The sequence below is a fragment of the Hyperolius riggenbachi genome, chromosome 1 (assembly GCF_040937935.1).
Source record: "Hyperolius riggenbachi isolate aHypRig1 chromosome 1, aHypRig1.pri, whole genome shotgun sequence".
Taxonomy (NCBI): domain Eukaryota; kingdom Metazoa; phylum Chordata; class Amphibia; order Anura; family Hyperoliidae; genus Hyperolius; species Hyperolius riggenbachi.
In genome coordinates, this window is record NC_090646.1 from 38,915,562 (window position 1) to 39,059,740 (window position 144,179).

The following is a 144,179-nucleotide window of genomic DNA, read 5'->3' on the forward strand; positions in this document are numbered from 1 at the left end:
CTATAATAAAAGGCAAATGGAGCGAAAGTAGCAGGATGCGCCTTCCACTCTAAAAAGAAGGTGGAGTGATGTATCAGGTCAAGCATGTGATAAGGCAGAAGGTGGCAGCAGGAATAGGTCTCCTTTGATGAGAAATGTGTTCCCTGTGTTTACTCGCAGGGAAAGGCTTACTGAGCAACGTGCGCAGACTGTGCTGGAATATTTTGAAAAGGAGCCGACTACCCAGTCAGAGGCATTTCCCGCAAGTAGTGACAGCAGCTCCAGTGGCCAGGTTCCTCATGAACAGACCCCGGCGGCAGCTGCTTGTGCCAATCTGGTTGCTCCCTCCCAGTGCTCTTCTCCAGAGTTAGATTTAACATTTTATGATGAGGAGAGAGCCTTGCCGAAGTATTTGGATGAGCCATTGGAAGAGACCTCGAGTCCAAGATCTCCAGAAATTGTGGGTGGTGGTGTGTTGACAGAAATGGCCCTCATTTTTTTGTCATCCCATAAAAAAACATCACAAGCTTGTGACACCAGTAAACTTCTCCAGTCAACCATTGATTTGCATGGTGGCCAGGTGTAGGGAGCAGATACACCTAGTTCCAGTTCTGTGGCTGAACTGGATGATTGTTTAGATGAGGTTGGTGATCCTAACTGGATGGCATCTCGTGGCTTAGGTGTCAGCAGGCGCAATCAGCATGGCCAAAGTGAGCATCCTGTTGGCCAGCACCCTACAGCTGCAATTTCAGTTGCAAGTACCCGCCGCCATCAGTCCACTGCTGGGAAAGCTTCAAAAACAAAAAAAAACCCGGGTTGTGGAAAAGTCGTCTCCGGCATGGGAATTCTTTACAGTCCACGCAAAGGACGAGTCCAATGTTGTCTGTACCATATGCCATAAAGTGGTGAGCAGAGGCAATAAGGACAGCGGGTTAGGCACTTCAGGTCTGAGAAGCCATCTGCGTGTCCATCACAGCTGTGCTTTTGAGTGGGTGAAGAATTTTGGCAAAAGCGTGGCTGGAACTGCAGCAAAAGCAGGCCCACTCCGTCCTCCTTCCAGCCTTTGGCCTGTCCCTAATAAACCTGCGCAGTCCCAATCCTGTCCGATTCCCTCTGCACGCCAGGCTGGAAGAGGGCACCAGTCCACCTCATCTTCTGATGTTGTCTCCCCTGAATCACCACTCTTGCAGCGCCAGCCTTCGGTTCCCGAAATGTTGCAGAGGAAGCGTATGCTCCCTGCAACTGATAAATTTGTTGTGAAGAATAATGGGCTCCTGGCAAAACTGTTGGCCCAACAGCTCCTACCTTACAAATTTGTGGACAGTGCCCCATTCCGCAGACTTATGACCAGTGTGGCGCCACAATGGCGGATCCCCAGCCGCCATTATTTTTCCAGGAAGGCTATTCCTGCCCTACACCAGCACATGTTGGCGTGTGTAGCCCGGTCTATGGACCACGCAGTGGGCGGAAAGGTGCATTTTACTATGGATGCATGGACCAGCAGGCATGGGCAGGGCAAGTACATAACATATACAGCCCATTGGGTCACCCTACATCAAGCTGGGGGTGGTGCAAGATCTCGGCCAGTATCTCAGCAACAGCTTGTGGTGCCGCCCCATGGGGTCAAGGGGAGGCCTGCTCCACTCCCCTCTGCCACCTGTTCTGTGTCAGGCCAGGTTGGTGTTGTTGAGCCTCCCAGCAAGCAGTTTTGTTCATACAGTGGCATGCAGCACTGCTGCAGCTGGTGTCCATGGAAGAGAAGAGACAAACAGGATCTGAAATCCTTCGTGCCTTAGAGGATCAGATCCGGCAGTGGTTCAAATATGCTTGCCGCTATTCGTCTAGGTGACTACACCCATCTTCCATGCTTGGCCCACGTTTTTAACCTCATCGTTAATAAGTTCTTAGGAACCTTTGAAGGGTTGAAGGATGCTGTGGCCTCAGCACGTAAGGTGTCAGGCCACATCCGGCGCACTGCGACCGCCTCCGCATCCATGAAATTGCTGCAGCGCCGCCATAACCTTCTGCAGCACAGACTGATATCTGATTGCCCGACGCGGTGGAACTCCACCCTCCACATGTTGGAGAGATTGTGGGAGCAGCGAATGGCGGTCAGGATATATTTGTCTGAGACTGCTTCCTCCACAACTCTCTCACTGGACTACATTACTGGGGACCAGTGGGAGAAAATTGGTCAGGTTCCACACCTTGTCAAAATACTCAGCAGAGTTTCGGTGGTCCCAGCAGCTCCAAAACCAGTCATTCAGAAAGTTTGCTGAGTATGATGTATGACTTTTACCAGCCAGAGTGTTCCAATGCTCCTTGCACCACCAACAGCAGCACCACCAGCAGGATTAGTAGTCACCGCCAGCGGTTGGAGCATATGGTGAGTGACTATTTGGGGTCATCCAGTGCTCTTGAGTCCATGGAGACTAATGACCCCATGGAGTACTGGACCAAAAAACTGGACACCTGGCCTGAACATTCTCAATATGCGCTAGAGGTACTTGCATGCCCTGCCTCAAGTGTTCTTTCAGAGAGAGTGTTTAGTGCGGCAGGTGGGGTGGTCACTGACAACCGGACCAGTCTGTCCGCAGAAAATGTGGACAGACTAACATTCATCAAAATGAATGAATCATGGATTAATGGTGATTTCAAAGCCCTTGTTATTGATTCTTAAAGAGAATCTGTATTGTTAAAATCACTCAAAAGTAAACATACCAGTGCGTTAGGGGACATCTCCTATTACCCTCTGTCACAATTTCGCCGCTCCTCGCCGCATTAAAAGTGGTTAAAAACAGTTTTAAAAAGTTTGTTTGTAAACAAACAAAATGGCCACCAAAACAGGAAGTAGGTTGATGTACAGTATGTCCACACATAGAAAATACATCCATACATAAGCAGGCTGTATACAGCATTCCTTTTGAATCTCAAGAGATCATTTGTGTGTTTCTTTCCCCCATGCACTGAAGTTTCAGGCTGCTCTTTTCTTCTTGCAAACAGCTTTGCCCTTGTTTGTAATTCCTCAGTATGTGAAAGCCCAGCCAGCTCAGAGGACGATTTATCCAGCTGATTAGAGCAGCTTCTCTCTTCTCTCTTATCTAAATAACACACAGGCAGTGTGCATAGAGGGGCCAGAAAGGGTGAGTTCATAGCAGAACCACAACACTGAAGAACTTGGCAGCCTTCCAGACACAGGCCGACAAGTCTGACAGGGGAAAGATACATTGATTTATTACAGAGACTGTCATAGTAGAAAGTGCTGCAGTTAGCCAGAACACATTAGAATAGCTTTTGGAACATGTAGGATGATAAAAAACAGGATGCAATTTTTGTTACGGAGTCTCTTTAAGGAGACCAAATTATACGTCATATCCTTCAACCCAGGTCTAGAGTGTGCAAGGGCCTGTGTCTACTCTGCTGCCATTACCTGCTGTGTCAAACCTTATGATACTTATTTACTTACTTCTGCTGCGACAAGTCAACTACCTGACATGATATCCTTCAACCCAGGTCTCGAGTGTGCGAGGGCCTGTGTCTACTCTACTGCCAATTACCTGCTGTGTCAAACCTTATGAGACTTACTTACTTTACTTCTGCTGCTGCGACAAGTCAACTACCGGACATGATATCCTTCAACCCAGGTCTCGAGTGTGCGAGGGCCTGTGTCTACTCTGCTGCCATTACCTGCTGTGTCAAAACCTTATGATACTTATTTACTTACTTCTGCTGCTGCGACAAGTCAACTACCGGACATGATATCCTTCAACCCAGGTCTCGAGTGTGCAAGAGCCTGTGTCTACTCTGCTGCCATTACCTGCTGTGTCAAACCTAATGAGACTTACTTCTGCTGCTGAGCCTGTGACAAGTCAACTACCGGACATGATATGCTTCAACCCAGGTCTCGAGTGTGCGAGGGCCTGTGTCTACTCTGCTGCCATTACCTGCTGTGTCAAAACCTTATGATACTTATTTACTTACTTCTGCTGCTGCGACCAGTCAACTACCGGACATGATATCCTTCAACCAAGGTCTCGAGTGTGCGAGGGCCAGTGTCTACTCTGCTGCATCAAACCTAATGAGACTTACTTCTGCTGCTGAGCCTGTGACAAGTCAACTACCGGACGTTGTGGTGCATACAACAGACATAAAAATATGCCAGGCAGGCAAGAGCCTGATGGTTATCATCACCAGCTAGTTAGACATACATTGTTCAATACATACAATACAACAAGGACCAGTTTTTTTTTTAATTTTATTGCAATTTGCAATAAGTTTTGTAAACTTTTTTTTTTGTAAAAAAAGGTACAAAACATGAAACACAGAAAAAAATAAAACTGATTTCTTATAACAGAAAGAATTCGCAATAATTCTGGTTGGAGGAGAGAGAGACCTTCAGATGTCTCCTACTCCATCAACAAAACAGTGCATTGCCTAGCAACTGGGAGGGGTGACCAGGACACAGGACAGTTGGCACTGTGTGACATACTCCCTGGGCCAGATTTATCAAAGCATTACCGTTTATTCTTCTAAAACTGTTCTAGCCAGCAGAAGAACAGTTCTGCATGATAGTAAGAAACTTCCCAAAGCCTATGTAATAGCGGCAGTTTAGCGTAGATTTCTAGAGCTATACTACAGTTAAAAAGAAAATGAAGAGAAAAAAAATCTCTATATATATTTAAAATCGGATGTATGTATGTATGTATGTATGTATGTATGTATGTATGTATGTATGTATGTATGTATGTATGTATGTATGTGTGTATGTGCCGCGATCACGCGAAAATGGCTTGACCGATTTGAACGAAACTTGGTACACAGATCCCTTACTACCTGGGATTATAGGTTCTGAGGGTCTCGCAGCCTCCCTGCACACCTGGGCGGAGCTACAAACAGCAAATCAGATTTCACCCATTCAAGTCAATGGAAAAAATGGAAAAGGCTGCAATTCTCACAGTAATCAAGCCAGAGTCCCCACACTTGGCACAGTAGGTCACTTGGTGACCGAGGTTACACATTCAGGAAATGTGGGCGGAGCATAAAACAGCCAATCAAATTTCAGCCATTCATTTTCAATGGGAAAATGTAAACAGCAGCCATTCTTAGACTGTTAATTGCAGGGTTCTCAAACTTGGCACAGTTGGTCACTGGGTGACTGGGATTATTATTCTGGAAAGTGGGTGGAGCATACAACAGCCAATCAAAGTTCACCTATTGATTTTCAAAGGGAATATTTAAACTGCTGCTATTCTTACACTTTTAATGGCAGACGCTTCAAACTTGCTACAGTCGTCATTGGGTGACTGGGGTCCAAATTCACTAAAGGGGCGGGGCCACCTACAGCCAATCAGATTTCCTTGGTGGTAAACTGCTTCCATTCACACATTTTTGATGCCAGGAACCTGAAAGATCACAAACTTGGTCATTGAGTGACTGTGTCAAGGTTACGAAAAGTGGGCGGAGCCAAAACAACTTTTACTGGGAAAATATAAACTGCAGCCATTCTTACACCGTTAATAGCAGGGTTCTCAAACTTTGCACAGTTGGTCACTGGGTGACTGGGGTTAAGATTTTGGAAGGTGGGTGGAGCCTACAACAGCCAATAAAAATTCATCTTTTGATTTTCAAAGGGAATATTTATTCTGCTACCATTCTCTTATACTGGTAAAAGCAGATGCCTCAAACCTGGTACAATTGGTCACTGGGTGACTAGGGTCCAAATTCAGAAAGGGGGCGGAGCCACAAACAGCCAGATTTGTTTATTTTTCAATGGGAATATACAAACTATTGATACCAAGGACCCCAAAGCTGATACACTTGGTAACTGAGTGACTGTATGTCAAGGTTAGAAAAAATGGGCGGTGCCAACAACAAAATTTTTAACATGGCTGGGTTCCCAAACTTTACACAATTGGCCACTGGGTGACTGGGATTAATATTCAGAAATGTGGGTGGAGCCTACAACAGCCAATCAAAATTTACCTATTGATTTTCAAGGGGAATATTCACATTGCTACCATTCTCACACTGTTAGTGGCAGATGCCTCAAACCTGATACAGTCAGTCATTGGGTGACTGGGGTCTAAATTCACTACAGGGGTGGAGCCACAAACTGCCAATCAGATTTGTTAGGTTGATTTCAGACATTCTGTTATTGGCAGGGTTCTCAAACGTGACACAGTTGGCCACTGGGTGACTGGGACAAATATTCAGGAAAGTGGGTGGAGCCTACAGCAGCCAATCAAAATTCACATTTTAATTTTCAAGGGGAATATTTACAGTGCTGCCATTCATACACTCTTAATAGCAGAGGCCTAAAATCTGCTACAGTCAGTCCCTGGGAGACTGGAGTTTAAATTCTGAAGGGAGCGAGCCAATAACAGCCAATTTGTTTAATTTCAATGGTAAAATGCAGCTTATTGATGCCAAGGACCCAAAGCTCATAAACTTGGTCATTGAGTGACTGTATGTCAAGATTAGAAATAGTGGGCGGAGCCAAAAAAACTAACTTTTTACATGGGAAAATATAAACTGCAGCTTTTCTTACACTGTTAATGGCAGGGTTCTCAAACTTCACACAGTTGGCCACTGGGTGACTGGGACTAATATTTGGAAAAGTAGGTGGAGCCTACAAGAGCCAATCAAAATTCCCCTATTGATTTTCAAGGGGAATATTGAAACTGCAGCCATTCTTACACTGTTAATAGCAGAGGACTCAAACCTACTACAGTCGGTCGTTAAGTGTCTGGGGTTCAAATTCAGTAAAGGGGCGGAGCCAAAAACAGACAGATTTCTTTGCTGGATAAAATGCTTCCAGTCACACAATTTTGATGCCAGGAACCCAAAAGCTCACAAACTTGGTCATTGAGTGACTGTGTGTCAAGGTTACAAAAAGTGGGTGGAGTTAAAAACAGATTTTTCTGGGAAATTGTAAACTGCAGCCCTTCGTCACTGTTAATGGCAGGGTTCTCAAACTTTGCACAGCTGGTTACTGGGTGACTGGGATTAATATTAAGAAAAGTGGGTGGAGCCTAAAAAAGTCAATCAAAAATCACATGTCGCTTTTCACGGAGAATATTAAAATTGCTGCCATTCTTGCAATGATAATGGCACAAGCCTCACACCTGATACAGTTGGTCATTGGATCACTGGGGTTCAAATTCAGAAAAGGGGACAGAGCCACAAACAGTGAATCAGATTTGTTTCATTTGATGGGAAAATACAAATTATTGATGCCAAGGACCCGAAAGCTCACAAACTTGGTCACTGATTGACTGTGTGTCCATATTACAAACAGTGGGCGGAGCCAAAAACAAATGTCACTGGGAAAGTGTAAACTGCAGCCCTTCTTACACTGTTTATGGCAGAGTTCCCAAACTTTGCTAAGATGGTCACTGAGTGACGGAGATTAATATTCAGAGAAGTGGGTGGAGCCTATAATAGCCAATCAAAATTCACCTGATGATTTTCAAGTGGAATATTTAAATTTCTGCCATTTTTACACTGTTAATAGCAGATGCCTCAAACCTGCTACAGTTGGTCATTGGGTGACTGGGGTTCAAATGCTGGAGAGGGGCGGAGCCACAAACGGCCTATCTGGTTTGTTTAATTTCTATGGAAATATACAAATTATTGATACCAAGGACCCCAAAGCTCACAAACTTGGTCATTGAGTATTTGTGCGTTAGGGTTAGAAAGTGGGCGGAGCCAACACCAGCCAAATACATAAGCGGGCAACGCCGGGTCATCAGTGGGTAGAGACAAATACAAATTTCACTGGAAAATGTAAACTGCAGCCATTCTTACACGGTTAATGGTAAGGTTCTCAAACTTTGCACAGTTGGTCACTGGGTAATTAGGATTAATATTCAGAAAAGTGGGTGGAGCCTACAAAAGCCAATTATAATTCACCTATTGATTTTCAAGGGGAATATGTAATTGCTGCCATTCTTGCACTGTTAATGGCACAGGCCTCAAACCTGGTACAGTTGGTCATTGGGTGACTGGGGTTCAAATTCAGAAAAGGGGGTGGTGCCACAAACAGCCAATCCCATTTTTAAATTTCAATGCAAATTATTGATACCAAAGACCACAAAGCTCACAAACTTGGTCATTGAGTAATTGTGTGTTAGGGCTAGAAAAAGTATGCAGAGCCAACACCAGACAAATACATACCCGGGCAACGCCGGGCAATCAGCTAGTATATGATATAATGAATTTGTTGTGTACTATGAATAATTACTAGAAGATTAGCAGCAAAGAAAATATTCCCATAGTGCTATTTATAACATTGGATCATTCTATACTATGTTCAGATTACACAAAACTCAGCATTCAAAATTATTCTTTCAGAGCAGTCTGTGAACTAATGACCTCTCTCTCCTCTGGCAGAAAAAAAAGTAAATCGTTCAATAACAGTTGAGATAATAAAAGTCAGAAAACAGCCCTTTGCACGACTTTGAAAGTCGTAGAGCTTAATGGCTTTTTTGCATAGAGATAACAACTGGAGTTTCTTAACTCTTCCTGTACTGGAAACAATTAGACTGATGTATCTGATCTGATTTCTTAGCTGTAGTACACATACAAATCATAATAGCATCATTTTTTTTTCGCTTCAGTGTCTCTCTTTAAAGGGGCCGTTTAGTGAAAATTATTGTTTACACTAACCACTTCCCAACTGAGTGGTTTTACCCCCTGACCACCAGAGCAATTTTCACCTTTCAGCGTTCCTTCCATTCATTCGTCTATAATTTTATCATTACTTATCGCAATGAAATGAACTATATCTTGTTTTTTTCGCCACCAATTAGGCTTTCTTTAGGTGGGACATTATGCCAAGAATAATTTTATTCTAAATGTGTTTTAATGGGAAAATAAGAAAAAATGTGGGAATTTTTTTTTATTATTTTTCAGTTTTCAGCCTTTATAGTTTTTAAATAATGCATGCTACTGTAATTAAAACCCATGAAATGTATATGCCCTTTTGTCCCGGTTATAAAACCGTTTAAATTATGTCCCTATCACAATGTTTGCCGCCAATATTTTAATTGGAAATAAAGGTGCATTTTTTTCAGTTTTGCGTCCATCCCTAATTACAAGCCCATAGTTTATAAAGTAACAGTGTTATACCCTCTTGACATAAATATTTAAAAAGTTCAGTCCCTAAGGTAACTATTTATGTATTTTTTTTAAATTGTAATTTTTTTTTTTTTTTTATTACAAAAAAAAAAAAATGGGGAGTGTGGGAGGTAAGGAGTCAATTTTTTGTGTAAAACTAGTTTATTTGTGTGTAAAAGATGCTTAGGGTGTAGTTTTACTATTTGGCCACAAGATGGCAACAGTAACTTTTTGTTTCATGCGACCTGCAAGCGTCCTTCCGCTGCATTGGCTGCATTGGAGAAAAGTAAACAGTGATTTTTCAGATTATAAAAAGCCTTCTTTCCCTGACCAACACTGAAAACACGGCTTACAAACATTGACATTCACTGTATTAATGGGTGGCTTAAAATCGGAAATAAATGAGATTTAAAAAAGAGACAAATTTCATACATTGGATCAAATCTGTACAACATGGTTAAAACCAGGACTCTTGTTTACAACTTCTCTTGATGGTACAATGGCTTTTCAATGATACAATATTATTTTCTGTTATATGCTTGTGTTTGATGTGGTTTTACTGTCACTATTCATTTTTTTTGGGCTTGCATATGCTGGTTTGAAATGCCAGAATTCTCTTTAGCTTAAAATTAATGGTGCATGTGACTAGTAGCCCAGTTAGTATTTCAACTTGGAATTTGCAATGGTTACACTTCACCAGAGTGTACTTTACGTTACATGAAGGGAACTGTTGAACTTCTCAATTTAGCCCGGAGGCCAGAAAAAGTGTTCTGAGTAACAGTTAAGTCATGTAAAAATACATTTATGTTTGCAGAAAAATTATTCACCTCTGTATGTCAGTGTGCATAAAGTGTGGTTTTCATTTTTAGTCAGGAACCAGTCAGACGAAGGCTTTTTAAAATCCGAAAGCTCACTGTTTACTCATGTCTAAGTTTGACAATTAATGGTATCATCCAGATTCAAAAATCAAAACTCCTGGTTTTACCAAAAGTAAAGAAAGAGTAATGAAATATGACTGCCAAAAGTAGTGTCTCGCAATCCAAAAAAAAATAAAAAAATAAAAAAATAAAAAATGTAGTAGAACTTGTTGTGGCTACAATGGATGTGAAATACCTGTATACTACCATTCCACACATGGATAGTACTGCAGCTTGTCAACATTTCCTCAAGTGATATGTTGCCCCATTATGTAAATTTATTTATGGCCACATTGGAATGAAGCTTCCTTTGAAGTTGTGAAATTAAAGCATGGCCTTACATTATATTTACGGATACACTAGTTTTACTATGGACATAATCACTGGCCGGAAGAAGTATTATAATTTGGAAGCAGGGTGATGTAGTGGTGGTGGGTGGGTTAGTGCTCTTGATTTGCAACGATTCCGATCCCTTCAACATCGGGATGTAGTTCTTAAAGGACCACAAGCGCAAAAAACAGTAGGCACTGAAAATCTGACAGAACCGACAGATTTTGGGACAATCCATCTCCTCATAGGGTATTTCAAGGGTTTGCTTTGTTTTCAACAGCATTTCCTGAACAGCTGTTTAACTGCCAAAATAGCAAGAGATCAGCCGGCTCCCTAATCACTTGCACACTATTATGTCAGTTACATTTTGCAACTGTTCAGGAAATGCTGTTGAAAACAAAGAAAGCCCCGAGAATCCCCCTTAAAAAGATGGACTGGCCCAAAAACCTGTCATCTGTCACATTTTTTAACTGCCTACTTTTGTCGCGATAGTGGCCCTTTAAGTTTTTCATTCTGTCTGCATTGTTTTCCTTCTAGCACTCATTCTTCCACCCACATCCAAAACATCTACCACTAGTATACTTGCCTTGGCTTCCCCCTGAATAGACCCTAGAGTACGATACCATACATACACTACACAATGGCTACAAATCAATAAGCTGCATCAAACACTTTTTAATATATTTTTTTCTACAACAATAAATTTTACTTACACTCAGCTGTTCCACTGGCACCAGTTTCTGGCCTACCGGAGGAAACTTGTCGTGGCCGGCGTCTGCGCACTCGCACAGAGATAGAGGCTAAGATAAAAAGAAAACATGGTATCATTCACTTTTTTTTTTTTTTTTTTTTTTGGGCTGTAAAATAAATAAATAAAAAAAATACTACTGTTCTGTACAAAAATCCATTATGTACTAATCTCCTAAGAGACGTACCACTGTCATCTGATTAATGTTGCAACTTTGTTAAAAAATACTTACATGCCACAGATCGGCTCCGGGAGCACCTTCGCCCACGCTGCCTGCTCCGGGGCCTTTGGCTGGTGCTTGGTCCAGCCTCATCATCTGCGGGGGGGGGGGGGGGGGGCTCAGCAGCAGGATCCTCCTGAGTGGGGTCCACAACATTGCGGGAAGAGGGAGAAGCAGAGGCGGAACGGGCCCACCTGCGTGCCTGAGACCGATCCACTAAAAAAAAGAATGTGAGATTGTTTTTTTAAAATTGTGAGTTACATACCCAATAGGAAAGACAATTTGTTAGACATGAAAATCGTAAGGATTGACAAGGTTGAAAAAACTTACACATCCCGCTACATATATGAAAAACACATTATTTACTTACATTTCCCAGTGCTGGTCGTAATGGAAAAAGCTACGCTTACGGATCATTACGCGTAATTTTACGCTATTACGCATTACGAAATTACGCTTACGGCATAGACATTCAATTTCGGTACATGTCTGTAATTACGCATAGTCCTTACGCAATTACGTGTAAGAATACCGTAATTCGGGTTGTTACGTTATAGGCTTACGCGTAAATTCCTACTAGCAATTAATGCGTAAGGTCATGCTGCCAAGCGGAAAAGTTGACGCATGGATCAATGTTAGGTAGCCGCCGACTTTAAGGGTTAATAGCAAAGCCCCCTTAAGTGCTAAGAGCCTCAAATTTGGAGAATATATTAAGGAGATCAGAAGGAATAAGAGGAAAATTTTTTTTTTCAAAAAGACCTTATAGTTTTTGAGAAAATCGATGTTAAAGTTTCAAAGGAAAAATATATACATTTAAAAACCCGCCGACTTTAACGGTTAATAGCAAAGCCTGCTTAAAATTTAGAAACACCAAATTCACAGGGTATATTAAGGGGATCAATGGGAATAAGAGGAACATTTTTTTTTTCAAAAAGACCTTATAGTTTTTGAGAAAATCAGTTTTTAAGTTTCAAGGGCAAAAATGTCTTTTAAATGCGGAACATGTCAGTTTTTTTTGCACAGGTAACAATAGTGTTTTATTTTCATAGATTCCCCCAAGTGGGAAGAGTTTTACTTACTTCGTTCTTAGTGTGGGAAATATTGAAAAAAAAACGACGTGGGGTCCCCCCTGCCAGACCTCTTTAACCCCTTGTCCCCCATGCAGACTGGGATAGCCAGAATGCGGAGCACCGGCCGCGTGGGGCTCCGCACCCTGACTATACCAGCCCGCATGGTCCATGGATTGGGGGGTCTCGGAAGGGGAGGGGCAGCCAAGCTTTCCCCTCCCCCTCCGAGCCCTTGTCCAATCCAAGGACAAGGGGCTCTTCTCCACCTCCGATGGGCGGAGGAGGTGGAGGCCGCGATTTCCTGGGGGCGGGGTTCATGGTGGCATCTGGGAGTCCCCTTTAAAAAGGGGTCCCCCAGATGCCCACCCCCCCCTCCCAGGAGAAATCAGTATAGAGGTACTTGTACCCCTTACCCATTTCCTTTAAGAGTTAAAAGTAAATAAACACACAAACACATAGAAAAAGTATTTTAATTGAACAAAAAACATAACCACGAAAAAAGTCCTTTAATATTCTTAATTAACCATTAATACTTACCTGTCCCTTTAAAAGCCAGTTCCCACGCAATATCCTCGGAAATATACTAATCAGTTACAATGTAACAAAGTTATTACAATGTAACAACTTTGTTACTTTGTAACACCACCGCACCAGACGTCATTCGCCGCTCACCCGCCAGCCGCCGCATACACGCTAAGTCCCCGCCGGCTCCCGCCGTCCACTCCGCCCACACCTGTCACCCATATACATGCTGGCACCCATGGGTGCCAGCATGTATATAGGTGACATGTGGGAGAGGCGGGGAGGGCAGCGGAGCCGGCGAGGACTTAGCGTCCCTTCACCCGACAGAGCTCTGAGCTATAGCTCAGAGCTCTCGAAAGCATCTTTGTATTTGGGCTCCAAGGAGCCCCATTGGTCCTTAGCAGACCAATGGGGTTCCTTCAAATCAGAACAGAACAAAGATTGGACAAGGGCTCGGAGGGGGAGGGGAAAGCTTGGCTGCCCCTCCCCTTCCGAGACCCCCCAATCCATGGACCATGCGGGCTGGTATAGTCAGGGTGCGGAGCCCCACGCGGCCGGTGCTCCGCATTCTGGCTATCCCAGTCTGCATGGGGGACAAGGGGTTAAAGAGGTCTGGCAGGGGGGACCCCACGTCGTTTTTTTTTTATATTTCCCACACTCAGAACGAAGCAAGTAAAACTCTTCCCACTTGGGGGAATCTATGAAAATAAAACACTATTGTTACCTGTGCAAAAAAAAAACTGACATTTTCCGCATTTAAAAGACATTTTTGCCCTTGAAACTTCAAAATCGATTTTCTCAAAAACTATAAGGTCTTTTTGAAAAAAAAATGTTTCCTCTTATTCCCACTGATCCCCTTAATATACCCTGTGAATTTGGTGTTTCTAAATTTTAAGCAGGCTTTGCTATTAACCGTTAAAGTCGGCGGGTTTTTAAATGTATATATTTTTCCTTTGAAACTTTAACATCGATTTTCGCAAAAACTATAATTTTTCCTCTTATTCCTTCTGATCTCCTTAATATATTCTCCAAATTTGAGGCTCTTAGCACTTAAGGGGGCTTTGCTATTAACCCTTAAAGTCGGCGGCTTTTTTATATATTATACGGGAGCGTAATATTACGCGATTACGGCAGACTGTGTAATTTCAATGGGAGTTTACTGTCTTACGCGTAATTTGTTACGCGTAAAAACGTAACCTACGGTCTACGCGTAATTACGCGTAATACCGTAACCTTACACGTAACGCTTACGGTGCATTTGTAGTGAATTACGATGCGTAATTACGCTAATGCGTAATTTCGGCCCAGCACTGACATTTCCAAAGCTGGTCTCTAATTCTCCTCATCGCACATAGCGTCTTCGACAAAGTCGCTCCACATGGTCTGGATCTTCTTGACCGACCATGTGCGGTGGTAACGGGTCTCAAGGTCCCGCTGCAGCTGGTCCAGAACAGCCCTCTTCTCCTCCCTCTTCCCCTTGTCATAGCCCCCTTGTAACATTGTGTGCAAAAAAAAACAAACAACAAAAAAAAATTAATGATCCGCTAAAAGTAACCTTTAAAATACATACATCTCTTGCAATTGTACTAACAAATGATAAGACTGATGAAAAGTCAATTGAATGTTCAATTGACTTATCATCAGACTTATCAACTCCTTGAACAATAGAAGGAGATTTTCTGTAAGTGAATCGAAATCAAAGTTATGAGAGCCTAAAGGCCAGTACACACGCTACACGGGAGGCAACGACGGGTCTGTTGTCACCTCCCGATGGCTGGTAAAGTTGTGTAGTCTGTACATTAAGCCCTTCAATTGCAAAGCTTCATGGTACTATTAACCACTTGAGGACCTAGGGCTTTCTACCCCTTAAGGACCGGCCACTTTTTTTCCATTCAGACCACTGCAGCTTTCACGGTTTATTGCTCGCTCATACAACCTACCACCTAAATGAATTTTGGCTCCTTTTCTTGTCACTAATACAGCTTTCTTTTGGTGCTATTTGATTGCTCCTGCGATTTTTACTTTTTATTATATTCATCAAAAAGACATGAATTTTGGCAAAAAAATTATTTTTTTAACTTTCTGTGCTGACATTTTTCAAATAAAGTAAAATTTCTGTATACATGCAGCGCGAAAAATGTGGACAAACATGTTTTTGATAAAAAAAACCCATTCAGTGTATATTTATTGGTTTGGGTAAAAGTTATAGCGTTTACAAACTATGGTGCAAAAAGTGAATTTTCCCATTTTCAAGCATCTCTGACTTTTCTGACCCCCTGTCATGTTTCATGAGGGGCTAGAATTCCAGGATAGTATAAATACCCCCCAAATGACCCCATTTTGGAAAGAAGACATCCCAAAGTATTCACTGAGAGGCATAGTGAGTTCATAGAAGATATTATTTTTTGTCACAAGTAAGCGGAAAATGACACTTTGTGAGAAAAAAAAAAAAAAAAAAAGTTTCCATTTCTTCTAACTTGCGACAAAAAAAAATGAAATCTGCCACGGACTCACCATGCCCCTCTCTGAATACCTTGAAGGGTCTACTTTCCAAAATGGGATCATTTGTGGGGTGTGTTTACTGTCCTGACATTTTGGGGGGTGCTAAATTGTAAGCACCCCTGTAAAGCCTAAAGGTGCTCATTGGACTTTGGACCCCTTAGCGCAGTTAGGCTGCAAAAAAGTGCCACACATGTGGTATTGCCGTACTCAGGAGAAGTAGTATAATGTGTTTTGGGGTGTATTTTTACACATACCCATGCTGGGTGGGAGAAATATCTCTGTAAATGACAATTTGTTAATTTTTTTTACACACAATTGTCCATTTACAGAGATATTTCTCCCACTCAGCATGGGTATGTGTAAAAATACACCACAAAACACATTATACTACTTCTCCTGAGTACGGCGATACCACATGTGTGGCACTTTTTTGCACCCTAACTGCGCTAAAGGGCCCAAAGTCCAATGAGTACCTTTAGGATTTCACAGGTCATTTTGAGAAATTTCGTTTTAAGACTACTCCTCACGGTTTAGGGCCCCTAAAATGCCTGGGCAGTATAGGAACCCCACAAATGACCCCATTTTAGAAAGAAGACACCCCAAGGTATTCCGTTAGTAGTATGGCGAGTTCATAGAAGATTTTATTTTTTGTCACAAGTTAGCGGAAAATGACACTTTGTGAAAAAACACAATTAAAATCAATTTCCGCTAACTTTTGACAAAAAATAAAATCTTCTATGAACTCACCATACTCCTAACGGAATACCTTGGGGTGTCTTCTTTCTAAAATGTGGTCATTTGTGGGGTTCCTATACTGCCCTGGCATTTTAGGGGCCCTAAACCGTGAGGAGTAGTCTTGAAACGAAATTTCTCAAAATGACCTGTGAAATCCTAAAGGTACTCATTGGACTTTGGGCCCCTTAGCGCAGTTAGGGTGCAAAAAAGTGCCACACATGTGGTATCGCCATACTCGGGAGAAGTAGTACAATGTGTTTTGAGGTGTATTTTTACACATACCCATGCTGGGTGGGAGAAATACCTCTGTAAATGGACAATTGTGTGTAAAAAAATCAAAAGATTGTCATTTACAGAGGTATTTCTTCCACCCAGCATGGGTATGTGTAAAAATACACCCCAAAACACATTTTACTACTTCTCCCGAGTACGGCGATACCACATGTGTGGCACTTTTTTGCACCCTAACTGCACTAAGGGGCATAAAGTCCAATGAGTACCTTTAGGCTTCTTGCACACCAAGACGTTGTGTTAGGTGGCACGTTAAGGTCGCATAACGTGCACCTAACACAACGTATGGTGCTGCAAAAGCCGACGGTAGAGTGAGCCGCGTTAGGCTGCTCGATGCCCATAATATCTCCCAGAGTGGCGCTGATTGGCCAGCGGGACCACGTGATGCGGAGCGAGACACTCCGCATCACGTGGTCCCGCCGGCCAATCAGCGCCCGCCAGTGCAGTGAATATTAAGTAGCCATGTGCGCGGCTACTGTAGCTGGCTCTCCCCGCCTCCTCTCCGCCCCCCACTGCGCATGTGCAAACAGTCTAACGCGGCTATAGCCGCTCCAACGCCGTAGCATGCTGCACTTTGCACAGAACGTGCAGCGTTACATGTAACGCAACGTGGGCTGTGTGAACAGCCCACTTGTGTTACATTGCTGTGCGTTGGGGGAGCGTTACAGGCGCACTAACGTGCGCCTGTAACGTCTTGGTGTGCAAGCAGCCTAAGGATTTCACAGGTCATTTTTGTTTCAAGACTACTCCTCACGGTTTAGGGCCCCTAAAATGCCAGGGCAGTATAGGAACCCCACTAATGACCCCATTTTAGAAAGAAGACACCCCAAGGTATTCCGTTAGGAGTATGGTGAGTTCATAGAAGTTTTTATTTTTTTGTCACAAGTTAGCGGAAATTGATTTTAATAGTTTTTTTTCACAAAGTGTCATTTTCCGCTAACTTGTGACAAAAAATAAAAACTTCTATGAACTCACCATACTCCTAACGGAATACCTTGGGGTGTCTTCTTTCTAAAATGGGGTCATTTGTGGGGTTCCTATACTGCCCTGGCATTTTAGGGGCCCTAAACCGTGAGGAGTAGTCTTGAAACCAAATGTCGCAAAATGACCTGTGAAATCCTAAAGGTACTCATTGGACTTTGGGCCCCTTAGCGTACTTAGGGTGTAAAAAAGTGCCACACATGTGGTACCGCTGTACTCAGGAGAAGTAGTATAATGCGTTTTGGGGTGTATTTTTACACATACCCATGCTAAGTGGGAGAAATATCTCTGTAAATGACAATTGTTTGATTTTTTTACACACAATTGTCCATTTACATAGAAATTTCTCCCACCCAGCATGGGTATGTGTAAAAATACACCCCAAAACACAATATACTACTTTTCCTGAGTACGGCGGTACCACATGTGTGACACTTTTTTGCAGCCTAGGTGCGCTAAGGGGCCCAACGTCCTATTCACAGGTCATTTTGAAGCATTTGTTTTCTAGACTACTCCTCGCGGTTTAGGGCCCCTAAAATGCCAGGGCAGTATAGGAACCCCACAAGTGACCCCATTTTAGAAAGAAGACACCCCAAGGTATTCCGTTAGGTGTATGGCGAGTTCATAGAAGATTTTATTTTTTGTCACAAGTTAGTGAAAAATGACACTTTGTGAAAAAAAACCAATAAAAATTAATTTCCGCTAGCTTTTGACAAAAAAAAAAATCTTCTATGAACTCGTCATACACCTAACAGAATACCTTGGGGTGTCTTTTTTTTCTAAAATGGGGTCACTTGTGGGGTTCCTATACCGCCCTGGCATTTTACAGGCCCAAAACCGTGAGTAGTCTGGAAACCAAATGTCTCAAAATGACTGTTCAGGGGTATAAGCATCTGCAAATTTTGATGACAGGTGGTCTATGAGGGGGCGAATTTTGTGGAACCGGTCATAAGCAGGGTGGCCTTTTAGATGACAGGTTGTATTGGGCCTGATCTGATGGATAGGAGTGCTAGGGGGGTGACAGGAGGCGATTGATGGGTGTCTCAGGGGGTGGTTAGAGGGGAAAATAGATGCAATCAATGCACTGGGGAGGTGATCGGAAGGGGGTCTGAGGGTTTGGCCGAGTGATCAGGAGCCCACACGGGGCAAATTGGGGCCTGATCTGATGGGTAGGTGTGCTAGGGGGTGACAGGAGGTGATTGATGGGTGTCTCAAGGTGTGATTAGAGGGGGGGATAGATGCAAGCAATGCACTGGCGAGGTGATCAGGGCTGGGGTCTGAGGGCATTCTGAGGGTGTGGGCGGGTGATTGAGTGCCCTAGGGGCAGATAAGGGTCTAATCTGATAGGTAGCAGTGACAGGGGTGATTGATGGGTAATTAGTGGGTGTTTAGGGTAGAGAATAGATGGAAACACTGCGCTTGGGTGGTGATCTGATGTCGGATCTGCGGGCGATCTATTGGTGTGGGTGGGTGATCAGTTTGCCCGCAAGGGGCAGGTTAGGGGTTGATTGATGGGTGGCAGTGACAGCGGGTGATTGATGGGTGGCAGTGACAGGGGGTGATTGATGGGTGGCAGTGACAGGGGGTGATTGATGGGTGATTGATAGGTGATTGACAGGTAATCAGTGGGTTATTACAGGGGAGAACAGATGTAAATATTGCACTGGCGAATTGATAAGGGGGGGTCTGAGGGCAATCTGAGCGTGTAGGCGGGCGATTGGGTGCCCGCAAGGGGCAGATTAGGGTCTGATCTGATGGGTAACAGTGACAGGTGGTGATAGGTAGTGATTGATGGGTGATTGATGGGTAATTAGTGGGTGTTTAGAGAAGGTAACAGATGTAAACGATACATTTGGGAGGTAATCTGACGGCGGGTTTGCGGGCGATCTAATGGTGTGGGTGGGTGATCAGATTGCCCGCAAGGGGCAGGTTAGGGGCTGATTGATGGGTGGCAGTGACAGGGGGTGACAGGGGGTGATTGATGGGTGATAGGTGATTGGCAGGTGATTGACAGGTGATCAGTGGGTTATTACAGGGAAGAACAGATGTAATTAATGCACTGGCGAATTGATAAGGGGGGGTCTGAGGGCAATCTGAGCGTGTAGGCGGGTGATTGGGTGCCCGCAAGGGGCAGATTAGGGTCTGATCTGATAGGTAACAGTGACAGGTGGTGATAGGGGGTGATTGATGGGTGGTTGATGGGTAATTAGTGGGTGTTTAGAGGAGAGAATAGATGTAAACAATGGATTTGGGAGGTGATCTGATGTCGGATCTGTGGGCGATCTATTGGTGTGGGGGGGTGATCAGATTGCCCGCAAGGGGCAGGTTAGGGGCTGATTGATGGGTGGCAGTGACAGGGGGTGATTGACGGGTGATTGACAGGTGATCAGGGGGATAGATGCATACAGTAAACAGGGGGGGTGGTCTGGGGGGGGGGGGTCTGGGGAGAATCTGAGGGGTGGGGGGTGATCAGGAGGGGGCAGGGAGCAGGGGGGGGGGATAAAAAAAAATAGCGTTGACAGATAGTGACAGGGAGTGATTGATGGGTGATTAGGGGGGTGATTGGGTGCAAACAGGGGTCTGGGGGGTGGGCAGGGGGGGGTCTGATGGGTGCTGTGGGCGATCTGGGGCAGGGGGGGGAGAAATCAGTGTGCTTGGGTGCAGACTAGGGTGGCAGCAGCCTGCCCTGGTGGTCCCTCGGACACTGGGATCACCAGGGCAGGAGGCAGCCTGTATAATACACTTTGTAAACATTACAAAGTGTATTATACACTTTGTATGCGGCGATCGCAGGGTTAACATCCCGCCGGCGCTTCCGTATAGCCGGCGGGATGTTGCGGCGAGCGCTCCGCCCATGCCCTTAAATGGACCGCCGCCTCTGTGGGTGAGCCGGTCCTTAAGGGCTCCACTTCCCGGCCGCCTCTGTGCGTTAGGCGGTCGGGAAGTGGTTAAAGTAGCTACAGATGCAGCATGCATTACACAGTCAAGCAAAATAAATTGAAAGTCATGGATTAATACAGTGAAGAAAAAAAGAAATAAACTTACTTTAATAATAAAAAAATTGTCCCGCTTCTGCAGGCGTGCAGAGGAGTCGGCAGAGGCTGACGTCCTGCTCCTCCCACCATCACCATCACTCCCACTGGCTTCAGCAGCATCAGCCATGTTTGTACAACTCTATGAATAATAACATTGCGAAATATGAAATACTAGCCGACCCGCGGCGTAGCATACGCCGCATACGAGGGTAGAGGGCAGGAAGGGGGTATTGGGCACAGCGGTGGGGAGGGGGGTTGGACCCTCCCTCAACTGGGTCCCCCATGTGTGCTCTACCTCCAGCTTAAGCTCAGCAGGAACCCCCCCTCCCTCACCTTGGTCCCCCATGTGCGCTCCCCCTCCTGCTTAAGCACAGTAGCAGCCGCCACTATTAGTAAGAGGCAGCGGGCCGGGATGACTCACCTCTTCCATGTTCCATCGTGCGTTCCACTGTTGTCACTTCCTGCAATGCCGCACACTGTATTGGTGTAATTTGCCTTTTTAAAACAGAAGGAAATCTGCAATAATTCAGCTATAAGTGATCATTTGTGGTTACCCACAATGCACTGCTACTAAATACGCAAATTACCCCTTTCCCCCCTTGGTAAGCCAAGCAACCCTCCAGAGCCGCTGGTGTATAGCAAGCATATAGCTTTAAATTTTACACAGTCATATCAAACCCACATGTAGACAGCCAGTTTCAGACTTTTGGTCCTCATCAGTACATGGCAGGGATTGATACGGCTGTATAAGATAGGGCTTGGACCAGTACAACAGAGTAACCAAGCAGCTGAGGGTGACCCAAACCACTCGTAATGTATAGGGGGATGAAAGGGACCAAAAAGTCCTCCTACTAAAAAAAGCAAAGCTTGGTATAATTTGCCTTCCTAAACCAGAAGGACATATGCAATAATTCAGCTATAAGTGAACATTTGTGGTTACCCACAATGCACTGCTACTAAATATTCAAATTATTCCTTTTCACCCTTAGTAAGCCAAGCAAGCCTATAGCTTTAAGTTTTACACAGTCATATCAAACCCCCATGTGACAGCTTAGTTCAGACCTTTGGTTCTCATCACTACATAGGCTATCATTCATAAAGCATTTCTGCATGTGGAAATGCTTAAAACAGCTGACTTTCCCACACACGTAGCAAAATCTGCATTCATAAAGGCTCCTTCCGCATCAAAAGCTGACATTACCGAGCAGAGCGATAAATCACCGCCTTGTGCGGTGATTGTTCTAAAAAAATGTAGCAAAATGTTAATTCATAAAGATCACCGCAAGCGGTGTGAGGTCGGGAAGTACCGCTCCCTCTGATGTGGAGATAACAATGTTAAGTGAATGGAGACACAGAGACCTCCCAGGCAGCTGCAGTAGAGCGGAACACGGAGAAATGTATCAACTCGGCAGTTTCCGTGTCTCCACAAGCCTACCGCCTGCCTAATTCGGGGAATCTCCGCACTGCTACCGCACCTGGATACTTTTTTATGAATCAGCAGCCAGAAGTCAAAAACACCATCAGTGGTGTTTACCCACACTGATTCTCCATACCAACAGCACTTTCATGAATGATAGCCATAAGAGAGAGTGATGCAGCTGTATGAGATAGGGCTTGGACCAGTACAACAGAGTGACCAAGCAGCTCAGGGTGACCCAAACTACTAAGAATGTATAAGGGGATAAAAGAGACCAAAAATCCCTTCTACTAAAAAAAGCAAAGCTTGGTGTAATTTTCCTTCTTAAAACAGAAGCACATCTGCAATAATTCCGCTATAAGTGAACATTTGTGGTTACCCACAATGCACTACTACTGAATATGCAAATTATCCCTCTTTGCCCTTGGTTTGATATGACACTACTTCTTCTTCTTGCTTGGACCAGCCCCTTCTTCTTGCTTGGTCTGGCCCTGGGGGCAGGGCACTACTTCTTCTTCTTGTTTGAAGGTTGAGACACTTACTCTATTATATATATAGATATTTTTTCACATATGACAAATTATTTCTGAGCAAAACATGTATAATTGCAATGAGTTTGCTGTTTTGAGGCAAAGACAGCGACATAGCGTTCTATAGTCTGTACAATGACTATTGTGTAAATGGCTATCTAGTTACAAATCATCTGATTAATAGTAATACGGAAGTGGATATCTAATACTTTCATATACTTCTGAAGTGCTAGAAATTCCTGACGTACTTGCTAGGGAGAAGTAATGAGTAAGAAAATTACCGTTTTGGCGGAAGACAGCGATGCCGCTGCTTCCGCCTCTGGGAACGCTGAGTTGGTGTCATCTGGAGCTGGCAGCGTGCGGCGTTCTGAATTGTCCACGCTGCATAGGAGGCGCGTGGACAATCCAGGGCACATCTGCGACCAATCAGACTGCACTTTGTGGGCACATCTGCGACCAATCAGACTGCACTTTGTGGGCACATCTGCGACCAATCAGACTGCACTTTGTGGGCACATCTGCGACCAATCAGACTGCACTTTGTGGGCACATCTGCGACCAATCAGACTGCACTTTGTGGGCACATCTGCAACCAATCTGACTACACTTTGTGGGCACATCTGCGACCAATCTGAATGCATTTTGTGGAGAATCTGTTGCCAATCTGGTTGTACTCTGTGGGGGTGGGTTGTGTCAGTCTGCCAGTGTTCCAACATTTTAGCATACCCCACAAAATAGCATACAAATGAAATTGAACATGTGCAAATTCATGCAAGTCAAACATTAACCCCCTAATGCCCATCAGCAGCACTAACCCTTGCAACCCGATTTAGCTGCCTGGGTCCTAACACCGGCCCTCCTCCACCATGTGGTCTGGAAAAAAAACGGACCTACATGCCCGCGAAGGGAACTTCATGCCCAGAAAGTGCATGCCACAAATCTCCATCAAATGCAACATGATGCTATCCTAAACAAATGACTGACAGGTCAGTGTCAAATACAAAAATGGTAACTTTTTTTCTAACCAAAAAAAATGGAATAATTGCATTCATCAATCATCATACACATATATGTAAAAAAAAAATATATACATATTACTCACCACAATAGCAGGTGCAATCCGCTCCTCCAGGTCTCTCACACTGTCCACACAGACTCCACAAGTTCCTGGAAGTGACAAAACCATGGAATTCCTCCAGGGATCCGCCCCACACAGTGCATAATTGAAAAAAATCAGGAATTCCGGAAAAATGGGCGGAAATTTACGAAAGTACGCTGTTATGACAAATTTAGACCATATACAACAACTTTATTCACTATACACTCTTAAACACAATCTTCATATCATCTTAAAAGGCAGAAGAAACCAAAAACAATCAGTAAATGAGCAAAAAGACGGAATGAGCAACGCTAACGTAAATTACGGAAGTCCGCAATAAAAATACAGAAACATACACACGGTAAATTCCGGAATTCTGCAGAATACCGCGGAAACCCTCCGGAATGAGCCAGTAGAGGAATTACGTAGCGGCGGTATGCGGAATTACCGCGGAACAGGGATTTGCAATTCCGAGCATGCCTGCTGCTGTGCTCCTGCTGCTGCTGCTGGATGGGCAGGAGGGTAGGATGCTGCTGCTGCTGAAGTCTGTGCATTGGCTGTCTGGCTCTAACCACTGCCTGTGCAATTGTCCTTCAGCTTCCTATACTCACTATACTCCTCAAAATGTTTGTTCTCTAAGTGGGTCTGCAGGCACGAGGTACTCAACTTGAGGAGAATACAACCTCAAGAGACTGACACCGCAACTGTTGCAAATTGCACGGATCGCGTTCACTGAGCACTTGGTGAAGTACTGCCAGACTGGGGACTTCAACTTGCTCCTTGAGCTTGAGGGCTGGGGATTTTTTTTGCCCTTGGAGGGTTGTGTTTTTTTCTGTTTGCTTGGAGGAGGTTTGCTGCGGGTGGTGTTAGCGGCTGAAGCAGCAGGCTGTGGCTCCTGCCTTCCACGCCCTGTGCTGGCCGCCTTGCTGCTGCCGCGCCTCTGCGCCAGAGACGCCTCCTCCGATGACGAGCTGCCTTCAAGCAAGTGTGCTGGTGGTACTGGTGACACATAGGGAAGATCCAGCATGTCATCATCATCCCCAAACATCTCCTTTGAGCCCGCCTCAACAAACTCCTGTACCCCCAAATCCCCTGCATCACGCCCCTCCTCATCACCAGCAACAAACTCCTCCACCTCAAACTCCTCCTCCTCCTTGCATGTCCCCATCATCTCCTCCTCAAACTGCTCCAGAACATCCCTCAAAGTGATTGCAGTCCCAGGGGTGAAGAGAGACCTCAGTGAGGTCAGGCTGGTTGATGGGGTCACCGTGACCATGACCTCAAGTGGTGGTGGAGGCCTGCTGCGGATCGGAGTGCTGGTGGCACTGGTCTGGCTGGAAATGGTGGCTTGCTGCTCTGCCATCATTTCCACCACAGCTTGCACCTGACTCTTCACAATGGGCCGGGGGCGACGACCCGTCTCAAAGATGGGCGCAACGCGCTGCTGTTGCACCTCTGCTCCCTCCTCCACAACTCTGCAGTCAGTGGCTGGCGGTGGACCAGTCAAAGACCTGCTGTTGCTGCAATGGCGCTGCCTCTCCTGGTGGTGCCTTGCCCTCTACCTCTGCCAGTTATTGTGTAATAATAATATACAAGTACAGTAAAAAAAAAAAACGTAGAAAAGGGCGGGAAAGGATGTAAACTTTAATAAACTCTGAGTTGGTAGTGACTGGTGTTGAGTGACAACAAAAAATGAAAGTTTTTTTTTTAAATTTAAATAGTAGTACTAGTACTACTAACAGCAGTAGTGTAGTCTACAGTACTAACTAACTCGTGTGACGGACAGTGACAATTAAAGTCGGTCACACACGGTTGGACGCAATCAATCAATAGGGTCGGGCAGATGACTGTCACAGGTCACAATGGATGCTGGCCTGTGATGTAACTTATTTATGGCGCAGTACAGAAACTAATAAACTCACAGACTAACAGTAGAAATAGAAATTAATTAAACGCAGGGCCGGCCCGCCCATGAGGCGGGGTGAGGCGGGTTCCTCAGGCAGCAGGAAGTGGAGGGGCGGCACCACTCCGCCTCCCTTCTCTTCATTGCTAGACTGCAGCTAGCTCAGAACCCGTTTGCCCCGCCTTCGTCAACTCGGCGGCTTGTTCAACTTTGTAGGATGCTTAGTTCCTTCTCTCCTGTCCCCCCTCCTGTCTCCCTCTCTCTCCCTCTCTCCCCTGTCTCTCCCACCTGTCTCTTCCTTCTCTCTCTCTCTCTTCCCACCCGGGGCTTCACGTGGGACTTGGATCTCTGCCGCGATTGGGGAGGATCGTATCCCTGATGCTGCTGCTGCTGCCGCCACCGCTGCACTGCTGCCACGACTGCACTGCCGCCTGGGGCAATCAGATGCTGCCAACTGCCAAGCGATGGCAGTGCTCTGCTCTTCCTTCCAGGCAGGCTCATATGTTTATCATGGGGATCCCAGAGACGGGAGGCGGGCCCACCGCTGCTGCGACCATGTCAGCCACTGCTTCCTCTCGGCTGCTCTGCTCATCTCCCGAGTCCCGACCAGCTGGGCCACCCAGGCACACCATCCGTGAACACCAGGTATGGATCTTACTTGCACCTTCCGCTGCGGTCAGCACACCATCCCTGCCAGCTGCCAGTGTCTCTCTTCGCCCGTCTCTCTCTCCTTCCTTCTCTCTGACTGTCTCTGCTCTCTCTCCCACCTGTCTCTCTTCCTTCTCTCCTGTCCCCCCTCCTGTCTCTCTCTCTCTCTCTCTCTCTCTCTCTCTCCCCTGTCTCTCCCACCTGTCTCTTCCTTCTCTCTCTCTCTCTCTCCTGTCAACCCCTTCTGTCTCTCTCTCTCTCTCTGCTCTGTCAGTCCCTTCTTTGTCTCTCTCTCTCTCTCTCTCTCTCTCCTCTCTCTCTCTCTCTCTCTCTCTCTCTCTCCCCGCTCTGTCTCTCTCTCTCTGCTCTCTCTCTCTTTCTCTCTCTGCTCTGTCCCTCCCTTCTGTCTCTCTCTCTCTCTCTCTCTGCTCTGTCCCTCCCTTCTGTCTCTCTCTCTCTCTCTGCTCTGTCCCTCCCTTCTGTCTCTCTCTCTCTCTCTCTCTACTCTGTCCCTCCCTTCTGTCTCTCTCTCTCTCTGCTCTGTCCCTCCCTTCTGTCTCTCTCTCTCTCTCTGCTCTGTCCCTCCCTTCTGTCTCTCTCTCTCTCTCTCTCTCTGCTCTGTCCCTCCCTTCTCTCTCTCTCTCTCTCTCTGCTCTGTCCCTCCCTTCTGTCTCTCTCTCTCTGCTCTGTCCCTCCCTTCTGTCTCTCTCTCTCTCTCTCTCTCTCTCTCTCTCTCTCTCTCTCTCTCTCTCCTGTCAACCCCTCCTGTCTCTCTCTCTCTCTCTGCTCTGTCCCTTCCTTCTGTGTCTCTCTCTCTATCTTTCTCCTCTCTCTCTCTCTCCTCTCTCTCTCTCTCCGCTCTGTCTCTCTCTCTGCTCTCTCTCTCTCTCTCTCTCTCTCTGCTCTGTCCCTCCCTTCTGTCTCTCTCTCTCTCTGTCTCTGCTCTGTCCCTCCCTTCTGTCTCTCTCTCTCTCTCTCTCTGCTCTGTCCCTCCCTTCTCTCTCTCTCTCTCTCTCTCTCTGCTCTGTCCCTCCCTTCTGTCTCTCTCTCTCTCTCTCTGCTCTGTCCCTCCCTTCTGTCTCTCTCTCTCTCTCTCTCTCTCTCTGCTCTGTCCCTCCCTTCTGTCTCTCTCTCTCTCTCTCTCTCTCTGCTCTGTCCCTCCCTTCTGTCTCTCTCTCTCTCTCTCTCTCTGCTCTGTCCCTCCCTTCTGTCTCTCTCTCTCTCTCTCTCTCTCTCTCTCTGCTCTGTCCCTCCCTTCTGTCTCTCTCTCTCTCTCTCTGCTCTGTCCCTCCCTTCTGTCTCTCTCTCTCTCTGCTCTGTCCCTCCCTTCTCTCTCTCTCTCTCTGCTCTGTCCCTCCCTTCTGTCTCTCTATCTCTCTCTGCTCTGTCCCTCCCTTCTGTCTCTCTCTCTCTCTCTCTCTCTCTGCTCTGTCCCTCCCTTCTCTCTCTCTCTCTCTCTCTCTGCTCTGTCCCTCCCTTCTGTCTCTCTCTCTCTCTCTGCTCTGTCCCTCCCTTCTGTCTCTCTCTCTGCTCTGTCCCTCCCTTCTGTCTCTCTCTCTCTCTCTCTCTCTCTCTCTCTCTCTCTCTCTCTGCTCTGTCCCTCCCTTCTGTCTCTCTCTCTCTCTCTCTGCTCTGTCCCTCCCTTCTGTCTCTCTCTCTCTCTGCTCTGTCCCTCCCTTCTGTCTCTCTCTCTCTGCTCTGTCCCTCCCTTCTGTCTCTCTCTCTCTCTCTCTCTCTCTGCTCTGTCCCTCCTTCCTCTCTCTGCTCTGTCCCTCGCCCCTGTCTCTCTCTCTCTCTCTCTGCTCTGTCCCTCCCTTCTGTATCTCTCTCTGCTCTGTCCCTTCCTTCTGTCTCTCTCTCTGTGCTCTGTCCCTCTCTCTCTCTCTCCCACCCGTCTCTCTCTCTTTCTGCTCTCTCCCACCCGTCTCTCTCTCTTTCTGCTCTCTCCCACCCGTCTCTCTCTCCCACCCGTCTCTCTCTCCCACCTGTCTCTCTCTCCCACCTGTCTCTCTCTGCTCTGTCTCTCTCTCACTCTCTGCTCAGCCTCTGCTCAGTCTCTCCCTCCTGTGTCTCTCTCTCCCCTCTCTCTCTGCTCTCTATGCTCAGTCTCCCTCCTGTCTCTCTCTGCTCTCTCTCTCTCCGCTCTCTCTTCCTCCTTTCTGTTTCTGCCTCCTGTCCTCTCTCTCTCTCTCTCTCTCTCTCTCGCTCTCGTGTGTCTGTATACGTGTGTTCACAAGGTGGTCACTCAGCCAGAAATACATTGGACATATACAGGGGGATCTAACTATATACAAGGGGAATCTGACTATATCTGACTATATACAATGGCTGTGTACAGGGGGATCTGGCTATATACAGGGGCGATCTGAATATATACACTGGCTATATACTAAAGGGAGATCTGGCTAAATATACTGTAATTGGGTATCATGTTGGTTACCTATCCTAAATGGGGGGTTATATAGCTACCTATACTATAAATGGGGGGTTCATCTGGCTACCTGTGCTAAAGGGGGGATTATTTGGCTACCTAATTGCTGCCACATTATATATATTTTGGCAAAACACTGCTGCTGCATCGTGTATTTTGTAGGGAAACACTGCCTATACTGTGGCTATACTACACTACCTAAACTGGTGGTAATAATCCCAGGATACCTATACTGGGGGCACCCATACCTGACATTACCCGCCATGGCATGCACCGGGTGTCAAATGCCCTAGGTACGCCACTGGGCACCAGGCATAACAAGGAAGTGATTGGCTGCTTCCTCAATTTGCCTGCAGGCTGCAGTGCAGACTCTGCAGTGAAGTCCTGGCTGTGACGCCTCCGTGCCTGCACACACCGTGAGTCATTGACTCGGCCGGCCAGACTGTGTTCTGCCTGGGACCCACCCCAACTAGGCTGTGCAGTGCACCGCATGCCAGTTCTGCTGCCACGTGCCCCCCACCGTGATGCCGCCGGCCTCCGAGTCCGACGACTCCGAGCTCTGCGGCCTCTCCAAAAGCGATAATTATGATGGTGGCGGCCGCCGCCCGCCCTGTTGTCCCTGATTGTGTCAGTCACGGTCACTGAGCGCCACCGTGACGACGATGAGCCTGCCGCCGCTGTTCACCGGCCTTGCCAGCCAGCGCGAGATGGAGCATGCCCGCCGCAGCCGGCTGTCCCCTGCCTGCCAGTGCAGGATGGATCATGCTGGATGCCCGACGCCTGCCCTCCGCCATCACCGCCGCCACCAGACCCCATCCCCGGTGAGTCACTTTGCTGGATGCCTCAGTCCTCTCAGGCTTGAGGAGCCACGGTTGGTCGGCCGTGCATTCCCTTTTTTTATTTTTTATTTTTTTTACTGCTATGTGATGATGGTGATGATGATGATGATGTCTGTACTGACTGCCTGCCTGCTATAATAAAAGGGGTCGGGTCGGGGACATACAGGAGGGTGGCAGCAGCAGCAGGCTTCACCAACTGCACGGTCTGCTACTGCACCATACTTACAACCTGGGCTGGCTAGGCTAGCTATATTGCCAGTGGGACTGACTGAAGGCACCTTTCATGAAAGCATGGTCTGTCTGCGCTCCAACTATTTACGTCTGTAACGTCTCTGAGATGATCTCTGACAGCAGGGTGGTGAATCACAGTGGCATAGACTCTTGACGACTGAATCATAATTGAACGTGTGTACCAGGCTTTAGCCCTCATCTTAGAAGTGGATGTGTTAGAGGATTTAAATGAATCATGTATAATCCAGGGAGTGGGACCGAGTTGGTTTGCTGAGACATTGTGTTGGTTGGGTCAGGTGCACCGTGTTGGGTGGAATCGTCACGTTTCCTCTCCACACCCAACCAACACACTGTCTCAGCAAACCAACTCGGTCCCACTTCCTGGATTATACATGATTCATTTAAATCCTCTAACACATCCACTTCTAAGATGAGGGCTAAAGCCTGGTACACACTTTCAATTATGATTGGCCAATCACTGACCAATTTTACCACCTGCGTCATGTAGTATGAGGCTGGGCAGCAGATATTGCGCACTATGAGCAGATTATGTAGGTATCCCTTACACTACATGAAGGAAGGTGGTACAATTGGTCAATGATTGGCCAATCGTAATTGAAAGTGTGTATCAGGCTTAATTCCGCTAAGAAAGACAGGAGGGACAACAAGCAGATGGAGACAGAAAGAGATATGGGGGGGGGGAATATCGGCTGGGGGTGGGGGGTATCGGGGGGGGGGGGGCGCCTTCACGGTCTTTGCCTCAGGCAGCAGAAAGTCCAGGACCGGCCCTGATTGAACGGGTAGTAAGAACGCAACTAACTATAAATCGCTAGTGTACTACTACACAATAACTAAGTCGTGTGCCAGACAGTGGGTGACAATTACAGTCGGTCACACACGGTCGGTCGCAATCAATCAATAGGGTTGGGCAGATGACAGTCACATATCACAACAGATGCTTGATGGCCTGTACAGAGTCAGTAACTAACTATTAACTAACACAGTACTGAAGCTATAAACTAACAGACTACAGCAGTACAAAATAACTAAACTAGTACTAATTAAACTAACTATAATCCCTAACCTACCTAAGCTAGTAGTAGGCTAAGGCTACCTAGGCTAGCAGGCCTAGCCTGCACACAGACTAACACTAGCCTAGCACAGTACACTATACACTAGCTGACTACAAACAATCAAATTACTAGCTATCTACAGTATTACACAGTACAATAGATGTATTTAGGAGGTGTTTAGGAAGCAAAACGCTGGGTTTACAACAAGAGAAATGCACTTGCTCAGACGCAGCAGCACTGGAGATATTCTCAGTACCACACAAGTCACACAGCAAGTACGTGGCTCCGCATGATGGCTGCCGCCTTATATAGAGGAGGGGAGGGCCAGGCTCCCCTCCTCTGATTGGTTGCTAGGGTTGCCAGTAGTGTTGGGCGAACATCTAGATGTTCGGGTTCGGGCCGAACAGGCCGAACATGGCCGCGATGTTCGGGTGTTCGACCCGAACTCCGAACATAATGGAAGTCAATGGGGACCCGAACTTTTGTGCTTTGTAAAGCCTCCTTACATGCTACATACCCCAAATTTACAGGGTATGTGCACCTTGGGAGTGGGTACAAGAGGGAAAAAAATTTAGCAAAAAGAGCTTATAGTTTTTGAGAAAATTGATTGTAAAGTTTCAAAGGAAAAATTGTCTTTTAAATGCTGAAAATGTCATGTTTCTTTGCACAGGTAACATGGTTTTTACCGCCAGGCAGTCATAAATGTAATAAAGAGAAGAGGTTCCATAAACAGGGACCGGTAACGCTAACCCAGCAGCAGCAGCAGCACACGTGATGGAACAGGAGGAGGCGCAGGAGGAGAAGGCCACGCTTTTTGAGACACAACAACCCAGGCCTTGCATGAGGACAAGAAGCGTGCGGATAGCATGCTTTTTACCGCCATGCAGTCATAAATGTAATAAAGATAAGAGGTTCAATAAACAGGGACCGGTAACGCTAACCCAGCAGCAGCAGCAGCACACGTGATGGAACAGGAGGAGGCGCAGGAGGAGAAGGCCACGCTTTTTGAGACACAACAACCCAGGCCTTGCATGAGGACAAGAAGCGTGCGGATATAGCAGCAATGCTTTTTGCCGCCATGCAGTCATAAATGTAATAAAGAGAAGAGGCTCAATAAACAGGGACCGGTAACGCTAATCCAGCAGCAGCAGCAGCACAGAGCACACGTGACGGAACAGGAGGAGGCGCAGGAGGAGAAGGCCACGCTTTGAGACACAACAACCCAGGCCTTGCATGAGGACAAGAAGCGTGCAGATAGCATGCTTTTTACCGCCATGCAGTCATAAATGTAATAAAGATAAGAGGTTCAATAAACAGGGACCGGTAACGCTAACCCAGCAGCAGCAGCAGCAGCACAGAGCACACATGATGGAACAGGAGGAGGCGCAGGAGGAGAAGGCTACGCTTTGAGACACAACAACCCAGGCCTTGCATGAGGACAAGAAGCGTGCGGATATAGCAATGCTTTTTGCCGCCATGCAGTCATAAATGTAATACAGATGAGAGGTTCAATAAACAGGGACCGGTAACGCTAACCCAGCAGCAGCAGCAGCACAGAGCACACGTGATGGAACAGGAGGAGGCGCAGGAGGAGAAGGCCACGCTTTTTGAGACGCAACCCAGGCCTTGCATGAGGACAAAAAGCGTGCGGATATAGCAATGCTTTTTGCCGCCATGCAGTCATAAATGTAATACAGATGAGAGGTTCAATAAACAGGGACCGGTAACGCTAACCCAGCAGCAGCAGCAGCACAGAGCACACGTGATGGAACAGGAGGAGGCGCAGGAGGAGAAGGCCACGCTTTTTGAGACGCAACCCAGGCCTTGCATGAGGACAAAAAGCGTGCGGATATAGCAATGCTTTTTGCCGCCATGCAGTCATAAATGTAATACAGATGAGAGGTTCCATAAACAGGGACCGGAAACGCTAACCCAGCAGCAGCAGCACACGTGATGGAACAGGAGCAGGCGCAGGAGGAGAAGGCCATGCTTTTTGAGACACAACAACCCAGGCCTTGCATGAGGACAAAAAGCGTGCGGATATAGCAGCAATGCTTTTTGCCGCCATGCAGTCATAAATGTAATACAGATGAGAGGTTCAATAAACAGGGACCGGAAACGCTAAACCATCCCAGATGTTCATTGGTCATGTTACTTGGTTGGGGTCCTGGAGTGTTGCGTAGTCATTTCCAATCCAGGATTGATTCATTTTAATTTGAGTCAGACGGTCTGCATTTTCTGTGGAGAGGCGGATACGTGAACCTTGCAGGCAACGGCATTCTTCAAGCTTCGGGTTATTTTGCTGACCACGTGCTCATGCAACTCAGGCACTGCAGAGCGCGCAAAGTGGTAGCGGCTGGGAACCACGTAACGTGGGATGGCCACTGACATCATGCCCTTGAAGCTGTTTGTCTCCACCACTCGATATGGCAGCATTTCGCAGGCCAGAAGCTTGGCTATGCTGGCTCTTACTGCCACGGCCCGGGGGTCATTTGCTGGCAATTTCCTCTTGCGCTCAAACATCTCCGAGACAGACAACTGAACCGTAGGGCTGCACAACGAAGGGCTGTTGGTTGTTGTGTTTGATGAACACTGGGAGACCTCAAGAGCACTACTCCGGAAAGTGACAGTGTCAGCGTCATCTGATTTTTTGGAATGTTTTGAACCACGCAATGGCTGGGCTACTGCTGCTGCTGAGGCGGGTCTGGTGGTGAGTCTGGTGAACCCAAGGGAGGCAGTGTTGCTGGTGGTACCCTGTCCTGCCGCGTTTGCCCACAGAGTGGGATGTTTGGATAGCATGTGGCGGCTCATGCTGGTGGTGGAGAGGTTGTTAATACTTTTCCCCCTGCTCAGGCGGGTCTTGCACACCTTGCAAATCGCCATGGTAACATCCTCAGTGCAGTCTTCAAAGAAAGCCCAGAATTTGGAGCACCTGCCTTGCTGGCGATTTCTGTTTGCGCCTCTTTTGCCTCTCACTTGAACTTCCACGCTTGTGGTGCCTGAAATTGCGCGCCGCCTACCTTGTGGCACAAGGCGAACTCGTGCAGCAGTGGGTTCTTCAACAGACTCATCTGTGCTGCTGCTACGACGGCGATGTTCTCGTTCACAAACAAAATCTGGGTCTATGTCCACATTGTCCATACCCTCCTCTTCCATCTCCTCAAACTCGTCATATGTCATTGTGGGGGGCCGCCGCCGTGGAGTACAGCTCCCCAGCACAACCGTCAGGGGAAACACCTCTTCCCTTGCCCCTCCCTCTTTCACCGGATTTCTTCCTCATTTCACTTATCCTTACAGTACACGCTGACTGGCAGCAGTACAGTGGCAGTACAGAAATGCTATACAGTGGTGGGTGAGCGGTGTACCACTATTGCCAGCAGCGACACAGAGCACAATGCTATACAGTGGCGGGTGAGCGGTGTACTACTGTTCCCAGCAGACAAAGAGTGGCAGTAAACACAATGCTATATAGTGTGGCTGAGCCGTGTACACAGAGTGGCAGTAAACACAATGCTATATAGTCTGCTATATAGTCACCCCGAACGGGGTGATGTTCTGCAGCACCCGAACAGTGGCGAACACTGTTCGCCCAACACTACTGGGAACGCAGATTTTAGTACCTAAACACACGATACAACATGTTTTCCGGGGTCGGACTCTGAGGCACATACAGATGGTCCCGATCATCATCCTCATCATACAACTCTTCTCCTGAGTCTGACCCACCCACCACCTCTGCCACCCCAACATCCCCAGACACAGTCACAGACCCCTCATCGTCCTCAACATTAACTTGGGATGCTGGCCTGAGCCCGACCTCCTCCTCCACATCAGGCCCCATCATCCCCTCAATGGCAGCCCTCATTAATCGCTCTGGCGCCGGACCGATGGACACAACGTTCTCCTCCGGGGAGGGCTGCTGCTGACCACTGGCTGCTGGGGTGGATGTTATAGCTTGCGTGGGGCGTTGGCTGTTGCTGTTGTTGGGAGTGCTGCTCACAGCGGAGGTCTCTGAGGAACTCATGGTGAGCTCATATAGTGGTTGACGGTGAGTGGAGTATTACTGATCCCAGCAATATACACACTGACTGGCAGAGTACGCAATGCTATATAGTCTGGCTGAGCCGTGTACACAGAGTGGCAGTGAACAATGCTATATAGTCTGGCTGAGCGGTGTACACAGAGTGGCAGTACACACAATGCTATATAGTCTGGCTGAGCCATGTACACAGAGTGGCAGTAAACAATGGTATATAGTCTGGCTGAGCGGTGTACACAGAGTGTCAGTAAACAATGGTATATAGTCTGGCTGAGCGGTGTACACAGAGTGTCAGTAAACAATGGTATATAGTCTGGCTGAGCGGTGTACACAGAGTGTCAGTAAACAATGGTATATAGTCTGGCTGAGCGGTGTACACCGAGTGTCAGTAAACAATGGTATATAGTCTGGCTGAGCGGTGTACACCGAGTGTCAGTAAACAATGGTATATAGTCTGGCTGAGCGGTGTACACAGAGTGTCAGTAAACAATGGTATATAGTCTGGCTGAGCGGTGTACACAGAGTGTCAGTAAACAATGGTATATAGTCTGGCTGAGCGGTGTACACAGAGTGTCAGTAAACAATGGTATATAGTCTGGCTGAGCGGTGTACACAGAGTGTCAGTAAACAATGGTATATAGTCTGGCTGAGCGGTGTACACCGAGTGTCAGTAAACAATGGTATATAGTCTGGCTGAGCGGTGTACACAGAGTGTCAGTAAACAATGGTATATAGTCTGGCTGAGCGGTGTACACAGAGTGTCAGTAAACAATGGTATATAGTCTGGCTGAGCGGTGTACACAGAGTGTCAGTAAACAATGGTATATAGTCTGGCTGAGCGGTGTACACAGAGTGTCAGTAAACAATGGTATATAGTCTGGCTGAGCGGTGTACACAGAGTGTCAGTAAACAATGGTATATAGTCTGGCTGAGCGGTGTACACAGAGTGGCAGTACACACAATGCTATATAGTCTGGCTGAGCGGTGTACACAGAGTGGCAGTACACACAATGCTATAGAGTCTGGCTGAGCGGTGTACACAGAGTGGCAGTACACACAATGCTATGTAGTCTGGCTGAGCGGTGTACACAGAGTGGCAGTAAACACAATGCTATATATAGCGTGGCTGAGCGAGGTGCACAGTGGCAGTACACACAATGCTATATAGTCAGGCTGAGCCGTGTACACAGAGTGGCAGTACACACAATGCTATATAGTGTGGCTGAGCGAGCGGTGTACTACTATTCCCAGCAGACACAGAACAGTAAACACAATGCTATATAGTGTGGGTGAGCGAGCGGTGTACCACTATTCCCAGCAGACACAGAACAGTAAACAGAATGCTATATAGTGTGGCTGAACGAGCGGTGTACCACTATTCCCAGCAGACACAGAACAGTAAACAGAATGCTATATAGTGTGGCTGAGCGAGCGGTGTACCACTATTCCCAGCAGACACAGAACAGTGAACAGAATGCTATATAGTGTGGCTGAGCGAGCGGTGTACTACTATTCCCAGCAGACACAGAACAGTAAACAGAATGCTATATAGTGTGGCTGAGCGAGGTACACAGAGTGGCAGTAAACAGAATGCTATATAGTGTGGCTGAGCGAGCGGTGTACTACTGTTCCCAGCAGCGACACACAATGACTGGGGGGGACCCTGGCTAGCGTGGCTGGAGAGCGAACTACCCTGCCTGCCTACCCAAAGCTAAACCCACAGAGAAATGGCGGAGATATGACGTGGTTCGGGTATTTATTTACCCGAACCACGTGACCGTTCGGCCAATCAGAGCGCGTTCGGGCCCGAACCACGTGACCCGTTCGGCCAATCACAGCGCTAGCCGAACGTTCGGGGAACGTTCGGCCATGCGCTCTTAGTTCGGCCATGTGGCCGAACGGTTTGGCCGAGCACCGTCAGGTGTTCGGCCGAACTCGAACATCACCCGAACAGGGTGATGTTCTGCAGAACCCGAACAGTGGCGAACACTGTTCGCCCATCACTAGTTGCCAGGGCCTCGGCTGAAGGACTTCTCATTGGTCAACGTCACATGCCCACGTCACTCCCGAATCCCGAAGCCAAACCTACCGCATCATCCGGCCGAATTCGAGTGCGCCTATTCAGGAACCTTCGCATTCTGAATGACGCAGAAACTTCGGGTTCGGCTTTGACTTCAGCAACGCTGAAAATCTACCCACATTTTCAAGTAGATTCGCATTTGAGAGTCCTGGAGAGCACCCCTGCCCAGTACACTTCCACTGCGCCACTGTGCTTACATTTGTATACAATCTTCAAGTGTAAGAAGGGTACATTATTTGAAATAGTTACACTACAATCTATGTTACAGCAAGGCCCTAATGACACTTTCTCTTAAAAAAACAGAGACATGCACCTTGGATGTATTTAGAGGGTTAGGCTGTCTAATTCCCCCTCATTTGTGTCTAATCACAAGCTGTAATTTGATCACTTCTCTGCATCACCTGACTGCCACAGCAGATAAGCTCTTTTGAAAGCACAGGATGTTAACAATATGTCTTCTTCCATGAAAGCAGGAAGTAGATACAAATCCTACAATAAATCTGCAGTGTATCAGCTGAAACAAAGACATTTCTTTTAAATGTTATTATGCTGTTGCATATCTTTTAGAGCAGAGGGGAAGTTCTGAGTTCAGTTCTTTAGGCTTTAAGGATGAGCATGCTAGATGGAGCTGTGAGTTTGTCCCAATGCTAATAACCTGCAGACAGGGCAGCCATCGGGGGGTACAACTGACACTGCAGTGAGGGGCCAAGGGCTTCTGGGGGCCCTGGGCCCCCCAGAGTGCTGAAAGGGCCACGTGCTGGCTGCGGGCCTGTGGCTCACTAACCAGCACACCGCGTTCCAGCACTGAGAGAAGAGTGACATCAGCACTTGAACGTGGAGAGCAGATGAGTGAGCCCACTACAGCGGACTTTATATACTGGGCCACCACCTATATTTGGCTAACTATACTGGGGGCACCTATACCTGGCTAGGGCAGGGGGACGAGCTGAGACAGAAGAGGACAAGCGGTAACACAGGGGCATAAAAGAGGCACAGGGGGAACAGAAGCAGACAAAAGAGGTGAGAAAAGAGATAAGACGGGAACATGAGGTCACACAGAGGGACACAAAAGAGGCACAAACTGAGGTAAGACAGAGGGGGACAAAAGAGGCACAGGAAGAAAAGAGGGGACAAAAGAGAACAGATAAAGGATAAGAACGGACCTACAAATCCCTATTTCATTTGTTAACAGGGGACTACCTGTATTTTACTAGTATTTAGCTCCACCCACAACATACCATAGTCACGCCCACTTTTGGCCACATCACGCTGTGCATGCCACTTTCTTCAGTGTCTGAGCCATGCACATTTTCACCGCAGCACAATTCGCGCATGGACACTGGGGTGGGGTGGCTAGTGGGCAAGCACAACAACCAGTGAGTGGCCCAGCGAGGGGGGGCCAGGCCTGATGATGTGTGAGGGGCCCAAAAATTTCTGATGGTGGCCCTGCCTGCAGAGGACATTATTTACATGGAGCAGGACCTGGGGTATCTGCTAGTGAGCTCTGGTGGTCAATGGAACAACTAGCACTATCTCAGGGGCATTCAGGAACAAAGGGCCCCCCATTAACACTTCGAGTTGCCAGTCAGTGCGGCCCACCGGCGGAAATTATTTTAAGGGGTGCAATGAAAAAAATCAGGGTGTGTGGCCAAAAACCAGGGGTGTGGTCAAAAAGGGGTGTGTCCATGCACTGGAAAGTGAGCGTGTATAGGTAATAAGGTTGCCCCAGTATAGGTAGTCCAGCTGCCCCAGCGTAGGTAGTCCAGCTGCCCCAGCGTAGGTAGTATGCCTGTTCCAGTGTAGGTAGTATAGCTGTCCCAGCCTGCTCCCCCCTCTGCTCCTACGGCTGCTGCTCATGCATCCTTCTGAGCTGGCGGCCGGGGTCTACATGAAAAGGGCGCCGGTAAAAAAGGGCGCCTGGTGAAGCCCATATATATACCAACTTCGGCTACAAAAAAGGCGCCTGGTGTACCCCATATAAAAACTTCGGCTACAAAAAAAAAAAGGCGCCTGGTGTAACCCATATAAAAACTTCGGCTACAAAAAAACTCCGGGACGTGTTAATTACTATTTCCCCTCCAGGCCGCCATGGATAGTGGGGGAATGAAATAATTCGGCTTCCAGCGCTTGTAGCCCATATAAAAACTTAGGCTACAAAAAAAAGGCAATAATATGGGCTACAGAGGGGCACCTTACTGTAGCCGAAAAAAATACGGGCTACAAAGGGGAGCCCGCTTGTAGCCTATATCAAAACTCGGGTGCCCTTTTCTACACCTTGTAGCCCATATTTCCAGAAATAACATTGATGTCTATGGCGGCGCCCTTTTCATACAGGCAGCTCGGGCGCCCTTTTCAACCGATCCCGGCGGCCGTTACCTCTAAGGGTGTTCCCACCACCTCCTCTCTTGAGTCAGGAGTCTCCCCACCTCCTCTCCCTCTGTAGTGCTACAATAAAATGGCCGCTGATGTCTGCATTTTTTTTTGTAGCCCTACAGAAGGGGGAGAGAGTGGGGCAGCGAGTGGCTGCCACTGTGGGTGCTCAGGGGGTGCTTGGACAATTTTAGGGGGGCTTCAGCATCCCAAAGCACCCCCTGATGCTGCCCATGGTGGGGCCCCATGTAACTTTTGCTCAGGGCTCCATTATGATAAGAATTAGCCCTGCTTAGGGCTCTTTCACTCTAGAGCCTGTTTTCTGCGACATAACACAAAGTCGAAACTTTGCGTTAACCAAGGTAAAATGAAAGTCCGTAGACTTTCATTTTACCTTTCACACCCGATGCTGCGTTTCGGTGCATTGCAGTTCAATGCAGCGGGGGGCTTTTGATCATCGGGATCCGACATTTTCCCGTTGGGTCGAATGAATTACTACCACCACTGATTGCGTCATACCGTTACATCCCGATGACTAGAGTTGGACCGAACCCCCGATTTTAGGTTCGCGAACTTCCGCCGAAGGTTCGGTTCGCGTTAAAGTTCGCGAACCGCAATAGACTTCAATGGGAATGCGAACTTTGTTTGATGTTTCAAGGGGTCTAACACCTGGAGGGGGGCATGGCGAGTGGGATACACGCCAAAAGTCCCCGGGAAAAATCTGGATTTGACGCAAAGCAGCGTTTTAAGGGCAGAATTCACATTGAATACTAAATGACAGGCCTAAAGTGCTTTAAAACATCTTGCATGTGTATACATCAATCAGGTAGTGTAATTAAGGTACTGCTTTACACTGACACACCAAACTCACCGTGTAACGCACCGCAAACAGCTGTTTGTGTAGTGACGGCCGTGCTGGACTGGTGCGCACCATGGCGAGAGTGCAGGTTTTGGTGGCTTTACAGCCCATATGGTCGCCTGGCTGATGTAGCTGAATGACAGAACAGTGACTGTCCAGCTGATCAAAATTGGTCTGACCACAATGAAGCAACGACCTTATTATCTTTTGTGTGCCCCCCGAGACACTCATCTAGGCGCCGGTCATTGTTTCATTGTGATACGCAAGCCCCTTCACCACGGCAAGGTAATGATCACGAAGGGGAGTGGGCGCATGTACATGCCTTTTCTTTTGTTGTTGCAGCTGCCCGCAGTGCAGCCAGAAAAATTAGGCAGTCATGTACACGCACCAGAAAAATTATTACAGCGGCCGCTGCTAGCAGCGGCCTAAAAAATTCAGCAATCCGCCTGGAGTCCCGGACCCTGTTGGTGGTGGCGGAGAAGGTAGCCAAGCGGCCTGCAGGCAGACATGCTGTGTGGAGGGACTGGGAGCGACTTAGTCTTCTTGGGGCAGGCCAGGCAGCCAGTCACACGGCGTGCAGGCAGAGATGCTGTGTGTGCGGGGACTGACTTAGTCTTGGGGCGGGCAGCAGCCCTCCGGGATCCATGCCTCATTCATTTTGATAAAGGTGAGGTACTTAACACTTTTGTGACTTAGGCGACTTCTCTTCTCAGTGACAATGCCTCCAGCTGCGCTGAAGGTCCTTTCTGACAGGACGCTTGCCGCAGGGCAGGAGAGAAGTTGGATGGCAAATTGGGACAGCTCTGGCCACAGGTCAAGCCTGCGCACCCAGTAGTTCAAGGGTTCCTCATCGCTGTTCACAGCAGTGTCTACATCCACACTTAAGGCCAGGTAGTCGGCTACCTGCCGTTCCAGGCGTTGGTGGAGGGTGGATCCGGAAGGGCTACGGCGAGGCGTTGGACTAAAGAACGTCCGCATGTCCGACATCACCATGAGATTGCTGGAGCGTCCTGTCTTTGACTGCGTGGACACGGGAGAAGGATTAGTGGCAGTGGTACCTTGCTGGCGTTGTGCTGTCACATCACCCTTAAAGGCATTGTAGAGCATAGTTGACAGCTTGTTCTGCATGTGCTGCATCCTTTCCACCTTCAGGTGAGTTGGTAACAGGTCCGCCACTTTGTGCCTGTGCCGAGGGTCTAGCAGTGTGGCCACCCAGTACAGCTCATTCCCCTTGAGGTTTTTTTATACGGGGGTCCCTCAACAGGCAGGACAGCATAAAAGACGACATCTGCACAAAGTCGGATCCAGTACCCTCCATCTCCTCTTGCTCTTCCTCAGTGACGTCACGTAAGTCAACCTCCTCCCCCCAGCCGCGAACAATACCACGGGAAGGTTGAGCAGCACAAGCCCCCTGCGACGCCTGCTGCGGTTGTTCTCCTGCCGCCGTCCCCTCCTCTCCTCCTCCCCCAAAGAAACACCTTGCTCATCATCCTCTGAGTCTGACTCGTCTTCTGCACACGACTTCTCTTCTTCCTCCTCCTCCCCCCTCTGTGCTGCCGCAGGTGTTGAGGAAACAGCTGGGTCTGATGAAAATTGGTCCCATGCCTGTTCCTGCCGTAACGGTTCCTGGTCACGCTCATTCGCAGCTTCATCCGCCACTCTACGCACAGCACGCTCCAAGAAGTAAGCGTAGGGAATTAAGTCACTGATGGTGCCCTCACTGCGGCTCACCAGGTTGGTCACCTCCTCAAACGGCCGCATGAGCCTGCATGCATTTTCCATCAGTGTCCAGTTGTCGGGCCAGAACATCCCCATCTTCCCAGACTGTTTCATTCTACTGTAGTTGTAGAGGTACTGGGTGACGGCTTTCTTCTGTTCTAGCAGGCGGGAGAACATGAGCAGGGTCGAATTCCAGCGAGTCGGGCTATCGCAAATCAGGCGTCTCACCGGCATGTTGTTTTTCCGCTGAATTTCCGCAAAGCGTGCCATGGCTGTGTAAGACCGCCTCAAATGCCCACAGAACTTCCTGACCTGCTTCAGGACATCCGCTAAGCCAGGGTACTTTGCCACAAATCTTTGAACAACTAGATTCATGACATGTGCCATGCAGGGTATGTGTGTCAGCTTCCCCATATGCAAAGCGGCAAGCAGATTGCTGCCGTTGTCGCACACCACGTTGCCTATCTCCAGGTGGTGCGGGGTCAGCCACTCATCCACCTGTTTCTTAAGAGCAGCCAGGAGAGCTGCTCCAGTGTGACTCTCCGCTTTGAGACAAGACATGTCTAAGATGGCGTGACACCGTCGTACCTGGCATGTAGCATAGGCCCTGCGGAGCTGGGGCTGTGTAGCTGGAGAGGAGAACTGCCACTCAGCCAAGGAGGAGGAGGACAGCAAAGAGCATGTAGCAGGAGGAGCGGAGGTGGCAGGAGGCCTGCCTGCAAGCCGTGGAGGTGTCACAATTTGGTCCGCTGCGCCCTGCTTGCCATCGTTCACCACCAGGTTGACCCAATGGACTGTGTACGTAATGTAGCGGCCCTGCCCGTGCTTGGCAGACCAGGCATCCGTGGTCAGGTGGACCCTTGACCCAACGCTCTTCGCAAGAGACGACACCACTTGCCTCTCAACTTCACGGTGTAGTTGGGGTATGGCCTTTCTCGAAAAATAAGTGCGGCCTGGCATCTTCCACTGCGGTGTTCCGATGGCCACAAATTAACGGAAGGCCTCAGAGTTCACCAGCCGGTATGGTATTGGTAACAACTGGCGAGCTAACAGTTCCGCCACGCCAGCTGTCAGACGCCGGGCAAGGGGGTGACTGGCCGAAATTGGCTTCTTACGCTCAAACATTTCCTTCACGGACACCTGACTGCTGCTGTTGGCAGAGGAGCAGGAAGCGCTCAAGGGCAGAGGCGGAGTGGAGGAGGGTGCCTGTGAAGGTGGAAGGGAGAAAGCGGCAGAAGCAGATGATGCACCTGAAGGAGGAAGAGGAGAAGGAGGGTGACTTTTCTTTTGTGTGCTGCTGCTGCTTTTGCTCAGGTGGCCATCCCATTGCTGTTTGTGCCTTTTCTCCAGGTGCCTTCGTAAGGCACTTGTCCCTACGTGAGTGTTGGCCTTTCCACTGCTCAATTTTTGTTGGCAGAGCGAACAGATGGCTTTGGTCCGATCTGAGGCACACACATTAAAAAATTTCAACACCGCTGAGCCACCCTGGGATGTGGGCACTATGGGGACCTCAGCAGCTGATGCTGAAGGGCAAGTTGGCTGGCTGTACATAGGTGGCGATACATGGTGCCGGACACTGCCACCAGCTGTTTCTGACGAAGAGCTGCCCCAGCTTCTTTCAGCAACTTCTCTCCTCCTACTACTCTCTGACTCCCCCTCTGAACTGTCTCCCTTTTCATCTCCTCTATTGGGAACATACAGAGGATCCCTATCATCGTCATCATCGTAATCATCCTGCCCAGCTTCGCTTGCCTCAGAAAAATCCAAACATGCACCATCAGTAGGTCCTTCATCCTCCTTACACGTTACATCCATAGTGTTGCCGCGTAACTCAGACATATGAGCTGGTGAAAATTCATCTGGCTGTAAAAATGGCTGTGCATCAGTGATTTCAACACTAAATAATTCTTGTGAAGTGTCAAATGCAGCGGAAGTGATGCTAGTAGTAGCGCTGGTGGCTGAGCAAGATGAGGTGTTCTGTGTCGCTAAATACTCAACCACGTCCTGACAATCTTGGGAGGTGATGGGACGTGCCTTCTTCCGAGCACTGTACTGTGGGCCAGGTCCACACGAAATTACATTTACACGACCTCGCGCAGACCTGCCGGGTGGCCTTCCTCTGGCTCTGGCACTACCTCTTCCTCTACCTGTTTTGTCCATATCGGGTATGCACGGAGTGGTATATCACACTGCGTACACTCACGTAGGTAGGTGGGTTCACTTAACTGCACAGGTATGAACACTGATGCAGTGGGTTCACTGAACAGAACAGGTATACAGTGGCGGGTTCACTGAACAGTACAGGTATACAGTGGCGGGTTCACTGAACACAACAGGTATGCAGTGGCGGGTTCACTGAACAGAACAGGTATACAGTGGCGGGTTCACTGAACAGAACAGGTATGCAGTGGCGGGTTCACAGAACAGGTATGCAGTGGCAGGTTCACTGAACACAACAGGTATACAGTGGCGGGTTCACAGAACAGGTATGCAGTGGCAGGTTCACTGAACACAACAGGTATGCAGTGGCGGGTTCACTGAACAGGTATACAGTGGCGGGTCTACTGAACAGAACAGGTATGCAGTGGCGGGTTCACTGAACACAACAGGTATGCAGTGGTGGGTTCACTGAACAGGTATGCAATGGTGGGTTCACTGAACAGGTATGCAGTGGCGGGTTCACAGAACAGGTATGCAGTGGCAGGTTCACAGAACAGGTATGCAGTGGCAGGTTCACAGAACAGGTATGCAGTGGCAGGTTCACAGAACAGGTATGCAGTGGCAGGTTCACAGAACACAACAGGTATGCAGTGGCGGGTCCACTGAACAGAACAGGTATGCAGTGGCGGGTTCACTGAACACAACAGGTATGCAGTGGTGGGTTCACTGAACAGGTATGCAGTGGTGGGTTCACTGAACAGGTATGCAGTGGCGGGTTCACTGAACACAACAGGTATGCAGTGGTGGGTTCACTGAACAGGTATGCAGTGGTGGGTTCACAGAACAGGTATGCAGTGGCGGGTTCACAGAACAGGTATGCAGTGGCGGGTTCACAGAACAGGTATGCAGTGGCAGGTTCACTGAACACAACAGGTATGCAGTGGCCGGTCCACTGAACACAACAGGTATGCAGTGGCGGGTCCACTGAACAGAACAGGTATGCAGTGGCGGGTTCACTGAACACAACAGGTATGCAGTGGTGGGTTCACTGAACAGGTATGCAGTGGTGGGTTCACTGCACAGGTATGCAGTGGCGGGTTCACTGAACACAACAGGTATGCAGTGGTGGGTTCACAGAACAGGTATGCAGTGGCAGGTTCACAGAACACAACAGGTATGCAGTGGTGGGTCCACTGAACAGAACAGGTATGCAGTGGCGGGTTCACTGAACACAACAGGTATGCAGTGGTGGGTTCACTGAACAGGTATGCAGTGGTGGGTTCACTGAACAGGTATGCAGTGGCGGGTTCACTGAACACAACAGGTATGCAGTGGTGGGTTCACTGAACAGGTATGCAGTGGTGGGTTCACAGAACAGGTATGCAGTGGCGGGTTCACAGAACAGGTATGCAGTGGCAGGTTCACTGAACACAACAGGTATGCAGTGGCCGGTCCACTGAACACAACAGGTATGCAGTGGCGGGTCCACTGAACAGAACAGGTATGCAGTGGCGGGTTCACTGAACACAACAGGTATGCAGTGGTGGGTTCACTGAACAGGTATGCAGTGGTGGGTTCACTGCACAGGTATGCAGTGGCGGGTTCACTGAACACAACAGGTATGCAGTGGCGGGTTCACTGAACACAACAGGTATGCAGTGGCGGGTTCACTGAACACAACAGGTATGCAGTGGCGGGTTCACTGAACACAACAGGTATGCAGTGGCGGGTTCACTGAACAGGTAGGGAGGAGGGAGGATAGCAGCTGTCCCTTAACTAATTAGTGTAGGCAGAGGAGTGAGTCAAATGGCACAAGGACCTTGCTTGTATAAGGGGGGGGGGGGGCCACCAGTGAGTGCAGTCTGATTGGCAACAATGTGCCTGCTGACTGTGATGTAGAGGGTCAAAGTTTTACTCAATAGAGCATTATGGGGCGAATCGAACTTCCGGGAAAGTTCGCCTTTGGCAGGCGAACGCGATCCACCGAAGTTCGCCGGGAAACGTTTGCCAGCGAACCGTTCGGGACATCTCTAGTAGTGTTGGGCGAACAGTGTTCGCCACTGTTCGGGTTCTGCAGAACATCACCCTGTTCGGGTGATGTTCGGGTTCGGCCGAACACCTGATGGTGTTCGGCCAAACTGTTCGGCCATATGGACGAACTAAGAGCGCATGGCCGAACGTTACCCGAACGTTCGGCTAGCGCTGTGATTGGCCGAACGGGTCACGTGTAGTGTTGGGCTAACATCTAGATGTTCGGGTTCGGGCCGAACATGGCCGAACTCCGAACATAATGGAAGTCAATGGGGACCCGAACTTTTGTGCTTTGTAAAGCCTCCTTACATGCTACATACCCCAAATTTACAGGGTATGTGCACCTTGGGAGTGGGTACAAGAGGAAAAATTTAGCAAAAAGAGCTTATAGTTTTTGAGAAAATCGATTTTAAAGTTTCAAAGGGAAAACTGTCTTTTAAATGCGTGAAATGTCTGTCTTCTTTGCACAGGTAACATGCTTTTTGTCGGCATGCGATCATAAATGTTATACATATAAGAGGTTCCAGGAAAAGGGTCCGGTAACGCTAACCCAGCAGCAGCACACGTGATGGAACAGGAGGAGGGTGGCGCAGGAGGAGAAGGCCACGCTTTGAGACACAACAACCCAGGCCTTGCATGAGGACAAGAAGCGTGCGGATAGCAATTTGCATTTTGTCGCCATGCAGTCATAAATGTAATACAGATGAGAGGTTCAATAAACAGGGACCGGAAACGCTAACCCATCACAGATGTTCATTGTTCATGTTACTTGGTTGGGGTCCGGGAGTGTTGCGTAGTCGTTTCCAATCCAGGATTGATTCATTTTAATTTGAGTCAGACGGTCTGCATTTTCTGTGGAGAGGCGGATACGCCGCCGATCTGTGACGATGCCTCCGGCAGCACTGAAACAGCGTTCCGACATAACGCTGGCTGCCGGGCAAGCCAGCACCTCTATTGCGGACATTGCCAGTTTGTGCCAGGTGTCTAGCTTCTATACCCAATAGTTGAAGGGTGCAGATGGATTGTTCAACACAGCTACGCCATCTGACATGTAGTCCTTGACCATCTTCTCCAGGCGATCAGTGTTGGAGGTGGATCTGCACGCTTGCTGTTCTGTGTGCTGCTGCATGGGTGTCAGAAAATTTTCCCACTCCAAGGACACTGCCGATACCATTCCCTTTTGGGCACTAGCTGCGGCTTGTGTTGTTTGCTGCCCTCCTGGTCGTCCTGGGTTTGCAGAAGTCAGTCTGTCGGCGTACAACTGGCTAGAGGAGGGGGAGGATGTCAATCTCCTCTTTAAAGTCTCCACAAGGGGCTGCTGGTATTCTTCCATTTTGACCTGTCTGGCTCTTTCTTCAAGCAGTTTTGGAACATTGTGTTTGTACCGTGGATCCAGAAGGGTATAAACCCAGTAATTGGTGTTGTCCAGAATGCGCACAATGCGTGGGTCGCGTTCAATGCAGTCCTAGGCCGAAGAGGTCATAGCCTAGGGTCACAAAACCTGTTTATTGGGCAATTTCAATGGTGGCGAGTCTGACGTACATAAATCACAGCAATGGCCGTTAGCAACGTCTGAATCTCACGAAATGTCTCATGCAGGTAGAAGACATATTGTTAGACTTGGGCTCCAAAGATGGGTTCCCTACATCTCTGCAAACCAGAGTTACAGGGCTCCAAATTTGGTAAAATCCCCCATAGGCTTTTATTGGGCCTCCTATTTACAGTTCCAAAATCTCACATCTTTTCAAAGGGCAATTACTCAGCAGTGGCAAATTTTCTAGCATTGTAGGGACCCTTAGGGGGAACATGACTGGTGAGTTTCGGGCCCCTAGGCCAAAGAGGTCATAGCCTAGGGTCACAAAAACCTGTTTATTTGGGCTATTTCAATGGTAGTGATGGTGACGTACATAAATCGCAGCAATGGCCGTTAGCAACGTCTGAATCTCAGGAAATGTCTCATGCAGGTAGAAGACATATTGTTAGACTTGGATTCCAAAGATGGGGTCCCTACATCTCTGCAAACCAGAGTTACAGGGGTCCAAAATTGGTAAAATCCCCTATAGGATTTCATTGCCTCCCTATTTCACTTTCCAAAATCTCACATCTTTTCAAAGGGCAATGGCTCAGCAGTACCAAATTTTCTAGCATTGTAGGGACCCTTTCAAGGGTCCCTACAATGCTAGAACATTTGCCACTGCTGAGTAATTTGAAAAGATGTGAGATTTTGGAACTGTAAATAGGAGGCCCAATGAAAGCCTATGGGGGATTTTACCAAATTTGGAGCCCTGTAACTCTGGTTTGCAGAGATGTAGGGAACCCATCTTTGGAGCCCAAGTCTAACAATATGTCTTCTACCTGCATGAGACATTTCGTGAGATTCAGACGTTGCTAACGGCCATTGCTGCGATTTATGTACGTCAGACTCGCCACCATTGAAATTGCCCAATAAACAGGTTTTGTGACCCTAGGCTATGACCTCTTCGGCCTAGGACTGCATTGAACGCGACCCACGCATTGTGCGCATTCTGGACAACACCAATTACTGGGTTTATACCCTTCTGGATCCACGGTACAAACACAATGTTCCAAAACTGCTTGAAGAAAGAGCCAGACAGGTCAAAATGGAAGAATACCAGCAGGCCCTTGTGGAGACTTTAGAGAGGAGATTGACATCCTCCCCCTCCTCTAGCCAGTTGTACGCCGACAGACTGACTTCCGCAAACCCAGGACGACCAGGAGGGCAGCAAACAACACAAGCCGCAGCTAGTGCCCAAAAGGGAATGGTATCGGCAGTGTCCTTGGAGTGGGAACATTTTCTGACACCCATGCAGCAGCACACAGAACAGCAAGCGTGCAGATCCACCTCCAACACCGATCGCCTGGAGAAGATGGTCAAGGACTACATGTCAGATGGCGTAGCTGTGTTGAACAATCCATCTGCACCCTTCAACTATTGGGTATCGAAGCTAGACACCTGGCACAAACTGGCAATGTACGCAATAGAGGTGCTGGCTTGCCCGGCAGCCAGCGTTATGTCGGAACGCTGTTTCAGTGCTGCCGGAGGCATCGTCACAGATCGGCGGCGTATCCGCCTCTCCACAGAAAATGCAGACCGTCTGACTCAAATTAAAATGAATCAATCCTGGATTGGAAACGACTACGCAACACTCCCGGACCCCAACCAAGTAACATGAACAATGAACATCTGTGATGGGTTAGCGTTTCCTGTCCCTGTTTATTGAACCTCTCATCTGTATTACATTTATGACTGCATGGCGACAAAATGCAAATTGCTATCCGCACGCTTCTTGTCCTCATGCAAGGCCTGGGTTGTTGTGTCTCAAAGCGTGGCCTTCTCCTCCTGCGCCACCCTCCTCCTGTTCCATCACGTGTGCTGCTGCTGGGTTAGCGTTACCGGTCCCTTTTCCTGGAACCTCTTATATGTATTACATTTATGACTGCATGCCGACAAAAAGCATGTTACCTGTGCAAAGAAAACAGACATTTCCCGCATTTAAAAGACAGTTTTCCCTTTGAAACTTTAAAATCGATTTTCTCAAAAACTATAAGCTCTTTTTGCTAAATTTTTTTCCTCTTGTACCCACTCCCAAGGTGCACATACCCTGTAAATTTGGGGTATGTAGCATGTAAGGAGGCTTTACAAAGCACAAAAGTTCAGGTCCCCATTGACTTCCATTATGTTCGGAGTTCGGGTCGAACACCCGAACATCGCGGCCATGTTCGGCCTGTTCGGCCCGAACCCGAACATCTAGATGTTCGCCCAACACTAATCTCTAGTTGTTAGATGTGAAAGAGCCCTGTTAAATGTGAAAGCAATTGTAAACATTACAGGTACACACCATACAATTTTTGGGCAGATTTACCTGCCAGATAGATTTCCAACATGTCCGATCTGAATTTTGATAGATTTTTCGATCTTCTGATCTTTTCTAATTGTTCTTTCGATAGATTTTCATAGAACTAAATAAAACTCAATCTAAAAAAAATGATCAGAAAAACTATAAAGAACATGATTAAAAAAAATAAAAAATTGATCAAAATACAGATTGGACATGTTGGAAACAATCGATCTGGCAGGTAAATCTGCCAGAAAATTGTATGATATGTACCTGCATGTAGCATAAGTGTGCATACAAAGCAGATTTAAAAAGTTGGAGCATCAGCCTGCAGAGAAACCCACATGCGTCCAAAAATAATCATTTATTATTGATCAATTTGGAAAATAAAAAAAAAAAAAAAAAAAAAAAAAAAAAAGTTAACATGTTAAAAAGCCAAAACCCAACTAATTTGGTTGGGTGTCCCAAAACCCTTTTTTTTAAAAAAACCAATATACCCACCCTACATTAATTAGCCAAACATTAAAATTCATGAACAAAGCTTGACCAGATGGGGAACCACAGCCAACACAGTTCTCTGGCCAAGCAGACCAACGTAAAAACGTCCCCAAACGCTCTCATTTCCCATATAGAAAGGTACAGATCTGTAACCTAAAAAGAGAAGAAAAAAAAAGTTAAAAACAAAATCAAAGGAGATAAGCTGTATATAAAGACCACAAAATAGATTATGCTCAAATTGTTCTCAGTATCATTAAGCAGCAGCTGTGCCCAACGTACCTGCTTTGTTAATGGTATAAAATGTCTAAAGTCTTAATAATGATGCAACCCAATTGCCATCCCATCTAGGGACTGGAAACATAATGACTCCCTCACCCCACCTTCTCCAAAAAGAAAGACCAACTGTTCAAAAAATCTGGGTTATGTATTTATGGGAGAGGAGCCTGGCATTAAATTCCTTGTACAGTCTCTAATTTTGTCATCAATCTCACTCCTTAGCACTCTTCTAACAAGATAAAAAAAGCCTGAAAATACATTGGTGCAGCATGGATGGTCATCATGTGACAGCTGCTGCTGCTGCTGCATTTACTTCAAGACTTGTTAAATCACCTTCTCACTTTACCCCACTTCCAGTATCCTAATTTATCAGCTATGCACTATCATAACACACTAGATTCTGCATTTGACTCTACTGCCCCCTTTATCACAGTGCCCATAGAGAATTATGGCTCCTCAGGAAAATCAAACTTCTGCAGCACCACTCCTGGGTAGCATCATTTACATTGCCAATTACAAATACATCCTTCATAAACAAAAGACTGGCCGTCTCAGCTGCTAAACATTCCTACTGAACTCCTATCTTCTCCCTTTCTCACAGTCCCAAACAGCCAGAACCGGCGCTACGAAAGAAGCAAAGGGGGCAACTGTCCCAGGGCCCCTGCATCCATAGCCCCCCTCCCCCCCCCCCCCCCCCCCCAAGTGTCCACCTTTGCCTCAAATCATTTGGCTGCCAGAAACCCCTGCTCGCTCCCCCTGCAGCTGCCGCTGGCGAGATCCCCCCCCGAAAGCTTGCTCCGTCCCCCTTCCCCCGCACGCTGTCCCCCTGCAGTGCATTAAAGGCAGTGGGAGACAGACACACTCACCTCCCGAATGATGCAGGCAGTGCAGCTCCTGTCTGTCTCCCCTGTAGTGCTTGTCCTTCACTTCCTGCTTCTCCGTTCAGGAACTAGAGCGCAAACGGATTAGCAGGAAGTGCAAGACAATCACTGCAGGGGAGACAGATGGGAGCTGCACTGCCTGGATCGTTCAGGAGGGGAGTGTGTCTGTCTCCCCCTGCCTTTATTACACTGCGGGGGGCAACTTGCAGGGGAAGGGGGGAGCTAGCGAGGGGGGTGGGGGGGGTCTGGCCAGCAGCAGCTGTGGGGGGGTATTGGTGTGGGGGAGCCCATGATTACTTTTGCCCCGGGGCCCCATTTTACCCTGCAAAGAGTTGTTTTCTACCTTCAATTCCCTTCTGCGGTCTCCACCCCCACCTCAGCTGACGACTTTGCTTCATTCTTCAATGACAAAATCAGCAAGATTAGAAATAGATAGCCTGCACATCCCCCCTAAATTCACCTCCTCTAATAGTAGTCCCCCCAACTAACTAACTATACACACCCTCTAGTCTCCTCTAAATCACATCTCACTACCTGCCTTATCCATCCTATTCTATTCAATTGATATGTCCTCTTACCACATAAGTCATCTTTTCTTTTTAGTCTTACCTGCTCTAACCTCACTTTTTAGACTTTCCACTGGTACTTTACCATTAGTGATGGGCGAACAGCGTTCGCCACTGTTCGGGTTCGCCCGGATTTTGGCCTGTTCGGGTTCGGTTCGGCACCCCCCGAACACCTCATGGTGTTCGGGAGGGTGTTCGGGCACGCTGCCCGAACCCGAACAGGCCTTCTTTGTTCGGCCGAACACAGCCATGTCCGGCCGAACATAGCCCCCTATAGGGTCCCAGCATAAAGGGAGAGCATGCCCCGAGCGCAGAAGTACCGCGATGACGCGTACGAGGGTACGTGTCATCATGTAGGTGACGCGTACCCTCGTTCGCGTCATCGCGGTACTTCTGCGCTCTCTTGATGCAACTTCAAATGTAAACAGGAAGTGCATCAAGAGAGGGCGGAAGTACCAGATGGTACTAGCGCCTAGCATCTCTGGCTGCCCGCTTCCTGCCCTCCTCAGGTACTTTTGGGGGGCTTAAATTTAACATTATAGGGAACCGGCAAAAGGGAGAGCTTAGCAGGAAGGGGTGGGGGGCATTTCCGACCCCCCCCCCCCCCGCGCTCGGGGCATGCTCTCCCTTTATGCTGGGACCCTATAGGGGCCCCAAAGGGACATGTTCGGGTTGGGTTCGGGGTTCAGCTCGAACATGCCGAACATCAGGGGCATGTTCGGCCGAACCACACCCAACCCGAACATCCAGATGTTCGCCCAACACTATTTACCATACACATTCAGGCAAGATTTCATAACATCTATACCTAACCACTTATGTGGTCCGGGAAGGTATATCTACCTCCTTCAGTTCCTGCCCACGGATGTAAATAATTGTCTATTATGGCGAATGGCCCCAGCACACTGCTGTGCATGTTCTTGCCATCGCCCATTAGTGGGGAGATCGATAAATCGGAACCAGGGATAAGCAGAAACTACGCCAGTGCGAATTTACACATCGTAGTTCGCATCTACGCATTGTAGTTCATAGGCGAAGTTTCAAACCTACGCTTACGAATTTACGTGTAGCGAAGTACCGCTACGCGTAGCTTACGCCCACTATGCGTAGTTAACATGGGTATTGCGTAGTGAACTACGAATGCGTTACTCGGGTTTAATTTTCCGCATGCGATTGTATGCATTTCTAAAGAAATTAATGCGTACAATTTTCTGCATACGGGCATAAGTATCCGCATACACTACGCCTCGCACTACGCGTAATTGCGTATTTTAACGCGTATTCAATGAAATGCATACGAAGCGAATATTTGTTTTCGAAGCCGTAGTTTGGTGAAGTGTAATTGCGTAAAACTACGCGTATTTCCAGCGTAGCGAAGTTGGCTGACTACGACCATCCCTGATCGGAACACAGTTTCAATTCATTGATCTAAGGCCCTGTGTCAATAATTACCGGCATTAATGAAACGTCTGCGGTCATTGTAATGAACGAAGTTACATTTACACACATTACTTCCTGTTTTCATAACAGCAGCACACGCAGGAAGAAAATGCTTGAGGAGATGTTGTGGCCAAATTTCACCTACTTTTTTTTTTTTTTTTTTTTAAATAAAAGAAAACCATATATACCATTTAACCCCTTAATCCCTTTGGGGTGGAGTGACCCTTACAAGCATGCACCCACATTAATGTGAGATAAAACACTGATATAATATAAAAAAGTGTTTTTCTACTTTTTTTATTACCCGAACAGTTATATTTGCTTTTGTGCACAAGTAATATGGTCTGTTTACAAATTACAAATTCCCAAAGTACAGTTTATCTGCTCTGAAAGCAGTCATTGTATTTCATTGAAAAGCTACAGTATTTATATATTACAATACATTCAGTGATCATTTCTTAGCTCTTCTCAGCTAAGTACAGCTCAGTTTTGGCAGTTTGCTAATGTTCACTAAATGACCAAGGAATGTAAACAAAAGATACGGTTACCACCGCTATGGGTGTGGCCAGAAGCTGCACACTGATGAACAAAGTGCTGTGTTTAACTGGTTGAATGCGGTTCTGGTACTTATTTTTGTGGTAGTGGATTTTATGCTGTAAATACTCATTTAGAAGAGTTTTATACCACAGTAAAGGTAGTCATGTATATCTAGCGATGATAGACAGATTCGACCAAGAGATAGATGTCTCTATGATCAAATCTGATTAGAGAGAAGATCTGTTGGCTGCCAATACACCACAGGCTAATTCCTGCAGTTATGAAGCATGAAATCTCTCGGGAATCAGCCGAGTCTGCCGCCTTGGCCAGGGGTGTAACTAGAAGTCACTGGGCCCCCCTGCAAAAATTTGGATCGGGAGGTCGGTCCCCCCCCCTCCTTCCCCCCCAGGGCCTGCCCAGGGCCATTTTTGGGGGCAGGAGGGGTCACAGCATGATGGGAGAGCATTAGACATCTGCAGGGGGGGACAGCCCCCCCCCTCACCTCGGGCTCTCCTCTCAGCCCTCCCCTCCAGCATCTATCACTGGCAGCGGGCGGCAGCAGCAACACATACCTCCATCCACCGTGGAGGTCTCCGCTCTGTATGTGCTTCACGCTACTGCCTGTTTAAACAGGAAGTGGTGTCAGACACTTAGAAGAACCTCTGGTGGTGGAAAGCAGATGAGTTATGTGTCACCACTGATCGATGCTGGAAGGGAGCGCAGAGGGGAGAGCCTGGGGGGGGGGGGGGGGTGACTGTCCCCCCTCACCGCCGATGTGTGCCCATGCGCTTTCCTCATGTTGCGACCCCTCCAGCCCCACAAAAACAGCCCTGTGTGGGCCCTAGAGGGGCCCCAGGCCCACCGCGGGAGCAAGGGCTACATCCCCTATTGTTACGCCCCTGGCCTCGGCACTGTGCCCCTAGTGTATAAATGTGAATGTACATGTGTGCATTTGTACATTACCCATCCAACAGTATACCAAATTTGCTGCTCTTCAATTAGCCCTATACACAGCCCCGGCGTGATGCGAGCGACGTCACACACACTGCGCGTTTTGCCCTGGCGGCGTGTATACTGCTAATGGATCATTGACTGATTTGGAAAACGGATGTCCACCACGACACAGGACAGGTAATGTGTGCAAGTACATTTATACACTGGGGGAACAGCTCCAGGGGTTTTGTTGCATTTATCACTTTTCTCAACATCGCTCATGGTAACCGCTGCGCACCCGATCAACCACGATAGCCCAACAGCTTGCAGCATGTCCAGTCGACATGCTCGGCCCGAAATTGGTTGCATTGTCAGTTGGACATGCACTTGGGGGCACCAATTTTCATCCAATTTGATAATCATCTAATCAGATGGTCGATCGTAAGTCACTAGATGCATGGATACCTTCACTTGGCATGACAATACAGACACCAGCAAAGGGGTATATATTTTGTAATCAAGTCCCGGAGTGGCTCTTACCTGTAGTCCATTATTTTTCTCCATTGTTGGACAATCTAGGCATGACTAAATGCTGTAAATACATAAAGAGACAAAAGTAAACATACAGGAGGCAGAGTACTCTTTTTAACGCTAACCATGATCAGATTTACCATAGTAGATCGTATGCAGGTTAGGTTCACCTGCCTAAAATAATGTTGTGATCAGCATAAGGCAGGAAACCCACTAGGAGCGATTTTCTGAATGCTTTGTGATTTGAAAAGCTCTTGGCAATGTAATGTTATGGATGTGATCACACTGGGGCGATTTGATTTTGTAAAAATCCCCTCTAGCATTGCATTAGCAAGAGCTTTTCAAATCACAAAGCACTCAGAAAATCGCTCCGAGTGGGTTTCTGGCCTAAGGCAAGAAGTATTGTTAAACAGCGCATGGCAATATTTTTTACGACCGCCAGCAGTGTACAGCGAGTTTTGCTACAGCAACCCACGGTACTAGAGTAATGCTTTGTGTTTAATAATGTTACGTACATTACAAAATCACAATACCATAGAAATGCTCACTGAACTGAAGTACTATGGCTCATGCGAATAGCTTAACTTGTGGTACACTACTGGCGGTAATCTTAATATTGATGTGCGCGGTCTGCAACAGCATTATTACCACTGTTTCTCGCATCAATCCCATAGATTCATCACAGTAACGTGTTAGCTGCTGCCAATAGAGTACAATGATGGCTTATTCTAACGGCATTGGCCTCAATTCACTAAGATCATGCTGAGGATAAGGCAAGAGAAAACGTACCTCCACTAGTAAGAGAGTTATCTTATCTCTTCATTCCTTACGTTACCTCTTCTGTAGTTAAGTTACCTCCTCTGTAGTTATTTTCACACACAGTTAATGAACAGCCTGTCTTTAACTCTGGAGTTATTTTAAGGATCAAAGAGTTAACTTAAAGACAGAAGAGGTAACTTTAGGCTTGCCTGAGGTAAAATGTTTTCTGAATACTACATGCCTTATCACCATGGTAACAACTCTAGAAGAGTTATTAAAGACAGGGGATAAGCTTAGTGAATTGAGGCCATTAACTCCTAAATGCTTTACTTATAGGCCGTAATAGGAAATACGGCTATCGCAGGCACAGGGAGTAACTTCAGCGCCATCAGAAGACGGAGCTGAAGTTGCTTTTAAAACAATAATTCGGCGTCCAGCAATTGCTGGAAGCCGAATTATTTCATTCCCCCACTATCCATGGTGCCCTGGAGGGGGAATAGTAATTAGCACGGCCCGGACTTGTGTGGCAGCAGGATCAGCCTCTGGTGCAGTTCTGGTGCATAACTGCACAAGTCTCTGGTGCAGTTATCTCTCATACGCACTGGGATTGCTTAAAAGGAAATAAATATGAAAGCCTCACTTTAGGTACCCTTTAAAGTGGAAGTGAAGTCATTGTATTTTCTTAATTTCCTATGAGATCACAGTGAAAGAATTACACAAAAATCAGCGATATCAAGATTCATTTTACCTACAAAACAAAAAAAAAAAGAAAACAATAAAAAAACCCTCTACTGCTTTAGCCCTGCCCATTTTTTATTTTTGGGGAGGGGGGGGGGGGGGGTGGAGGGGAGAAATCAGTTACATTATGGTACACTGACTTTAGAGGTAAGGAACATCCATACTTGTGAGCAATGACCGCCACCTTTTCATGCTGCAGTGCACTTGCCTGGCTCAGCCCCCATGGCCAAGATTTTTGTTTGCCTGCACACTGCAGCACGACTAATGCCAACTGACGATATTACCGGGGAAGATTGTAGAAGGACAGAGCAGGCCAGCAGGATGGCAAGGGAGCCTACAGAGTGCACAGGTATCTAAGAAGCCCCAGGTAAGTATGAATTCTTCTATTTAGAATGTCCCAGGTACACTTTAACCACTTCAGCCCTCAGTCGTTTTCACTTTATGCATCCGAGCAATGTTCACCTCCCATTCATTAGTCATTAACTATCACTACTTACAATGAACTTATCTTTATCTCGTTTTTTTCTGCCACCATTTAGGCTTTCTTTGGGTGGTACATTTTGCTAAGAGCTACCTTATTGTAAATGCATTTTAACAGTAAGAATGAGAAAACAAATTCCTCAGTTTATGCCTCCATAATTAAAACCAACTTATTGTATTTGCCCATTTGTCCCGGTTATTACACCGTTTAAATGATGTCCCTATCACAATGTATGGCAACAATATTTTATTTGGAAATAAAAATGCTCTTTTTCCATTTTGCATCCATCACTATTTACAAGCTTATAAAAAAAGAACAAAAAAAATATATATCATCTTTACATAGATATTTAAAAAGTTTAGACCCTTCGGTAAATATTTATATGTTTTTTTTTATTGTAATTTTTTTTTATTAAACATTTTATTTGGGCATTTTTGGAAGGGTGGGATGTAAAAAGTAATTTTTTTAATGTAAATATATGTTTATTTTTTGGGGGGGGCCACAAGATGGCAACCTTAGGTTTATTTACTGTACATGACGTCACTCTAAGCGTAACATGTACGCTTAGAGGGACGTAGGAGGCAGAAAAAGCAAAGCATCTGAGAGAATCTGTCGCTTTTTCTGTGGGTGAGAGGAATCCGTGATCAGGCACCATAGCCCAATTCATTGATTCCTGGGCTAATAATCCGATCGGCCGCGGGAGCGCACATGGCCTCCTGGACGTAGCTTCTACGTCCAGGAGGCGAAAGTAGTTAAATAAAATCTGTAATGAAAAAACTTCCCCTGGGTTACTCACCTCAGGTGGGGGAAGACTCCGGATCCTATTGAGGCTTCCCAGTCCTCCTCGGTCCCACGGCGGTGGCAAAAATCCTCCCGGAGAGGCGGTGATGTAAATATTTACCACCTTGGCTGCAGCGCAGGCGCAGTATCGGCTCTCTGCATGGAGAAAGGCAAAAATAGCCGATCTCCGCCGGGCCGCTCTACTGCGCAGGCGCAAGTCGCTTACGCAGTAGAGCGGACCAGACGGAGATAGGCTATTTTCGCCTATCTCAGAAGAGCCGCAACAGTGCCCCTGCTGAAGCCACAAAAGGTAAATATTGCACAGATTGTTGCCTGTGCATTCCGGGGGCTGCAGTGAGACCGCTGTGGGACACAGGACGACAGGGGAAGCCTTGATAGGGTACAGAGGCTTCCCCCCCTACTGAGGCGAGTACCCTCAGGGGACCTTTTTTCCAGTACAGGTTTTCCTTAACTTTCTTTAACTTACATCTCAAGCAGGAACAAGGCATGTGTTGTCTTGATAGACTGAAGACCATACAAGTCGATAGTAAGTATTCATGGGAAAAAATGAGTTTGGACATGTAGGACAACAAAGATATCCACTTAATTATGCATAAAATGCCAAACTTTTTCTTTGATAAATCATAGAACCTTACTTCTATGTGAACTACGGCTACAAATAGCATGCACAAATTACTAACAGGAGGAAGAAGAGAGAATGAGTCCACTGCTACAGAGGGCGAGAGAGAATCACCTAGACTGGCTTCAGAATGTAGCATTGTAGTGTGTAGTGTTGGTGGTATAATGGTGTGGATAGCTGCCTTTCAAGCGGTAGGCCTGGGTTCAATTCCTGGCCAATGTATGTGAGCTGGCTTTTGACATGCTACAATTTCCTAAGTAAGCTAATTTTTCTCTTGGGTATATCAAAATGGTACATGCTAGTCTGGCTTCAGCATGTAGCATTGTAGTGTGTAGCATTGGTGGTATAAAGGTGTGGATAGCTGCCTTCCAAGCGGTAGGCCTGGGTTCGATTCCTGGCCATTGTATGTGAGTTGGCTTTTGACATCCTACAAATCCCTAAGCAAGCTCATGTTTCTCTTGGATATATCACAATGGTACATGCTAGGCTGGCTTCAGCATGTAGTGTTTGTGGTGGTATAGCGGTGAGAAGAGCTGCCTTACAAGCACTAGACCTGGGTTTGATTCCTGGCCAATGTATGCGAGATGGCTTTTGACATCCTACAATTCCCTGGAAGAAAAGATCCTCCTCCGGAGAAGGAGGGGAAGGAGGGGAGGAGGGAAGGGAAGGTTTGTGTGGAAATTCTAAGTCTGGCAAGCAGAAAATCTTATTTTTAGGCAGAAAAAAAAAATTGCATTCCGCGGAATTGCACATTTTTCCACGGGAATTCCGCCATAGCGCTATAGCAATTCCATTCCATCGCAACGGAACCAGAATCACCAAATTCCATCCGGTATTGCGGAAATCTTAATTCCGCTGAATCCAGCGACCATCCCTACTTACAAAGCAAAAAAATCTGTCTCCACCTGAAATGGTCTTAGCCCATTGGACTAGAGGTATGGCCGCTTCTTGGGCCTCTCTACGAAAAGTATCAATTGAGACTATTTGCAGGGCAGCCCACTGGGCCTCAGATCACACCTTCATATGACACTATAAGATAGAGCCAGCGGCATTATCAACTTCTGCCTTTGGAAAGAGAATTATTTCTATGGCAGTAGATCAGTCTTTGTAAATAGGTTTTCCTTTGATGAAAATAGGATTAAAATATATTCTGTTTGCTTGCCTTCCCTCCCTTGTGTTCTTTTTTTCATGGCTAGTTATTGCCCATATGTATGCTGCCATGAAGTTGCCAGGGAAACAGGAAAATTGTATACTCACCTATCAGGCAATTTTCCTTTCCTGGCAAATCTCCATGGCAGCATACATTCCCACCCATTAGTGGCGGCTCGCCCATTACTAAAGGAATAATGTGTATTGGGTGGAGTTACTTTTATACTGAGGGTGGTCCTATCTGGCAGTTGGAGGTGGGGAACTGCCCATATGAATGCTACGATGGAGATTTGAAAGGAAAATTTCCTGATAGGCGAGTATACAATTTTCCTGTATCTTGTTTTTTTCCGCCACCAATCAGGCTTTCTTTGGGTGGAACATTTTGCTAAGAAATATTTTATTCTAAATGCATTTTAACGAGAAAATTAAAGAGAATGGGAACCGTATTAGAAAAAGAAAAGCCAGATACTCACCTAAGGAGAGGGAAAGTTTAGAGTCCTAATGAGCCTCCCCTCTCCTCTCCCGGTGCCCGTTCCAGCGCTGGCTCCCCCGTAGTAGTATTTGACTAAATTGGTCAAATACTGCTACTTCTGCCGCCGAAGGGAGGCTTCGGCAGTCTTCGGGAATCTGAGTGTTCCCGAAGACGGGCCGTTCCAAACTGCGCACGCGCGAGCGTTCTCTATCGTGTACTCGCACGTGTGCAGTATGGAGCCGCCTGTCTTCAGGAGGACTCGGCTCCCGAAGACTTCCAAAGTCCCCCGCAGTGGGGGATTTGAATGGAGGAGCTGCCGCTGCGATGAGGGCACCGGGAGAGGAGAGAGGAGTCTCATTAGGACACAGAGCCTTCCTTCTCCTTAGGTAAGTAGCTGTTTTTTTTTTTACACTAATTGGTAACCATTGGCTTTAAGAGAAATATGGAAAAAAATGATTTGTCAGTTTTCGGCCATCATAGCTTTAAAAATAATACATGCTACCATAAGTAAAACTCATGTATTTTAGTTGCCCATTTGTCCCGGTTATTACACCATTTAAATGATGTCCCTATCACATTGTATGGCGCCAATATTTCATTTGGAAATTAGGTGCATTTTTTTCAGTTTTGCATCCATCACTATTTACAAGCTTATAATTTAAAAAATATATTAGAAACTAATACATAACCGGGCAATGCCGGGTGACCAGCTAGTATTATAAACTAGCTGGTCGCCCGGCGTTGCCTGGGTATGTAGTTGGCTAGTGTTGGCTCTGCCCACTTTTTCTAACCCTAACACACAATTACTCAGTGACCTAGTTTGTGAGCTTTGCGGTCTTTGGCATCAATAATTTGCATTAAAATGAAACAAATCTAATTGGCTGCGGCTCCACCTCCTTTTCTGAATTTGAACCCCAGTCACCAAAAGGCCAACTGTACCAGGTTAAAGGCTTGTGCCATTAACAGTGCAAGAGTGGCAGCAATGAAATATTTCCCCTTGAAAATCAATAGGTGAATTTTGATTGGCTTTTGTAGGCTCCACCCACTTTTCTGAATAATAATCCTGGTCACCCAGTGACCAACTGTGCAAAGCTTGAGAACTTTACCATTTACAGTGTAAGAATGGCTGCAGTTTACATTTTCCCAGTAAAATTTGTATTTGTCTCCACCCACTGATGTCCCCATGTTGCCCAAGTATGTATTTGGCTGCACACACTTTTTGTAACCCTAACACACAATTATTAAATGGCCAAGTTTCTAAGCTTTGCGGTCTTTGGCATCAATAATTTGCATTGAAATGAAAGAAATCTGATTGGTTTTCTATGGCTCCACCCCTTTTCTGAATGTGAAACCCAGTCACTCAAGGACCAACTGTACCAGATTTGAGGCTTGTGCCATTAACAGTGCAAGAGTAGCAGCAATTAAATATTCCCCTTGAAAACCAATAGGTGAATTTTGATTGGCTTTTCTAGGCTCCAACCATTTTTCCTGAATATTAATCCCAGTCACCCAGTGAACAACTATGCAAAGTTTGAGAACCCTACCATAAACAGTGTAAGAATGGCTGCAGTTTACCTTTTCCCAGTGAAATTTGTATTTTGTCTCCGCCCACTGATGACCCGTCGATGCTCTGTTTTATATTTGGCTGGTGTTGGCTGTGCCCACTTTTTCTAACCCTAACACACAATTACTCAAATACTCAATGACCAAGTTTGTAAGCTTTGCAATCTTGAGCATCAATAATTCATTCTGATTGCCTGTTTGTTGCTCGACCCCTTTTCTGAATTTGAACCACAGTCACACAATGAACAACTGTACCAGGTTTAAGGCTTGTACCATTAGGAATGCAAGATTGACAGCAATTACACATTCCCCTTGAAAATCAATAGGTGAATTTTGATTGGCTTTTGTAGGCTCCACCCATTTTTCTGAATATTAATTCCAGTCACCCAGTGACCAACTGTGCAAAGTTTGAGAACCCTGCCATTAACAGTGTAAGAATGGCTGCTGTTTACATTTTCTAGTGAAATTTGTATTTGTCTCTGCCCACTAATGACCCAGCATTGCCCAGGTATGTATTTTGCTGGTGTTGGTTGGCTGGTGTTGGTTGCACCCACTTTTTCTAACCCTAACACACAATTATTCAATTACTAAATGACCAAGTTTGTGAGCGTTGCGGTCTTTGGCATTAATAACTTGCATTGAAAAAAACAAATCTGACTGGCTGTTTGTGGCTCCACTCCCTTTTCTTAATTTGAACCACAGTCACTGAATGACCAACTCTACCCGGTTTAAGGCTTGTGCCATTAACAGTGCAAGAATAGCAGCAATTAAATATTACCATTGAAAAAGGTGAATTTTGATTGGCTTTTGTAGGCTCCTCCCACTTTTATGATTAATAATATCAGTCCTCCAATGACCAACTGTGCAAAGTTTGAGAACCCTACCACTAACAGTGTAAGAATGGCTGCAGTTTTTATTTTCCAGTGAAATTTGTATTTGTCTCCGCCCACTTTTGGTTATGGGAATAAAAAGTATCCTATACTTGGTATACTAGACCAGGTAATATACCAGGTAATGTACTATGTGTGTGCCAAATTTCATTCAAATCCGTTCAGCCATTTTTGCGTGATGAGTAACAAACATCCAAACAATTAAACAATTAAACAGCCAAACAACCAAAACAGCCAAACAACCAAAACAGCCAAAACAGCCAAAACAACCAAAACAGCCAAAACAGCCAAAACAGCCAAAACAGCCAAAACAGCCAAAACAGCCAAAACAGCCAAACAGCCAAACAGCCAAAACAGCCAAACAGCCAAAACAGCCAAACAGCCAAACAAGCCAAAACAGCCAAACAAGCCAAACAGCCAAACAGCCAAACAGCCAAACAGCCAAACAGCCAAACAGCCAAACAGCCAAACAGCCAAACAAGCCAAAACAGCCAAACAGCCAAACAAGCCAAAACAGCCAAACAGCCAAACAGCCAAACAGCCAAACAGCCAAACAGCCAAACAGCCGTACTTTCTCATTTATATTATTAGTAGGATATACCCTCTTCACATGCATAGACCCTTAGGTAACTATTTAAGGTTTTTTTTATTGTAATTTTTTCCAATTAAAAATTTTATTTAAATATTTTTGGGTGTGTGGGAGATAAACAGTTAATTTAAAATGTAAAAATGTCTATTCATTTTAATAAAAATGTAGGTAGATGTAGTTTTACTATTTGGCCACAAGATGGCCACAGTATTTTTTTTTTTTTTTGGCTTCCTGTAAGCGTACTTACAAGAAGTGAAGAGGGGATGTGTAACAGAACAATCGTTTCTTCAAAGAAGGCAGCGATTATTCTAAGGGACTTAGATCAATGAATGGGAACTGCTTTCCCATTCATTGATCTCTGGGCTAACGGGCGGCCCGCACACCCTGGCAGTTCTGGCCCTGCGAACTCGGGCGGCTTAGTTTTTCCATGGATGTAGCTCCTACGTCCAGCATGCATATTTGGACATTGGAGCTACTGTGAACAGATTGTGTAGGTAAGCTCTCATACTACATGGAAGTGGTAAAAGTGGCCAATCAAAATGGGATCTTTGGACTAGGAATTGTAAAGGAAATATGGTGATTATTCCGGTACATCGGGATGGAGGGGGTCAGCAGAGAACTCACCAGCTGCTCTCGGAGGGATTCCCTCAGGCTAGAGTCCAGGGTCCAGGTCGCATCTTCCCAGAACACCAAATATGCTGCAATCTGTGCTGCAAAGGATCTGACCAAATAGTCTTCACTCTGCATAAACTTGCAGAGCTGACTGATGAAGTCCTTTATCATGAATTGTGCAAGCAGCTCCTTCACTGCTGCTACATTAATCTGCATGAAGAAGTCAGAAGACACAATTGAGTTGTACTCCCACCAGGATAAGCCTCCTAAAGAAATATAAAAAATAGTGATAATAATAATAATAATAATAATATATAGTTCCCTAGGCAACATACTGTACAAAAATGACCAAATGGCCTCCTCACAGATTTAGGTTGGTTCCATTAGGAGAATTGCACCACATGGATGGAAGTCACTCACAAACTGGCCACCCTTACTGGCAGCACCCATATGTCCAGTTACTAATCCATGTGCCCAGGCCCGGATTTACATCACAGGAGCCTTTGGACACAGATGTCCTGGCACCCTAGACTTCGTCCTCCAGGAACCCACAAACCCCCTCCGAACCATACTGCAAGTGTGCTGGCTGGCCCAGCTGTCACTTCTCCCTTACCCGTCATAGGTAGCTACAGGTGTCCCTTAGTATTAGGTAGCCAGAGATGCCCTCAGAGGTACCTAGTGGTGCCCCCGGCAAAGGCGATCTCATCAGTGGAATGCCAAGAGATTGGTGATTAACCTCTAATTTACGCTTTGCTCGAGGACTCTGCATAGTGATGGAGGGAGGAAAGCACTAGGGAAGGGGAGTGAGCCGCCTTTCTATCAGGTGCTTGTAGGCATGTGCCTACGGTGCCTTATGGTGGTAAATCCAGCCCTACATGTGCCCCATGTGACTAGCCATTCTGCCAGAGCCGGTCTGACCAGATATTCTGCTGAACCCTCCACCATGTGACCAGCAATTCTGCCAATTACCCACCACCTACATGACAAGCATTTCCACCAAGCCTCCTCATTACCAGAAATTCCATTAAGCCCCCACCACCTATATGACCAGCATTTTCACCAATCCCCCACCACCTCTATGTCCAGCAATGCCACAAAGCCCCCATCACCTCTACGTCCAGCAATGCCACAAAGCCCCCATCACCTCTACGTCCAGCAATGCCACAAAGCCCCCATCACCTACGGGTCCAGCAATTCCACCAATCCCCCACCACCGCTATGTCCAGCAATGCCACAAAGCCCCCATCACCTATGTGTCCAGCAATTCCACCAATCCCCCATCACCTCTATGTCCAGCAATGCCACTAAGCCCCCATCACCTATGTGACCAGCATTTTCACCAATCCCCTTCTACCTATATGTCCAGCAATGCCACTAAGCCCCCACCACCTATGTGTCCAGCAATTCCACCAATGGTTTTCAGGTCACAAAGCAGTGGCACTCAGACTGTTGAAAGTACAGACAGAATGAAGGCATTTTCTCTCTTACCAGTATACACAGAACTCTCTGCGGTACGTACAATGGTGATGGAAAGGTCTTAAATTAAAAAAAAAAAAAAAAAAAAAAAAAAAAAAAAGACACTGCATAAATTGCATCGAATAAATTAAGATAAAGGCCATCCAACATCCCAATCAGACTTTGACACTAACACTCACAATTAAATAAAGTTTGCTTTATTATAACATATTCTGCTACAGATGGTTGTGCCATTTCAGTATTTCCCCATTAAACCACCTCACTTGGTACACAGGATGGTTCCTTATACTCTGGGGAGACACACACACACTGTATACACGTACACACACACACACTGTATACACGTACACACACACACACTGTATACACGTACACACACACACTGTATACACGTACACACACACACTGTATACACGTACACACACACACTGTATACACGTACACACACACACACACACACACACACACACACACACACACACACACACACACACACACACACACACACACACACACACACACACACACACACACACACACACACACACACACACACACACACACAGTTTAAAAATTTAAAAAAATTTAGGCATGAGAACATTCTCAGTGATGTAACTAAAATGTGTGGGGACTCATGGCCAACTTTTGAAGGGTCCCCAAATACTAGGCACACTTAATTATGTTCTAATGGATAGAGGTTACAACAAATAAAATTCTTATTTGCCAGTGGTTAAAATTGCTTTGCTTTGTAAGGCTTGATTCACACTTACAGTAGATGCATTGCAGCAAGTTTTTTTTTCCCTTTCTTTTACCAGTGGGATACCACGCAGCACAACCCAATGCAACACATCTAAGTGTGAATCTAGCCTGAAAGTAATATATGTAAATATTTGTTTTATTTTTATACTTGAAATCACACGTTGAAATCCTATTTTAGTACTGTATGGTGTCCGTTACAACTCATAATGGATTGCAAATACATTATTTTTGCTTTATTTGTATTACCTGGCTGATTGTGTCTGCAGTGCTGAATTCCTGTGTTAGGGCTGGTGCACACCAGAGCGGTTCATGAGCATTTTTAAAAATGCTAGCTGTTTGAAAACCGCTTGGCTAATGTATTTCAGTGGGCTGTTGCACACCAGAGTGGTTCGTTTTTTCCACAAAACGCAAACTCGGGGGGCTGCAGCATTTTTTAGATTTCTCAGTTCCCTTTAAGCTTAAAGGACTTACGAGGTGACATGTGACATGATGAGATAGAGTTGTGTATGCACAGCGTCTAGCACACAAATAACTATGCTGGGTTCCTTTTTTTTCTTTCTCTCCCTGAAAAAGTTAATCATCAAGTATGCAAGTGACAGTTTCTTTCTGGGTCGGACTGGGTCAGACTAGAGCATAACCCTCACTGATAAGTAATTACAGCCATAAAACATTTTTCTGTCGGTAAATGGCTTTTAAGAGCAGGAAAGAGATAGAAAAGTTTAATAATTCATAGATTTGAGCTCTGGCATAGTTTAACTATTTCACATTCCTGGACGTGAAACTCACGTCCAGGAAGCCATGTGCGCTCCTGCGCGTCCACGCGGCCGATCGCGCGCGTGCACGCGCGCGATCGGCGGTTTGTTAGCCAGTGAATCAGTGAATCGGGCAACGGTGCCCGATCACTGATTCCTCTCCCCCGCAGAAAAAGCGACAGCTTCTCTCGGAAGCTACGCTTTTTCTGCCTCCTATGTCGCTCTAAGCGTACGTGGTACGCTTAGAGTGACGTCACTGTAAACAACTCATGGCTGCCATCTTGTGGCCAAAAAGTAAACTACATCTAAATGTTAAATAAAAATAAAAATACACATATATTTACAAAAAAAATACAATTTCAATCCCACCCTCCCAAAAATACCCACATAAAATGTTTAATTAAAAAAAAAAAAAAAACATTACAATTAAAAAAAAAAAAAACACAAATATTTACCTAAGGGTCTAAACTTTTTAAATATCTATGTAAAGATGAAATATTTCTTTTTTTTTTTTATTATAAGCTTGTAAATAGTGATGAATGCAAAACGGAAAAAATGCACTTTTATTTCCAAATAAAATATTGTCGCCATACATTGTGATAGGGACATAATTTAAATGGTGTAATAAACGGGACAAATGGGCATATACAATACGTGGGTTTTAATTATGGAGGCATGTATTATTTTAAAACTATAATTGCTGAAAAGTGAGAAATAATGATTTGTTTCCGTTTTCTTCTTATTCTTCCTTTTAAAATGCATTTACAGTAAAGTGGCTCTTAGTAAAATGTACCCCCCAAAGAAAGCCTAATTGGTGGCGGAAAAAACAAGATATAGATCAGTTCATTGTGATAAGTAGTAATAAAGTTATAGGCTAATGAATGGGAGGTGAACATTGTTCGGATGCATGAAGCGAAAAACGACTGAATGCGAACTGGTTAATGAAGGTGTCATTGAGCAGAGACAATGAAACAGTAAAAACAAAAACTAGATTTAAATATAAAATAAAACTGTGGGATATCTAAAAAAAGTCATTTTTATGAGAAGTAGGATAGATATACAGTAATTGTTTTTCTCAGAAGTTTATTTTCACCTCGTAAGTCCTTTAAAGAACTGTAGTGAGAGAGGTATATGGAGGCTGCCATATTGATTTCCTTTTAACCCCCTTGGTGGTACAATAAATCCGCCAGGGGGCAGCGCAGCACTTTTTTTTATTTATTTTTTTTAAAGCATGTAGCTAGCCTAGCGCTAGCTACATGCTTGCCCCCTTCCTCCGCTATCCCTCCCACCCCTCCGATCGCCGCCAGCGCCTTTACCCTGCAGGGAATCCCGTTCTCAACGGGATTCCCTGTATGGGCTTCCCCATCGCCATGGCGACGATCAAGATGACGTCATCGACCTTGTGACGTCAGCGGGCATTCCGATCCACCCCTCGGCGCTGCCTGGCACTGATTGGCCAGGCAGCGAAAGGGGTCGGGGGGGGGGCGGCGGGGCGGATAGCGGCGAATCGGCGGCGATCGTCATGCACACGCAGCTAGCACAGTGCTAGCTGCGTGTAGCAAAAAAAAAAAATTCTGTAAATCGGCCCAGCAGGGCCTGAGCGGCACCCTCCGGCGGCTTACCCCGTGTCTAGCACGGGGTTACCGCTAAGGAGGTTAAGCAATTCCAGTTACCTGGCTAACCTGCAGATCCTCTGCCTCCAATACTTTCAGCCCTAGACCCTGAACAAGCATGCAGCATGTCAGGTATTTCTGACATTTTTGTCAGATCTGACAAGATTAGCTGCATGCTTGTTTCTATGCGATTCACACACTACTGCGGGCAAATGGCTCAGCAGGTCTGCCAGGCAACTGGTATTGCTTAAAAGGAAATCAATATAGCAGGCTCCAAATACCTCTCACTACAGTTCTCCTTTAAAAATTGCTCAGCTCTTCCAGTGAAGGAGGGATGACTACAGATGGTTAACAAGATGCCAACAAATCTAAACTGCATGCACATTTATTGTAAACTGGAAATGGAGCTTGGATTTGGGGACGTAAACAGGCTTGCTCAAATCTGAATTTGGGTGAAATAAGTAGCTATCTGGATTTCACCCTGCTAATTACAATTAGCTGTGCGGGCTGGGTGGGCGGGGGAGGGGGGGTCACTCTTACCTCTCTGACATCTTCTTCAGCCCGTCCCTCTGCGCCTCCCACGATGCGGTCCAATCCGGCGTCATGTGACTATATACTTCCTCCTTCATCCCGGAAGGAGGACGTGTTTGTACTCACGTGACTGCCGCGTGGACCGCATCGTGTGAGGCGCTGAGGGACGGACCAAAGAAGACGTCAGAGAGGTAAGAGTGACCCCCGCCCAGCTCACACAGCTGATTGTAACTAGCAGGGTGAAATCCGGATAGCTACTTTCCGGGTTTCCCCTGAATTCGGTTTTGAGCAACCCTAGATGTTAACATGTGATTCCCAGGTCCAAGCTGCATGGTTTGCATTATATTTGCATGAAAGCCAGAATTCTTAGCATATACTTGACCACAGATGTTCTTGTTCAGTAAGCATTGTTTTACTTCTCTCACAACAATGACCTTCAAACCTCCCTCTCCCTGTGGTGACCTTCTAACCATCCTTTCTCAGCAGTGACCTAACCTCCCTCTAACACTAATATTCCTAATGATAGGACTAATACTAACTGATACACCTAACTCCTAACACTAAGTCTGAAATTGATCTACCTAACACTAACCAAACATTTATGCTGCTAGCAAAACATTCCTACCGATACATGATCCTAACATTTACTCCACCTTCTGAATCTTTTTGTGTGCTTGATGGACTTGGCACATCTCTCGTTAAAGGGATCCTAAACTGAGAAGCATATGTATTTTCCTTTTAATATAATTCCAGTTGCCTGACTCTCCTGCTGATCTTGAGTCTCTAATACTTTTAGCCACAGCCCCTGAACAAGCATGCAGATCAGGTGCTCTGACTGAAGTCAGACTGGATTAGCTGCATGCTTGTTTCAGGTGTGTGATTCAGCCACCATACTCCCACCAAAGAGAACAGCAGGACTGACAGCAACTGGTATTGTTTAAAAGGAAACATCCATATCACTCTCAGTTAAGGTTCCCTTTAACACCTGCCAATAACTGAGCAGTGAGCACCAAAAAAAACAAACAAAAAAAAACAAACAAACAAAAGAAGCCACTTCACTGCACCACTTCCTAAACTCGCCTCATTCAACTCTTACTGATAACTCAACACCAAAAACTCTCTCTTTAGCACCTCATAGCTGCAAATTGCATTCTGGAACTGAAAAGGAGCTTTTCAGAAGTGGTGTGGAAAGTTCCAGGATGGAGGACAATTTTCACCATCCCATCCAGATCATTACAGACCATCCTCATGGCTAAAAGTTGACAAAGCTTTCAATGGCCCAGGAGGATGTTCTAGGGTTAAGGACTCTACCTCAAGAACCTTCATGAATAACTCCAGGCCCTGATTCTGTATGAATTGGTGGCACGTAATTGGAACATCTTTGGTGAGGTTAATCAGGTTAAGGAGAGTGAAGATAAAGGTGTTGTCAGTCATGCTCAGGATGGTCTTCTGGTGCACCGTGTGTAACAGTGCCTGCATGGTGAAAGCATAACAAGATTACATTCAATAAAAAATACAGCCTACAGTAGGTGAACATAACAGAAAGGAGACAGAAGAAATTATTGAAAGGAGAGGAGGGAGAAAAAGATAAAAAAAGCTTGGTGGGGAGGGCATGGCTAGGAGGACAGAAAGGATGGGGGGAGGGGTAAATAGTTCCTAGGAAAGAAGGAGGGGTGTAGAGAGATTGGTGAGGAACATACCCTTATAACGGCGATCTCTGAACACAAAAGGGATTTTTGCACTGCTGAAATCTGACAAACAATGTACAGTGGTAAGTGCTGGATAACCTTATTCATCATCTAGGCTTATAAAGGTTAATCTACTAAAGAGGAGAAGTGCAGCAAACAGCAGCGAAGTGGCTCACTTTAATATGTACCCATGGTGACAAGTTATGATGAGATAGACATGAGTATGTACAGTGCCTAGTGGTGTAGTAATAGGTAGGGATGGTCAGAAATGTCAATTTCCGATTACACAGAAATTCCAATGCTGATTACCAATTTCATGGATTTCTGATCGGTTTCAGATTTCCAAGTTTGGATTTCCGATTTCCGTGTAGTGTTTTTTTGGGTCATTTTTTTGCAATCTCTGATTGGCCAAATACTTCCAAGTTGACTCTGCATTCTCTGCATTCATCCAATGCTTCAGAGTTCTGTGATTGGGCCAAAAATTACAGAGTTGTGGCATTTCTACAGAAATTTACGAGTAGTGTTTTTTTTTGTCATTTTTTGCATTCTCTGATTGGCCAAATACTTCCAAGTTGTTTCTGCATTCCCTGACTGATCCATTGATTTTAGGTTCTGTAATTGGACTAAAACTACGGAATTGCAGTAATGCAGTATTTCCGCAGAAATCCATTTCAGAGTTCCGTTCGGAAATTCGGATTTCTGATCGGAAATCCGGAAATTTAAATTCCGTTAAATCCGAATGAGCATCCCTAGTAATAGGGGTACAAAGGTAGCGACCACACCAAGGCCCTTGGGACAGAAGGGTTCACAAGGGGCCCTGCCTTAACTGCAGTATAAGCTCTTCAATGGTGTCATCCTTGTAAGGACCTTCTACATATGCTTTGAATAGTCAATTAAATTGTTCTGCGCGATCGGCTGTCATAGGCCAATGAGAGCCGATCACTCTTGTGCTTCCCAGGGGGACAGCCGTGTTACACGGCCGTCCCCAGTATAGCGCTGCTGTAAATCGCCGAGTTGTACAATATAAATAGATGACCGTTCCACCTCCTAACAGCCTCCTAGCAGCGATCACCGCTGGGAGACGGATGATGGAGGAAGGCTTAATCATTCAGGTGGAGATGTGCATGCATCAGCATGCGCAATCTCCTGCTAATTCCCGCCCCAGGACTTGATGCCAATTAGCATTAGGCGGTCCTGGGGCTGCCGCTGCTTCCACGACCATCGGCGTAATCAGGTCATAAGACCGTTAAGTTTTGACATGTCATAAAAAAAAATTGATCTGGCAGGTAAATCTAACAGAAAATTGTATGGCATGTACCTAGCATATAGGTTCAACCTAAAGCATCTCTAACTCTTGAAAAATTGGCATTTCCAGCCTTCAATCTGCATAGAAATTGCACATTTACAAGGACACCCAGGAAGCCACCTCACTTTTGACCTAGTCCCATAATGGGTGTTGGATTCGGGGCAGTGTACTCTTTTACTGGCAGGCACCTGATACAGTGGCTTGCAAAAGTATTCGGCCCCCTTGAAGTTTTCCACATTTTGTCACATCACTGCCACAAACATGAATCAATTTTATTGGAATTCCATGTGAAAGACCAATACAAAATGGTGTACACGTGAGAAGTGGAACGAAAATCATACATTATTCCAAACATTTTTTTACAAATCAATAACTGCAAAGTGGGGTGTGCGTAATTATTCAGCCCCCTGAGTCAATACTTTGTAGAACCACCTTTTGCTGAAATTAGAGTTGCCAGTCTTTTAGGGTATGTCTCTACCAGCTTTGCACATCTAGAGACTGAAATCCTTGCCCATTCTTCTTTGAAAAACAGCTCCAGGTCAGATTAGATGGACAGCGTTTGTGAACTGCAGTTTTCAGATCTTGCCACAGATTCTCGATTGGATTTAGATCTGGACTTTGACTGGGCCATTCTAACACATCGATATGTTTTGTTTTGTTTTAAACCATTCCATTGTTGCCCTGGCTTTATCTTTAGGGTTGTTGTCCTGCTGGAAGGTGAACCTCCACACCAGTCTTAAGTCTTTTGCAGACTCCGAGAGGTTTTCTTCCAATATTGCCCTGTATTTGGCCCCATCCATCTTCCCATCAACTTTGACCAGCTTCCCTGTCCCTGCTCAAGAGAAGCAACCCCAGAGCATGATGCTGCAACCACCATATTTGACAGTGGGGATGGTGTGTTCTGAGTGATGTGCAGTGTTAGTTTTCTGCCACACATAGCATTTTTCATTTTGGCCAAAAAGTTCAATTTTGGTCTCATTCGACCAGAGCACCTTCTTCCACATGTTTGCTGTGTCCCCCACATGGCTTGTGGCAAACTGCAAACGGGACTTATGCTTTTTTGTTAACAATGGCTTTCTTCTTGTCTCTTCCATAGGAGCCAACTTTGTGCAGTGCACGACTAATAGTTGTCCTATGGACAGATTCCCCCACCTGAGCTGTAGATCTCTGCAGCTCGTCCAGAGTCACCATGGGCTTCTTGACTGTATTTCTGATCAACGCTCTCCTTGTTCGGCCTGTGAGTTTAGGTGGATGGCCTTGTCTTGGTAGGTTTACAGGTGTGCCATACTCCTTCCATTTCTGAATGATCACTTGAGCAGTGCTCCGTGGGATGTTCAAGGCTTTGGAAATCTTTTTGTAGCCTAAGCCTGCTTTAAATTTCTCAATAACTTTATCCCTGACCTGTCTGGTGTGTTCTTTGGACTTCATGGTGTTGTTGCTCCCAATATTCTCTTAGACAACCTCTGAGGCCGTCACAGAGCAGCTGTATTTGTACGAACATTAGATTACACACAGGTGCACTCTATTTAGTCATTAGCACTCATCAGGCAATGTCTATGGGAAACTGACTGCACTCAGACCAAAGGGGGCTGAATAATTACGCACACCCCACTTTGCAGATATTGATTTGTAAAAAAAAGTTTGGAATCATGTATGATTTTTGTTCCACGTCTCACCACTCTTTCACGTGGAATTCCAATAAAATTGATTCAGGTTTGTGGAAGTAATGTGACAAAATGTGGAAAACTTCAAGGGGGCCAAATACTTTTGCAAGCCACTGTATATTGCAGAATCTGGATCTGGGAAATTAGTGTCCTCAAAAAGTTTGTCTCAATTCCCTAGCAACACAAAAACTCTCAAAATAGCAGGAACACAAAGTGCTTCATTCATACCTGTGATGTCATGATGGAGAGAAGGGCTACGGCCCTGTCCCGTGTGATCTCATCCTCATGGAAACACAAACATCGCATCAACACCTTTGCAGCTAGGAACCTAAACAGGTGCATACAGAGAGACTGTTCATCACAATCACTAGTGGTATAACAAGTAAGTATCTTCAATCACTAGAATAGCTGGTTAGTGACATTTATCTGTATTAGAACCCGACAATCTATGTTAACTCCCTTGGTAGGAGATATTACAACAAACCCTAGTCCAAGTTTGAGTTTTTTTTTTTTTTGAAGCTTCAGCCTATCAGATGCCGGAGATCCCCGCCAATCAGATGTAAACAGCAGGGATTTCTTCCCCACACGTTTACATTTAGCCTGCGAGTCACGATCGGCGGCTCACAGACTGTTCACGGAGACACCCTCTGTGAACTGACATGGAACGGTTTCATGTAATACCACTTACGACCAGCCGCCGTTAGGCGGTCGTTAAGTGGTTAAAGGGACAACTCTGGATTCTGCAAAGGTTTCTTACAATTTCCTTGCCCCCACTGTTGCTGTGCGCGGATCTCCAGGACATATCCACAGGGCAGCCATCGGGGGGGTGTCACAACTGACACTGCAGTAAGGGGCCCAGGGCTTCTGGGGGCCCTGCCCTCCCCTAAAGTGATGGCTGCGGGCCTGTGGCTCACTAACCAGCACACCACGTTCCAGCACTGAGAGGAGTGACATCATCGCTTGAACGAGGGGAGCAGATGAGTGACCCCACTACAGCGGATTTTCTGTACAGGGGCACCACCTATATCTGGCTACAGGCTACCTATACTGGGCCACCACCTATACCTGGGTACCTATACTGGGGCACCACCTATACCTGGCTACCGATACTGGGGCACCACCTATACTTGGCTACTTTTACTGTGGCGCCTATAGCTTGCTACCTATACTGGGTGCACCTGTACCTGGCTACCTATACTGGGGGCACCACCTATACCTGGCTACCTATACTGGGGGTAACTATACCAGGCTACCTATACCGGGGCACCACCTATAGTTGAATACCTATACTAGAGGTACCTGCATCTTGCTGGCCTATACTGGGGCACCAGCTACTGTATACCAGGCTACCTATACTGGGGCATCTACACCAATCTACCTATACTGGGGCACCACCTATAGCTGGCTACTTATACTGGGGGCACCTATACTTGGCTAGGGCATGGGGACGAGCTGAGACAGAAGGGGACAAGAGGTAACACAGGGGGATAAAAGAGGCACAGGAAGAAAAGAGGGAGACAAAAGAGAACGGATAAAGGATAAGAACAGACCTACAAGTCCCTATCATGTGTTAACTGGGGGCTACCTGTATTTTGCTCGTATTGGCTCCACCCACAACATGCCATGGTCACGCCCACTTTTTGCCGCATCACGATGTGCATGCTGCTTTCTTCAGTGTCAGAGCCATGCACATTTTTTGCTACAGCGCACATTGCGCAAGGACACGGGGGTGGGGTGGCTAGTGGGCGGGCACAGCAACCAGTGGGTGGGCCCAGGCGGCCCTGTATATCCAACAAGAGATTGTTCGATATGTTATGTGGGTATGCTCTTCATGCACAAGTGTGGCTGCACTGCACCTACACAAATATGTCTGTGCCTGCTCAATAAGCTGGAGCTGCTCGACCACAATTAAGCCTATCATTTCCTCACAAAGATAGGCAATGTTCCTTGCTATCCAAACAGCATATAAATGATCAAATATCAGAAGATCAGCCCAAAGACAAGTCTGCTGCTAACAGTTTCTGATGCAGTCTCCCGTCACATGACCAGATTTGTAAATTACAAAGTTTTAGCTGCAAAAACATTGACTGGCACTTAAAATGTAACACATGGGCCCATATGCAGTTTTTTGCTAGGTGATATTTTCACACCTTGTCATAACATGCCTTTTAATCCACCAGCAAGCAAGGAAATACACAAAACAATTTGGTAGTACTTTTTCATCAATTTTAGGTACTTTTTTTTTTTTTTTTTTTTTTTTAATTGTAAAGTGCTGAAAAGTAATTTTAAAGATAATATGGAAATGATCTTCTAGGAGATGACTCAGAAGAAAAAGTGTATTGCATATGGGCCATGGGCTGTGAATTACTAATAGATCAGATGATACAGTAAATCAAGCAGATGAGGCAGTAAATGAAAGGATGGGCTACCTGTTGAACGGTACTTCTTTCATAATTTTGTCATTGCACAGCGCATATACACAACGCTTCTGTAACTGAAAACAAAAAAACAAACAAAAGCTTTATGAGATGCCTTGTAGCAGAATGTAAACCACTTTGTAGAAACATAAGCATATCTAAGTCAATGGCAACATCAATTGTTGTTTCTTTGAGCTTAGGGTCAGGTATAGTCACAAGAGGGCCCTGGGCAAAAATGAAACGCCCTTGGCCTGCAACCCCTTCTCCTTCCTTTCCCTCGGGAATGGCTATCAGGTGACCCCTTTGGTCTTGACCCCCCCCCCTCAAGATAATAATAGAAGTTTCCCCGGCCCAAGTGCTGGCTATTGGAACCAGAGATTAGACAAGTTTGCATATGTGTAATTAAGATGCCATAATTCACAATTTTCAGTAAAGTTGCAATTCATTTTGTAGTTCATGTTCCATCATAATTCTGTCTAATTGTGTAATTTGTTGTAATTCAAAAATCAATGGTAAATATGTGAACAATGGATGTAATTACGAAAAATTGCATGCAATTCCGAATTAGCTATTACAAATATAATTGTATTTACAAAAATTACATCTATACTATGAAAATTATGCAAAATTACACAACAAATTGGAACTCCCAGGTCCCCCCCTTCCAAATGAATAGTGTATTTGCAGCAGAGCAGACTCAACCGTCCAACTGGCATGCTCACCCTTCTGTAAGTGTGCTTCCATCTTCCTCCTCGCTGGGTCACAGAGAAAAAGCAGCTGCCCCCGGGAACCCCATTATGGTGGAAATAATATCTACATATAGCCTTTCCATTCTGTACACAGTATATGTATGTGTTCGCACTCCCACCTGTGGTTCATCTGTGAATCGGGACATGGCCTCCAGAAGTTGTTGGGTCACAACTGCCAGGAGTCTCACAGGCATCCCAGTTGAAAGACAGTCTTTGGTGAGGTGGTATACACAGCAACAGGCCGCTTCTTGTAAGGACAGGTCGGCTGGGTGATTGTTCATGCCGATCACCACTAGCTGGAAGAAAGATCACATCTTCCATGAATTAGCTGCAAGGCTCATTCACTCCTCCCATGGCTCTTCTTCAGTATCCCCCCTTTGCCTGTGTCTTCATTGGCTCCCTGCCCCCCTCAGAATTAAATCTAAATGGCTCTGTCTGGCATGCAAATCCACCCACCACACCTCCACATTGTACATTTCATCCAGAGACATTTCCCAATCTGCCCTCTACTCTCCTCCAACAGTCTATGGATGTCTGCCGGTCGCATCACTTGATCGCTCATGACAGCTCCAGAACCTCTTTATGGAACTTCTTGCCTCCAACCATCACACTTTCTACCGCCCACTCATCCAAGCAGACCTTTGAGTCCCATCTGTCTTGAGAAAGCCCTAATAGAGGGGCGAAACGGCAATCGACTCTCCTCCGTACCTCATACTACGCATGTGTCTCATAAGTATTACAATTACTATTGCAATGATTGCATGTCAACATTTTTAAATGGATCTCATTAAAAGTTAAGTGTTTTACGGCTATGGTGAGCTGCTCCTGGAGCTTTGTTTTTTCTCTTTGAATTCAGTCCCATCAGTTTACTCATCTTCATACCTCCGATCCGCCCTTAACAACCCCCCACACCAACCTCTCCCCCCCCCCTTTCCTGCTGTGGCATGTAAGCTTATTTGGCAGGGCCTTCTTCCCTATGTACTCATCTCCACCACCTTATAAAGTCAGTGACTCATCTTGCAGTATGCTAGGTGCAATATACATTGTTAATAGTTCCACTACTTTGTGTTCCATTCTTTAATGCCTAGTACACACACCATACAATTTTCTGTAAGATTTTCTGTAATTAGATTTTTTCTGTAATGTACTGGTAGAGACTGGTCATTCTCTCTGGTGCATTGTCTTCTGCTGAGTAGAACACTGCATTATTGCTAGGCAGATAGATGGTTAGATAATTTCCAACATGTTGGAAATGATCTATCTGGCAGGTAAATCTAACCGAAAAATCTTACAGAAAATTGTATGGCGTGTACTAGTGTTGGGCGAACAGTGTTGGGCGAACCACTGTTCGGGTTCTGCAGAACATCACCCTGTTCGGGTGATGTTCGAGTTCGGCCGAACACCTGATGGTGTTCGGCCAAACTGTTCGGCCATATGGCTGAACTAAGAGCGCATGGCCGAACGTTACCCGAACGTTCGGCTAGCGCTGTGATTGGACGAACGGGTCACGTGTAGTGTTGGGCGAACATCTAGATGTTTGGGTTCGGGCCGAACATGGCCGCGATGTTCGGGTGTTCGAGCCGAACTCCGAACATAATGGAAGTCAATGGGGACCCGAACTTTCGTGATTTGTAAAGCCTCCTTACATGCTACATACCCCAAATTTACAGGGTATGTGCACATTAGGAGTGGGTACAAGAGGGAAATTTTTTTTAGCAAAAAGAGCTTATAGTTTTTGAGAAAATCGATTTTAAATTTTCAAAGGGAAAACTGTGTTTTAAATGCGGGAAATGTCTGTTTTTTTTGCACAGGTAACATGCTTTTTGTCGGCATGCAGCCATAAATGTAATACATATAAGAGGTTCCAGGAAAAGGGACCGGTAACGCTAACCCAGCAGCAGCACACATGATGGAACAGGAGGAGGGTGGAGCAGGAGGAGAAGGCCACGCTTTGAGACACAACAACCCAGGCCTTGCATGAGGACAAGAAGCGTGCGGATAGCAATTTGCATTTTGTCGCCATGCAGTCATAAATGTAATACAGATGAGAGGTTCAATAAACAGGGACCGGAAACGCTAACCCATCACAGATGTTCATTGTTCATGTTACTTGGTTGGGGTCCGGGAGTGTTGCGTAGTCGTTACCAATCCAGGATTGATTCATTTTAAATTTGAGTCAGACGGTCTGCATTTTCTGTGGAGAGGCGGATATGCCGATCTGTGACGATGCCTCCGGCAGCACTGAAACAGCGTTCCGACATAACGCTGGCTGCCGGGCAAGCCAGCACCTCTATTGCGTACATTGCCAGTTTGTGCCAGGTGTCTAGCTTTGATACCCAATAGTTGAAGGGTGCAGATGGATTGTTCAACACAGCTATGCCATCTGACATGTAGCCCTTGACCATCTTCTCCAGGCGATCGGTGTTGGAGGTGGATCTGCATGCTTGCTGTTCTGTGTGCTGCTGCATGGGTGTCAGAAAATTTTCCCACTCCAAGGATACTGCCAATACCATTCCCTTTTTGGCACTAGCTGCGGCTTTTGTTTGCTGCCCTCCTGGTTGTCCTGGGTTTGCGGAAGTCAGTCTGTCGGCGTACAACTGGCTAGAGGAGGGGGAGGATGTCAATCTCCTCTCTAAAGTCTCCACAAGGGCCTGCTGTTTTTTTCTTTCATTTTGACCTGTCTGACTCTTTCTTCAAGCAGTTTTGGAACATTGTGTTTGTACCGTGGATCCAGAAGGGTATAAACCCAGTAATTGGTGTTGTCCAGAATGCGCACAATGCGTGGGTCGCGTTCAATGCAGTCCTAGGCTGAAGAGGTCATAGCCTAGGGTCACAAAAACCTGTTTATTTGGGCAATTTCAATGGTAGTGATGCTGACGTACATAAATCTCAGCCATGGCCGTTAGCAACATCTGAATTTCACGAAATGTCTCATGCAGGTAGAAGACAGATTGTTAGACTTGGATTCCAAAGATGGGGTTCCTACATCTCTGCAAACCAGAGTTACAGGGGTCCAAAATTGGTAAAATCCCCTATAGGCTTTCATTGCCTCCCTATTTCACTTTCCAAAATCTCACATCTTTTCAAAGGGCAATTTCTCAGCAGTGGCAAATTTTCTAGCATTGTAGGGACCCTTAGGGGGAACATGACTGGTGAGTTCCGGGCTCCTAGGCCGAAGAGGTCATAGCCTAGGGTCACAAAAACCTGGCGGAGAGGCTGTCGGGCAGGCGCCCGCGAGAGACTCAAAAGGAAGGGCCTACGATCAGCTATCCCCTCAGTCCTCCTGGCGAATGTGCGCTCCCTCCCCAACAAGCTGGACGAACTGAGCCTCCTCTGTGACAGGAAGGACCTTAGCGGAACGACGCCAGTCCTCTGCTTCACGGAAACCTGGTTACACAAGGACATCCCTGAGAACTCTCTACATTTCCCAGGGTACAGCCTCAACGGTGCAGACCGGGACCCTGTCCTCTCCGGGAAGAAAAGAGGCGGCGGTGTCTGCTTCTATATCAGCTCCTCATGGTGCACCACCATGACAGTACTCACCAGGAAGTGCTCCCCCGACCTCGAACTCATACTGATCAACTGCAGGCCGTCATACTCGCCACGTGAGTTTTCCTCCTATGTTCTTGTCGGTGTGTACATTCCCCCCGACGCTGACGTCAGAGGTGCCTTACTGGACCTCAGCGAGACCATCTCACAATGGGAGACATCCCTCCCAGACTCACTATTCATTGTTATGGGCGATTTCAACAAGGCAAATCTTCACCAGGAGATGCCACGTTACCACCAGCATGTGGAGTGCCCCACCAGGGGCGTGAACACTCTCGACCACTGCTACACAGCACTGAAGGGTGCTTACAAAGCAGTCCCAGGGGCAGCTCTTGGCTCCTCTGACCACTGTGTCATACACCTGATCCCCACCTACAAGAGGCGCCTAGAATCTGCTAAACCGACTCTTAAATCTGCCAAAGTATGGTCGGACGAGGCCAAGCTCCAACTCCAAGCCTGTTTCGACTGCACCGTCTGGGAGTCCTTGGAAGCACCTAGCATAGACGATTGGGCAGACAATGTTGCCTTATACATCAGCTTCTGTGAAGACTCATGCGTACCAACCAAATCCTTCAAGGTCTACCCGAACAACAAGCCGTGGTTCACCAACAAGCTACAGCTTCTGCGGAGGCAAAAAGAGATCGCACACAAGACAGGCAACCAGGAGGACTACAGGAAGGCGAGGAATGACCTAAATCGAGAACTGAGGGCTGCCAAAAGGGCCTATGCTGAGAGGATGGAACAAAACCTGCGCTCAAATGACACTCGAGCTGTGTGGAAGGGGCTTAGGGCTGCCACCAACTACAAGCCTCCCCCCAACATGCACCTCCCAGTCCGGAGCTAGCCGAAGAACTCAGCAAGTTCTACTGCAGGTTTGAGAGTCAGGAAGAACTGAGGGTACACCTGGAATTGCCAAATCCCCCCCCTCGCCCCACAGAGAACATCAGGAGCCCAACTCCTTCTCCAGTGGCGAGTGAGGCTGATGTCCTGCAACTCCTGTCAAGATTAAGCACCAGGAAAGCCCCGGGACCGGACGGCGTGTCTCCAGCCTGCCTGAAAACCTGCTCCAGGCAACTCGCTCCCATCCTCTCCGCCATCTTCACCAAATCACTTAGTGAAGGCACAGTCCCCAGCTGCTTCAAGAGGTCGACCATCATACCTGTCCCGAAGAAACAGGGAGTCCCTGACCTGAACAACTTCACGCCGGTAGCCCTTACATCCATCATAATGAAAACACTGGAGCAAGTAGTCCTATCCACCCTCAAGATCTCCACCTTGCCCCTTCTAGACCCCCATCAGTTCGCGTACAGGGCAAACAGGTCCACTGACGACACTATTAACATCTGCCTGGAGTCCATTTATGACCACCTTGACAGACCAGGCACGTATGCCAGAATTCTACTCCTGGACTTTAGCTCGGCATTTAACACTATTTGTCCGCGCATCCTACAGGAAGAACTAGCCACACTTGGTGTGCACCCAAGCCTGCGCCTCTGGATCACAGACTTTCTCACCAACAGGTCCCAAACTGTCAGGCTGGGTGGCATCCACTCACAATCCATGACCACGAATACAGGTGCCCCTCAGGGCTGTGTCTTGTCTCCACTGCTGTTCTCCCTCTATACGAACAACTGCAGATCCAATGCGGACTCAGTCAAGGTTATCAAGTTCGCCGACGACACCACCATTGTCGGTCTCATCACCAAGGACAACATCCAGGAGTACAGTCAGCAGGTGGAAAGAATCTCCCAATGGTGCAAGGAGAACAAGCTAGTGCTGAACACTACAAAAACTGTCGAGCTAATTGTTGACTTCAGGAAGTCAGCGCCCACCCCACCACCAATTCACATTTCCCCCTAAGAGTCCCTACAATGCTAGAAAATTTGGTACTGCTGAGCCATTGCCCTTTGAAAAGATGTGAGATTTTTGAAAGTGAAATAGGGAGGCAATGAAAGCCTATGGGGGATTTTACCAATTTTGGACCCCTGTAACTCTGGTTTGCAGAGATGTAGGGACCCCATCTTTGGAATCCAAGTCTAACAATATGTCTTCTACCTGCATGAGACATTTCGTGAAATTCAGACGTTGCTAATGGCCATGGCTGAGATTTATGTACGTCACCATCACTACCATTGAAATAGCCCAAATAAACAGGTTTTTGTGACCCTAGGCTATGACCTCTTCGGCCTAGGGGCCCGAAACTCACCAGTCATGTTCCCCCTAAGGGTCCCTACAATGCTAGAAAATTTGCCACTGCTGAGCAATTGCCCTTTGAAAAGATGTGAGATTTTGGAAAGTGAAATAGGGAGGCAATAAAAGCCTATGGGGGATTTTACCAATTTTGGACCCCTGTAACTCTGGTTTGCAGAGATGTAGGGACCCCATCTTTGGAATCCAAGTCTAAGAATATGTCTTCTACCTGCATGAATAAAGATGAGTCCGGCACCATCCTCTTAATGCTCTTTTATCTTTATTGTCAGATCACCGACATCTATAACGACGTTTCGGAGGGCAGGCCTCCTTTGTCAAGTAACAGCCAGTATCTCAGATATCTGAGATACTGGCTGTTACTTGACAAAGGAGGCCTGCCCTCCGAAACGTCGTTATAGATGTCGGTGATCTGACAATAAAGATAAAAGAGCATTAAGAGGATGGTGCCGGACTCATCTTTATTCATATAAGATTGGAATTGCTGGCTGTCTACTCCAGATCCAGGCACATCCCATTGATATTAGCAGCTGGAAGTGCGGACTGTCTTCACTTTCTACCTGCATGAGACATTTCGTGAAATTCAGACGTTGCTAACGGCCATGGCTGAGATTTATGTACGTCAGCATCACTACCATTTAAAATTGCCCAAATAAACAGGTTTTTGTGACCCTAGCCTATGACCTCTTCGGCCTAGGACTGCATTGAACGCGACCCACGCATTGTGCGCATTCTGGACAACACCAATTACTGGGTTTATACCCTTCTGGATCCACGGTACAAACACAATGTTCCAAAACTGCTTGAAGAAAGAGTCAGACAGGTCAAAATGGAAGAATATCAGCAGGCCCTTGTGGAGACTTTAGAGAGGAGATTGACATCCTCCCCCTCCTCTAGCCAGTTGTACGCCGACAGACTGACTTCCGCAAACCCAGGACGACCAGGAGGGCAGCAAACAACACAAGCCGCAGCTAGTGCCCAAAAGGGAATGGTATCGGCAGTGTCCTTGGAGTGGGAACATTTTCTGACACCCATGCAGCAGCACACAGAACAGCAAGCGTGCAGATCCACCTCCAACACCGATCTCCTGGAGAAGAAGGTCAAGGACTACATGTCAGATGGCATAGCTGTGTTGAACAATCCATCTGCACCCTTCAACTATTGGGTATCGAAGCTAGACACCTGGCACAAACTGGCAATGTACGCAATAGAGGTGCTGGCTTGCCCGGCAGCCAGCGTTATGTCGGAACGCTGTTTCAGTGCTGCCGGAGGCATCGTCACAGATCGGCGTATCCGCCTCTCCACAGAAAATGCAGACCGTCTGACTCAAATTAAAATGAATCAATCCTGGATTGGAAACGACTACGCAACACTCCCGGACCCCAACCAAGTAACATGAACAATGAACATCTGTGATGGGTTAGCATTTCCGGTCCCTGTTCATTGAACCTCTCATCTGTATTACATTTATGACTGCATGGCGACAAAACGCAAATTGCTATCCTCACGCTTCTTGTCCTCATGCAAGGCCTGGGTTGTTGTGTCTCAAAGCGTGGCCTTCTCCTCCTGCGCCACCCTCCTCCTGTTCCATCACGTGTGCTGCTGCTGGGTTAGCGTTACCGGTCCCTTTTCCTGGAACCTCTTATATGTATTACATTTATGACTGCATGGCGACAAAAAGCATGTTACCTGTGCAAAGAAAACAGACATTTACCGCATTTAAAAGACAGTTTTCCCTTTGAAATTTTAAAATCGATTTTCTCAAAAACTATAAGCTCTTTTTGCTAATTTTTTTTTGCCTCTTGTACCCACTCCCAATGTGCACATGTCCTGTATATTTGGGGTATGTAGCATGTAAGGAGGCTTTACAAAGCATGAGAGTTCAGGTCCCCATTGACTTCCATTATGTTTGGAGTTCGGCGCGAACACCCGAACATCGCGGCGATGTTCGGCGAACGTTCACGAACCCGAACATCTAGGTGTTCGCCCAACACTAGCGTGTACTAGGCATTACACGAATATCCCAGTCTTCTTATTTTGTTCAACGTTTGTATCGTCTCCCTTATATATTGTACAGCACTGCGTGATAGGTTAGCACTTTATAAAGTTTAATAATAAAATCAATCAACAACTAGAAATACAGTCAGCATTCGATATTCTTACATTCTTATCAGCTCATCACCTTCAGCATTTTCGGATTGGGTTCATCCATGACTTCTGTCTGACTGACCAGGTGGAAGAGCGCCTCCTGCACAAAGATTGCACGGTCACTGTAACGTTGCAGCGCCTCCATGATCTGTGTTTGGTTGGCCTCACCAGTGACCTTTACACAGTGAGGAAAAAGAAACCAATAAGGATAGAGGGATGGTCAATAAAATTGTGCTTGGACTTTTATACAATAAAGCATTTGGGGTCATCTTGCATAATTGCTCTTGGTGGCATATTTATAGGTGGTCTGTGTATTTCTCCTTAAAGGATACCCGAGGTGACATGTGACATGATGAGATAGACCTATGTACAGCGCCTAGCACACAAATAACTATGCTGTGTTCCTTTTTTTCTTTCTCTGCCTGAAAGAGTTAAATATCAGGTATGTAAGTGGCTGACTTAGTCCTGACTCAGACAGGAAGTGACTACAATCGGACCCTCACTGATAAGAAATTCCCCTTTTTACCTCTTTCTTGCTCTCAGAAGCCATTTTCTGCTAGGAAAGTGTTGTATAGTTGGAATTTCTTATCAGTGAGGGTCACACTGTAGTCACTTCCTGTCTGAGTCAGGACTGAGCCAGCCACTTACATACCTGATATTTAACTCTTTCAGGCAGAGAAAGAAAAAAAAGGAACACAGCATAGTTATTTGTTTGCTAGGCACTGTACATACACATGTCTATCTCATCATGTCACATGTCAGTTCTGGTATCCTTTAAGACCACAAAGAATGCATTATATTCTTACCCATACAAGGTTTGTAGTGATGAGTACTTTATACATCATATGTAAAATGTATTATGATACTGAATGTGTAATTTTGAAATAAATGTAATGTATGTTTGATACAGGGCCAGATTTTCAGCTCAGGAGCCTACAGGCACATAAGCCCAGGCGCCCTAAACGCCACCCAGTAACAAGCCACACCCCTAATGCCACGCCCCTTTTCTTATTTAATAAAACCACACAGATCAGTCAGTGGGGTAGGTAGGTGGGAGAAGGCAGTAGGTAGGTATAGTGAGCACAAAGGGGAGTGAGTTGGAGTAGGTAGGTGGGAGGGTGCAGCAGGAAGGTATAGAGTACTAAATTGGGGTAGGTAGGTGGGAGGGTGGAGCAGGTAGAGGTGGTAAGTCAGTAAATGGACCTGAACTCAGAGTTTCCTCTCTGCTCTAAAAGATATTTAACAGAATAATAATAATAACAACAACAACCACCTTTTGTTACAGCTGATATACAAATCCTAAAATAAATCACCAGTGTGTCAGTGCTTCATCTTGTAACAATAATGACTTTGAATCAGTTAATTTCCTACCAAATAACTCCTGTGAAGTGTCAAATGGAGCGGATGTGGTGCTTGTAGTGGCACGGGTGGCTGCAGAAGATGAGGTGTTCTGTGTTAAATAGTCAACTACGTCCTGACAATCTTGGGAGTTGATGGCACATGCCTTCTTCTGAGCACTGTACTTCAGTCTAAGGCCGCACAAAATCACGTCAGCACAACCTCGAACAGACCTGCCGAGTGGCCTGCCTCTGCCTGTTATGTCCATATCGGGGGAGATGAAGTGAAAGGTATGCACTGACTTGACTAATACAATGTGCAGTCACACAGATGCAGTGACTGGTATTACAATACAATGTGCAGCTGTCACACAGGTGCAGTTAACAAGTATGCAGTGACTGCAATATAATACTAGGTGCTGTCACGCAGGTATAGTGAACATGAACAGGTATGCAGTGACTGGTATTACAAATGTGCAGCTGCCACACACACAGGTACCGTGAACAGAGAAAAAAAAAACTACATCAAAAACACATTAGCTCTCAATAGAGCTGTTTTGGGGTGCTTCTTAGTAATAAGTATCAGCAAGGAGCAAGCTAACAAGCCTAACAACCTAACTAAGCTTCCCCTAATCTCTGCAGCAGCAGCAGCCAGCAACCTCTCTTCCTTCTATCACTAACTACTCAGCACACAGTGAAATCATGGCCGACGCAGCTGCCTTTTATATGGGGGGGGGGGGAGGGCTCCAGGAGGGAGTGTAGCCAGGGCATGTCTGCTGACTGTGATATAGATGGTCAAAGTTGAGGTAATAAATTCATGGCAGCGGCAGCACACTCCAGTCCTTCTGCAAGAATGAGAGACCCATTTCAAAGGGCGCTCACAGGTTCCATGTGTCCAGCGTTGACGTCACTCAGCAGTGATCCCTGCGTCCTCTCCATGGTCAAGCACTGTAACCATAGAGAGGACACAGAGGGTGCTGCTGGGTGACATCAACGCTGTACGCATTGAGCCTGTGAGCATCGTTTTAGCTGTTCGCTTCTGTAGAAGGATGGAGCTGCTGCTGCTGCTGGAATAAATTAATGGAAGACGGGAGAGAAAAGGTTTTGCACTTTGGGGGGCTAGTGATCCACCGCCTTTCACAAACCAGCGGCCTGTAGACACGTGCTTACTTTGCCTAATGATAAAACCAGCCCTGGTTTGATTTGTCTAAATCAGGTATGGGCAAACTCGGCCCTCCAGTTGTTACGTAACTACAAGTCCCACAATGCATTTGCCTTTATGAGTCATGACTGTGGCTGTCAGACTCCTGCAATGCATTGTGGGACTTGTAGTTCATTGACAGCTGGAGGGCCAAGTTTGCCCATGCCTGGTCTAAATAGTAGCCAGCATTTCATTGTTCTAATGCCCAATCAAAATACCAAAGATTGCACAGTGTGCAGTGACATGAAGACACCAGGTGGCAGGCATAAGACCACCTATTGCGAAACTTGCTCATACAGGCCTAGATTAAACCCAGGAAATTGCTTTAAAATTTACCATACCTTGGCCAATTTCTCTGCTACCAGTCAACAGAAGATACCGAACTGTCCAAATAAGGTATTAAATTAAACGTTATAATGTGTTCTTTACAATAAGATATACCATGTTACTGTGTTCCGTTCCATGTTACAATGGGAGAGAGAGTAAGAGGGAGAGTGCATCTCTGTATTAAAAAAAAAAAAAAAAAAAAAAAAAAAAACAACCACCAACAATACTATGGTGCTGGGGCATCTTAGGGCCTGTACACACTGCTGCTATTTTAAAAAGCACAAGCCTTCATGAGAATAGGAAAAGCGCATCGCACCAGTGTGTACAGGTCTCCACGATTTTCATTATTTTTCAAAAGACCTTGCAATTAAAAAGTGCATGCGATTTGAAAAGCGCAGCGCAAGCACAGCAGTGTGTACAGGCCCTTAAAGTGAACCTCCTGACTAAAAATCGACTCAGCAGCACTGAAAAGGCTTGGTGTTTCTTTAACATTTTCACAGCATCAGAACTTTGTTTCTCTTATACAAGCCTCATTTTTAGCTGCACAGAAGAAAACTGCCCGGGCTTTTTTCCCCTAATGCTGTGCAAAGCATGATGGGATTTCTGATTTTGTTGTTCTCGTTCTGCTGTTTTGGTGCAATTTTTTTTCTTTTTGAATTTGACATTTGAAGCCTAGCGTGTGCAGCTGGGAGGAGTAATCAGGACACAGGACAGTTGGAACTGTGTCTCTTGCTCCTTGTCACCTCCTTTCAACCAAAAAGATGGCTGCCCCCATGACAAAGATGGCAGCCCCCATGAATCACAAACATTTGCCTTTTCTTTTAAAACAGGGTGGGTAAGAGATTATATTACCTATCTATTCTAATTAACATAACTAATGTAACTTGATGACAGTATGTTTGTTTAGGCTGAAGTTCCCCTTTAAGGATATTTTTCCCTCCAAAATGCCTCTATCCTTGGCAATGTTGCTTGCAAATGTTCACTATAGTAATTTTTGCATTCAAAATGCTACTTTCGATTTTGAGAAGATATTCCTGAAAATGTGTTGCATTTTCGCAATATGTTCAAAAACATTTTTTTTTTCTTTCCAATGTGAAAATTTTCAAAAAAACCCAACAACAAAATAAACCCACTAATATTTTACCGCAAAATTCATCTACTTAGTGTGAAAAATCACAAACCTATTACAAAATTACTACAAAATGATTTTTGATTGCTCAAAAGTCGAATTTTACATTATTTTTATGAAATTAATGCGACAAGAATATCTGCATTTTCACTCATCACAGATCCTAGCTACACTGCCATAGACACTCACTACTCTTACTACACTACTAAAGAATGTTAATCTTTCTGCACACACACATTCAATCATGATTGTCCATTTTGATCATTTCCATGTAGTAGAAGGACCAGCGGATTTCGAATACTCAATAGATTGTGTAGTCACAAGTTTTTATACTGCATGGAAATGGAGAAATTGGCCAGTCAAGGTTGGATGAGTGCATGGAGATCAGGATACCAAAGTCAAATGACTGCATGCTAGTTCTATGGTGCCCACACATGGTACAATTTTTTTGATTATATCATTTTGTTTGTTTATTCCGTTGGACCGAATATACAGATTTTTCCAATATGTTCAAAAAAATGTTATTGAAAAAAAACTGGATAATCATTCATTTTTCTAGATCGAAAAAAAAGAAAGATGTTCAATTTGATTGTTTTGGTTGAACAGGAAAACTGAATATTTTTTTTGTACTGTGTATGGGCACCATTCAGTGGCATAGCTAAGGAGTGGTGGAGCCCCCCAATGGAGCCCCCTAAGCACTCTATACATAGCAATTGATACGGCACACCAAAACCTGCCAATGGCAACTACAGTGTCAGAGGTTCAAGAAGGGGATGGGGAACAGTTTGTTAATGATTACCACTATTCAAAGCATCTATAGAAGTGATTATTATGAGCACAGGACCAATAGAGGCCCCCGATGCAGTCACAACCTCTGCACCCCCTATTGCTACACCCCTGGCACCTTTAGGCAGACATTCAGCAACTGTTTGTCACGCTGATGCAGGGTGAGATAGCGTACAGGTGATATACAAACAATAGTATAATAGCGTAGTCCATAATCGAGCAGGGTAATACGCATAGGTCTGATGTCAGTCGAATTGTAAGGATTAGGCAAATAACGTAGTCAGGGACAGGCTGAGTCGTGCACGTATATCAGATGGCTAAGGTACAGAAGGACTAGACAGAGGCGAGGTCAGGAGGCAGGCAAAAGGTCGGTACACAGATAATACAAAGGAAGTAATATATCAAATTTCTAGAATATACAGTAGATGTCACAAATTTATAGATATGGATTTACAAAATAAGCTACAGAAACAAGGCTGACTACCTAGAGAACATATATATTGTGTGTCTACACAATATATAAATGTAGCTTGCAGAGGCTAGCTAGCTAGACCTATAACCAGCGTACTGATTAGTATCAAGGCCAGTGAGCGACTGACGCTCCTGGCCTTATATACAGATTAAGGAATAGCCCAAAACCACTCCCCATATGATGTCAGGTGATGACATCACCTCAGATCCACCTCCTCGACCTGTAAAGGCCGCTCTGACTCACATGTGTGCGTTTAGCTGAACTGTGCACGCCCTGAATCACGGCCGAAGAGACGCCAGGGGTGCCGTCCGAAGAGGACGGTGCGGACGACCCAGCAGGGGACTCCAGCGCAGAAGTCCTGCCGCTGACCCGGACCACACCGGAGACGCCGCGGGACCTGCTGCTGGAAGGTAAGGATATTACACTGTTAAAGCTAAAAGATCAGTTTAACAGGCGGTTTAGGCCCCATTACCACTGGAGTGATGGGCCCATCTCTGCAACAATAGGGCTTCGGATGTGATGTGTGGGAAAAAAAAAAAAAAAAAAAAAAAAAAAAAAAAAAAAAAGTGCCATTTTTTTCCCCTTAAACACAAACAAAAGCAGCTTATTGAGGTCAATAGACTCATTTCAGTTCCGTTATCATGTAAGGGAAAACAAGCAATTTGGCCCCAGTGGTAGTGTTGGGCGAACAGTGTTCGCCACTATTCGGGTTCTGCAGAACATCACCCTGTTCGGGTGATGTTCGAGTTCGGCCGAACACCTGATGGTGTTCGGCCAAACTGTTCGGCCATATGGCCGAACTAAGAGCGCATGGCCGAACGTTACCCGAACGTTCGGCTAGCGCTGTGATTGGCCGAACGGGTCACGTGGTTCGGACCCGAACACGCTCTGATTGGCCGAACAGGTCACGTGGTTCGGGTAAAAAAATACCCGATCCACGTCATTTCTCCGCCATTTGTCTGTGGGTTTAGCTTTGGGTAGGCAGGCAGGGTAGTTCTCTCTCCAGCCAGGCTAGCCAGAGTCCCCCGGTCATTGTGTCACTGCAGGGAATAGTAGTACACCGCTCACCCACACTATATAGCATTGTGTTTACTGCCACTCTGTGTGTCTGCTGGGAACAGTAGTACACCGCTCACCCTGTATAGCATTGTGCTCTGTGTCGCTGCTGGGAACAGTAGTACACCGCTCAACCACCACTGTATAGCAATGTGCTCTGTGTCGCTGCTGGGAACAGTAGTACACCGCTCAACCACCACTGTATACCATTGTGCTCTGTGTCTCTGCTGGGAACAGTAGTACACCGCTCAACCACCACTGTATAGCATTGTGCTCTGTGTCTCTGCTGGGAACAGTAGTACACCGCTCAACCACCACTGTATAGCATTTCTGTACTGCCACTGTACTGCTGCCAGTCAGCGTGTACTTTAAGGATAAGTGAAATAAAGAAGAAATCCTGTGAAAGAGGGAGGGGCAAGGGAAGAGGTGTTTCCCCTGACGGTTCACGTACAGGCCACAGTGGAGCACCAAAGAAAACCCACTCAATACCGCCCATGTTGTCCAGGAAATCAACCCTCACAAATCCAAAAGAACAGGACCAGATAATTACTTGGATGACCTCTCAAGCGTCCAGCAGTGGGTTAAGCAGCACCAGCACATCACGCACGAGTTACGAGTCCTCAGCCAGTTACAAGGAGCCAGTGGGCACAAAGCTGACACAACCGGCAGCGACACCACGCACAGAACTGCCAAATAACCAGTCCGAAGAATTTCCTCAGGACACAATGGGGTATTCGCAGGAGCTATTCCCAGCCCAACAAACTTCCACCTTTCAAAGGTCAATGGAACAGCCAGAAATTTTGTGCCCGGATTCACAATCATTGACTGTGGGAAATGCACCGCGCACTGAAATGCAAGGCGAGTCCGAGGACTTTGAAACCCAAATCCCAGAGCAAGTTGGGCAGAAGGGGTTGCAATTGCAGGAGGTCGACCGAGAAGATATGGAAGACGACGTTGGAGTGAGCTGCGCAGAGGTTGTTCTGGGGAGCTCTACTCCACGGCGGCGGCCCACAATCACATATGACGAGCTTGAGGAGATGGAAGAGGAGGAGGGTATGGACAATGTTGACAGAGGCCCAGATTTTGTATGTGAAGGAGAACATCGCCATCGTAGCAGCACAGATGGGTCTGTTGAAGAACCCACTGCTGCACGAGTTCGCCTTGTGCCACAAGGTAGGCGGCGCAAAATTTCTAGCACCACAAGCGTGGAAGTTCAAGTGAGACGCAAAAGAGGCGCAAACAGAAATCGCCAGCAAGGCAGGTGCTACAAAGTCTGGCCTTTCTTTGAAGACAGCAGTGAGGATGGTACCATGGTGATTTGCAAGGTGTGCAAGACCCGCCTGAGCAGGGGGAAACATATTAACAACCTCTCCACCACCAGCATGACCCGCCACATGGTATCCAAACATCCCACTCTGTGGCCGCCAGGACAGGGTACCAGCAACACTGCCTCCCTTGGGGTCACCAGACTCACCACCAGACCCTCCTCAGCAGCAGCAGTAGCCCAGCCATTGCGTGGTTCACAACAACATTCACAAACATCAGACGACGCTGACACTGTCACTTTCCGGAATAGTGCTCTTGAGGTCTCCCAGTCATCAAACACAACAACCAACAGCCGTTCAGTGTGCAGCCCTACGGTTCAGTTGTCTGTCTCGGAGATGCTTGAGCGCAAGAGGAAATTGCCAGCAAATGACCCCCGGGCCGTGGCACTAACAGCCAGCATAGCCAAGCTTCTGGCCTGCGAAATGCTGCCATATCGAGTGGTGGAGACAAACCGCTTCAAGGGCATGATGTCAGTGGCCATCCCAGGTTACGTGGTTCCCAGCCGCTACCACTTTGCGCGCTCTGCAGTGCCTGAGTTGCATGAGCACGTGGTCAGCAAAATAACCCGAAGCTTGAAGAATGCCGTTGCCTGCAAGGTTCACCTCACCACTGACACCTGGACGAGTGCGTTCAGCCAGGGTCGATACATCTCCCTTACCGCGCACTGGGTGAACCTTGTAGAGCCTGGCAGCGATTCCTCACCTGCTACGGCGCGGGTGTTGCCCACGCCGCAAACAGCTGCACCGCCGTCCCTCCCAATGGATAACAACAGCAGCACCTACCTCTCTGACTCCTTCTCCTCCAACGCATCTCAAAGCTGTACCTCATCCGGAAACGCTAACCCAGCAGCAGTAGGATCATGGAAGCAGTGCAGCACAGCTGTCGGCATGCGTCAGCAAGCGTTGCTGAAGCTGATCTGCCTTGGGGATAAGCAGCACACAGGGGAGGAAATTTGGAGGGGAATAAAGGAACAGACGGATTTGTGGCTGGCACCGCTGGACCTGAAACCAGGCATGGTTGTGTGTGATAATGGGAGTACTCTCATTTGCGCTTTAAGGTTGGCTAAGCTGACACATCCCTTGCCTGGCGCACGTGATGAACCTAGTAGTTCAGCGGTTCCTGAGGACATACCCAGGCGTGGCCGATCTTCTGTTGAAGGTGCGACGAGTGGCCAAACATTGTAGAAATTCCAGTACTGCTTCGGGGGCACTCGCCAAGATGCAGGAGCGCTTCAATCTCCCCCACCATCGCTTGATGTGGGATGTCCCTATGCGCTGGAATTCTACACTGCACATGCTAGCCCACTTTTGCGAGCAGAAGAGTGCAGTGGTCCAGTACATGACGGCGCAGCACCGAGGCGCATCCGGACAGCTGCCAAGCTTCTGTGGATCTGATTGGGCCAACATGTTGGACCTCTGCCAAGTCCTCCAAAATTTTGAGCAATCCACGTTGCTTGTGAGCAGTGACAACTCTTCAGTCAGCATTACCATACCACTGCTGTGTTTACTGAAGAAGTCAATGTTGAAAATCAAGGAAACAGCCGTCATGATGCAACTGGGGGAATCTGAAGGAGAAAATGATCAGCGTGATGGTACCAACATCAGGCCATCCGCCTCAGGAAACGCTGGCCCCAGCAGCTATGACGAAGAAGAGGAGGAGGAACAGCTGGAGTTGGAGCAGGAATTTCATGCCACCACTGACGAGGGCCAGAGCGGTGCACGTTGGACTTCCACAATTCAGCGCGAATGGTCAGCAGAAGCAGACCAGGAAGAAGGTGACGACTATGATGCATCACAACAACTATCACAACGCTCACAAGAGGATGATGAGGATTCTGGCAGGACTCTGGCACACATGGCTCAATTCATGCTAGACTGCATTGAACGCGACCCACGCATTGTGCGCATTCTGGACAACACCAATTACTGGGTTTATACCCTTCTGGATCCACGGTACAAACACAATGTTCCAAAACTGCTTAAAGAAAGAGTCAGACAGGTCAAAATGGAAGAATACCAGCAGGCCCTTGTGGAGACTTTAGAGAGGAGATTGACATCCTCCCCCTCCTCTAGCCAGTTGTACGCCGACAGACTGACTTCCGCAAACCCAGGACAACCAGGAGGGCAGCAAACAACACAAGCCGCAGCTAGTGCCCAAAAGGGAATGGTATCGGCAGTGTGCTTGGAGTGGGAAAATTTTCTGACACCCATGCAGCAGCCCACAGAACAGCAAGCGTGCAGATCCACCTCCAATACCGATCGCCTGGAGAAGATGGTCAAGGACTACATGTCAGATGGCGTAGCTGTGTTGAACAATCCATCTGCACCCTTCAACTATCGGGTATCGAAGCTAGACACCTGGCACGAACTAGCAATGTACGCAGTAGAGGTGCTGGCTTGCCCGGCAGCCAGCGTTATGTCAGAACGCTGTTTCAGTGCTGCCGGAGGCATCGTCACAGATCGGCGTATCCGCCTCTCCACAGAAAATGCAGACCGTCTGACTCAAATCAAAATGAATCAATCCTGGATTGGAAACGACTACACAACACTCCCGGACCCCAACCAAGTAACATGAACAATGAACATCTGTGATGGGTTAGGGTTTCCGGTCCCTGTTTATTGAACCTCTCATCTGTATTACATTTATGACTGCATGCCGACAAAAAGCATGTTACCTGTGCAAAGAAAACAGACATTTCCCGCATTTAAAAGACAGTTTTCACGTTGAAACATTAAAATCGATTTTCTCAAAAACTATAAGCTTTTTTTGCTAATTTTTTTTTCCTCTTGTACCCACTCCCAAGGTGCACATACCCTGTAAATTTGGGGTATGTAGCATGTAAGGAGGCTTTACAAAGCACGAAAGTTCGGGTCCCCATTGACTTCCATTATGTTCGGAGTTCGGGTCGAACACCCGAACATCGCGGCCATGTTCGGCCTGTTCGGCCTGAACCCGAACATCTAGATGTTCGCCCAACACTACCCAGTGGAAACATGGTACATGTTTGTTTTAAACAATTGTCTAACAGTATTGAGTGCACAGATGAGGGCTTTAGTGATGTTGTGGGTGGCAGAAAATGCTGTTCAAAGTTGATGAAAGGATATACTGTGGTGCTGCTCGTTACCACAAGGGGTGTGTGGTGAAACTGCAAGTAGAAGAAGAGAAAGGACCTTGTGGTGAAACTGCAAGTAAAAGAAGAGAAAGGACTGCTCCAATAGTGTTGAAACTTTTTGTCACAAGATGGCTTATAGAGTTGGAAACCAATGTTAGTTACCTGGTAACATCCTTTTTAGTAACCTCCAGGACAGGTCCACCACGAGAACGACAGGCTCCTCCCAGGAACAGGAAACGTCCAGATAGAGTACTCTATAAATCTTTGTTCAACCCCTCGATCACCAGTCAATTCCAAGCACTGTTCACCTAAAACAAAGGGGTTTTAATATCCATTCTGCATATACCTATACACTTCAATACTTATATATACATATAAACCCTTAATCGGGTGGGTTACGGACCTGTCCTGGAGGTTACTAAAAAGGATGTTACCAGGTAACTAACATTGGTTTTTCCATTAACCTCCAGGACAGGTCCACCACGAGAAGATGAGCAAGAATCTTACCAATTTTGGGTGGGCTGACTGCCTGCAGGATTTTCCTTCTAAATGATTGCTGCCTTGCAGACATCAGGTTCATTCTGTAGTGTCTAGAGAAGGTGCTTAGACTTAAACATGTAGCCGCTCTGCAGATTTCTTCTGGCGTAGCACCCGCTCTGTAAGCCCATGAAGTGGCTGCTGCTCTGGCTGAATGGGCTCTAACTGTATTTAACACAGTATTTCCTGTAATCCTATAGGCTTCCTCTATGCATAGTTTTACCCATTTAGCTATAGATCCTTTTGACATCTTTCCGCCTCTTGTAGCACCTGAAGTGTTGACTAGCAAGGCTCCGCTACCCTCTCTAAGTAGCATCAAAGACATCTTCTGACATCTAACCGACTGCTGCGTCAGTTATATAGTCTGTGGCCTTGGAAACTACTTCTAATGATTCTAGAATCTCCTCCTTAGAAGCTCCTTTCTCCCTAAGATAGCAGTGTTAGGAAGACCTGCCTAAGGTCTCCCACTGAATAGGCGCTGGCCTACTGAACAGACAGAGCTGAGATCTGAACTCTGGTCTTCTGTGTCAGAGGCAGAGCCCTTGACCATTACACCATGCAGCCACTGCTGCTTTTTCTTCTACTTTTTTAACCCATAGAGATAGAACTCTTGCTACACATGTTGTAGCTGCTGCTGGTCTAAAATTTGCACCTGCTGCTGTCCAGGCCTTTTTAAGGGCAAATTCTACTTTCTTATCTTGTGGATCTTTCAGATACCCCAGATCCTCAAAGGCTAATTTGTTGTCTTTATTAACCTGTGAGAATGCTGCATCAAGTTTGGGACATCTATCCCAAGTCTTAACATCTTTTTAATTTTATGTTTAATAGGCTGAGACTCAGCATTTGGTATCTCCACGGTCGGCATGGTCTTACTCGTACCTGTAATTACTGCCTCTGTTGCTGGGGGGATAGCAGAGGCAAATACTTCTCTTAATGATTTAATAGTGTCAGCCATTTCCCTTTTAACAGCTGACATTAATTCTTCCTTTAAACCCCCTGATTGTTCCTGTATTAGTTTTACTAAACAAGGTTGGCAAAACTGCTTATTATAATTATGGGCCTTTTTTGCATCACAGAGCGGGCACCGCCTTCTTGGCCTTGTCGGCTCAGTAGACTCCGGGCCCTATAATAACAATCAAACAACAAAATTAATGTCATCCCTCTTTCTCAAACAAAAAGGGAAAAAACACCCTGGTGCACAAATATCAAGAGTGATAGCAACCCTGAGACCAGGAAAGGAAGGAACATGTATAGAGATATCATATACATATAATCCATCTGATATCTATAATATATATACACACTTTCTTTGCATATAGTAGTCAAGGGAATATATCATAAAGGCCAATCATATAACTGTTATGTTGCCCATACACTAATGGTTTACACATATATATCTATGAGGTCTTAATATCCAAACATATATATACACATCTCCGTATATCTCCCCGAATAATCTGTACCAGCATTCTATTCTATGCATAGTTATACAGACCTCAGATCAGACGCTAAGCAGGCTGTTATGTTATACTGCATAGTCTCAAATTTAATAACAGACCTCAGTACAGACGCGGCATAGGGCGTACAGCTCATACCATATAGGTCACCAAGCCTCCGCCACGCTTACCTTTCCTGGCTCCTGCTTAGCGTCCATTCCGCTCCGTTCAGCACATGAACTGCCGAACCATGCAGGCTTCCGGCGTCTCTTCCCCCCGACCGGAAGTGATGCCACGTAAGGGCGGAAGTACGTCACGCGTACACCGCCATTGAGGGCAATCAGCTGCCTACCCTCTGGAGGCCCGCATGACTATCCACGTCACCTCCGGCGCGCCATTAGTTTCCGCTCCAGGGGAATCATGGACGCCGCGCGTGTCCTCCGGATCCACCGCAACTCGGGCAGCCAGGACAGCCATGGGAGAAGGTAACTCGCGCTTTCTCCCCACCAGACCCCAACACCTCTCTAGGCAGGTCCACCATCCGCCGCCAACCGGGTCCCAAACACACCTGGTCTGACGGACCGGCGAGCGACCAGAGCACTCCTTGTTCCCTGGAACAGGAAACGTCAACTGGTGATCGATGGGTTGAACAAAGATTTATAGAGTACTCTATCTGGACGTTTCCTGTTCCTGGGAGGAGCCTGTCGTTCTCGTGGTGGACCTGTCCTGGAGGTTAATGGAAAAAAAGGGCATACCCACTCCACGTTGCTCAGACTACATCAACCCGCTAAGTACGAAGGACACCAGTGTTGGAGGACATGATCTTATGAGGGAGTAGCGTCTAAAAACATAATTCATTCCAAATATGCATTACTTTGTGCTATTTTTAGCATTTAATTATATTACACTATTGGATTGTTCCTTTCTCCTCTTTACATATTTATTTTATGCCATATTGACAGGTATATTTTACACTGGAAGTAGAAAACATCATAGTCAAATTAGACATTTAGAAAAGAGCTTGACCTTCAGGTTTCCATCTCCATAAAGGAGCTCTGAGTATCCAGCTCCTGTGTTCAGAAGGCCAATAAACTGCATCTGAGGGTGCTGCGTGATAAAAGCCTCTACTGCCCTGTCCGTCAGGTGCTTCCTGCCAGAAATGTCCAGGGACACCAGATTGGGTAGGATACCATTCTCCTCCAGCAAGCAGCTTGCCATGTCAGACCTGTTCCTCATCTCCGTAGATATGTCTAAGTGGATTAGGCATGTCAGCTCTTTGATCACCTTCAGAAGACGTGTGGTTCCGATGTTTAAAAACTCCAAGTTGTGCATAGTCAAGTATTTTAGCCGGTCTTTGCACTCCAAGAGGACAGTAATGTCACTTACAAAAGTGTCAGAGATATCTAGCCTTTCCAGATGGGGGAGAGAGGCCACGTCTGCCAGGTCTTTATTACAAAACAGTACATTGGTGATGCTCAGAGAGCGAAGTCCAGAAAATCGGCTGAAACATCCTTCCTCGTGATGCTCCAGCGCTACCGCCTGAGGTTGCAGGATCAGACGTTGCAGATTTCCTCGAATCCATTTATTACTGCTGAGGGCATTGAGTAGGTTTGTCACAGAGAGCCCAGAGCTCGCCCCGGTGGCATCCAGCTCCACCAGTTTGTGATGGCAGAAGGCCCTAAGGAAAGCTACAGCAGATATCTTGGCTTTACGGATGTATGCATGCTTCAGTCTTAACTGGTTCCCCCGGAAAATTCCCACTGTGCCCTCATTTAGCATACCTGAAGGGGCAAAGAAAAAATTAAAGAAACTCTAACAATTAAAACAATTTTTTTTATTCTGTATATAAAATAATATTAGGGTGCACATGTCTCAATCTTACAGTAAGTTGGACCTATCTTGCTTACCAAAGAAAAACTTTGGTAAGCAAGATAGGCCCGAATCACTGTAAGATCAAACTTACAAATCCAGAAAAGGTTAAAAGAGAAATAAGTATATATACACGGTTACCCTGGTCAGCCATTGTCTGGAGCAGTCTTTCTGCTACTTCCTGTGGGAATGCAGCAGCAGCATGTAGAGAAAGCGACCCATCTGGCCGTTTCCAGCAAAACTTCTCCAGGTTGGAGGCCAGATAATGCAGGACTAGGTCAACAAGGGAATAGGGAGAGGCTTCTTCCTGAGAGGAGGACAGTGAAAGGGAAAGATTACTATAGAACAAACTGCACACTCCTGGAAGGGAAGTGGTCTAGAGAACATGCACAGAGTCTTCACATTAAAGTCTTCCTGCTCCTCTCACGGATCCCTCATTCCAGCACTGTCTCACCCTGTAGAACAGTATTTGACTGATTGGTTGAATACTGCTCTCCAGGGCAGACATCAGGGACAACTGACACTGCAGTGATGGGCCCAGGGCTTTTGGGGGCCCTGGGCCCCCCAAAGAGCTGGAAGGACCACATGTGCTGGCTGCAGGCCTGTGGCTCAGTAACCAGCACACCGTGTTCCAGCACTGAGAGAAGAGTGACATCAGCGCTTGAACGGGGGGATCAGATGAGTGAACCCGCTACAGCAGACTTTCTATACTGGGGCACCACCTACAGGATCTTACACTACAACTGAAGTAGTTTAAGCCTTTTTATTGTTTTAATATTGATGATTTTGGCATACAGCTCATGAAAACCCAAAATTCCTTTCTCAAAAAATTAGCATATTTCATCCGACCAATAAAAGAAAGTTTAGTTTAGACTTACCGGTAATAGTATTTCTAACCATTCTAGTGTATGGCTTGAAAATGAGAGAGACTCCAGGCTCCTCCTCCTGGGGAAACACAATTAGCAAGAAGCGATTAAAAGCCCCCACCCCACCCCCTACACTTCAGTATGTCAACAAGAATCCGGCCACCAAGATACCCTGAGTGCCTCAACTGCTGACTTATTCTCTGAACAACACCATAGTGTGCATAGTATGAAGAAAGATCCCTGAAGAATAGGGAGGGATGATGTACGCCATACACTAGAATGGTTAGAAATACTATTACCGGTAAGTCTAAACTAAACTTTCCCTAACCATTCAAGTGTATGGCTTGAAAATGAGAGACAGACAAGTAATCTCACACTTACATCAGGGAGGGACTGCAGCCTGTAAGACCTTACGCCCAAATGCCATATCTTGCCCCGACAGGACATCTATTCTGTAATGCTTCATAAACGTCGTCGGAGCTTTCCATGTGGCGGCCTGGCAAATCTGCTGTAGTGATGCTCCTGCCTTTTCTGCCCATGATGTAGCAATTGCCCTTGAGGAATGAGCTGTAACCCTTGGCGGCGCTTCTTTCCCCCTCTCTTTGTAAGCGTCAGTTATCACTTTCCTAATCCACCTTGCTAGTGTCGATTTTGGCGCTTGAGCTCCCTTATTTGGACCTCTATACGTTACAAATACATGACTTGATTTCCTAAATTCTCTTGTCCGTTCCAAATATTGAAGAATCGTTCTTCTGACATCCAGGCGGTTGTATCTTTCCTCCTTTTCATTGGCTGGGTTATGACAGAACGAAGGTAGAACCACCTGCTGTGTTCTGTGAAAATCTGAAACTATTTTAGGCAGAAAATTTGTGTCTGGTGTGAAAATTATCTTATCTGAAAAAATTCTTAAGAACGGCTCTTTGATGGACAAGGCCTGCAAATCACTAACTCTTTTTGCTGTAGTTATAGCTGTTAGAAATAGTGCCTTGAGAGTTAATTTCTCTATACTTATTTCTTTTATTGGCTCATATGGCTCCTCCATTAAGCTCCGTAGTACCAGTGGCAGGTCCCACTGAGGTGCCACCTTCACCTTTATTGGTTTTGATCTTTCCAAAGCTTTGAAAAAATCCCTTACTAGCTCTACCTTGGCCAGCTGTTTATCTAGAAAAAAAGATAGCGCTCTGCACTGAACCCTTAGCGTACTCACAGCTAGCCCCATATCCACCCCCTCTTGAAAAAAATCTAAAATATCTGAGATGGAATTAGAGCCTTTATGTCTCCTTTTGCACCATGCCAAATAAGCCTTCCACATCTTACTATAGATTTTTTGTGTTACTGGCTTCCTGCATTTTAATAATGTCTGCACCACCTTCTCCGACAACCCCCTAGATCTTAAGACCTGTTCTTCAGATACCAGGCTGTGTAACTGAACATTGCTGGATTTGGATGACACATGGGTCCTTGATTCAACATGTCTTTCCTCAGTGGCAATCTGAAAAACTGACCCTGTGATTTCACCCACAGCTGGGTAAACCATGCCCTCTTGGGCCACCAAGGAGCTATTAGAATCATATTTGTTTTTTCCCGCTCCCATTTCTTTATTGTCCTTGCTATTAATTTGATTGGAGGGAAGGCATAGACTGTCTGATATGGCCAAGGTTGAGACAACGCGTCTATGGCTACTGCTTGACCGTTCCTGTATAGCGACATAAATCTTCCCAGCTTGTTGTTCTTTGGCGTTGCGAACAAATCTACCTCTGCTCTTGTCCACCTTTCCTGTACTTGATTGAACAGATCCTGATGTAGTGCCCACTCTGCCTGTTCTATTATGTTTCTGCTTAGGTAGTCTGCCTGTGTTTAGACTTCCCTTGAGGTGAGTTGCTGCTAAGGATGTTACTCGGGTCTCTGCCCATTCTAGCATCTCCATGCTTATGTCTAGTAGACTTTGTACTCTCGTGCCCCCCTGTTTGTTTATATACGACACTGTGGTGACATTGTCTGATAGTATTAATACCTCTTTGCCTTGAACTAGTTGCTGGAATCCCTTTATTGCCAAGTGTACCGCTCTCATTTCTCTTGCATTGGATGATTGCTGACTTTCTTCCTTGCTCCATAACCCTTGAATATGCTGCGAGCTGCATACTGCCCCCCAACCTATGCTGCTTGCATCCGTTGTGATGGTTACTACCTGCTGCTGCGACCACAGCCTGCCCTGCTTCAGGTTGCTGCTTTGCTTCCACCACTGCAATGATGTTTTTACCTCCTGCGGTATCACTACCTCTCTGTCTAGGGAGTTTTGCTTTTTGTCCCATATTTTCAGTAAAAAGTTCTGCAGTCGCCTGCTGTGTAGTTGGGCCCATGTTACCGCCGGAAAGGCTGCCGTCATGTACCCCACCAGTCTCATTATGTGCCGAATCGTCACGGTCCCGTCTTTTGCCACTTGAGCTGCCGTTTCTTTCAATCTGTCTATTTTTTCCTTTGGCAGGAATATCTTTGTTTGGGTTGAATCTATTAAGAACCCCAAGAACCTTATTTCCTGTGTAGGTATTAAATTTGATTTCTGGTGGTTGATTATCCATCCTAATTGAGAGAAAGTCTGTACTACCACTTCCTTGTGTCTTTCTAGTGCCTCTCTTGACTGCGCATGAATTAGCAAGTCGTCCAGGTAAGGTACTATTGCAATTCCCTGCAGTCGCAAGGGTGCCATTATTTCTGAAATAATCTTTGTAAATATTCGGGGTGCCGAAGCTATCCCGAAGGGGAGGGCCGCAAACTGAAAATGCTTCGTTTGTATTCCCTCCTTTACTGCAAATCTTAAGTATTTCTGATGCTTCTCCCAGATCGGAACATGGAGGTAAGCATCCTGTAAATCTAGATTTATGAAATAATCTCCTCTGTTCAGAATCTGTGGAACAGAATAGATGCTTTCCATACGAAACCTCTTGTATTTCAAATATGGATTTAGCTTTTTTGAAGTTCAGGATAAAACGAAACCTGCCCGTTGGCTTTTTTATCAAAAAAATATGGGAGTAGAACCCCTTGTTTCTTTCTCTTAACGGGACTTCTTTGATTACCTTCATGGATAATAGGGATGATATCATTGCTCTCATCCCTATCGCCCTTTCTAAATCTTTTGGGAGGGGATTGATGAAAAACCTGTCTGGCGGCAGAACCGAAAATTCCAGGCGGTAGCCTTCCTTTATAATATTCAGAACAAAAACGTCTGGGTTTAACCTTTCCCATTGTGCCAGAAAATATCTCAATCTCCCCCCCACCTCCGAGTCACTTGGAACTTCTAGTCTCATCTGATTTCCCAAGGACAAAACCCCCTCTTCCTCTACCCTTGGGAAACCACTTTCTCTGGAATGGTGTATTTCTACTTTGCTCTTTCTTATCTTTTTTCTGCTGAAAGGGTTTTGGAAAGAAAACTTTTCTTTTCTTGTTTGGAAACTGCTTCCCTTTCTCGGCTGACCTTTTTAAAACATTTTCCAGCTCCGAACCGAAAAGCAGTTCTCCCTCGAAAGGGAGTTCACATAGCCTGTTTTTTGAGGTTAAGTCTCCCTCCCAGGCCTTCAGCCAAACCGCCCTTCTAGCTGTATTTAGCAGTGCAGTTGTACGTGCAGTGATTCTAATAGATTCTGCCGTTGCGTCTGCCAGGAATGCAATAGCCTTTAGTACTACCGGTATTGATGCAGAATAGGAATGCAAAGGTTCCCCTTTAATTATTTTTTCCGTTAGGTTCTCTAGCCATATTTTAAGGTTTCTAGAGATGCATGTAGCTGACAGATTCGCCTTAAAACCAAATGCTGCCGCTTCCCATGCTTTTCTTATTAATAACTCAATCTTCTTGTCCATTGGATCTTTTAACATTCCCGCATCCTCAAAGGACAAATCTGATTGTTTAGAGTACTTGGCTAAAGACGCATCTAGTTTGGGGCATCTAATCCACTTGCTTTGCTCTTCCTCTTTAAATGGGAACTTCCTTTTAGCTGATTTTGGTATGAACAATCTGCGTTCCGGTTCCTTCCATTGTGCTGTAATAATATCTTTTAAGGATTGATGAACTGGGAAAGCTCTGCTCTGCTGTTGAATGAGACCCCCATATACCATGTCCTGCTTTGTGGTTTGCATTGTCTCTTCCTTAATACCTTCCGTAGTATATACTGCCTTTAGCAATTCCTGCGTCTCCTCCGGAGCAAACAGGAATCTTGGAGTTTTAAATTTTGCACTATCGTTTTCCGATTCTTCCTCTGATACTCTATCTGAATCCTCCATTGATTCCACCTCCTGCTCCTCATCTTCTTCTCTCTCTTCCTCTTCCTCCTCCTCCTCCTGTAAGTCTATTGGAGGTGGCGGGATATATGCTCTAACATTGGCAGGGCCTGCAGTTTCAACTGGAATTTGTCCCTCATTCTGCTGAACTGCTACTGCCTGACTTTCTTTTAAACCTTCTTTTATCTCTTCCTTTATATTGTCTTTAAGGTTCTTAAGCTCTCCTCTTATCTCTTGTCTCATGGCTTCAATAAACTCTTTAACTAAGACTATAGATTCTGAAGCCATAATTCTGTCTGAGCATTTAACACATAAGGTTTTTGGCCAGCTTGCTTCTAACTTGGTTTGGCAGTTTGGGCATCTTTTGCTCCTAGGTCTTTCCCCCTTGCTATCCGATTTAGCCTTTAGGAGAAAACATAGAGAAGACAAGAAAGTAGACTAAGTAAAATGCCTGACTGCTAAAAACAACCCCATAACATACAGTCATGACATTCATGTATCTGCAGCCATATACGTTACCGCCATAGAGCTGCCTGATGTAACGCTCGTGGCTGATGCAGCCTCCACACCCGTCTGCGACTCCTCCATTGCGCCGGGCGGGCCGCCGGAAGCACTCCCTTTTATGCACTGTGCTTCCCAAACAGAGTCCGCGGCGTCTTCCGTATATGGCAAGCCGCCGGACTTCCGTATAGTTCCGCCTCCTGGCGCCTATAAATGACGTCACTGCGCGCCCGCGCGCGCTTACGTCACCTCCGTTCGGGCCTGCCGGCGCTCGGATCACTCTGCACCTGCTTGTCCGACTCACCGCTCCAGCCCACACCACCAACGGTACGCCAAGAGGAGAACGCCATGCTGCATAGCAACTGTAAGTTTTTCTTTTACATGCACGCACAGCCGCCCGCTAATCCACCGGATAGCCCACTATCATAGGCCAGGATCTTCTCTCCCAGCGCCTGATCACAGGCCAAGAAAGGAAAGAATTCCCATAAAACATAGCCTATCTAGCCTGCTATCCCTGCATTGCAAGCACTCCTGCTAACTGTGTCCCAGACTGGCCGGAAACACAAGAATACTGAAGTGTAGGGGGTGGGGTGGGGGCTTTTAATCGCTTCTTGCTAATTGTGTTTCCCCAGGAGGAGGAGCCTGGAGTCTCTCTCATTTTCAAGCCATACACTTGAATGGTTAGAGAAAAGTGTTTTTAAAACAAAAAAAAAAGTCAACCTTCAAATAATTATGTTCAGTTATGCACTCAATACTTGGTCGGGAATCCTTTTGCAGAAATGACTGCTTCAATGCGGCGTGGAGGCAATCAGCCAGTGGCACTGCTCAGGTGTTATGGAGGCCCAGGATGCTTCGATAGTGGCCTTAAGCTCATCCAGTGTGTTGGGTCTTGCGTCTCAACTTTCTCTTCACAATATCCCACAGATTCTCTATGGGGTTCAGGTCAGGAGAGTTGGCAGGCCAAATGAGCACAGTAATACCATGGTCAGTAAACCATTTACCAGTGGTTTTGGCACTGTGAGCAGCTTTATGGAGATGAAGATTTCATTTTTCAGCATGACCTGGCACCTGCTTACAGTGCCAAAACCACTGGTAAATGGTTTACTGACCATGGTATCACTGTGCTCAATTGGCCTGCCAACTCTCCTGACCTGAACCCCATAGAGAATCTGTGGGGTATTGTGATAAGAAAGTTGAGAGACGCAAGACCCAATACTCTGGATGAGCTTAAGGATGCTATCGAAGCATCCTGGGCCTCCATAACACCTGAGTAGTGCCACAGGCTAATTGCATCCATGCCACGCCGCATTGAAGCAGTCATTCCTGCAAAAGGATCCCCGACCAAGTATTGAGTGCATAACTGAACATAATTATTTGAAGGTTGACTTTTTTTGTTTTAAAAACACTTTTCTTTTATTGGTCGGATGAAATATGCTAATTTTTTGAGAAAGGAATTTTGGGTTTTCATGAGCTGTATGCCAAAATCAATCAATATTAAAACAATAAAAGGCTTGAACTACTTCAGTTGTGTGGAATGAATCTAAAATATATGAAAGCCTAACGTTTATCAGTACATTACAGAAAATGATGAACTTTATCACAATATGCTAATTTTTTTTAGAAGGACCTGTATATCTGCCTACAGGCTACCTATACTGGGCCACCACCTATAACTGGCTACTTAAACTGGGGGAATGTATACCTGGCTACCTATACTGGGGGCACCTATGCCTGGCTAGGGAGGGGGATGAGCTGAGAGAAGGGGACAAGAGGTAACCAGGGGGATAAAAGAGGCACAGGGGGAACAGAGGCAGACAAAAGAGGCACAGGAAGAAAAGAGGGGGACGAAAGAGAATGGATAAAGGATAAGAACGTATCTACAAGTCCCTACCTCATTCGTTAACTGGGGACTACCTGTATTTTGCTAGTACTTGGCTCCACCCACAACATGCCATGGTCATGCCCACTTTTTGCCACAACACGCACTTCCTTCGAGCACGGTAACGGGGGTGGCTAGTGGGCGGGCACAGCAACCAGTGGGTTGGCCCGGGGGGGGCAGGTCTGATGTTGTGTCAGGGGCCCCAAATTTTCTGATGGCGGCCCTGCTGCTCTCTGCCACAGCAGGAGGATTCGGAAGCCTGAGTGCTCCCGAAGATAGGTGGCTCCATACTGCACTTACGCAACCCGCTCTCTCGTGCAATCACGCATGCACAGTACAGAGCCAACCGTCTTCGAGAGCACTTGGCTTCTGAAGACTTCCCAAGCATCCTACGGTGGGGAATTCAAACAGGGGAGACAATTTAATTTAAAAAAAAAAATGCACGATTATGTAAATGTATGCAGATTGAAAAAAATTTGCATTTCATTCATCTCTATTGCCAGCTCATTTGAACAAATTGAACGCACCTTGGAATATTGAACGCACCTTGGAATTCTGCTAGTCAAAATAACTTCCTGAGGCCTCTTTTCTACGGGCAGTTGAACTGTGTGCTCAGCAAGCAGTTGTAAGAGTTTTAGAAGCTTTTCACTGCCTGTCAACTGCCCGTGGAATTTCACTGCCAGTTGATAGGCAGTGAAATGCAACTCAAACTCCCACAACTGCTGACTACTGCCTGCTTGCTGAAGCACACAGTTCAACTGACCATGGAAAAAGAGGCCTGTATAGACTCTCCATTGTAAACTGTCAGTTTTCCACAGTCAATTTATCATTTTGAGGCCTCTTTTCCCAGTTGACAGGCAGTGAAAAGCGTCTTAAACCCTCACAACTGCTTGCTGCTGCCTGGTAATTGCTCACTGAGCACACAGTTCAACTGGCCATGGAAAAGCAAAATAAAAAAATGATTGCCCTCGCAGCCTCGCTCCGATCCTCCTGTCCCCGCCGGCGGCTACTTCCGTGTTCGGCGACAGCCCTCTATGCTGCCATAGCGTGTTCCCAGCCTGTCGGCGGCTGTCGCCGAACGCGAAAGTAGCCGCCGGCGGGGACAGGAGGATCGGAGCGAGGCTGCGAGGGCACCACACACCTTCAGGGGGCTGAGGGATGCCCCAGGTGAGTAAAAATCATTTTTTTTATTTTGACTTAAGTATTCCTTTAAATGCTTTTCTTCCACTGTGAGCTGACTGTCAGCAATAGAAATTGCATGCAGTGGGCAATATTATGCTGCAGGCGTTTTCATGGAATAAAAAAACAAAAAAACAAAAAAAACCTCAATTGACTTACATTAAAATCTTTTAGGATTTTTTTGGGTTTTGTTTTTGCCACAATTTATACTTTTTTTCTGCATACATTATGCAGAAGGAATTAACTTGCTCTTTAACCTCCCTTGTGTTCAATTTCCCCAGGATGTCTGTGCAAAAAGTGATCTGTGCGGGAGTTTAACTACTTGAAGACCGCCCCACGCCAATGGGCGTGGTCGTGACGGCAGCCCCAGGACCGCTTAACGACAATTGCCGTCAAGTCCTGGGGCTGGGATTTGCAGGAGATCGCGCGCATCTCCTTCACGGGGGCCGAGCTCCGCCCCGACTTCAGTCTCCGAGCAGCGTTTGCCGCTCGGGAGACTGTTGGAGGGCGAAACCGCCATCTTTACACAGTGTACAGCGCTGTACTGGGGCTATCCCCCTGGGGGACTCAGAAGTGATCCGCTGTGATAGGCTGAAGCCTATCACAGCTGATCCCTGTGATAGGCAGACGGGGGGGGGGGGGGGGGGGGAGGGTAATTTTCATATATAAAAAAAAAAAAAAAAAAAAAAAGGACACAGCAAATGTGCGTTTATAAACAAACCTGGGGGTGATCAGACCCCACCAACAGAGAGCTCTGTTGGTGGGGGGAAAAGGGGTGGGGGGGATCACTTGTGTGCTGTGTTTTGCGGCCCTGCAGCTTGGCCTTAAAGCTGCAGTGGCCATTTTCACAATAATGTGCCTGGTCTTTAGGGGGTGTTAATCACTGTGGTCCTCAAGTGGTTCAATACACATTGAAAAAACATATTGATGCATTTTTTGTGTGGCCCATAGACTATCATGTGCGTTTTTTCATGTGTTTTCTAAAGTGCATGCGATTCAAATAAGTGTGACCCTGGCCTAGAGAACATAAACTGCCTTGTTGTAACAGATCAGATCTATATGCAGAGCCTGTGTGATCCAGCAAACTTGGAGTTAATAAAAGGCATCTGCTATTATGTGGGGAAAAGCTCATTTTTGGTCCTGATACAATTAACCATTTACCGCCATCCTAACGTATTAAAACGTCATGCTTACCGCTATTAACAGCAACATGACGTTTTAATACGTCGCGCATTCCCGCCGCTGCTACCGCCGTGTGTCCGCCGCTACCGCCGCCATTACCGTCGGGATCCCGTGCTGGGTGATTGGGGAAGAGGACCGAACAGTCCTCTACCCAATCGCAGTGCCTGGAGTGAATGGACGTGACCGCGAACAGCGGCTACGTCCATTCACATAAACAGGAAATGTAACAGTTTAATAAAGTGTAAAAAAAAAAAAAAAATTAAGGAACACGTCATATGAGTGTTCACTAGCGCCATCTTGTGGCCAAAAAGTATATTACACCTACAAAATACATACATTTTCAAGTATATACACATCATTAATAAAATTACACTTCCAACCCTCCCCCCCCAAAAAAAAACACTTGTAAAAAAAAAAATCAGCTTAAAAAAAAATAAATAAATAGTTGCCTTAGGGACTCAGCTTTTTTTATTCTATATTTTATGGGGGAAAATTAATTTTAATTTATTACATAGGGGCTGGTAATTATGGCCAGAACAAACAGAAAAATAACCACTTATATTTCAAAATAATATACTGTCGCCATACATTGTGGTAGGGACATAATCTAAACGGTTTAATAATCGGGACCACTGGGAAAATAAAACATGTTTGTTTTATCCACAGGAGAATGTTTAATTTTAAAACTATAAAGGCTGAACACTGAGAAATAATGATTTTTTTTCTTTTTTTTCTGTTTTTCTCATTAAAATGCATTTAGAATAAATAAATTCTTAGCAAAATGTACTATCCACAGAAAGCCTAATTGGTGGCGAAAAAAACGAGGTATAGATCATTTTCTTGTGATAAGTAGTAATAAAGTTATTAGGGAATAAAAGGGAGGAGCGCTGAACTGAAAATTGCTCTGGTCCGTTAGGATAAAAACCCTTGGGGGTGAACTGGTTAAGGGCCCTTTTCCACTATGAAACCGCGATTCCGATCGCGATCGCAATCGCGTTTCAATTTCCACCATGCGATTGCGATCGCGATTGAGCTACTATACTCATAGTCCAGCTCAATCGCATACAAAACGCGGCAGGACGACGATTGCGCTTTGACCAAAATCGCATCGCAATCGGATCGCACTAATGGAAATTGCTGCTGCAGTTTCCATTACTTTAATGTACCTTGCGATTTGCGATTAGAAGCAAATCGCAAATCGCAGGCTAGTGGAAAAAGGCCCTAAGCTTTTCTCCTAGGAGATCACTTATCTTTTATTTAAAATACTTTTCCAGCACATTACTATTGGAAAAGGTACCAAAAAGTAAGAGTACTGTCAACATTAGTTTGGGTCATTTCTTGCTTGCAGGGGGTTTAAAAGGAATTTCATTATATTGGCATATTGAAAATTATCTCCTGGGAGAAAAAGTGAATTGTATATTGGCAAATGGCCCTTATTCAATAACTTTTTTTATTGTCCCAGAAGATTGTTTTTCATATTATCTAAAAATGTAGATACATTCCCAGCTATTGAACAAATTATAAAAATAGTTACAAGAAAAGTAATAGCAAACTTATTTTGTGTGCATGCTGGAAGCTTTAATAACATTTTATTGGCAAAGTCTGAAAATATCTCCTTGGAGAAAACTCAAGAGAAAAGAATATGGGAATAGTGTCACATGAGATCATATGTAGGACTGTGTAGTGAAACTGCAGCAACGTATACATACACACACACACACTCTGGCCCCGTTCTTACTTGGGCGATTTGTGCTAATCACCGCAAATCGCCTCAAAACACCAAACGCGTCACCTGCACCATTTTCAGGCGATTTCCCAGCGATCGCGTTTTAGTGCTATAGAAGCGCTAAACGCGATCGGCCCAAAATCACTGCACTGTTCAGTAATTTTTATGTGTGAACTCGCAGAAAAATCATTCCTGCAAAATGCAGGTGTGAATAGAGCCTCTGAGAAGTTATTATAATAATAAAAAAAAAATCAGGATTATTTGGATATATGATAAAGACATTGGACTCTATTCTCAAAGAGCCAAAAGTTCCGCAAAATGTTACCGCTATATTTCCGCCAGCGGTAAACTCCGCATTTTTTCCACATTCACTAATATTTTCCGCATGTTTGCCGCATGCGGAAAAAAAGATGCGGAAACAGCCATTATACATGCGGGAATCATGCGGTAAAAAGGTCGCATGAAAAAGTGTTTAAAAAAAAAAAAAAAGTTAAAGTCCAGCAAGCACAGCTCTTAAGCCTCCAGACTTCATTAAAGTCAATGGGATGCAGAATATATCACCTACTACTTGTAGGTGATAAAAAAAAACGGTAATTAACGGCGAAATGCTGCGCCTGAACATTTTTGAGAATTGATCTTTTATTGCGGAAAATACCGACTTTTGCGGAAATTTTTCCGCATGAATCCCGCACTTTTACCACACTTTTTCCGCCTGCGGGAAAAACATGCGGAAAAGTTAGAGAATTCAAACTTGACGGTATTTTGGGTGCAAACTTCCCGCATGTACTTTACCGCATGCCGGAAGTCTTTGAGAATAGAGCCCATTGGGCTCTATTCACAAAGATGCAAAAAATACCGCAAAATTTCCGTCAGCGGTAATCTCCACATTTTTTCTGCATTCACTAAAATTTTCCGGTACTTATCCGTTAGCCGGGCGCATCCGGCAGGTGGCTCTAATTACTATTCCCCCTCCAGGCCGCCATGGATAGTAGGGAAAGATGTAACTTTGGTGGAGTTTTGTCGCCACCTAGAGGAAGAGCCCGGCTAATGGATAAGTACCAATTTTGCGCACGTTTTCCGAACAGAGTGCGGAAACAGCCATTAAATGTGTGGTAAACATGCAGTAAAAAGGTTGCATGAAAAATAGTTAAAAAAAAAAAAAATTCAAAGTCCAGCAAGCACAGCACTTAATGCCTAGTACACACTAGCAATTTTGATAGGCCAATCATTGGTCAATTTTACCACCTCCATGTAGTATGACCATTTACCTATATAATCTGCATAGAATTGAAAATCTGTTTGGCCCTCATACTATATGGAGGTGGTAAAATTGACCAATCATTGGCCAATCAAAATTGCTAGTGTGTACTAGCCTTAAGCCTCCAGACGTCATTAAAGTCAATGGGATGCAAAATATATCACATACTGCTTGTAGGTGATTAAAAAAAAAAAAAAAAAAAACGGTAATTAACGCTGAAATAATGCGTCTGAAATGTTTTGTGAATGTGGATTTTTTGGCAGAAAATACCGACTTTTGCGGAACTTTTTCCGCATTACTACCGCACATTTACCACATGCGGAAAATTTAGTGAATCTTATCATGGGGATGTTTTGGTTGCAAATTTCCCGCACTGACTTCACTGCATGCGGGAAGTCAGTGAGAATAGAGCCCATTGCATGCCAGCATCAATTGCATGGCTGATACTCCTCAAATATCTGATAAGATACAGGTGATAAAACAGATCAACATACCATGCTGCTGGAGAGAGAGAGAAGGGGATCTTAAAAGCAGGGGTGGAAGGTTAGAAATCTTCAATGCAGTTGTCACAGGTCTGTATATAGATATGGGACCTACCTTGTTTCTGCAGAGAGGGAGGTCCTCAGGGCGGGTCTCTTTAAGACCTTGTTCACATCTAAAATTGCAACGGCTGACGCCAGCGTTTTGCGATTTTGGCCTCTATTCATAAAGCATTCCCGCATGCGGTAATGCTCAAAACAGGAGACTTTCCCGACCATTTAGCAACGTGTCCATTCATAAAAGCTGTTACTGCATGGAAAGCTACAATTCCTGAGCAGTGTGGGAAATTACCGCCTTGTGCGGAGATTATTACAACACATGGCACTGAAGGTTAATTCATAAAGATTAGAGCAAGCGAAATGTGAGCGGAGAAACCCGGCTGTTTAGATAAGGCGATAAGCCAGCGGTAACAGCCAAGATCACAGGCAAGCTAATGTGGACAGACCTCCAAGGCTGCTGCAGTGAGAAGAGAGCAAAAACTGCATCCCAGAATACCAAGGATGTGTTTTTTTTAACCCCTTGGGTACCGGTTTTCAGATAAATTTCACAACAGAAAGCCTGCATGTGTAACATTTCTGGAACTTCTTCTAAGCTGTGGCAATTAAATAGATTGTTTAGAAAGACTAATATACAGATTCAGAGAAGATTCAGGGCAAACAGAGGCAGTTTTAAAAAGAATGCACATGTAAAGGGATGCTGGGGCTGCCTCCTTTATAGTAACTGTCTCAAATGTAACAACTCAGCAGCACCGCCAGTTTAGTGCGGGAATTCCCTGACCTTTTATCGCAAGTGTAAACTTTTTTATGAATTAGCACACAAAGGTCTAAAATACCGATGCTGTGTTTTCCCTCCAAGATATTTTTTTACTGCAAATATTTTATGAAGAGAGCCCTTTGACTATCATTCATAAAGCATTCCCGCATGTGGAAATGCTGAAAACAGCCGACTTTACCGAACACATAGCAAGATCTTCATAAAGGCCCTTTCCGCCCGAAAAGCTGACATTACCGAGCAGAGCGATAAATCACCGCCTTGTGCAGGGATTTTCATCAAAAATGTAACAAAATGTTAATTCATAAAGATTTACGCAAGCGGTATGAGGACGGGAAATACTAAGTTAAGATAACCATGCTAAGTTAATGGAGACACAGACCTCCCAGGCAGCTGCAGTAGAGAGGAACACAGAGAAAAGTATCAACTCCGCAGCTTCCTGTGTTTCCGCAAGCCTACCGCAAGCCTACCGCCAGCCTAGTTTGGGGAATCTCCGCTCTGCTATCGCACCTGTGCACTTTTTTATGAATGACCACACAGAAGTATAAAATAGTGGCAGCTGTGTTTTCCTGCACTTATTTGCATTACCGACCACACTTTTATGAATGATAGCCATTGGGCTCTATTCTCAAAGAGCCAAATTTTCCGCAAAATTTTACCGCTATATTCCCGCCAGCGGTAAACTCCGCATTTTTTCCACATTCACTAATATTTTCCGCATGTTTTCCGCATGCGGGAAAGAAAGATGCGGAAACAGCCATTATTCATGCGGGAATGATGCGGTAAAAAGGTCGCATGAAAAAGTGTTTAAAAAAAAAAGTTAAAGTCCAGCAAGCACAGCCCTTAAAGAGACACCGTAACAAAATTGGCATCGTGTTTTTTATCATCCTACAAGTTACAAAAGATATTCTAATGTGTTCTGGCTTACTGCAGCACTTTCTGCTATCACAGTCTCTGTAATAAATCAATGTATCTTTCCCCTGTCAGGGCTGGTGCACACCGAGCGGCTTTTTGGGCGTTTTCAGATCCGCTTGCGGCTGCGGATCTGCTTGGTCAATGTATCTCAATGGGGTGGTGCACACCAGAGCGGGGGGCGTTTTGCAGAAACGAAAAATGCCTGGGTGAGGCATTTTTTGGATTGCGGGTGCGTTTCTGCCTCAATGTTAAGTATAGGAAAAACGCAAACCGCTCTGAAAAACGGCACTTCAGAGCGGTTTTGCAGGCGTTTTTGTTACAGAAGCTGTTCAGTAACAGCTTTACTGTAACAATATATGAAATCTACTATACTGAAAACCGCAGCAGCAATCCGCAAAACGCTAGCAAAACGCCTCATAAAAATAAAAAAAAGCGTTTAAAAATCTGCTAGCATTTTGCGGATCTGCTAGCGGGTTTTGGTGTGCACCAGCCCTCAGACTTGTCGGCCTGTGTCTGGAAGGCTGCCAAGTTCGTCAGTGTTGTGGTTCTGTGATGCATCGCCCCCTCTCTGCACACTGCCTGTGTGATATTTAGATTAGTGCAGCTTCTCTCTTCTCTCTTATCTTTTACAAGCTGGATAAATCGTCCTCTGAGCTGGCTGGGCTTTCACATACTGAGGAATTACAGACAAGGGCAAAGCTGTTTGCAGGAAGAAACGAGCAGCCTGAAACATCAGTGCATGAGGGATGCAGGGGGAAAGAAACACACAAATGATCTCTTGAGATTCAAAAGGAAGGCTGTATACAGCCTGCTTGTGTATGGATGTATTTTCTATGTGTGGACATACTGTACATCAACCTACTTCCTGTTTTGGTGGCCATTTTGTTTGTTTATAAACAAACTTTTTAAAACTGTTTTTAACCACTTTTAATGCGGCGGGGAGCGGCGAAATTGTGACAGAGGGTAATAGGAGATGTCCCCTAACGCACTGGTATGTTTACTTTTGTGTGATTTTAACAATACAGATTCTCTTTAAGCCTCCACACTTCATTAAAGTCAATGGAATGCGGAATATATCACCTACTACTTGTAGGTGATAAAAAATTGGTAATTAACGACGAAATGATGCGCCTGAACATTTTTGAGAATTGATCTTTTATTGCGGAAAATACCGACTTTTGCGGAATTTTTTCCGCATGAATCCCGCACTTTTACCACACTTTTTCTGCATGCGGAAAAAACATGCGGAACATTTTGAGAATTCCAACTTGACGGTATTTTGGGTGCAAACTTCCCGCATGTACTTTACCGCATGCGGGAAGTCTTTGAGAATAGAGCTTATTGTGTGCAATTATTTTCAGCGCTTACCTGTGTGTTGTGATGTTTTGTAAAGCGCTTTTCCAGAGCAATTTGTTTTTTTCACTCTGACGCAAGTCAGGAAATGAACTCCTTGACCTGGAAAATAATAAAAATACAATGGGCTCTATTCATAACACATTTGCAGAAAAAAAATCTTGGAGGGAAAACACAGCATCTGTATTTTAGACTTTTGTTTTATGTGCAAATTCATAAAAAAGTTTACACTTGCGATAATAGGTCGGGGAATTCCTGCACTAAACTGGCAGTACTGGCTGAGTTGTTACATTTTCTCTGTGCAGAGACAGAGTCACTATAAAGGAGGCAGCCCCAACTTCCCTTTAGGCCTCTTTTCCATGGACTGTTAAACTGCGTGCTTAGCAAGCAGTTACCAGGCAGCAACAAGCAGTTACCAGACAGCAGTGAGCAGTTACCAGGCAGCAACAAGCAGTTATAAGGCAGCAGTGAGCACAGTTGTGAGAGTTTGAGAGGCATTTCACTGCCTATCAACAACCTCGGAAAAGAGGCCTTAGATATGCATTTTTTTAAAAACTGCCTCTGGCCCAGTGCACACCAAAACCGCTAGCGGATCGTCAAAACGCTAGCGGTTTTGGGAGCAGAGAGCAGATATTTGGCCGGGTGCACACCAAGCGGATTTTGTATGCGACCCACCAGCCGCATCAGCCAGTGAAAACGCTTGGCTATTGTATTTCAATGTGTGGTGCACACCGGCGGTTTGAGGTTTTTTAGCAAACCGCAAACGCGCAGCAGGAGGCGCGTTTGCGGCTTGGCAAAAACCTCAAACCGCCGGTGTGCATCATCGCATTGCAATACATTAGCCAAGCATTTTTCCAGGCGGATGCGGCCGGCGGATCGCTCCAAAAACCGCTCGGTGTGCACTGGGCCTCAGAGTAGATTCAGGGCAAAGAGAGGCCCAGTGCACACCGAGCGGTTTTTGGAGCGATCCGCCGGCCGCATCCGCCTGGAAAAATGCTTGGCTAATGTATTGCAATGCGATGGTGCACATCGGCGGTTTGAGGTTTTTGCCAAGCCGCAAACGCGCCTCCTGCTGCGTGTTTGCGGTTTTCTAAAAAACCTCAAACCGTCGGTGTGCACCACACATTGAAATACAATAGCCAAGCGTTTTCACTGGCTGATGCGGCTGGTGGATCGCATACAAAATCCGCGGTACTTATCCGTTAGCCGGGCGCATCCGGCAGGTGGCGCTAATTACTATTCCCCCTCCAGGCCGACATGGATAGTAGGGAAAGATGTAACTCTGGTGGAGTTTTGTCGCCACCTGCCGGATGCGCCCGGCTAATGGATAAGTACCAAATCCGCTTGGTGTGCACCCGGCCAAATATCTGCTCTCTGCTCCCAAAACCGCTAGCGTTTTGACGATCTGCTAGCGGTTTTGGTGTGCACCAGGCTTAAGGCCCAGAGGAGTTTTTCTGAGCGTTTTGAGTTTTTAAATCTGCTGCTAATGTTATCCTATGTGTCTGTGCAAACTGGAGCAACGAGGTTTTGTAAAAAAAAAAACGCGTTTTGCGTCATGCGGACGCGCTTTACGGCTCTTTATGACGGGGAATGTGGAAGAGGAGGACGCTTTGCCCGAGGACGACTGGCAGTCGTCCGAAAACGAAACTTAGCCGCGGAGGGAGACCGGAGGGCACCGAAGGACCAACGCGGGCACAGGACGGCTGCAGGAGGCTCGGGAAAGCCCCCAGGTAAGTGAATTTTTTTCCCCCACCAGTTAAGGTTCCCTTTAAGGTGGGTACACACATCAGATAAAAGTCTTTGGAAAATGAAAGATCACAGGCCAATTTTACCCCCTTCCATGTAGTATGAGAGCCATACCTACACAGTCTATTCTATGGAGCTGATCTCCCCATCAGAAAAAAATCCTTGCAAGATGCTGCACACAAAGATGCTGTACACATGCAACAGATCAGTATCTGAAAAAGATCAGTTCCTGCAAAATGCATTGATAGTCTATGACCTAGGTTCTCAACGTGTGGTACGCGTACCCCAGGGGCTACTTCTGATGGTTCCAGGGGGTACTCAAAACAAATTTAGGGTTTTAGAAAATGATAACTCTTATTTAAACAACACCAAATTAGTATTTCAGCTAATTAAAAGCAATAGTAAATGCTTGGAAATTGTTTAGAACCAATTATCATGTACTACAATTAAATATATATTTGTCAAGGGGTACTTGTGATAATGTTTACTATGCTAGGGGGTACTTGGTGAATACAGGGATTTAAAAGGGGTACATACCAATGAAATGTTGAGAAACACTGGTCTATGATATCTGCAGATCTCGTACACACCTTGTTTAACAGTCATTCATCTGCAGATCAGACAATTATCTGCTGATCTGAAGATCCATCCTGGTGGATCTGATCTGCAGATAATTGTCCCTTAAACAAGGTGTGTACGAGATCTGCAGATATCATAGACTATGAATGCAGATACTGATCTGTTGGATGTGTACAGCATGTTTGTGTGCAGCATCTTGCAAAATGTTCCAATTTTACAGCAATTCAATAAAAAAGCTTTTTTTTCATTCGACTGAAAAATCTGATCGGATTTCCAGTTTTCTTCGATTTTTATCGATCCAGAAAGCCAGATATTTTTCTTCAATCTTTCTAAAGATTGTATGGTGTGTGTTAGATTGTCAATTTATTAATATACAAACCCTAGCAATTTTGTCAGAGTTTCCAATCATTTTTATCATAATTGGGGAAAATTTTAACATAGGTCATATTTTTGAAATGTTACAATCAGTCAGAAAAATTGATAGCAATTCTTAAATTGAACAGATATTTAAAAAATGGTATGGTGTGTGGCCACCTTTAGGCCCAGTGCACACCAAAAACCTCTAGCAGATCTGCAAACCCTAGAGGTTTTTGAAGCAGATTTCAGAGCCATTCTAGGCATGTTTAGAAAGGTTCTCAAGCATTTTTGGAGCATTTTTGTGAAGCAGATTTCATATTTTGTTAAGGTGGCCATACACTGGTCGATGTGCCATTAGATCGACCAGCTGACAGATCCCTATCTGATCGAATCTGATCAGATAGGGATCGTATGGCTGCCTTTACTGCAAACAGATTGTGAATCGATTTCAGCCTGAAACCGATCACAATCTGTTCAGCTGCTCCTGCCGCCTGTCCCCCCCCCCCCCCCGTATACATTACCTGAGGCTGGCTCCCGGGCGTCTTCTCCGCACTGCACCGCACCGCTGTTCTTGCTCCATCCCGGCGCTTCCTGTGTTACTCCGTGACCAGGAAGTTCAAATAGAGCGCCCTCTATTTCAACTTCCTGGTCACCGGAGTGACACAGGAAGTATAAGCGTACACTGGGACATGCGGAAATGCGGTGCAGCGAGGAGAAGAGGACCCCGGAGCCAGCTTCAGGTAATGTATACATGCTCGGATCGGGCCCGAATCGTACGCCGCAAGCGACGCGCTCCTACCGCCGGGCGATCGAGGGTAATTTCCCGCACGGCGCGATCGACGGACCGATCCGATTTCGGGAGGGAATCGGATCGGCGGGTGCGTTTAGCGCAAGCGATTGGCAGCAGATTCGATCCCAGGATCGGATCTGCTGTCGAAACGGCCGTGAATCGAGCCAGTGTATGGCCTGCTTTACAGTAAAGCTGTTACTGAACAGCTTCTGTAACAAAAACGCCTGGAAAACCGCTCTGATCTAGCGTTTTTCAGAGCGCTTTTCCACTTTCCTATACTTTAACATTGAGGCAGAAATACCTCCGAAATTTAAAAAAATGCTGCAGCCCCCGAGTTTGTGTTTGTGGAAAAAACGACCTGCTCTGGTGTGCACCAGCCCATTGAAATACATTAGCCAAGCGGTTTTCAAACAGCTAGCATTTTTAATAATGCTCCAGAACCGCTCTGGTTTGCACCAGTCCTTTGAGAGGCATTTCACTGCCCATCAACAGTCCGTGGAAAAAAGGCCTAAGCCCCTATTCACACTAGAGCGCTTTTCAGTTGATTTCAGCATCGTTGGAAATCACTAGCATTTTGAAAAGAGCTTGGTCAATGTTAAGTATATGTTGCTGTTCTCACTTAAAGAGTAGAGATGTAGCGAACTGTTCACCAGCGAACGGTTCCAGGCGAACTTTGGGGGTTCGCGTTCGCCTGCACCAGGCGAACTTTTGCGGAAGTTTGATTTGCCCCATAATGCTCTATTGAGCATAACTTTGACCCTCTACATCACAGTCAGCAGACACATTATTGCCAAACACACTGCTCTCACTGCTGGAGGCCCTCCTCCTCCTCCTCCTCCTAGCAAGGTCCTTATGCCATTTCACTCACTTGTCTGCCTACACTAATTAGTTAAGGGACAGCTGCTCCCTCCACCCTCCTACCGGAGGGAGGAGGGTCTCATCTGCCAGGGAATTATACTATTTCAAAAACCAGTTTACATACCATAGCTGGGATTTGAACCCAGGTCTAACTGTGTGGTGGGCAAGCACCCTAACCGCTGTACCACAACAGTACCAACTGAAGCTGGCCTAGCATTTACTATTTATGCTCAATGCAATAGAAACATTAGGTTGCTTAAAAGGAAACCTTAACTGAGAGTGATATGGATGTTTCCTGTAAACAATACCAGTTGCCTGGCAGTCCAGCTGATCTCTGTGACTGCAATAGTGGCTGAATCACACCCTGAAACTAGCATGCAGCTAATCCAGTCTAACTTCAGTCAGAGCACCTGATCTGCATGCTTGTTCAGGGGCTGTGGCTAAAAGTATTAGAGACACAGGATCAGCAGGCGATTCAGGCAACTGGTATTATTTTAAAAGGAAAAATCCATATCCTTCTCCGTTTAGGTTCCCTTTAAGGATTTGTAGCATAAAAGCCAACTCACATTGGCTGGGATTTGAACCCGGGTCTCACTGTGTGGTGGGCAAGCACCCTAACCACTGTACCACAACAGTACTAACTGAAGCTGGCCTAGCATTTACCATTTATGCTCAATACAAGAGAAAAAGTAGACAGTAAGCCAGCACCTATTCAGTAGGAGACCTTAGGCAAGTCTTCCTAACACTGCTACTGCCTATAGAGCATGCCCTAGTGGCTGCAGCTCTGGTGCTTTGAGTCCGCCAGGAGAAAAGCGTGATATAAATGTTATTTGTCTTGTCTACTTTTTCTCTTGTATTGAGCATAAATGGTAAATGCTAGGCCAGCTTCAGTTAGTACTGTTGTGGTACAGCGGTTAGGATGCTTGCCCACCACACAGTGAGGGCTGGTGCACACCAAAACCCGCTAGCAGATCCGCAAAATGCTAGCAGATTTTTAAACGCTTTTTTTTATTTTTATGAGGCGTTTTGCTAGCGTTTTGCGGATTGCTGCTGCGGTTTTCAGTATAGTAGATTTCATATATTGTTACAGTAAAGCTGTTACTGAACAGCTTCTGTAACAAAAACGCCTGCAAAACCACTCTGAAGTGCCGTTTTTCAGAGCGGTTTGCGTTTTTCCTATACTTAACATTGAGGCAGAAACGCATCCGCAATCCAAAAAATGCCTCACCCAGGCATTTTTCGTTTCTGCAAAACGCCTGCCGCTCTGGTGTGCACCACCCCATTGAGATACATTGACCAAGCAGATCCGCAGCCGCAAGCGGATCTGAAAACGCCCAAAAAGCCGCTCGGTGTGCACCAGCCCTGAGACCTGGTTTTGATTCCCAGCTATGGTATGTAAACTGGTTTTTGAAATAGTATAATTCCCTGGCAGATGAGACCCTCCTCCCTCCGGTAGGAGGGAGGGCCTCCAGGTCTTATAGCCCTTAAAAACATGTTTTCTATCATTTTTACAGCCGGTAGAATTTTTTCAAAATTTCAAAGTTCGCCTCCCCATTGAAGTCTATTGCGATTCGCGAACTTTTTCGCGAACCGAACTTTTCGCGGAGGTTCGTGAACCGAAAATCAGAGGTTCGCGACATCTCTATTAAAGAGGAACTCCAGTGAAAATAATGTAGTAAAAAAAGTGCTTCATTTTTTACAATAATTATGTATAAATTATTTGGTCAGTGTTTGCTCATTGTAAAATCTTTCCTCTCCCCGATTTACATTCTGACATTTATTACATGGTGACATTTTTACTGTGGGCAGGTTATGTAGCTGCTCCTAGCTGTTTTGGCTGTTAGAGACAGCTGTAAACAGCTAATTCCTGTCTGTGAACCTTGTTACATTGTAACAAACTGCCAAAAGTACCGCGGTACTCAGAGCTTCTTGTGGGAGGGGTTTCAGCACAAAATCAGTCATACAGCACCCCCTGATGGTCTGTTTGTGAAAAGCATTATATTTCTCATGTAAAAGGGGGTAACAGCTACTGATTGGGATAAAGTTCAATTCTAGGTTGGAGTTTCTCTTTAAGTGTTTTGTGTTTTTCAGCAATTAGCTGAAATGCAAACTCGTAGCCTGCACCATTTTGAGCGATTAGCGCTTTAATGTTAAAGATAGGAGCGCTTCAAAATCGCCCAAAAGCACTGGGCTGTTCACAATAATCAGCATTTTTCCATCACTTTTACTCAGGAAATATAGCAGATTAGCCACAAGACAGAGCAGATTACCCATAAAACACCTCTGTTTCCTGGCTAGCGGCCATCTCCTGTAAAAAGCTGGAAAATGCTGAAAAACGCTATCCCATACAGTGTAAAGACGCTCAAAATACTATTCAGAAAAACGCCAGAAAACGCTTCAGCATTTGCTCTTGCGTTTAGCGATTTGTAGTGTGAACATAGTCTAAAGGTTGTTGACTAGTAAGGATGATAGATGAGATGCAAATTATTCCAAGTTGGTGCCGGATTATACAGACATTTCATGCAAATATATGCAGCTGGAAAACGGATCAATCAAATCTCATCTCCCCTTGATTTGATTGGTTCAATTTCAAGGTGCATAGATTTAACAAAAATGGGATAATCCTGCATTGAATGGTTTGCATTTTACTGCCAGTGGAGTAGCTGGAGATTATGGGGCCCCATAGCAAAGCTTTCAGGCTAGCAACACACTAAGCAGAAACGCCAGCGTTGAGGAAAACGCAGTGTTATTGCCACTAATGGTAGTCAATGGGCCGCATAAAAAAATGCATATAATAACGCATATGCATTTTGTATGTGTTTTCAAACATGCATTTTTAAAAACGCTGGTTTTGTTGCGTTATTTTCAAAAACGCATCATAATGAAAGTCGATGGTAATGCAATGTCATGCGTTTTGTATGCTTTTTCTATGTATTATTATTATTATTATTATTATTATTATTATTATTTCTGATGTGTTTCTGCTTCATGTCGACTTCCTAGTGATTTGCATAAAACTCAATAAAAAACGCATGTGAAACGCATATGAGTTTTGTATATGCAAACCGCAATCGTGTAAAAATGCACGCAAAATGCTAGAAAAACACATATGCGAAAACCGCAAACGCACAAAAAAAAACTCGACCTTTCACACACAGCCATGTGCGCACGCAGTCTCATGGGGCCATCAAATGCAGGCACTCAGCGATGACCTGCCTCTACCCTAGGCAGGGATGCTTAAATCCGAATTCGGGTGAATCCGGATAGCTGCTATCCGGATTTCACCCAGATACTTGTACGGGGGGGGGGGGGGGTGTCAAGCTTACCTGTCCGACGTCTTCTTCGGTCCGTCCCTCGGTGCCTCCCATGATGCATTCCACACAGGGTGGTCACGTAACTACAAACACTTCCTCCTTCCAGGTTGAAGGAGGAAGTGTTTGTAGTCATGTAATACGCGTGGACTGCATCGTGGGAGGCGACGAGGGATAGACCGAAGAAGACGTCAGACAGGTGGGCTTGACCCCGCCCACCCCGCACAGGTTTACTAGGTGAAATCCGGATAGCAACTATCCGGATTCACCCAAATTCGGATTTGAGCATCCCTGACCCTAGGGATATAAGCAATTTGCATCCTCATGCAATCTCACTGCATATAGCTCATGGGCATTGAGAAGTGGGTAATGAGATTGAGAATGAGGTTGAGAAGAGGGTAAAGCTACGTACACACATACAGTAACGATCGTTCGCAACAAACGACAAACAATCATTTGCATATAGTTGAAGAAATGGTTGTTAGATTGCTGAAGAAAAAGGCCTCAACGATAAGATCGTTCGTTTGCAAACGATCCAGGATGTTACATAGACTTCAGAGGGAGGTAACTATTCAAAACCATAAGGTCGTTTGTCAAAACGGAAAGAGCGTCATTGGTGATGGACTGTAGGAAATAGGAAGTTGCGTAGTGTTCGTTCGTCAAATGAACGTTCTTTCTGTAGATGAGAGGAAATGATGTCAGAGCTATATTATAAAAGGGTTTCATTCATTACAGATGTTGCTGCATTTGGGCTGGATGTGCTTTCATTGTGTATACATCAACACATCATTTTCAGCACAAAACACATACACATCTCTGGTATTTACAAAGTAGAAATGCCTTTTGCGCATGTGCTGTAGTTTGGGAACGATCGTTTTGTAACGATATGTATACACACAGGCAGGGCCGGGCCGAGGCATAGGCTGGAGAGGCTCCAGCCTCAGGGCGCAGTGTAGGAGGGGGCGCAGAATTCATTCAGCTGTCATTCCTAATTGTGTTTGAAGCAGAAAGAAATAAGAAAAGGGGATACATGGCTGTGACTGCAAGCCAGATAACTACATATTAAGTTGTTGGGGAGGTTGTGGGCCCTGTGGCACCTCTTAGGGCTCTTTCACATTAGGGCAGATTTTCTGCGTTTCAACGCAAAGGATAAAGTTTGCGTTACCCAAGGTGAAATGAAAGTCCATAGACTTTCATTTTAGCTTTCACATATAACGCAGCCTTTTTGTGCGTTGCGTTCCACTGCACCCAGGCGCAGTTTTTTGGCCAACGCTAGCTTTATGCGTTACAATGTTAGTCAATGTAAAACGCACACTATGCGCGTTTTTAATCCGTTAACGCAGGCAATCAGTCCCAGAATGCAACAGAGGAACAATGTAGAAAGTTGACAACTAAAAGAAAAAAAAATTACCTGCGTTTTTCTATGTGCAGTAACGCATTGAAAACGGATTAAAAACACACACTCACTGCAGTGCAACGCATATTAAAACGCAGTAAAAGGCATACAACAAAACGTATGCTTTGAGCGTTCTCCAACGCAAGCTCTGATGTGAAAGAGCCCTTAGTCTAATAGCAATCAGTGTGTGATGCCTGGGGTGGGAGGGAGGGGGGGCGCACTTTGGTGTCTCAGCCTTGGGTGATGGAGGACCTTGTCCCGGCTCTGCACACAGGGTTTTTAGAACGATCGTCTTTACAAAAAATCTGCCAGGATATTTCGTTTCAAATGACTACGGTCGTTGATCGTTACATTTAATTATTGTTTGCGTGTTTTTTGTAACGATCATCGTTTGAAATGATCGGGGAACGATCATTTCAAATGACTATAGTCGCATGTGTGTACGCACCTTAATGCTACGTACACACTTGCGATAATGATCGTTTACAAGGAACAATAGTTACCAGACGAACAATATTGGAATGATTGGAATGCAATGATGGGATGCAACAATCATCATACACATATTAACAATCGTTCTTGCAGATAAGAACGATCAGAGGGTAATGTTGTGTACATATTTATATATATAAAAAAAAAAAATCAAACATGGGGTTACAATAGATAAGAATATACAGTATGATAGTTAACTTGAAAACAAAGTTTTTTAATGTAACAATCTTTACGGGTCACGTTACACAGGAAGTACGGAAGTGGGGCACAATCCAACGCAGGCGCATTGGCCCTTGTAACGATCATGCTCTGCAGATAACTGTACACACTATAGTTTTGTAACGATTGTCGTTCAATATGATCCGTCCTGTTGGATTTTCTCATCGTGCTGCTATCGTTCGTTCGTCGTTGTACTTAAAGATCGTTTGGTAAAGTTCTTTCCCTGATTGTCGGCAGAACGATTGTTTAAGCTGCTGTTTCAAACGACCGTAGTCGCAAGTGTGTACGTACCATAAGGCTGGATGAACACATAACATAAAATGAAAGGCTGCGTTTTATGTCATGTGCATTTTTTTTTCTGTGTGTGTGTTTTTTGTGTGTTTTTTGCTGCGTTTTTACTACGTTTTTGGTGCATTGGCGTTTTTTCCGCAGATGCGTTTTTTCAAGCGTTTTGCATGCATTGTAATGCATTTTTCATGCTTTTTACAATTGTGCTTTATGCAAATTAATAGGAAGACAACAGGAAGTGGAAATACACAAAAAAAACAACTTTTTTTTATAAAAACGCATGGAAAGACCATAAAAAATGCATACCCTTATGTTTCCATTAACTTTTACTATGTGCGTTTTAATGCGTTTTTGCATAGTATGCAACAAAACCAGCGTTTTTGAAAACGCAAGCATATAAAACCCATATACATTTTTATATGTTTTTTCCTGCAGCCCATAGACTTCCATTAGCGGCTAAAATACAGCGTTTTCCGCAACGCTAGCATTTCTGCTAAGCGTGCACCTAGCTTGAATGTAAACAAGAAAGTTAATAGTGAGTACATCACGTACCCCCTGGGCTACTTCTGTGCCAGGGCCCCATACAGGGCTGCCACTTCATCCCTGGAAATACCGGCACATATGAATTATACATGCCTTGTGGCTAGGTAAATGCAGTTTAGGTACTGATTATGGGTGGGTAGCCCCAGAACCTGTATAACTTAGATGTGTCTGCATTTAACCACTTGAGGACCGCAGTGTTAAACCCCCCTAAAAACCAGGCCATTTTTCACAAAAAAGGGCCACTGCAGCCTAAAGGCCTCACTGCAGGGCTGCACAACACAGCATACAAGTGATTTCCCTCCCCCCCCTTTTCTCTCCACTAACAGAGCCCTCTGTTGGTGGGGTCTGATCGCTCCCCCAATGTTTTTTTTTTTTTTTCTTTTCTTTTTTTTTTATAAATATTTATTTGTATTATTTTTAAATAAGATGTTGTATTTTTTTTTTTTTTTACCTATGTCCCTCCCTTTAGCCTATGACAGTGGATCACCCTTGAGCCAATGGAGGGGACAGCCATGTCACACGGCTGTCCCCAGTACAGCGCTGCTGCAGATCGCAGCACTGCACAGCAATAAAAGATGGCGGTTTCGCCGTCTAAGGCCTAGTGCACACCAGAGCGGTTCGGCAGCGTTTTTTGATCCGCTTGCGGGTGCGGATCCGCTAGGGTAATGTATTTCAATGAGGTGGTGCACACCAGAGCGGGAGGCGTTTTGCAGAAACTCATACTCCCGGGCTGCTGCAGATCTTGGATTGCGGAGGCGTTTCTACCTCCAATCTAAAGTATGAGAAAACCGCAAACTGCTCTGAAAAACGGCAGTTCAGAGCGGTTCTGCAGGCGTTTTTGTTTCAGAAGCTGTTCAGTAACAGCTTTACTGTAACAATATATGAAATCTACTACACCAAAAATGCTTCACAAAACCGTAAAATGCTAGCTGAAACGCTACAGAAAAATAAGAAAAAGCGTTTCAAAATCTCCTAGCATTTTGCGGATCTGCTAGCGGGTTTTGGTGTGCACCAGGCCTAACAGTCTCCCAGCGACCATCAGAACGGGGATGCGCGTGTGATTGCCGATCAGCGTTAGGCGGTCCTGGGGCTGCTTCTGCGTCCACGCTCATCAGCGTGATGCGGCCGGCAAGAAGTTAAAGGGATAAGGTGGCAACCCTGGCCCCATAGCAGCTGCTATGGCTATTGCTACACCCCTGCTCACTGACCCTCAATGTTCCTGATCTCTTTGAATGATCAGAATCATAAACATATGACCAGCTTTTACAGAAAAATTGGGCTCTATTCACAATGACTTCCCGTATGCGGTAAAGTACATGCGGGAAGTTTCCGACCAAATGAACCAAGTGAGATTCACTATCCGACCATGTTGAGATTCACTAAATGTTCTGCATGTTTTTTTCCGCATGCGGAAAAAGTGCGGTAAATGTGCGGGATTCATGCGGAAAAAATTCTGCAAAAGTCGGTATTTTCAGAAAAAAAAATCTATTCGCAAAACATTTCCGGCGCATCATTTCATCGTTATTTACCGTTTTTTTTTTTTTTTAATCACCTACACGTAGTAGGTGATATATTCCACATCTTGTTGATTTTAATGAAGTCTGGAGGCTTAACCACTTGCCGACCAGTGGCTTTCTGGCTGATCTGTGCTGCGTAGGCTCTCCAGCCCGCAGCACAGATCAGGTTTTAGCCAGGGCGATCAGACTTACCCCCTTTTTTTTTTATTCAGTAAATTGAGGGTAAGTTCACAGTGGGCTGTTATGAAGGAAAATAACGCAGAAAGGTGCACTGCAATGTTATGCCTGGTACACACCATGCAATTTCCCATCGGATAAACAGGTCGAATCAATTATTTCCAACAGGTAGATATGATTTCTGATATTTTTTTCTGATCGATTTTGTAATCACTTTTATGCAAAATTAATCAGGGAAATGATTGGAAATCAGATCAACAATATTCAATTTGAAAAAAAAGTGTGTCGTCACTCAAGGCATAGGAGAATACAAAATAGCCTTTATTGCACCAATAATCAGAAACAACAAATCGCCCAATCTAAAATCCAATTAAAATCTGCTTGCTAGTGGAGCGCTCCCATACACCTATCCACGCAATACTCTCATACTGCCACTTACAGTGGGTTGCAAAAGTATTCGGCCCCCTTGAAGTTTTCCACATTTTGTCACATTACTGCCACAAACATGAATCCATTGTATTGGAATTCCACATGAAAGACCAACACAAAGTGGTGTACACATGAGAAGTGGAACGAAAATCATACATGATTCCAAACATTTTTTACAAATAAATAACTGCGAAAGTGGTGTGTGCATAATTATTCAGCCCCCTTTGATCTGAGTGCAGTCAGTTGCCTATAGACTTTGCCTGATGAGTGCTAATGACTATATAGAGTGCACCTGTGTGTAATCTAATGTCAGTACAAATACAGCTGCTCTGTGAGGGCCTCAGAGGTTGTCTAACGCCTGGGGCACACCAGAGGAGTTTTTCTGAGCGTTTTGAGTTTTTAAATCTGCTGCTAATGTTATCCTATGTGTCTGTGCACACTGGAGCAATGAGGTTTTATAAAAAAAAACCATAGCATTACATTGGGAAGAGCTTTTAGAGGTTTCAAAAGCTCTTCCCAATGTAATGCTATGGTTTTTTTTTTACAAAACCTCATTGCTCCACTGTGCACAGACACATAGGATAACATTAGCAGCAGATTTAAAAACTCAAAACGCTCAGAAAAACTCCTCTGGTGTGCCCCAGGCCTAAGAGAATATTGGGAGCAACAACACCGTGAAGTCCAAAGAACACACAAGACAGGTCCAAGACAGGTCAGGGATCAAGTTATTGAGACATTTAAAGCAGGCTTAGGCTGCAAAAAGAGTTCCAAAGCCTTGAACATCCCACGGAGCACTGTTCAAGCACTCATTCAGAAATGGAAGGAGTATGGCACAACTGTAAACCTACCAAGACAAGGCCATCCACCTAAGCTCACAGGCCAAACAAGGAGAGCGCTGATCAGAAATGCAGTCAAGAGGCCCATGATGACTCTGGACGAGCTGCAGAGATCTACAGCTCATGTGGGAGACTCTGTCCATAGGACAACTATTAGACATGCACTGTACAAAGTTGGCATTTATGGAACAGTGGCAAGAAGAAAGGCATTGTTAACAGAAAGCATAAGAAGTCCTGTTTGCAGTTTGCCACAAGCCATGTGGGGGACACAGCAACCATGTGGAAGAAGGTGCTCTGGTCAAATGAGACCAAAATGGAACTTTTTGGCCAAAATGCAAAACGCTATGTGTGGCAGAAAACGAACACTGCACATCACTCTGAACACACCATCCCCACTGTCAAATATGGTGATGGCAGCATCATGCTCGGGGGGGGGGGGGGGGGGGGTGCATCTCTTCAGCAGGGACAGGGAAGCTGGTTAGAGTTGATGGGAAGATGGATGGAGCCAAATACAGGGAAAACGTGGAAGAAAACCTCTTGGAGACTGCAAAAGACTTGAGACTGGGGCGGAGGTTCACCTTCCAGCAGGACAATGACCCTAAACATAAAGCCAGGGCAACAATGGAATGGTTTAAAACAAAACATATCCATGTGTTAGAATGGCCCAGTCAAAGCCCAGATCTAAATCCAATCGAGAATCTGTGGCAAGATCTGAAAACTACTGTTCACAAACGCTGTCCATCTAATCTGACTGAGCTGGAGCTGTTTTGCAAAGAAGAATGGGAAGGATTTCAGTCTCTAGATGTGCAAAGCTGGTAGAGACACACCCTAAAAGACTGGCAGCTGTAATTGCAGCAAAAGGTGGTTCTACACAGTATTGACTCAGGGGGCTGAATAATTACGCACACCCCACTTTGCAGAAACTTATTTGTAAAAAATGTTTGGAATCATGTATGATTTTCGATCCACTTCTCCTGTGTACACCACTTTGTGTTGGTCTTTCATGTGGAATTCCAATAAAATTGATGCATGTTTGTGGCAGTAATGTGACAAAATGTGGAAAACTTCAAGGGGGCCGAATACTTTTGCAACTCACTGTCGAAACCAGAATCTGGTAATTCTTCAGAGAGGAGGAGAGGTAGTAATCACAGTGTGGCCTGGAACCCACTAAAAAGTGCAAAACTCTATTGCAATCGCCAGCAATTTGTGATATCGTTTTGCAAGCGATTTCCCTGCTCTTATACAATTCATTAGAAGGGAAATGCTCCCAAAATGCTGCATTTCCTTTAATCGCAATCGCTTTAGTGGAATCTGTCCCATCCATTTACATCTTTGTATGCATAGAAAGGACCACAAGAAAAAGAATTCATACAGGATCTTTGAATGCAAAAATATCAAAACTTTATTGACACTAATGAACTTACTCCCCTTACGGAGGAGATAGCACACTCTACAGGCACAGCAATTTTTTCATATGCCGATGATGATATCAAATGAATAGCAACGTTGAGGGTTGTTGTAGGATCTTGGGAGATATTGATGCCACAGCGGTGGACTTTAAAGAATTAGAGAAGATCAAAAAATATATCATTGACTTAGAACTTCATGGCCAGATGTTGGCTGAATATTATAAAGATCTGAATATTCCTAGGGGGTACGATCTCATATACGGCCCAATATCTTCAAAGATGATCGTGAATTTTTGATTTGAGGGCATTTTTAATAAATCTTCTTTTGATATCCTGCTGTTGTATGTTGAATGGATATATAAGAAATTACCAGGATTTAAAGCAGAAGCTACAGAGCTACGTCAAAAATTATTGAACCAGACTTCTAAGGAATCGTCTGACACACAGATCAAGTCTTTGGAGGAGAGTTTGGCTAAATACAGAAGAGACGTTTTACAAATTAAAAGGGAAAAGTTCCAACGTGACTGTCGGGATTATACATCTGGTTACGTCTATAAATGGCAACAAAACCCCAATCCGTCTACACCGGGAGGTGGAAGACGTTATTCAAAATCAAGAAAGAGAAATCCAAAACTGGCGCCAAACCAACCAAACTCGCCCACACCCTCCTCTGGATCATCTGCATCAGAGCCATCTTTTTTAGAGAATCCGGGGCAGGTTCCAGTACAGCCCCCAAAAAAGAGATACCCCAAGAAACAAGTTCCCAAGAGGGATTACTTCTTCAGAGACCACACTTAACAAATGAGAGTATACAGATTGAGCCCCAGTCATCTCCTGTTATCAATATCTCTAATTATCAGCTTTCGCCAGATGAACTGGTGGTTTTATCTAAGGGATTGTCTTTTAGCCCCACAGCTGTTCCTGATTTCTTCAATTTAGATGTTGAACTTGAAAGGTTCTTTGACCAGTTACGGTGGAAGGCCTTTTTTTCCAAACCCTTTCCTGTGTCACGAGCTCCAATAGAGACATCACTGTATAAAGCAAGTGATTTGAAATTGTTTTTGCCTACAAGCAATAAGCCACCACAAAATGATGATCAAGTTGAAGCCTATATTAGATTAGTTAAGCAAGACATAGGCCATTTGGAATATGACTTTAAGAGGGGCCATACCCCATTTTTTCAACATAATCTGAGTAGAAGTGAGAAGGAGGCATTATATAGCTTGAAGGGTAATCAATCTATTTTGATCAAACCAGCTGATAAGGGGGGTGCTGTAGTGGTTATGAACAAATCTGATTATGTCACCGAAATTCTGAGGCAGCTGTCGGATGAGAAGGTATACAAAAAGCTTATTGCCAATCCAACTTTTGAATACTTGAGAGAGATCAAAGTAATCTTGGATGAGGCATTAGATTGCGGGTTAATTGATTTAAAACTATTTAACTATTTATACAATGATAAACCAATAACTCCTGTGATATACTGCCTTCCCAAGATTCATAAAAGATTATGTAACCCTCCCGGTCGTCCAATCGTAGCCGGGTGTGATTCGATTATGAGTCACATTGCGATCTTTCTGGATAAAGTCTTGAGAAAATATATGCTTAGTCAGAGGTCATACCTCCGTGATACAGCTGATTTTTTAAAACAAATAGGTGAATTGGTCCTTCCTCGTGACAGCTGCCTCTTGGTGACACTTGATATTGAATCTTTGTATACCTGTATTCCGCACTCTGAAGGTAAGGAGGCTGTGAGATCTTGTTTGCTGGCTGACACAACTGTACAGGGTTTGCAGATAGATTTTATTATGACCTTATTGGAATTGGTACTTGAGAGAAATGTTTTTCTTTTCCAGGATACATTTTATTTACAAATGAGAGGTTCGTCTATAGGCTCTAATGTCACACCTGTCTATGCCAATATTTTTGTAGAAAGGTTTGAGGAGGAATGGGTGTACAAGAATTCTTTATTTAAAGACCACGCCTGTATTTGGCGTCGGTATATAGACGACATCTTTTTAATCTGGTCTGGGCCCCTTTCTTCCTTTCAGGCCTTCTACAGTGAGCTACAGATAGCATCTTCTTCATTGAAGTTCACGTGCAATATTGAGACCCATAAAATAGCATTCTTGGATGTTAATGTGTGCAGGACAGGGCGGTTATTGACCTTTGATTTGTATTCTAAACCAACAGATCGTAATACACTATTGGATTTTAGGTCATTCCACCCTAAGAGTCTGCATGAATCTCTACCAAAATCGCAGTTTATGCGTGTCCGACGTATTGTCAGCAACGAGACCAAAAGTGCCCAACGAATGACAGGTATGGCAAACAAATTCCTTGAGAGACATTATCCTAGGAGTTTGGTTGAGCGCACCAAAAGACAGATCCTCACTCGTGAGAGATCTGATCTGTTGCAAACCCGAGAGACACAAGCCAGGGGAGAGAGTGAGCGCATGATCCTGTCCACGTCATACAACACGATATCACCTCGGATATCCAATGTTGTTAGAAGATATTGGCCGATCCTGAGGGCCAAAAGCTCTGAAGTGCCAGCCTTTAGGTCACCACCCATGATTGCATACAAGCGGGCTCAATCCATAAGAGATCATTTGGTTAAAGCAGATCTGGATTCCGGGAGGACCAATTTACAAACCACCTTAGCTCCCGCTCGAACAGGGACATTTCCTTGTCTAAATTGCTCATGTTGTCAATTAGTTTTTAAAGGGAGGAGCTTCAATCATCCGATGCAAGGTCATCAAATGAGGTTTCTACATTATGCTACTTGTGAAACTTCATTTGTTGTCTATGCTATTAAGTGTCCTTGTGGTAAACTCTACGTGGGAGAAACCACGAGAGCCGTTAAAGAAATAATCATAGAACACAGATCTAGAATTAACGTTGCATACCGCCGGAATCAGGCTGCCTCGGAAATCGATTCCCCAGTTGCCAGACATTTTGTGCAGATGGGTCATGCAGCAAACCAGCTCCGCTTCTTTGTACTTGAGGTAGTTGCCCCCCTGAGAAGGGGTGGCGACAGGGAAGCAAGCCTGCTACATCTAAGAAATATAGCGAAATTCAAACACCTTATCCCAGCTGAAGACCTACCTGCCCTGGTTCATGCATTTGTATCCTCCCGCCTAGACTACTGCAACACCCTGTTCATCGGATCTACAGAAAAGGTTCTGCGCCCCTTACAGCTAGTACAGAATGCTGCAGCCAGACTCCTAGCCAATGCCCCCCGCAGCTCACACATCACCCCAGTACTGCAATCTCTTCACTGGTTGCCAGTAAAATGGAGAATCAATTTTAAGATCTGCCTGCTGACATTCAAGGCTCTACACCACATGGGACCCAAATACATAGCGGATCTATTGGAACTTTATGCCCCTCCACGCACCCTCCGCTCTGCCAACAAGATGAAGCTGATTATTCCCAGGATACACTTAACATTTGGTGCTCGGGCCTTTTCCTACACAGCCCCTACTCTATGTAACTCACTTCCACAATCAGTACGAGAGGCTCCCTCTCTGGACAGCTTTTAAAAAAGGCTAAAAACTCACCTCTTTTCCCGGCCCTTTGAGATTGCATAATGCAGGGTCACAGCGCTTTGAGTCCCCAGGGAGAAAAGCGCTATATAAATATTATTGTTATTGTTACATAAGGAGGCTCGCTGGATTAAAACTCTCCAAACCTTAGCCCCATTGGGTATGAATGTGGAGTACAGGCCTCAATGATTGTTTTTCTGACATGTTATTTCGATCTACTGTGATATTATATGATCATTGCTTCTTTATTATTTTCTAGATATCTCTGATTCTACATGGTGTCATCTGCATTCCCTGTTGGTCCTGTGTGATTCTTATGCACGGTGGGACACCATGGTGAGGTAGGAGGAGTTCATTTGGCTCACTGTCTGTATGACCAGTAACTATACTAGCCTTTTGAGATTAGAGTTAGTTTTGTGAACTGGCATTCAATGTGTGTGGTCATAATTGACCGTTAGGTATATGCTTACCGATAGTGTAGCCTTTGATGTTGTTTAGATTGGGCTGTATTTTTCCACTTGGTGTCAAATGTGTCAAATGTGGTTTTTACATATAGAGGAGTCATACAAGCTGTTTAGTATAGGGTGTTCCATATGGATGATCTATGTATCATGGCTGTGTGATTATGGGGCTCTTGTGATTGATTTCTGCCTCATGCAGATGGGTGCTTCCTTGTTTGCGCCTCAGCGCGACATGCAGGCTTCCCTCTGCATTGCTGTGTGGTTCCTTTCTGTTACAAACACCGGAGTGACGCGGTCCGCGTCACTTCCGGCATTCCACTGACGTCACTTCCGGGTTGCGTTCCGGCTTGGTTTCGAGCAGACGCCGGACATAGTTGCCGGCGATGCTTCTATTATTTAGCTTTCCGGACATGCACATATACCACCCGGGACGCCGAAGCGTGATATTGAAAAAGAGCCTGCGGCCATCATTCTTTGCACTCCTATCGTTGCAGCAGGATATGTCTATTTCATGACATGTCAGCCATTGGGATTGTGAGCATAAGTGCTTCGTTATCCTTTTTCATGATACACTACGTATGTCTAGTTAGGGATAGATTTTGGAATACATATTTAGGATGTGATGTTGCCCCTTATATATGAAAGACCCTTTTAGATGATCTATGTATTATGTATGTTCAGTTAGGGATAGACTTTGCAATATGTATTTAGGATGTGACACTATACCTTATATACAAAAGGACTCTATATAGGATCTCTGCATTAATGGTTGGTTGCTTAAAGGGATAGTGTATGCCAATACTCTCTTTGATGGTAGCGACTTATGAATATGGTGTGTATTCGCTGCAGCAAGTATTGTGGTCTACCATTACTTTTTAATGATATTGAGTGGGAATATATCATAGGGGGCTTCTTTGTAGCATTAGTGGATTTTCTCCCTGGTTAACTTTATGACCTTTGGCATTCCTCGCTGGCTATCATTGGTTGATGTTAGTTTTTGCCCTTTTTAAGGTGTACTTTACATCTGGTCGGCTCAGATGTCTCCTTGCTCCTTTGGTGCTCTGACCATGTTTTGTCTACAGGATTAACAGGTTGGCAGAATTGTATTTATTTATTTTTTTACATTATGTACCCTAAATCTATCTTACTTGGTGACTACGAGGCCGATATTTATAGGCCTTGGGTGTTTGTCACCTTGCCCTATTCTTACCATACACCTTCCTACACTATTCTTAGACCTGTCATATAGCGGACTGATATTTACTAGGCCGCATGGTTTGAATTATGTCAGGTCTGTTGATTTATCTTTGCTCTGACTTTGTGTCTTTTTGTTGACACTATCTTTCTTTTTTTATTTTCGAGACGAGTGTAGAGACCCTTTTTTATGGGACTCGGTGAATACACTGTGTCCTTTCTTTCTTACTCATGGGTTATTCCTCTGTGAGGTGTTGGTACTACTATATACATTATATTAATGTTGCTAATGTATATTTATTTTATGTTATGTTTTCTTGTAGATAGTGCTTTCTGCAATTTGGCCTGATGAAGGGTTCTTTTTGACCGAAACGAACGTGTCGTTGCCTTTTTCTATAATGCATTAAGTCTACAACAAAGTTTACATTTGTGCTGTCATTCTGTATTGAAACATCCGCAAGGAACCTCTCTCAGAGGAATTTTTAATAGATCCTTTTTCCAATTTTTGTGTCAATAAAGTTTTGATATTTTTGCATTCAAAGATCCTGTATGAATTCTTTTTCTTGTGGTCCTTTCTATGCATACAAAGTTCTGTGAAAGGGTGAAGTGGTTGACCCTTAAAAGGACGGAAAGGTTTTTTGTCTTCTCCATTTATAAAAAAGACCAGACTCCCAATTATATTTAAAAAAAAAAACAAAAAAAAAACCATCCATTTACATCGGCAGACCGTTTAGGGAAACCGCTAGCGATTGAAAGTGCTCCTAAAAACGCACAATACTGCGATTGAGGGAGGGCCCCATCGGGCTCCTCTGGCCCAAGGGCCCAGGTGAAGTCGCTACCTCTGCAATCCCTATTGCTACACTCCTGGCTCCAATGGTTACACAGTGAACGTTGGGCATCAGCAGAAATCTATGGAAGCTGGGCCTTCAGCTAATGGCTGGACTGGGCTGGACCTTGGACTTAGTTAGGCCTCAGTCCCATTGCGTTCCATTCACGTTTGGCTTTTTTGACGCTTTTTTTTACAATTCCCTGCGCTTGGGTAGGCGTTGCGATATTGTGAAAAGCGCTTTTCTAGGCACTTTTCCCGAGCGTTTTTTTTAATTCACTCCCTGACGCAAGTCAAGACATGAACTCTTTGACCCTACAATGTATTTACTCTTAAAAACGTAAACGCAGTCGCTGCACAAAGCAATTTCGTAAGCGTTTTGCGTTTTTCCTATACCTTCCATTCAGGCAAATACGGATGCTCATTCGGATATCGCGGAATGGAAATTTCCGATCGGAACTCGGATATCGGAAAACGGAACTCGGAAATCGGATTTATGTAGAAATACTGCATTGGCACAACTCGGTAATTTTAGCCCAATCACAGAGCTCGGAAGCATTGGACCAATCAGAGACTGCAGAAACAACTCAGAAGTATTTGGCCAATCAGAGAATGCAGAAACAACTCAGAAGTATTTGGCCAATCAGAGAATGCGGAAACAACTCAGAAGTATTTGGCCAATCAGAGAATGCGGAAACAACTCAGAAGTATTTGGCCAATCAGAGAATGCAGAAACAACTCGGAAGTGTTTGGCCAATCAGAGAATGCAAAAAATGACCAAAAAAAACAACCACTACTCAGAAATCGGAAACCGATCGGAAATGCGTAAAATCGGTAATCAGCATTGGCGAAAATCTGAATTTCTGCAGAATCGGAAATTCACATTTCCGACCATCCCTAGAGGCAAAATCGCCTCAAAAATGGTACAGGCAGCGCTTTCCTGAGCAGATCCGAAGCGAACCGCTCAGATGTGACCTCACTCATAGAGAATCATTGTACAAGCGCTTTCAGGGCGATTTTGAAAATTGCCAGCGCTTAAATTAAAAGCCTCTAGTGTGAATGAGCACTAACTGGCTGAACCTTTAGCTGAGCAACTGGCTGGGACTCTGCTGCAAGGAAAACTAGTATTCTGCTTGATGAGCAGTCTGGTACCCTGATGGATCGGCAGGCTGGGACTTTGCTAGAATTGCAGGAACTAATATAGGTGTTGATTCATTAAAGCGGACCCAAACTAAACATTTTTTTAATTCAAAATATTTAGTTGCACCACTCTGACACATACAAAGATAAATAAACACTTCTTTAAGCCTATGAGCATTTCAGTGCATGCTTTTCACCCTCCTCTTTTTATAACTAGGGTTATACAGGTGGCAGCCATTACTTCTGAGCTTAGTAGGAGGTTTTAGATTATGGGTGTGTTTGTCATCAGCTACCCTCCCTCACAGGGGCATCGTCTATGTGAAATCTCACACAAGCTGAGATCACCTCCCCTGTGACATCATCAGTAACTACCTGTGTTTTGCTTTTGTTTTTTATCTCCTCCACTAGTCTTCCGGATTCTGTCCCACCAATATGAAAGGAAGGAAGGGGTTCCTCCAATCCTTTTCATCCAGGTTGGTCAATTTCTCACACTCCAGGACTCCTCAGAAGTGTTACCTTTCTGTTGGAACTCTCTCCCACAGCCTGTGCGTAATGCCCCAGGCCTGACAATCTTCAAATACACCCTTAAATCATATCTCTTCAGACAAGCTTACAATTTGTTATAGCTAGAATTGGAAATTTACTGCCTCAGTGCCTTATATGCTAAACCCTTGTTTCCTCCCTTGATGTCTGTACCCACTACCTGGGGTGTTGCTAGCCCCAAAGATCAGTGGGAAGTGCCCCGGATCTATTCTTAAGTGCCCCGGATGTCCCCCAGGCAAAGTCAACTATGATGCTTCAATGGCGGGCATGCTGGGAGCTGTGGTGCATCAATTGGGATTATGCTGGGTGCCTCTATGTGGGCATATTGGGTGCTGTGGTGTCTTGCTGGGTGCTGTGATCAATGCCTTTATGTGGGAAAGCAGGGAGCTGTGGTTCTTCTATGGGAGCATGTTGGGAGTCCTGTGTAGGGATGATCGGAAAGAGCAAATTCCGTTCCGCCGAAATTCACGCATTCCGCCAGCGCTGAATTCCACCGCTATGAAAATTCCGCCGGATTTTTGCGAAATTCCGCGGAATTCCGGATTCCGGAGGAAAAATTTAAATAATCGCAAATGGAACCTTATTTATGTTAAATGGTAGCCCATAGAACCTATTGACTGTTCTCTTAGTCCTTAGTCCACCACACCTGCCAGGGAACAGAGGCAACAACAAAAAGGAAGACACGGCACTCAGGAGCTGTGTGCAGCAACAGGCTGTATTGAAGCAGACAGTACACTACATGTTTCGGGCGGAGCCCTTCATCAGTTGTACCGCCCCCCATCAACATAGGCAATTTATACCCACCCCCAGGAAGTGACAATATTCAAAACAGAACAACATCAACACCAGAGAACTACACACCAGTGTCTACCCAGGAAAAAAACCTGAGAATAAACACTAGAGTACAGTTATACATTAAATCGCTTATTACTTTTATATTTTACAGAAAGAAAATTAGCAGTGACTTATCAATATGATGAATTGAGTCCATTATTCCTCTGTAGAGTCCCCCTGAAAAAAAAAGTCAGAGAAAAGAGGCCAAATTATTATTTTCATTCAAGCCATTCGGAGAGATACAATCAAATCTCCAAATCCATTTTGCTTCCCTTTGTAAAAGCAACTTATCTCTATTCCCACCTCTGTTAAGAGGTGGAATAGCATCCATAATGAACCATCGCAACTGTGTCACAGAATGAGCCATCTGTAAAAAATGCCTTGCAACAGGCGTATCATACTGTGATTTCCCGGCAGCCAAATTCGTGATCGCTTGTCGGTGCTGCTGTATCCTGCATTTAGCCATACGTCTGGTCTTCCCGATATAAACCAGACCGCAAGGACTCTTCAGACCATATACGACAAATGGTGTGTAACAAATAGTAATGATTAGTGACGAACATTTTTTTACCTGTACGCGGGTGCGAAATCGAATTGCCTCTAATAATTGAGCTACAGCAATTGCACTCCAAACACGGGAACGTACCACGTCCATTCGAGGCCGCCACGTCGCGTTTATCAACACTGATATCAGAGTTACACACCAGGTCGCAAATTGACTTCCCTTTCTTGTACGCAAACAGTGGCGGTTGTGAAAATAATGCTCCATACTCACTATCCAACTGTAGGATCGGCCAGTGTTTGCAAATGACACTCCTAATCTGCTTTGACTGGTGACAATAGGTGGTTACAAACAAAAGTCGCTAGACTTTGTTGAAGACTTTCTGCTAGCCTGTCTGATTAATCTTTTTCTGTCAAGACATCTCACTTCTGAGCTGATCTTTTTCAAAGAATCCCGGTCATACCCCTTGACCCCAGGTTTATTAATCAATTTTTCTGCTGATTTGTCATAATCTCCCAAGGACGAACAAATCCGTCTCGCCCTCAAAAATTGGCCTTTTGGGATCCCCTTCTTAATACAGCCGGCATGGAAACTGTCCGTCCTGAGGAGATTATTCCGCTCTGCTGGTTTAGTAAACAACTTTGTCACCAGACTACCATCTTCTTTGTCAGCTATTTGTTGACAACGATGAGTACGCTCGAGATATTCTCGCCTACTATCGGTTTGTCGACGACATTTTAATTTTGTGGCGTGGATCACAGGAGAGGTTCGATTCTATGGTTTGCGCAGCCAATGCCTCACATCCAACAATTAAGTTCACTGCTGAGAGTTCTGATGTTACTGTGAATTATTTGGATGTCTCTATTTTTAAAGAAGATGGTAGTCTGGTGACAAAGTTGTTTACTAAACCAGCAGAGCGGAATAATCTCCTCAGGACGGACAGTTTCCATGCCGGCTGTATTAAGAAGAGGATCCCAAAAGGCCAATTTTTGAGGGCGAGACGGATTTGTTCGTCCTTGGGAGATTATGACAAATCAGCAGAAAAATTGATTGATAAACTTGGGGTCAAGGGGTATGACCGGGATTCTTTGAAAAAGATCAGCTCAGAAGTGAGATGTCTTGACAGAGAAAGATTAATCAGACAGGCTAGCAGAAAGTCTTCAACAAAGTCTAGCGAGCGGATTCCGTTTGTAACCACCTATTGTCACCAGTCAGAGCAGATTAGGAGTGTCATTCGCAATCGCAAACACTGGCCGATCCTACAGTTGGATAGTGAGTATGGAGCATTATTTTCACAACCGCCACTGTTTGCATACAAGAAAGGGAAGTCTGGTGTGTAACTCTGATATCAGTGTTGATAAACGCGACGTGGCGGCCTCGAATCAACGTGGTACGTTCCCGTGTTTGGAGTGCAATTGCTGTAGCTCAATTATTAGAGGCAATTCGATTTTGCACCCGCGTACAGGTAAAAAAATGTTCGTCACTAATCATTACTATTGTTACACACCATTTGTCGTATATGGTCTGAAGAGTCCTTGCGGTCTGGTTTATATCGGGAAGACCAGACGTATGGCTAAATGCAGGATACAGCAGCACCGACAAGCGATCATGAATTTGGCTGCCGGGAAATCACAGTATGATACGCCTGTTGCAAGGCATTTTTTACAGATGGCTCATTCTGTGACGCAGTTGCGATGGTTCATTATGGATGCTATTCCCACCTCTTAACAGAGGTGGGAATAGAGATAAGTTGCTTTTACAAAGGGAAGCAAAATGGATTTGGAGATTTGATTGTATCTCTCCGAATGGCTTGAATGAAAATAATAATTTGGCCTGTTTTCTCTGACTCTTTTTTTCAGGGGGGACTCTACAGAGGAATAATGGACTCAATTCATCATATTGATAAGTCACTGCTAATTCTCTATCTGTAAAATATAAAAGTAATAAGCGATTTAATGTATAACTGTACTCTAGTGTTTATTCTCAGGTTTTTTTCCAGGGTAGACACTGGTGTGTAGTTCTCTGGTGTTGATGTTGTTCTGTTTTGAATATTGTCACTTCCTGGGGGTGGGTATAAATTGCCTATGTTGATGGGAGGGGCGGTACAACTGATGAAGGGCTCCGCCCGAAACATGTAGTGTACTGTCTGCTTCAATACAGCTTGTTGCTGCACACAGCTCCTGAGTGCTGTGTCTTCCTCTTTGTTGCTTCCTCCTCCCAGAGGAGGGAGGAGGGTCTTGTCTTCCAGGGAATTGTAGGATTTCAAAAGCCAACTTACATACCTTGGCCGGGAATCGAACCCAGGTCTAGTGCTTGGTAGGCAGCTCTCCTCACCACTATACCACCACCAACACTACATGCTGAAGCCTGCCCAGCATGTACCATTATAATATATCCAAGAGAAAAATGAGCTTGCTTAGAGATTTGTAGGATTTCAAAAGCCAACTCACATACATTGGCCAGGAATCAAACCCAGGCCTACCGCTCTGTAGGCTGCTATCCTAACCATTATACCACCAACACAACACACTACAATGCTACATGCTGAAGCTAGCCTAGCATGTACCATTGTGATATATCCAAGAGAAAAATTAGCTTGCTTAGGGATTTGCAGGATTTCAAAACCCAGCTTACATACCTTGGCCAGGAATCGAACCCAGGTCTAGTGCTTGGTAGGCAGCTCTCCTCACCACTATACCACCACCAACACTACATGCTGAAGCCAGCCTAGCATGTACCATTATGATATATCCAAGAGAAAAATAAGCTTGCTTAGGGATTTGTAGGATGTCAAAAGCCAACTCACATACATTGGCCAGGAACCAAACCCAGGCCTACCACTTGGTAGGCAGCTATCCACACCATTATACCACCAACACTACATGCTGAAACGTCTTGGAGCAGACTTACTTCCTCCCTCCAAAAGACACACATACATCCCCATAAAATCATTCAACAGCAACTGTGTGCACAGTCTTTGTGGTACACAGTCTTTGTGGCACAATTGGTTAGCGTGTTTGGCTGTTAACTGAAAGATTGGTGGTTCAAGTGGTTCAAGATTTGTGTTCAACAGTTGTCTGAAGAGAACCCCAGATAGACATGTAGATTCATCTCTCTCTCTCTCTCTCTCTCTCTCTCTCTCTCTCTCTCGGATGGTCACCGCTTTCCACGGAATTGTATTTTCCACAATTTTTAGGCGTTAATTGGTCATTCTGATCCGTTTGGTCAGAACAGAATTGCTTTTTCAATCCGGCGTAAATTCCGAAATTGCCTGTGAAATTCTGCCAGTATCCGTTGATGGTTTTAAGCTGAAAATTCAGTTCAATGGCATCAAGTCCTAGAGAGAGAGAGAGAGAGAGCTCATTTTTCTCTTGGGTATATCACAATGGTACATGCTAGGCTGGCTTCAGCATGTAGCATTGTAGTATGTTGTGTTGGTGGTATAATGGTGTGGATAGCAGCCTACAGAGCGGTAGGCCTGGGTTCGATTCCTGGCCAATGTATGTGTGTTGGCTTTTGACATCCTACAAATCCCTAAGCAAGCTCATTTTTCTCTTGGATATATCATAATGGTACATGCTAGGCTGGCTTCAGCATGTAGTGTTGGTGATGGTATAGTGATGAGGAGAGCTGCCTACCAAGCACTAGACCACTAGACCTGGGTTCGATTCCTGGCCAACGTATGTAAGCTGGCTTTTGAAATCCTACAATTCCCTAAGCAAGCTCATTTTTCTCTTGGATATATCACAATGGTACATGCTAGGCTGGCTTCAGCATGTAGCATTGTAGTGTGTTGAGTTGGTGGTATAATGGTTAGGATAGCAGCCTACAGAGTGGTAGGCCTGGGTTTGATTCCCAACCAAGGTATGTAAGCTGGCTTTTGAAATCCTACAATTCCCTGGAAGACAAGCCCCTCCTCCCTCTGGAGAAATAAGGAAGACTGTCCAGCAGAAATAGTTGTAATTAGGCAGAAATCAATTCTGGGGGAAAAAAATTTGAATTCCGTAAAATTTAGTGGAATTCTATATTTTTCCGTGGAAATTCCACCATTGTGATATAGCAATTCTGTTCCGTCATAACGGAACAGAATCACCAAATTCCGGCCGAAATCACGGAATTCTTAATTCCGCGGAATCCAGCGACCATTCCTAGTCCTGTGTCAATCATGGGAGGGGGTCCAATAGAAGGTCAGGAATGCTATGGGGGAACTGCCAGTTAACCTGGTGGCA

At 45.6% G+C, this 144,179-nt stretch overlaps 1 protein-coding gene across 1 annotated transcript; it reads right to left on the bottom strand.

Annotated features, from left to right (window-relative positions):
* Positions 1-50,252: 50,252 nt before the first annotated feature.
* On the bottom strand, positions 50,253-102,958 carry LOC137546670 (protein zyg-11 homolog). The gene is made up of 11 exons (XM_068269444.1): positions 102,770-102,958; positions 99,655-99,820; positions 98,671-99,425; positions 84,960-85,100; positions 77,140-77,316; positions 76,284-76,348; positions 74,083-74,182; positions 70,897-70,947; positions 70,508-70,669; positions 64,078-64,275; positions 50,253-50,381 (listed from the first exon to the last, which is right to left on the bottom strand). The coding sequence occupies exons 1-11, from the start codon at positions 102,956-102,958 to the stop codon at positions 50,253-50,255; spliced, it is 2,133 nt and encodes a 710-aa protein (XP_068125545.1).
* Between the last annotated feature and the right edge of the window lie 41,221 nt (positions 102,959-144,179).

Coding starts and splice junctions, on each gene's coding strand:
- LOC137546670 (XM_068269444.1), bottom strand. CDS start 102,958: ATGGATAATCAACCACCAGAAATCAAATTTAATACCTACACAGGAAAT. Junction 76,349..77,139: donor GATTCACAGATGAACCACAG/GTGGGAGTGCGA, acceptor TTTTGTTTTCAG/TTACAGAAGCGTTGTGTATA. Junction 74,183..76,283: donor AAAGAAGTACCGTTCAACAG/GTAGCCCATCCT, acceptor GCACCTGTTTAG/GTTCCTAGCTGCAAAGGTGT.